At 45.6% G+C, this 141,996-nt stretch overlaps 5 protein-coding genes, 1 long non-coding RNA gene and 8 other non-coding genes across 28 annotated transcripts in view; 8 read left to right on the forward strand and 6 right to left on the reverse strand.

Annotated features, from left to right (window-relative positions):
* TRIM52 (tripartite motif containing 52) lies at window positions 7,920-34,003 on the forward strand. Of its 6 annotated transcripts, XM_021083413.1 has the most exons (9): window positions 7,920-8,288; window positions 12,182-12,289; window positions 18,630-18,890; window positions 20,341-20,616; window positions 22,479-22,754; window positions 22,858-22,953; window positions 23,257-23,292; window positions 23,541-23,630; window positions 24,485-25,532. In XM_021083413.1, exons 2-8 carry the CDS (start codon window positions 12,226-12,228, stop codon window positions 23,600-23,602), a joined length of 1,071 nt encoding a protein of 356 aa, XP_020939072.1. In that variant the 5' UTR covers window positions 7,920-8,288; window positions 12,182-12,225; the 3' UTR covers window positions 23,603-23,630; window positions 24,485-25,532. The 6 variants fall into 6 exon arrangements, 5 of the variants coding, with proteins under 5 accessions (XP_020939072.1, XP_020939073.1, XP_020939074.1 ...); XM_021083414.1 differs by lacking the exon at window positions 23,257-23,292 and having other exon boundaries at window positions 7,963-8,288; window positions 24,485-25,527; XR_002341586.1 differs by having other exon boundaries at window positions 7,937-8,288; window positions 22,479-23,292; window positions 23,541-25,527.
* LOC106508370 lies at window positions 28,890-42,451 on the reverse strand. The gene is made up of 2 exons (XR_002341587.1): window positions 42,381-42,451; window positions 28,890-29,102 (listed from the first exon to the last, which is right to left on the reverse strand). It is a non-coding gene; the product is annotated as an uncharacterized LOC106508370 (long non-coding RNA).
* RACK1 (receptor for activated C kinase 1) lies at window positions 42,789-47,443 on the forward strand. The gene is given in 8 exon segments (NM_214332.1): window positions 42,789-42,984; window positions 43,902-44,073; window positions 44,592-44,739; window positions 44,973-45,068; window positions 45,616-45,726; window positions 46,074-46,214; window positions 46,853-46,963; window positions 47,337-47,443. Coding segments are annotated over 8 exon segments (954 nt in total). The 5' UTR covers window positions 42,789-42,875; the 3' UTR covers window positions 47,403-47,443.
* TRIM41 (tripartite motif containing 41) lies at window positions 47,998-58,368 on the reverse strand. 6 transcript variants are annotated; one of them, XM_021083401.1, is made up of 7 exons: window positions 56,777-58,368; window positions 52,666-52,761; window positions 50,951-51,181; window positions 50,350-50,372; window positions 50,024-50,151; window positions 49,419-49,600; window positions 47,998-48,775 (listed from the first exon to the last, which is right to left on the reverse strand). In XM_021083401.1, exons 1-7 carry the CDS (start codon window positions 57,584-57,586, stop codon window positions 48,758-48,760), a joined length of 1,488 nt encoding a protein of 495 aa, XP_020939060.1. In that variant the 5' UTR covers window positions 57,587-58,368; the 3' UTR covers window positions 47,998-48,757. The 6 variants fall into 6 exon arrangements, 5 of the variants coding, with proteins under 5 accessions (XP_020939060.1, XP_020939059.1, XP_020939058.1 ...); XM_021083400.1 differs by having other exon boundaries at window positions 50,951-51,214; window positions 56,777-58,311; XM_021083399.1 differs by having other exon boundaries at window positions 47,998-49,600.
* TRNAV-CAC lies at window positions 59,640-59,711 on the forward strand. The gene has a single exon. It is a non-coding gene; the product is annotated as a tRNA-Val (tRNA).
* Window positions 60,127-60,199, forward strand: TRNAK-CUU. The gene has a single exon. It is a non-coding gene; the product is annotated as a tRNA-Lys (tRNA).
* TRNAK-CUU lies at window positions 70,396-70,468 on the reverse strand. Its single transcript has one exon. It is a non-coding gene; the product is annotated as a tRNA-Lys (tRNA).
* Window positions 70,932-71,003, reverse strand: TRNAA-UGC. Its single transcript has one exon. It is a non-coding gene; the product is annotated as a tRNA-Ala (tRNA).
* Window positions 73,127-85,024, forward strand: TRIM7 (tripartite motif containing 7). Of its 5 annotated transcripts, none has more exons than XM_021083408.1 (8): window positions 73,128-73,246; window positions 73,349-74,015; window positions 74,533-74,628; window positions 78,909-79,139; window positions 80,002-80,024; window positions 80,546-80,661; window positions 81,161-81,196; window positions 83,597-85,024. In XM_021083408.1, exons 2-8 carry the CDS (start codon window positions 73,497-73,499, stop codon window positions 84,106-84,108), a joined length of 1,533 nt encoding a protein of 510 aa, XP_020939067.1. In that variant the 5' UTR covers window positions 73,128-73,246; window positions 73,349-73,496; the 3' UTR covers window positions 84,109-85,024. The 5 variants fall into 5 exon arrangements, with proteins under 5 accessions (XP_020939071.1, XP_020939067.1, XP_020939068.1 ...); XM_021083409.1 differs by having other exon boundaries at window positions 73,208-73,479; window positions 73,746-74,015; XM_021083410.1 differs by lacking the exons at window positions 73,128-73,246; window positions 73,349-74,015 and adding an exon at window positions 74,095-74,119.
* TRNAT-UGU lies at window positions 87,166-87,238 on the forward strand. Its single transcript has one exon. It is a non-coding gene; the product is annotated as a tRNA-Thr (tRNA).
* On the forward strand, window positions 89,610-89,681 carry TRNAP-UGG. Its single transcript has one exon. It is a non-coding gene; the product is annotated as a tRNA-Pro (tRNA).
* TRNAV-AAC lies at window positions 89,998-90,070 on the forward strand. Its single transcript has one exon. It is a non-coding gene; the product is annotated as a tRNA-Val (tRNA).
* Window positions 90,446-90,527, reverse strand: TRNAL-AAG. The gene has a single exon. It is a non-coding gene; the product is annotated as a tRNA-Leu (tRNA).
* LOC110259610 (olfactory receptor 2V2) overlaps window positions 141,875-141,996 on the reverse strand; it is a 948-nt gene continuing 826 nt past the window's right edge. Inside the window, exon 1 of the mRNA XM_021085086.1 lies at window positions 141,875-141,996. This exon is cut by the window's right edge and continues 826 nt beyond it. Within this exon, the coding sequence (XP_020940745.1) occupies window positions 141,875-141,996 (122 nt within the window).

The following is a 141,996-nucleotide window of genomic DNA, read 5'->3' on the forward strand; positions in this document are numbered from 1 at the left end:
TCAGAGGGTTATTGTGTGGATTAAATGGCAGCTATAAGGGTTTGGCCCATCCTCAGTTATCTAAATGTTGGTGTTGGCTGTTTACTAGGAATAAATAATATAAATCTACCTCCTTCTAGACTGTAGACTTTCTACTCACTGTGACCTTACATGGTTTCTGTCTATGCCAAGTGCTTGGTGGGGTACCTAGTGCAGAGCTGACAGCCCCACCCAGTTGAATGAGTGGGTGGATCTGACTGCTTACACTTTTCTGCGACAGGACAGGTCCTTGAGGCCTCATCCAGGTTCCTTAGCTCTGCACTCACTTACAGGTATATGAAAAACTTTTATAAATGTGACAGCTACAAATGCAGACTGATTAAGTTTGTGGTGTGAGCAATCTGGGATGTCCCTGGGGGTGACATAAACTATGGAAAGTGTATGTCTTTCTGTAAAGTACCCCCCATCACAAAGTACTACCTTCCATCCATCTAAAGCATAGTCGCCTTCCTGAAAGATTCAGTGTATACTATGGAAACAAAAATGATATTTGCCTGCTTCCTTGTGACTAGGCCCATCATGTCCCAGTCATCTGTCCTGGTTTGCACACGACTGAGGGGGCTTCTAGGATGCAGAATGTTCAGTACTAAAACCAGGACCAGTTGGTTGCCCTGCTTTACACTGTCACCAAGCAGGGCCCAAATGTATCTGAGGTACATTTCCTAAGAAGTTTTAGAAATATGATCCCCCCACCACCACACACACACAACACACACACACACACCAAGTAGAAGATGTTAACTACTTGATGACTAGAGACACATAGCTGCCTGGCCCCCTGGAGCCTAAGGATTTTTTCCTCACCATCAGCAAATCAAAGAATTGTGCACAAGCTGATTGCTTACTCTGCAATTCCCTTCCATCACCTAGCTTTTAAAAATGCTTTGCAATTTTGGTTTGAGGAGTTTGGGACATTTGGGGTGCATGAGCCACCTGTCTCCATTCATGGCCTTACAATAGAATTTTCTCTGCCCCCAAATTGGATGTTTTTGTTTGTTTGGCCTCACTGTGCATAGGGCACATGAACTTGTGCAAACCATTTTGCTAAGCTAGCCTAGGAGTCTGTGCCTGTGGCAGGAAAACCCCAGCCAGGGGCAGCCCCTTCTCTCACCCTTCAGCAGCTGCCAGAGTCCACTTCTCTTTGAGAATCTTGAAGGAATTTCCCTGATAGGCGCTGGACACCCACAGCACAAGGCTGTTTGGGGATGCGAAACATCCAGAGCTGTGGTCCACAGTGGGTGTCAGTTGGGAGCAAGTTGCTCCAGCTAGTGCAGGCTGGGAATTTTCTCCACTCAATGTGGTCTTCTTCCCTTGCGGGAAGTGAGAAGATTTGGGTCCATTCTCTTTTGAGAGCTGGGCAAATCTGGAGGTTTCCTCCATTTGGGAGTGGAAGTGGAATTTTAGACTATACCTTCTCTGATTTTATGTCTGGGTAACCGTAGCTTATTTGTTGTTTGTATGTGTGTGTGTCAGTTTGCATTGGTCAACCGAGACATATTTGTTCATGGGGCTGGAGTGTGATGACACCAGTTGTCCTTCCCCATTGCATTGTTTTTTGCCAGTGGTGGAGCATTGGTTGGGATTTTCCCTGTGCAGTGGAGGGGAATCTCCCTTTTTGGAGCTAGGGAACTGTGATCCTGAGGGACTGTTTTGCATTGCATTTGTTTGCTTAATATTTGATAATATTTGCCATGATAATCAGAGCTCTCTTCCATCTTATAGTCCCCCTAGGGTACATTAGGCAAAACTGGCAGATCCTGGTATGCAAAACTGGTATGATCCTAGAAAGAGAAAGATGATTTTCTTTTAATAGTACACAGCCACTGTATTCTCTAGACTCAAGAAAATTGGTTAAGATGAAACTCCGGAAACTCCAAAACTGGTTCTTTTTGCATATGCAATTAGAGAGAACTGGCTTGATGAAATACTTCTTTTCAGGATTCTGACCCTGAGAAAACAAAAATATCTCTAGGAGAAAGCTTGAAGTTAACTGAATAAATTTAACTCATTCCAACTGTTCTTTGTAAACTAGTTTATATTGTAATCTCTGATTCAAACCTGAGTTTTCTTTAAATGAAGCTATGAGATCTCTAGTATTGTTTATTTATATGCCTGTATACACATTACACATATGAGATATCCCCACCTCTGGAAGGTATTATCAAAATTGAATTTATAAAGAGCTCTATTTAATTGACTTAAAAGTAAGCACTTACAAATTAAATATAGGGAGTTCCCGTCGTGGCTCAGTGGTTAATGAATCTGACTAAGAACCATGAGGTTGAGGGTTTGATCCCTGCCCTTGCTCAGTGGGTTAAGGATCCGGCGTTGCCGTGAGCTGTGGTGTAGGTTGCAGACGCGGCTCGGATCCCATGTTGCTGTGGCCCTGGTTGTAGGCTGGTGGCTACAGCTCCGATTCGACCCCTAGCCTTGGAACCTCCATATGCCCTAGAAATGGCAAAAAGAAAAAAAAAAATTAAATATAAAATAAGCTAGCCAAAATGAGTATCCAGTCCACGTGAATGGATAAATAGTAATATCTGGTATTAAGGTTAATAAATTTGTTGATCTAATTAATGTAAACATGTCTTTAGAGTCATCGACATTATGAATAATAATTTTACTTCACATAGATGTAATGAAATTTAAAATCTTATTATATCTGTTACAAATTTGCCAACAAGAAAAATGACTTAGTATGATGAAATTTTTATGAATGCATTAAAAGCAAATGAGATAAAAACTTTTAGGTAAACTTTTGGAATAATTATGTTTGAAAATGTCTATCTAAAATAGTTTCTCCAAACTTTGTATTTACCTCTTCTTTTTCACTAGAAATTAAGGCTTTTTTAAGAGTTGAGGTTCTCACTTAAACATGTAATTAAAGCTACTAAAAATAATAAAGGAAACATTTGACTATACAATAAAAAAGAAGGATATATGTTTTGAATAAAGGAGTTTTATGCATTTAGGCTGAGACTATATTAAACTTGATTAAATGGATTTTATTATTAAAAGGCTGGTGCAGGACTAGATTTGATTCTCTTACCAGGGAACAAGTTTACTTAGAATACTGCTTTTGATAACAGATTGTGTGAACTTCCTTGCCTTTATGTGATCTGTATATATTTTTAAATATTCACAATCACTACGATTCTATCTGAGCTAATGTTTTTAAAACAGATTTGAAGTTCTGGGACCAGGGATTGAACTTGCACCATAGTAGGGACCCAGGCCACAAAGGAACTGTATAAAACTTTGATATTTTTCGATCCATCAATCCCACTCTTGGGCAATATCCAGACAAAAGTATAACTCAAAAAGACACATGCACCCCTATGTTCATTGCAGCACTGTTCACAATAGCCAAGACATGGAAACAACCTAAATGCCTATCAACAGATGAATGAATTAAGAAGATGTGGATACATATATACAATGGAATACTATGTAGCCAGAAAAAGAAAGAATTAATGCCATTTGCAGCAACATGGATGGGACTAGAGATTCGCATACTAAATGAAGTCAGAAAGAGAAAGACAAATGCTATATGATATCATATATTTGGAATCTAAAATATGGCACAGATGAACCTATCTACAAATCAGAAACAGACTCGTAGACATAGGGAGTAGACTTATGGTTGCCAAGGTGGAGGGGGAGGAAGTGGGATGGACCAGGTGTTGGGGTTAGTAGGTGGAAACTATTACATTCAGAGTGGATAAGCAATGAGGTTCTACTGCATAGCACAGGGAATTATGTCCAGTCTCTTGGGATAGACCATGATGGAAGATGGAATGTAGGATTTTCTGCCATGGCATAGTGGGTTAAGAATCTGCCTGCAGTAGCTCAGGTCACTGCAGGGATGTTGGTTTGATCCCCAGCCTGGCACACTGGGTTAAAGGATCCGGTATAGGTAGCAGCTGTGGCTCAGACTCAATCCCTGGCCCGGGAACTTCCACATGCCAGGAGTATGTCCATAAAGCAAATTTTTTTAAGTTAAAAAAAAAAAAGGAATGTATGTGTGTATATATGTGTGTGTGTGTGTGTGTGTGTGTGTGCGTGTGAGACTGGGTCACTTTACCGTACAGCAGAAATTGGCACAATATTGTAAACCAAATATGCTTTAATTAAAAAATGTAAAATAGGAGTTCCTGTGGTGGTTCAGCAGGCTACCAACCCAACTAGTATCCATAGAATGCAGGTTTGATTCCTGTTTCAGCAGGTTAGGGATCCAGTGTGTATGAGCTGTGGTATATAGGCCAGAAGCTGCAGCTCCAATTCAACCCCTAGCCTAGGAATTTCCATATGTCACAAATAAGGTGCTTAAAAAAATAAAAAAAATAAAAAAGAAAGAAAGAAAAAAGAAAAAGGGTGAATTGTAAGTGAGCTGGACCCTATGGTATCTCCCTGGGGCAGGCCTGTCACCCATATCCTCCACTTTATTTAGTTGCTCTCTGAAGTACCTAGATAACAGTATCTGATGCACATTTTATGATGCCTCCTGGAGTTTAAGGATTGTTATCCCACCATCAGCCAATCAGAGAATTGTGCACAAGCTAATCACTTACCCTGTGACCCCCAGTGCCTAACAAGCTTTTTAAAATGCTTTGCAATTTTGGGGGTTTTTTGTTCACTTTTTAAAGTTTTGTTGTAATATAGTTGATTTACAATGCACAACAATTTCTGCTGTACAACAAAGTGATTCAGTTATACATACACTCATATTCATTCTTTTTCAGATTTTTTTTCCTATATAGATTATCGCAGAATATTAGGTAGAGTTCCCTGTGCTATACAGCAGGTCCCCATTGGCCCATCATTCTGATTTCAGAGACACTGCAGTGAGTGATGGTTTAAAGCAAGATCTTAATTCTCTGCTCAGGAATTGAAACTGGGCAGCCCGGATGAAAACCAGGAATCCTAGCCACTAGACCAACCAGAGGCTAAAAACAGAATTGCCTGATTCTTGCTTCCCCCACCCCCACCCTCATCCCCACCCTCATCCCCACCCCCTTGAAAGTAAGAATGTTTCAAGGGGAGTTCCCGTCGTGGCGCAGTGGTTAACGAATCCGACTAGGAACCATGAGGTTGCGGGTTCGGTCCCTGCCCCTGCTCAGTGGGTTAATGATCCGGTGTTGCCGTGAGCTGTGGTGTAGGTTGCAGACGCGGCTCGGATCCCATGTTGCTGTGGCTCTGGCGTAGGCCGGTGGCTACAGCTCCGATTCAACCCCTAGCCTGGGAACCTCCATATGCCGCGGAAGCGGCCCAAGAGACAGCAACAACAACAACAACGACAAAAAGACAAAAAGACAAAAAAAAAAAAAAAAAGAATGTTTCAAGGAGGCAAGGACAGTAAAAACAGGTACAAACTTCATTGTTAGAAACATAGTACAACATACGGGAGAGCACACAGATAGCTAGTCTATTTACCTAAGGCAGAAGGAGAAGTGCAGATATGGTGTCCTCCTGAATAAGGAGCTTGCCAGAGAGGTGATTTAAATCACTTATATAGAATACTTCTTCCTGGTCTTTGTTTTCCTTTGGCCAATTATCTTGGTTTTCGGGGGGTGTATTTTGGAGGGTGTTTTGGTCACACCTAACCAGACCCAGGGCCCTTCTGGATATGTGTGCACCTTTTTAGATAGGATGAATTCCAAAGCAAAGTCTTGGAGGAAGGTTAGCTTGACTTATTATGGTCTGACTGCCCCTTCCTTTCTGACTCAGGTCTCTCTGCTCATGTGGGAGTTGGGGGTCTATCTGACGCTGAGGATGGGAAGTATGTGACCTCTTGATTTTTGCCCAAACAGAGCTTAGCCCCTCTCTTCCCCTGCAATTACCATTATTTAACATGTCTGCAGAAGACAAATTCCAATTATTTGCCTTGTACCTGTTTTTATTTCTATCTTGAAGTATAGACAGGTGGCTGGTTTTAAGTGTCTATCCTGGAGTCCACCTATCTCCTGCCTCAAGAACTATAAATGAGATGCTAGTTGTAAATGTCTATCCTGGAGGCCGTCTATCTCCTGACTCAGTTCCAAATACCATAGTGTGCACATGCCAACCCCAAACCCCCAATCCATCCTTCCCCCTGACCTGTCCCCTCCAGTAACCATGTTTGATTTCAAGTTAAGTGAGTTTGGGCTATTTGGGGGGCATGAGCAACCCATCTCCACACACGGCCCTGCAATAAACACTTCTCTGCTCCAAACTCTGACTTTTCGGTTTATTTGGCCTCACTGCTTCTGGTACAGGAACTTGCGCTAACACCTTAAAGCAAACCAAAACTAACTGGGTCATTTTATTTGGTTTGGCCCCCTGAAGAAACCTGGATGACCTACAAAAATAAATTTCTCTGTAATTTTTGCAACTAATGCCTGCCAATATGTCACAACCTTTGGAATGTAATAATCATATCAAAATGCGGATTTGTTATTTTTGTATGTTTTTTCCTTTATTTATTTTTAACTTGATTAACTATACTTTTTTTTTTTTTTTTTGTCTTTTTGCTGTTGCTATTTCTTGGGCCGCTCCCGCGGCATATGGAGGTTCCCAGGCTAGGGGTTGAATCGGAGCTGTAGCCACCGGCCTACGCCAGAGCCACAGCAACATGGGATCCGAGCCGCGTCTGCAACCTACACCACAGCTCACGGCAACGCTGGATCCTTAACCCACTGAGCAAGGGCAGGGACCGAACCCGCAACCTCATGGTTCCTAGTCGGATTCGTTAACCACTGCGCCACGACGGGAACTCCTGATTAACTATACTTTCTGATGCTCACCTTCCTCTATTCTTTCTACTCTATGTGTCCTTTTGACAATATTAAAACTCAACAAATTGTTGTGTTCTAGATTCAGATCATTACAGTCTGGCTTCTCCCCTCATACCGGCCTGGCAGGACACCATGCGTGTGATGGCCCCAAGACAGGGTAAGAATACTTCTGGCACTCCTGGACCCTCCCTCTGATGTGTAAATTCCTCCCCCCTATTCACCCCAGTCAGGATCACCAAAGTCCTTCCAACGAATTGTGCGTGTGCGCGCGTGCATGCGCGTGCCCCTCACAGGGCATGCCGAAGTTCCCAGACTTGGGATCCAAACCCAGCCACTGCAGCAACCCGAGCCACTACAGTGACAATACTGTATCCTTAAACATGCTGAGCCACGAGGGAAATGCCTTATGAATTTTCAAATATCAGAAAACTGGCCAGGAGTTCCCGTTATGACTCAGTGGGTCAAGTACTCCATATTGCCTCTGTGAAGATACAGGTTCCATCCCGGGCCTCTCAGTGGTTGAGGCAAACTACTGCATAGGTCAGAGATATATGGCTGGGATCAAGCGTTTGGGAGGCTGCTGCCCCATAGGTCTAGCGGAACTTCCATATGCAGCAAGATAAGGAAGGAAGAGGGGAGGGAGGGAGAGAAAGAGGAAGGAAGGAAGGAAGGAAAAGAAAGAGAGGAAGGAATGAAGGAAAAAGAATGAGAAAGAAGAGAGAGAAGGTACGAAGAAAGGAAGAAAAACGTCCAGCTGAAAACTATTATCTTGACCATGGGAGTCCCTGGTCTGCAGTCAGGGGTTCTGGGAAACTAGATGGGGAAAATAACCTTTATTTTTCTCTATCGGCTAGCTGAACTGTAGCCATTTTTCCAGTGATGAACGGAGGTAGCGAAGCTCCGTGGAGTTAGCAGAATCTGTGCCTCGGTCCCCAACAGAAACAGGTATTTTCGAATCACATGACCGTTGTCGCAGACATTGCCCGACTTTTCAAATGGCTGTAACGTTAACTTCACCTCAGTGATCTCATTTCGTGTGGTAGTAATTGCTTTACTTCACAATTATCAGATGGGAAGGGGGTGTTTTTCTTCCGAAGCCCAGCAGAGGGGGCCATCGAGGAGCGGTGGGCGGGCCCCCAGGCCGCCTGGGAACCTCAGCGGGAACCCGGCGAGAGCCAGAGCTTCAGCTTGAGGCTAGAACGGAGTCGCAGAAGGGGCGGCTCTGGAGGCGCTGAGCGCTCCCCGCTCCGGACCGGGCGAGGGACGCGTGCTGTGGTCGGCCGGTGACCGGCGTTGGCAACAGGCCACCGGCCCCACAGCTGAAGACGGACTCCGCGGGCACTTGCGCCCTGGGGCTGCGCGTGAGGCTGGCGACCAGGGGGCAGCCGAGCCCCGGGAGCTTCCGGGGCCGGCCGTTGCCGCCGCCACCGCTGCTGGTGTTGCTGCTCTTGGGGCTGGTGCCGGAGGGCGCGGCAGGTAACCTGGAGGAGAGGCTGAGGGGCCGGGGGCGGATACCCAGTCGCGCCCCAGCCGAGAGCTGGGGAGGGGTGCAAGGGAGAGATCGGCCAAGAATTTGGAGGCCACTTCAAGGTTTTTGGGGGGGAGGCTGGTGAATTGGAGAGCTGAACCAAGACTGAAGGGGTCGTTGAGCCTCGGGTTAGACAGAGGCTCTGCCGCCTCCCATTGCAGCCCATTGATAGAGTGAGCGGCCTTGCAAGGTGAGGACCCCAGGGGCCAGTGGGCCTGTGCCACCATCACCACCACCACCCCACCCCCCGCCACCTGCGACCTAGCCGACGCCACAGCTTCCTGCTGGAAGGCCTTAGGGAAGCTACGTTGGGGTGGGAATCTGAACGCATCCTCCATGCCTCCTGCCTTCTAGCTCGGCCTGGCAACTGCCCATCGGTCGCTATAAGTCTTTCTGGTCCCTTGGCAAGGTTCTGTCGGGTTGCCTGGGCGACCCTTTGGATAGAGGGTGAGGAGGTGCTTCGAGGGTTTCTCTGACATGACTCAGAATTTCCATTCTTTGTCAATTTCCGTTCTGCATTCAAAACAGCTGGGCCTTACTTCCGGGATTCTCAACAGCTCCCACGAGTCACCGCCCACCCTGACAGCACAGATCACTGAAAGTTTATTAGCACAGGCGGGGAGGTGTCCACCATTACTGCAATAATAATAGCTGATGTCCTTTATTCCAGGCTCTGTTCTAAGGGCTGCACGTACCAGAAGACATTTCGGTTCTCAACTTCCAAGGTTTACCATTTACAGATGTGAAATAGGGCCTAGAGAGGACGCTAGGTGGCAGCACTGGGACTTTTTTGTGCTTGGGCCGGGTCTCCGAGTGTTTTTAATAACAAAATGAAAAATATAGGATTCCAAAGGAACCCAAGTATGTTTTTATAAAGCTATTAAAATTTAAATAGAAATACAAAACTTTTAAAAAGAAATGTGAGTTTTCGATGTGTAACATATATGCGCTTCTAAGTTAACACATTAAATAATGGGCTTAAATAGTAAGAATTCCCTAGAATTTGGAAGTAGTGGGGGGAAAGCATATTTCCAGGTGTCTGCAACAACTTTTCATGCGATTTGAAAACATCTGTGGCTTCTATCTGGGACCAAAAGCACAAGTTCTGCTAATCCTGCTGAGCTTTTTGCTCCATTCACCATGGGAGAAAGGCCAAACTTCAGCTGGAGGTTAGACATCAGCTCCAACTTGAGGCTCCTGAACCCAATAGGATGCACCTACAGGAGGATTCAATCCTCAGCTCCTCATGGGAAACACTTAAAGGAGAAGCACCCTGGATGTCTGGGCAGGAGATTGGTAGAAGAGAGTGGGGCCAGGGATGGGGAAGTGTTTGGCTAATGTCCCTAGAATAAGAACACCAGGGGGGTGGGCCACTGTGTCTCTGGGCCAAGACTGTGTAACCAGTCCTGGTTTTCAGGTTGACATGGCCCTTAGGGATCCTTCTTACAGCTTCCTGCTGGGATGATACAGGGGCACACAGGTGATTCCAGCTGTTCATGGCAGGGATGGTCATGGGTATATGTGCGTAAGTCCTATGACCTTGTGAGGGGAATGGTCAAGGGCAGGTCTCCAAGCCAAGGAGGTGGGAAGGAATGGAGAGATAACCTTGGGTGTGTGCCAAACTATAGGAGAGAGGTGGCACATGGAGGGGAGGTAGCGAGGCATTTCCAGCAGGCCCCCTCATAAATGTTATGGATGCCAGGCTTTCCATGCTGGAGGTGGGAATGAGAAAGTGGCTTTCAAGGGGCAGATACCATGAGTGCTGCAGAAGTAAGTTCTAAACCTCATAGCACCTTATGACAAGGATTCAATTATTATCCCCATGATAAAGATAGGGAAACTGATGGAGTTCCCGCTGTAGTGCAGTGGGTTTAGGATCCAGTGTTGTCTCTGTGGCAACATGGGTTTGATCCCCGGCCAGGCATAGTGGTTTAAGGATCAGCATTGCTGCAGCTGAGGTTATAGATCACTTCCATATGCCATGGGTGTGGCCAAAAAAAAAAAAAAAAGATAGGGAAACTGAAGCTCAGAGAGGTTAGCTGGCTACCCACGGTTGCACAAAGTCTCATGGCTGGTTAGGATTTGGATCCCAGCAGGCTGGCTCTGGAGTCACGATGCCTTGGGCAAAAACTAAGGCAGGGAGTCCTGACCAGGGGAGAGGAGAAGGCAGAACTAATCGGTGGCCCTTGGTTGTTAGAGACAGATTAAGCACAGATAGATGATTTGCTGGTTACTATAGCAAAGCTGGAGTTGGGGGCTGGGGGTTGGTGGTGAGAGCAGGGTGAGGGGTGTATTCTTGGGTATCTGGCCTTGGCACCTGGCTAGATGTACTACTGGCATCCAGACAGGAGCAGCATCAAGGGCAGGCTAGGGGAGGGACTGCAGAGGTAAATCCTATGGAACATCAAGGGCCCTGACTCCTGAGACTACGTCTGGTCTCCCTCTACCCCTTTCCTCCTTCTAAGGTGACTCTGCAGGCCCTTCTTACTCTGCCTCCCCCTTCCTGCCATTCCAGGCTCATCTAAGCCAGGGATTCAGGGTCCCCTCCAGGCAACTATAGCCATACCCTTTCCCTGGCCCAGACCTTACCCTTGAACTCCAGTCCTTAGGACCTGCCCCAGTTTGGCCTCTTCCCACTTTCCTAAGGGGAAACAGGTATGGAGAGGCAATCTAGCCCTTTTTCCTCCCAGACTTATCTCTTACATTTGCAGTCATTCCTTGACCTTGGTTTTCCTGAACTCATCCTTCTCTTTTTCACTCCAGGCATTTTCCTGTGCTGTTGCTTTTGCCTGAGCAGTTCTCAAACTTTAGAATCAACTCAGAATCACCCAAAGGGGTTCTGCCCTCCTTTTCACCCCTAGAGCTTCAGATTCAATAGGGCTGGGGTGGGGCCTGAGAATTTGCATTTCCAACAAGTTTCCAGGTAAAACTCCTGCCACAGGTTCTGGAACTACACTAGACTCACTAGCCCAGAATGGTCTTCCCACCTCACCCACCCCATTGCCTGGCAACTCACAGCTGGTGCAGTCTCCTCCAGGTTTCAGCCTACGAGACACCTGGACTCAGCACCCTCTTGCCCCAGGGTTCTCCCAGCACGTAGTACCTTCTGCACCCAACACTTACAACCCCTCTCAGTTTACTGGACCTGCTTTGTTTAACTGCTCAATTGTCTCCCTCCCTCCAGATCTGAGCTCCCTGGGAGCTATGTCTTTCTCTCTGTCCCCACACACACCCATACTGGCTAAGTACCTGGCTTGTAGGTGCTCAATAGGTGCTTGTTTGTCCAATGAGTAATGTCGCAAGGTGAGAGATCAGGGCCAGTACAGATCAGCAGGTGAGCAGGACAGGGACAGGTAGAGCCAGAAGTGCTTGGGCTCTCCTCCTGGCAGCACATGAGCATCACCTGAGAGGTTTCCAATGCCTGCCAGTGTCCAGTCCTCTCTTAACCCCAAATCAACTAAATACATGTCAATGGCAGGATTGTCAAAGCTGCTGTGTGATGTTGAGCAGAGATGAAGGCAACCCAGCCCTGGCTTCCCTCCTCTCTAAGTGGGAACAATCAAGATATACCTCACAGGAATATGGTGAAAACACCATGAATCAAATCTTATAAAGCTCAGGAACCATACCTTGCACTGAGGCCCAGAACAGCCCTGTTGGCTTTGTTCCTGCATGCTGGGGAGGCTTCTGGTCACTCCTGAGGCAAGGCCCTCATGTCTCTCTTCCCTTCCAACATGTCTCTCATTGTCATTCCATACCATCTTTTCCAGCAGACAGGAGGATGTATAAGATGTTTTTGCCTTGAGATTCATACCTCCCTCTTCTATTCCCTCTCTTGCAGAGAGTCCCTGAGGGTTGCCCTTGGTGGCCGATAGCCCAGCTTCCATGGCAAAGGTGGTGATGGCAGAACTGGCAGACCTGAAGTTGGAAAAGAAACCATGGCCTAGAGGTAAGACCCTGCCACCCTATTGAAGACGGGGTAGGATGGTGGAGGCCAGGAGCCCCCAGCCTGCAAGAGACGATGTTGCAGTCTGGAATCTGGTGGACTGTCTTAGGGTGGTGAAACTCTGCCAGGGTGCCTTAGGGGCTAGAACCTGGCTCCTCACTCCAGCATCTTTCCCCACCTTGCCCCCTACTCCAGCCCTCTCCTTCCCATGTCCACCTCCCTTCAGAATAGGAAAGGACTAAGAAGAGGATGTCTCCATGCCTATACTTCTTTCTTATATTCATGATCTCATTGAATGCTTCAGCCCTGTGGAGTAGGTCAGTTACTTGCACCCACTTACAGATGAGGAAACCAAGGCCTGGAGCTGTGAAATAATTTCTTCAAGGCCACAAAGCTAGGAACTGGAGGTGCTACATGGATTGTAGGGGAGCTGGGACAGATGCAAAAAAAATGTCTCCTGGTAGAGTAGTAGGAAAGGGGCTGGGCTCCTCCCTCGCCTACCACAGTCCGGGGAAGAAGGAAACTGGGCTTAAGAGGGTTGGGGGGATGCTCAGGACTGTTCCTTGTTAAGGGCTGGCCATGTGACCCAGTGACCAGGAAGTGGCCAGGGGAGGGGGATGGAGGGGTGCTGATTACATAGACAGGCCCTGAAGCAACAATGGGAATGTACTACCTTCCTTAGTCCATTTCACAGCAGGAACAGATCCCCCTGAATACCTGCCATGTGGCCCCCACATTCTCCTGCCATGGTCCCACAGTGCCTGGCACCCATCCCAGCCTGGCAGGGGGTATAATCTCCAAAGCCAAGGAGGTGGCCTCCCTCTGCTTCTTTTTGCTTCACTCTGAGCTGGAGCCCAAGGCATGACGATGCCTCCTGGGTCCAGTTAGCAGGAGGGAGTCCAGGCCCAGCTGAGACTTCTCCTGGGGAAAAGAGGGGAATGGGTATTGTGTGAGCCCCTGCAGAGAGAAGTGGGATTTTCAGGGAGGGAAGGATGGCAGCCCTTTCCCTGGGTACATGGAAGGCAATAACTGGAAGTCAGCTGAGGGGGCCACAATCATGAACTTGTCCTAAAAATGGATCCCTGACTCCCAGGGTGGATACCAGATACCAGAATGTAGGCCATGGGCAGAGCAGATGCCAGGAACCGAGCCCTCATGGCAGGGTGAGCTAGACCAGAGGTCTATATCCAGACCATTCCAGACACCATCTGGACAAGCCTAGGAAGGATTTGGAATTCAACCCCTTTTTTTCCCCTCTACATCTACTACACTGAATCGTACCACAATTTCATTTTTCTCCTGTGTTTTTGCTTCAGCCTATGAACACCTCCAAGCACACTCCTGTCTCAGGACCTTTGCACTAGCTTTCCCCTCTGCAGACCTGGAATGCTCTCTTCCAGATCTTTCCGTGGCTGGCTCCTTTAGGTCTTTACTCAAGAGTTTCCTTTCTGGGGAGGCCTCCCCTGCCCATTCTATCTAAAATTTTAAACTCCTCGCCTAACATTTTGTATTTCTCTGCTTTGTCTTTTTCCCTCAGCACGTCTCACTCTCCACCCTATCATGTATTTTATGCATATATCTTCCTGATCCTACATTCATGTAAGCTTCCCAAGAGCAGGCACCTGGGGTTCTTTGAGTTATCCCAGCATCCCCAAGTCCTCAGAGAGGGCCAGACAGTAGGTGCTCAGAAAGTACTTACTGTGTGGGCAGCAGGGTGGGCCCTGCTGGGCCATATGATCTAGGCTGCCAGGATGAGCAGAACTGAGCCCTCTTAAAATGTACCCAGGGTGATGTCTTGGGAGGGCGGAGAATGGAGAGAGGCCATGGGGAGAGGCTTCTCATGTGTCCCCAGCCACACAATGTCAGCTAGAAGTGTGTTCAGTAAAGGACCAGTACACGCCAGGGGGGCACCTGGAGAATCTAGGTGAGTGACTAGTGTGAGCTTCACAGGTGACTTTGCTTTCCTGTGGCTCAGTTTCCCCATCTGTCATAGATATATAGAATAGTACTTGCCTGATAAAGTTGTCATGAGGGTAAACTGGCCCACATCTTATAAAATGCTCAGGACAGAGCCAGCACCTAAGTGCTTTAAGAATGTTTTGTAAATTAAAAAAAAAATTTGATAGACTTTCCTTCATTTTAATCAAAAATAACTGGCAATTGGAGTTCCCGTCGTGGCACAGTGGTTAACAAATCCGACTAGGAACCATGAGGTTGTGGGTTCGATCCCTGGCCTTGCTCAGTGGGTTAACGATCCGGCGTTGCCGTGAGCTGTGGTGTAGGTCGCAGACTCGGCTCAGATCCCTGCGTTGCTGTGGCTCTGGCATAGGCTGGCAGCTACAGCTCTGATTAGACCCCTAGCCTGGGAACCTCCATATGCTGCAGGAGCGGCCCAAGAAATGGCAAAAAGACAAAAAACAATAAAATAACTGGCAATTCAAGGCAGAGATGGGAGGGAGTAGGATGGACTGGGAATTTGGGGTTAATAGATACAAACTATTACATTTAGAATGGGTAAGCAATGAGGTCCTGCTGTTTTGCACAAAGAAACATACCCAGTCTCTTGGGATAGACCATGATGGCAGATAATATAAGAAAAAGAGTGTGTGTGTGTGTGTGTGTGTGTGTGTACATATATATATATGACTGGGTCACTTTGCTGTACAGAAGAAATTGTCACAACATTGTAAATCAACTATACTTTAACAACAACAACAAAAAACTGGCCATTCAAGCAACTAACATTAATAAATAGTAATAAGCAAGGTTGTGTACCTGCCCTAACAGAACAACCAGGTATGTGTTGTTCCCTTTCCTGCTAGGCCCAACCTTAGCATGACTTGCTCTTTCTGGCATTTTCCATACCTGGGGAAGAGCACATAAGCCCCTTTCAGACTCTTTGCTTTGGTGTTGGGAGCCCCAGGGTCCCTGGGCCCTACTTCTGTATACCTCCAGCCTCAGCATAGCTTTCAGAGATCAGAGATGTCCTTGATCCCAGATTGTGCATCCCTTTCCTGTCCTTCCCTGTCCTCTCTCCCTCCGTCTCTCCCTCTCTCTTTCCCTCCTTCTCTCTCTCACGGCAGCAACACCATGACCTTCAGGGCTCACAGGTTTGAACTGGCCACCAAACTCACAGGACCTAAAGGGCTGGAGTCTAATACTATGTATATTTTTTTTCCTATAGCTGCTGTAACAGCTAACCACAACTTGGTGGTTTAAAACAACACACATTTATTCTCTTATGGTTCTGGAGGTCAGAATTCCAAAACTGGTCTCACTGAGCTGAAATCAAGATGTCAGCAAGGGAGTTCCTGTTGTGGCTCAGTGGCTTCTTAACATAGTGTCTGTGAGGATGCAGTTTCGATCCTGGCCTCACTCAGTGGATTAATGATCTGGTATTGCTGCAAGCTGCAGTGTAGGTCTCAGAGTCAGCTCAGATTTGGCATGGCTGTGGCTGGCAACTGCCACTTCAATTCAACTCCTAGCCTGGGAACTCCCATATGCCTCTGGTGCAGCCCTCAAAAGGAAAAAAGAAAAAAAGGATGTTAGCAAGCCTAGCTCCCCCAAGAAGCTATATAAGAGAGAATCTGTTTCTTTGCCTTTTCTACCTTCTAGAGCTACATTTCTTGCCTTGTGGTACCTTCTTGCATCTTGCTGTGCTCCATCTTCACATCATCTTCTCCTCTGACAATCATATAATCTGCCTCCCTTTTCTTTCTTTTTTTTTTTCTTCTTCTTTTTTTTTTTTTTTTTAAAGGCCATACCCCTGGTATATGAAATTCCCAGACTAGGGGCTGAATCAGAGCTGCCAGCCTGCACCACAGCTGCTGCAACACTGGATCTGAGCCCCATCTGTGACCTATGCTGCACCTTGCAGCAATTCCAGATCCTTAACCCACTGGGCGAGGCCAGGGATTAAACCCGCATCCTCATGGATACTAGTCAGGTTTCCAAACCACAATGGGAGCTCTGTGCCTCCCTTTTCTAAGGACACAATTCATGATAATCTTTCTATTCAAGATCCTTAATCTGCAAAACTCCTGTTTTATAGTATAGGCGGTATATAAGGTAACACTCAGAGGTTGCAGGGATATCTTAGGGGGCCATTATTCAGCCCACCACACTCTGCTTCCTTAGCTGTGGAGAGGGAGACAGGACAGGAAGCTCCATTTTCATGGCTTTCCCACCACTCAGGAGGCCCAGCAGCTACCTAAAGGTTCTTTTGCCTTCCCTCACTTCCAGGGCAGGTGGAGCTGCTACAGATTGGAGACACAGAGAAACCAAAGCCTCTGTTTTCCTGAATGTCTCAGTGCCTCTTCACAGCTGCCAGCACAGGAGTACCCAACACTGATCTGAACTCAGTGGTTTGCAAGGAAACAGCACAGTGAGACAGACTCCAGTCATTCCCTAGGAGGCTCATACCAGTCCAGGAGAGATGTTAACCTTTCACTCAAACACTCTTGACATTGACCCCTCTTGCCTTTCATGAGGGGTTTCTCCAGCCATGAGATGAGAGCACCTCTCTCCTCAGCTTAGAAAAAGGCAGCAAGCTCTGGGGAGAGAATCTGGGCTTCCCTCTTTCTAGTGCACACCTTTGAGTGTTACACTCAGCCTCACCTGATCAGGGGCTCAGTTTCCTGATCTATAAAATGGGACCAATCACACTGACCTCTGCAGTTTATTGTAAGGATCAACTGAGATAGCGTATGAGGAACAGTTAAACCAGTGCAGTCACACAGCAGTCACCCCCCAAAATGGCAGCTGTGATTATTGGCTCTGCCATTCATGTTCTTGTTTTTTGTCCAGTTCAACAAATGCCAGAAGTAAGTTCTCACTGTATGCCAGCCATGCATCTAGGCCCTGGGGAAACAGCAGTGACACAATCAATGTATTGCCCACCCTCATGTAGTTCACAGTTTCATAGGGGGCACAGGACACTAATAAGACCCCTCTGGGGGACAGCTGGCTGAAATCAGGACTCTTGGAAGAAGGGACACCTGATGGCAACCTGAGGTATGGGGAGACTGGCTGAGAGAAGACAAAGCAGAGTACCTGGGGGAGAAGAAACAGCAGGTGCAGAGGGCCTGGGTAGAGTTTGGTGTGACCAGAAGTAACAAAGAGGTAGTAAAAAGAGAGCTTTGGGAGTTCCCGTCGTGGCGCAGTGGTTAACGAATCCGACTAGGAACCGTGAGGTTGCGGGTTCGGTCCCTGCCCTTGCTCAGTGGGTTAACGATCTGGCGTTGCCGTGAGCTGTGGTGTAGGTTGCAGACGCGGCTCGGATCCCGCATTGCTGTGGCTCTGGCGTAGGCCGGTGGCTACAGCTCCGATTCAACCCCTAGCCTGGGAACCTCCATATGCCGCGGGAGCGGCCCAAGAAATAGCAACAACAACAACAACAAAAAAAATAAAATAAAAAAAAAAAAAAAAAAAAAACTTAAAAAAAAAAGAGAGCTTTGAATGTGGAGATGTGTTTGATACCTTCTTTCACATTTGAATATTCAATCATTGAGCACCTACTGTGTGCCAGAAGCTGTTCTAGGTGCTGGGAAAACAGAATAGTTCATACAGGAATCCCTGCCCTAGAGAAGGTGATATTAAGGAAAATAGACCGCTAACAAGAGACACAGGTAAAGTACATATTCTCTAGGAAGTGTAGTGCTCTGCAGAAAAATAAGAGACAGAAGTGTTAGAGGATAAGATCTTTTGAGCAAAAACTTTTTAAAAATTAGGTAAGGGAGAAGGTCTCTTATGGCATGGAGGGTTAAGGATCCAGCATCGTCACTGCAGTGGCTTGGGTCGCTGCTATGGCACGGGTTTGATCCCTGGCCCAGAACTTCCACATGCCATGAGTACAGACAAAAAAAAATTAATTAGGCAAGGAAGTAACCCAGTGATATCTTTGAGACATGTCGGCTGAGTTTTTTCAGATATAGCATTTTTGGTTATAGCTTGAGGCAGGACTGGCTGCTAAATAGATTTCATCTCCAGCACCAAGTTGAATCCATAAATTGGTGCTTTTGGAGCCATGGTAGAGAGGCAGCATTTGGACTCAAAGAGAAAAGAGATTGACTAGCAATGTCTGCTGTGGGAGCAGGAGGGAATGGGGAATGGAGCCAAGATGCCATCAGCTTGAAATCAATAGTTCAAGCTAAGAAGGATGACCAACGTTTCAGGGCATGTCGGGGAAATGATAAATTCCACATAAATTAAACTTCCAAACAACCAACTTTTTAAAAATCACACTATTTTTTGAGTTCCTGCTGTGGTTGTAGGGGGTTAAGGATCCCCTCAGTGCAGATCCTGGTAGTGCATGTGCACTTAAAACCAGTTTGTGTTTCCACAGGGACGCACTCCCTCCGCTACCACTACCTGGCCCTATCAGAGCCAGGGCCAGGCCTCCCTCAGTTTCTGGCTGTAGGCTACGTGGACGACCAGGTCTTCATCCGGTATGATAGTCGTCGAGGCAAAGCGGAACCACAGGCCCCATGGATGGCTCACATGGATGCCCAGTACTGGGAGAAGGAGACTAAGAAGCAGAGGATCTGGGCGAAGGTGCAGCAGGTGGAGATGTGGACAGTGATGGGCTACTACAACCAGAGCAGTGGTACGTTGGGCAGACTCTTGCTGCCCCCATTCTCCTTCCTCTGACCCTCCAGGCACCCATGCCTGTCTGCCTGGGGATGGAGACCCCTCTACCAAGGGTGTAGGGCATGCTTCTGATGCTTGGCTCTTCTTAGTCTCCTTCTTCCATAGCCAAGCAGGGGCCTCGAGGCCTTCAGAATCAGTTGTGGCTTCAGCAACCAGTCCATAGGCCAGTGAAGCAAGCAGCCCCAGGAGCTGGGCAATGATGATCCCCCTTCCCTGTGCCTCATCCCTCGGGCCCTCAGATGCCTTCTCAGCCTCCCCATCTAAACAACAGCAGGCTTGGAGTTCCCATCATGGCGCAGCAGAAATGAATCTGATTAGGAACCATGAGGTCTCAGGTTCAATCCCTGGCCTTGCTCAGTGGGTTAAGGTTCTCGTGTTGCCATGAGCTGTGGTGTAGGTCACAGATGCGGCTCGGATCTGACGTTGCTGTGGCTGTGGTATAGGCTGGCAGCTGTAGCTCTGATTAGACCCCTGGCCTGGGAACCTCCATATGCCATGGGTGAGGCCCTAAAAAGCAAACAAAACAAAACAAAACAAAAAAATAATAGCAAGCTCATGCCCACTGCTGGGTCTGCTGCTAAGCTAGTAGAGCATGACTGGTTCAAACAGCACCCTCCTGCTCTGGGCCCAAACACCCAAATGACCAGACTAAAAGTTTCAGGTCCCCAGATGCCTCAGAAAGAGTAGATATAAAGGAGTGAGACAGGGAATGATGTGCCTCAGCCCTGGGCTCCCAGCATAAGCATAGCATCACTTAGTCCCACCATTTAAGGACATTTTATACCCACACGTAGTGTAGGATATAAAATAAGGATGTCAGGAGTTCCCATTATGGCTCAGCAGGGTAAGAACTGGACATAGTCTCCGTGAGGATGCGGGTTCATATCCCTGGCCTCACTTGGTGGGTTAAGTATCTCGCCGTAGGTTGCAGATGCGGCTCAGCCCAGTGTTGCCATAGCTAGGATGTAGACCACAGCCGCAACTCTATTTGGACCCCTAGCCCAGAAACTTCCACATACTGCAGGTGCGACCTTAAAAACAAAATAAATAAATAAAATAAGGATGTGATTAATTTTGAACTTGAGTGTTCCTTCCACATAAGAGGCCCAGCAGGTTTCTCAGCCCAGGCTGCTTATGAAAATTACTTGGGAGAATTTTTTTTCTTTTTGGTGGCATCCACAGCATGTGGAAATTCCCAGGCCAGGGATCAAATGTGAGCTGCATCTGCAACACCATATCTTTAACCCACTGTGCCACAGTGGGCACTGTGGGAGAATTTCTTAAAAGGCTAACACCCTGTTCCTCTACCCCTTGGAGGCCATTATGGATGGTGGGCCTCTCCTTGGCTCTTAGGGATTCAGCCCTCCAGCCCACACTAACCATGGCCTTCTGACCTGTACACACAGGCATGCACAGCACTCAGCGCATGTTTGGCTGTGAGATCCAGGAGGACGGCCACTCCACTGGCTTCTGGCAGTTTGGCTTCGATGGCCAGGACCACCTGTCACTGGACCTGGAAACTCTGAGCTGGGTGTCAGCTGAGCCTGTGGCCGTACGGACCAAGCGCTGGTGGGAGACAGAGCGCTGCTATGCAGAGTATGACAAGGCCTACGTGGAAGGTGTCTGCCTTACCTCCCTACGCAAATACCTGGAGCTGGGAGGCCAGAGATTCAGCCGGAGAGGTAAGGCCCAGCCTTCCGTAATGCAAACTGGCACCATGCTCCCATTCTCTAGAGCCATCCAATTTGACAGAGAAGCCTTTGAGGGATAAGAAGGTAGGCTGTCTCCTCCTAGTTCAGATAAGCCCACTGGGACCCAGAAAGATGACTGACTAGCCAACAGCTCCCTCCTGCAGAGCAAGAAGAAAGCCTAGACCTCAAGCCCTCACTTCAGGTAAGGTGGAGCGGGGAGCTCTAGAGTCTCCCTTGTCCTATTGCGGTCTTAGAGAATAAACCCCCCTCATTCTGGCTTCAATTTTTTTTTTCATCTACAGAGTGAATGGGTTAAACCAGGTGGCTCATCAAATCCTTTGGGGGTTTAACAATCTGTGGTTCTGCTCCTTGGGAAACAGACCCCTGGCCTCAGAGGACAGCATCCCCCACCACTCCCTGGACCACAGGGATTGCCAGAGAAGCTGAGGCCCTTTGTCCCTCTCCTCCCTCACACCTGTTATGCTCAACATGCTCCCCAGAGTCCAGGTGCATTGTGAACTTCTCCTGAGCCCAGCCAGTAGGGCTGGAGACACAAGGGCTGGGATGGACACTAGGGAACATGGAGGTGCTGAGGGTGAAAGCCTCACAGGCTGTGATAGTTAGGGAGATTGCCAGGGGTGGGGCCAATCTGAATACCCAGCATGCCAGGGATGTCTGGTGATTGAGTGGTGGGATATGAATCAGCTGAGGTAATGGGGAAGATATTCCCTCAAATGGAGGATAGGACAGATAACATCAGGAGTGGAAGATGTGATCATGAGAGCAGAGCAGGGGAGTTCAGAGCTCAGGCGCTGAAGCCTAGCCTCCAGATACATATCCCAACTCTAGGATTTGCTGGCTGTGTGACTCTGGGCAAATTACTTACCCTCTCTGTGCCTAAGTTTCCTCCTCAGTATAATGAAGATGGTAATAATTGCTGCAGCCTCCCCAAAGCACCATATTAGTGTGTATTAAACAAATAGTGTAGATCACTCTTTCAAGCATGAGGTATTGTCCTATGTCCTTCACCTGGTAGATTAGTTGTGATTCTCCATAGAAACAGAACAGGATACATAGAGAAAGTCTTTTTAAGGAATTGGCTTATGTGACTATGGAGGCTGAGAAGTTCCAAGGTCTGCATTCAGCAAGGTGGAGACCCAGGAGAGACCCAGTCTAAGTCCAAAGGCCTGAGAACCAATGGTGTAGTTTCAGTCCAAATGCTGGAAAGCTCAGGACCCAAGAAGAATCAGTGTTTCAGTTTGGGTCTGAAGGTAGGAAAAGAGCAATGTTTCAGCTCAGCAGTCAGGCAAGAAACGCTCCCTATTATCCAGCCTTTTTTTTCCTATTCAGATCTTCAGCTGAGGGGATGGGCCCGCCCACACCGGGAACAAACAGCAGTCTGCTTTACCAAGTCCACTGATTCAAATGTTAATCCCACCCAGAAACACCCTCACACACATAACCAGAAATATGTCTGACCAAATGTTTTGGCACCCCCTGGCCTGGTGAAGTTGACACATATAATGAACCATTACACCTGGATTACATCATTTGGGACTTGAACTTTGAGAGGAAGAGATGGTGGATCCCCATTAGGCTCCAACTGATGGCAGAGGGTTGTTGACAGGAGTCATATCTCCCTTGTGGAAATTCCAGGATAGGGCCCCTTTGGAACTGTTGACAATGGTTTGTCCCTGCCTACAAAGGTAACTGGGTGCCTTCCCCAGAGAGAGTCCCTGTCCCCATTTCCTTGTCCTTCACCCTGGAAGACGCTGAAGGTGCCCAGGATGAAGCATGAGCAATGGGCAGAGAGCAGCCACTCACCAGCCTCCTCCCTCCACCTCTCCCTGCAGAGCCACCCACAGTGCGGGTGACAAAGCACACGGCCCAGGATGGGGGCACCACACTGAGGTGCTGGGCCCTGGGCTTCTATCCACAAGACATCTCGCTGAGCTGGTGGCTGGGCGAAAAGGAGCTGACTTCCAAGACTGAGTATGTGGAGACACGCCCCAGTGGCGATGGCACCTATCAGACATGGTTGGCCACGCAGGTGCCAGCTGGGGAAGAGATCCAGTACACCTGCCATGTGCAACACTCCAGCCTGAATCACACACTCACTGTGACCTGGGGTAAGGAGCTGGGCTTGGTCAGGAAGGGGGTGGCAGAAGGTCCCAGGACACCCAGAGAAGATCCTATGATCTGTGGGGTGCCCCTTTTCTCTGTCTTTCTTAGAATCACCCTCATCATCTGGACTTATTGCCATGATTATCTCCCCCATCCTGGTCTTGTTGGTGGTTTGTGTTGTGATCTTGATCAAGTGCCTTCAAGGTAGGTAGATAATAAACAAGAGTAGGATGCCCTCTGGCTGATCCAGCCTTGTAGGGAAGAATGCTGTACTCCCATCCCTGCAGCTAGAACTGTTCCCTCCTGGGGAGCAGCAACTACTGCTGAGGTCCTGCCCCCCACCCCACAATTGCATGCCACCCTGAGGACCCCGTGGATCCTACAGTCAGGGGAGATCAGTGGGCCTAACTTTGGAAAGGGCCAGAGGGTAAGAAGGAGAAGGAAGGCGGGGACCCAGGGCTCCACCTCTGCTCACCACTCATCTTGTCTCTTGTTTTCCCCCGCCAGAAACCAGGAGTAAGGAAGCTTACGAGCAAGCCCCAGGTGATTGTGGGATGGGCTGGTTGGGGAGAGGAAGCCCCAGGTGTTCCCAAGCATGACCAAGATGCCTTAGAACTCAGGATGTAGGCAAGAAATGGGGTGGGTTCTTTCTCTGGCCTCAGCCCCCTGCCCCATCCCACCATCCTGGAGCAGGCAGAGAATGTAGAGAGCACGCCAGAGAGCCACTACCTGGGTTCGGGGGACAGGGACTAGGGAGCCAACTGAGAGCACCCCTTCCTTTCTTCCTGCAGGTGGAGAGGACCCTTATAATTGCCAAAGCCCAGCGAGAACAGAGCCTACTCAACTTATCTGATGACAGAAGTTCACTGTCACAAATTAAGGTGCTTGGGGGCATGAAGTCCCACTGCACTGGCTCACTGGTGTGATCTGACTGCAAAGGGCCCACTCTGCCCCCAAAATGATTCCTCCTCACTCCCTTCAGCCTTGTTACAAGCAGTCTGTGCCACTAAGATGGCTTTGAAGTCCTTTTAGAAGTCTAATCCTGTTTGGGGTGGGGGGGGTGGTTGGGGAGGAGAGCAGTAGTAATTCCTCATATCGTTTTACACTTGACAATTTTGCAAAATGATTTCATGTTAAGTGTAAATCCCACTAGAGCCTCTCAGGCACCCCTGTGAGTTTGGCAAAGTTATTCTCAGTTCTCATGTCCACTTCCCCAACATGAAAACTAAGGGTCTGGGCAGTCAGGGAAGAACCAGAACAGTAGTAATAAAGCTACAAGGGCAGCCTCCTGCATGCATCAGCTAGCATCAGGAAGAAATGGCTGGATGCCTGCCTCTTTTATAAGTGTGTTTATATGTACATATGATATCCATTTTTGTAAAAAGTAGAGTGTTAGGGTGTGAGGGGGGCTATGAGGGTGAGAGAGGGTGGGTATATGTATACACAAGGGTGAATGGGTGTGTATGTGTGAGGGCAAGGGGGTGTATGGGGTGTGTGTGAGGGTGAGGGTATGTGTAGTATGTGGGTGTCCTTATGTATTTGAGGAGAAGCTCAGAGGGACAGGGGCTTAGGGGCCTCTTAGTCCCAGGCAGCTGAAGGATGGGAAACAACACAGGCCGTATTTCCCATATTACCTGTCCTTTTGAATGGTTTGAACATTTACAGTAAGCACATGTTACTTTTAAAATGAGGGGAAGACCTCTTTTTACTGTGTCCTATGGAAATGTCTCCTCAGTGAACAAGACACTCCCTGGGACTACACACTGATTGATTCTGCCAGCAGCTCCAGTCTCATGGCCATTTGAGGTGCTAGGGGCCGGGACTCCAGAGCCCTAGCAAGCAGAGGAAGCACTCCACTGTCATAAAGGACACAAGGCCAGACCTTTCCCAGGGGATCCTCTGCCTCCCCTAAAGTGGACATGAAAAGTGTGACAGAACCTCCTGTGGGGACTTCTGAAACCTCCATGTCTGCAGCCCTGGGAGACCTTGGCCCCAAGATGTGAACGACTGGTGGTATTAGAAAAAGATTCAGCCTGCCCTGGTGGCCTGCAGGACCTCAGCAATGAGATCATAATTATCAGATTGTACTTAAAATGTATCTTAAATGTCAATCTTTCTCAGTGATATTGTCATGTTCCGTATTCACTGTACTAACCACATAAGCAGTATTCTAAGCACTTTACTGTAATCTAAGCTATTTAATATTCAAAGTACATTTGTGCAGGAGAATTAATAATCCTGTGCTACAGATGAGGAAACTAGGCCCAGGGTCCCACAGCTGGTTCATGCCAGAGCTGGAATGTGAGGCCAGGCAGTCTAGCTGCATGCTGGGCACCTCACCACTGTACCAAAAGCCTCAATGAAAACCATGCTGTGCTGTAAATGGGCAAGTAAGTACAGGTCTGCAATCCCTTATCTGCAATTCTGAAATCCAGAAGAAAAACCTCTCAAAGTCAGAAGTTTCTTCCAAGCTTTGTCATCAAATCCTGACCGGGGGGAAGGGCAAGAGAAAAAAAATTCCTGAAGTGAAGTGAGGCTATTTATACTCTGTTTACTTCTTGTGTGCCTTCTTGCAGTTTTCCACAGAAATATTAGTTTGGGAAATCATGGAGTGTCATCCCAGACCTCTCTAAGTAGTGTTATGTGATATCCAGCATCTACAGTACCTTCCTAAAGCCAAAAGAATTCTAAATTCTGAAATACATCTGGCCCTAAGGGTTTGGGTAAGGGATTGTGGACCTGTATTAATAAGGTTTTCTAATAAATGTTTTATTTTTACAGTTGTCTGGCTGTATAGTGAGACAAATTATACACAGCGTGGGTCTGGTCTCCACCCATAGAAGTTGCAAGTGTCCAGATGGACCTCAGGGCTCCCTCAGCCCTGGATACACTTAGATACTCCTGGGCAGAATTGGAACATTCTTCCCTTGAGAAGGGGTTGAGGCAGAGTGGATTTGGGGGAAGAAGATTGGAGGAGGCTCCTGGCCAGCCATTCTCATTTGTAATTGGTACAGCTGTGTCACCTTTCTGTACACTATACATACCCCCAAGACTTGCGGCTTCTCCACAGACCAGCCCCCCACGCCCCTATGGGGGATATGTTTGGTGGAACTTAGATAGAGGGTCTGGCTTCCATAATTGCGAGCCCTGGGCAGAATGGGCTAGAAGTTCCTGTCCAGTTCTGTGCTTCTCCATGTCCAGGACCCCAAATACCTCCGGGACTGTGCAATTATAGGACCATCCCTCCAGATAAGGAAAACGGGCAGAGAGGCCATGAACTGATACAGTCCCATTACGCCCCCTACAGGACAGAGGCAGAGCCCAGTCACTTACGATCCAAAAGTTAGGGTCCTCTTGCTCTTCCATTGGCCTCATTGGCTACTTAGTTTAGAAACTGCCCTAGGGCAGGGGCCATGCTGTCTACATCTGTCCTGGGTATGCATCAGGAAACCTTGTTTTTGCACCTCATTGCTTTTTTGCTGCTGGCTTTCCTCACCCTCTGTCCACCGGCCTCTCACTAGAACAAGAAAACCTGGGGTTCTGGGACCTGGAGGCTGGTAAACAAAAGCGCCAGATGAGATAAGAGAGCACAACACTGCCTGCGGGGTGCCTTCCTTCCCTTTCCTGAGTTCTACTAACCCTTTCCACTAGAGCAGTCCCCACTCTGACTTCTCACACCAGAGAGAATGTACCAGCCTTTATGCTGCCAATGGCACCATCCTGACCTTCAGGAAGTGCTTGCTCTATAAATGGATTATGAGATCCTTGGGAACTGGGCAACTGCATTTTGCTTTAATCATATTTTCCTGGAGTTTCTGTTGTGGCTCAGCGGGTTAAGAACCCAACTAGTATCCATGAGGATGTGGGTTTGATCCCTGGCCTTTCTCAGTGGGTTAAGGATCTGGTGTTGCCACAAGTTGTGGCACAGGTTGTGGATGAGGCTTGGATCCTGCGTTGCTGCAGCTGTGGCATAGGCCAGCAGCTGCAGCTCCAATTCAACACCTTGCCCAAGAACTTCCATATGCTGCAGGTGTGGCCCTAAAAAAAAAAGTCACATTTTCCTTAGACACTAGCTCAGTGTTTTGCTCATGAAACCATAAAATACATTTTAGACCTAAAGGGATCCTAAAGCATCTCTACAAACCCTTGATAATTGGACATACTCACATAATTCTGCTTCCCCCTGCTGAGGTCTCATGGCCTCTCACTTTAGAGTCCTTCCTGTCCAGGCTGCGAGCTCCCTTGAGAGCATCCCTCTCTTATCTCCCACCCATACCCAACATATACTGGTCTAAGCCTGCTACACCTGCAAAAATGGAAGCAAAGAGACGTGATTCAACTAGGACTCCACAGCCAGGTAGGAGGTGAACTCAGGGGTCCTGAGTCTAATTCACAGAGGGGTGAACCGGTTCAGAAAGCATGGCAGTACCATCAACCTAGGCCTTGCTCCCACTGCTCATTTTTGTTTCCCTATTTAGCAGTAGCTAGTCAGTGGTCTCAACCAAAGTCTGGGGCTCTGGGCCAGCCTGGACATCTGCCTCTCTTCTGGGTTCCTCCCTCATCTCCCTGCCAGGAGAGAAACTTGTGAGGGAACTGAAGGCAAATATGCAAAGGGAGTTCTTTTTAGCCCTGGGTTTTCCCCCTTGGGCACCCAGAACAGTCAGTCTCAGGAGTGAACGGAGGCAGAGAGGCAAGTATGGAGGTCTCTGAGTGCCCTTGGATGCAGAAAAGTGACACCTTTCAAGGACTCTTTGGTCAAATCACAGATGTGAGGGAACAGCCTTCCTACCCAGCAGGTTCTGCCAGGGGCCTCTCCTGGGAACTGTTTCCCTCCATCTACCAGACCAGGTGGGCTATGGTTCAGAACTGGGATCTCCAGCCATGGACTCACCCCTTGCTCAGCCTGTGGGTGAAGTGCTGTCAGACTTCTAATCCTCAGGCCACCCTGATATCCCCCACACACATTTGTACTAATATCACATGCTAACCATTCACTCGAGAGTCCTGCCCCGAACCACAACTTTTGGGGGGCCACTACATTCAAACCAGAATTCTATGGCTGCCCAGTGTGGCATGGTGCTCTGTGATTATGTGTCACATGAATGAAGGAATTCATTAATGAATAATAATGAATCATGTATATTCAATGAATAACATTGGAATCCACTCACCAAATGACAAGGCTTTTTTTCTTTCTTTGTTTTAAAGTCCACACCTGGGAGTTCCCCTTGTGGCAGAGAAGAAGCGAATCCCACTAGTATCCATGAGGATGCGGTTCAATCCCTGGCCTCGCTTAGAGGGTCGGGGATCCAGTGTTGCTGTGAGCTGTGGTATATGTTGAAGACGTGGCTAAGATCCTGCATTGCTGTGGCTGTGGAGTAGGCTGGCAGCTGCAGCTCTGATTCAACGTGTAGTCTGGGAATTTCCATATGCCTAGGCTAGTCTGTTTCTCTCCTCTAACTTCCTGGAAAAGTTCACAGACCAAGGCAGAAACAGAAGGATAATTGAGAGCATAGGCTATCTCACCTGTGTCTCTTTAGCCTTCCCTTGCCCCATAATGCCACATAACTGAATAGTAAGAGCAGAATGGAACCACACAGCCTCCCCTCAAGGCAAACAGCCAGGGAGGTGGGAGTCAGCCTGCCAGCTGTCTATGCCAAAGGTCCGACCTTCAGCCAGGCTCTTCCAGGCCCCTTTGCTCCACCAGAGCAAACCCAGGAAGCCAGAACTATCTACATTGCATCGAGGGTAGAAGAGAAGCTGCCATTGGTCATACTCTGTGCAGCCAGGACCTCTGGAATCTGACTGGGGAGAATACCAGGGTGTGGAGGACAAGGCTGAGTCTCTAACCCAGAGGGCGGAAACGAGCCAGAACTGTAACATCAGAAGGCATTCTGGAGGCCCTCCATTCCAGCCTCCTTGCCCAGGGGTCAGTAAACTTTTCCTGTAAAGTGTCAGATAGTAAATAATTTTTTTCTTTTTTTGGCTGCCATGTGGAAGTTTCCTGGCCAGGGATTGAATCCGCGCCACAGCAGTGACAACGCTGGATCCTTAACGGCTAGGTCACCAGGGAACTCTGAAATATTTTAGACTTTTCTGGTCACATACAGTTATGTGTCAGAATACCCACCTTTGTCTTCTTTTTTTTTTGGAGTGGGGGGAGGGGGCTTGCAAGCAGCATGAGTAAGTTTCTGGGCCCAAAATGGAACCAGACCCACAGCAGTGACCTGAGCCGCTTCAATGACATATTTTATCCCTTAAACCGCTGCGCCAGAAGGGAACTCTTGATTGGAAGGATTATAGATGGGTGAGGCGAGGCAAAGTAGGTGCAGGGCATGCCCAGTCTGAATTGTCTGAGGGCAGATAATAAGAAAGGGGTGAGTTAGTCTGATGAATAAAGTTGAAAACACCCAAGTCCCCAAGCAACTCTTCGACCCCGCAGACGCGCTGTGGCAGAGCGAGCTCAATCCCGCCAGTTTCCCACAGACCACGCCCCCCAGAACCGCAACGTTGGAGTCCTCGGGCGCAGAGAGGTCTCTGGGCTGAAGGGCCGGAAGTGCGCAACAGCAGCGGGGGTTGGCTGCTGCACAACCGACTCTTCTAGAGCCTTTGGGAGTCCTGGCTCTCCTGAGCGGCTGCTGGGCACCTTTGGTCTGACTGATTAGAGTGCTGGCTTAAATTGATTCTCTCCCCTCCTCTGTCCAGTTTCATCAGGCAATCTTTTCTCTGGTGCAGCTGGATGGGAGGCGGGGCTTCCCGGGCTGGCGCGTCTCCTGGGGGCACCACAGAGACGTGGTCCTCCATCACTTCAGCCCGTCCCCTCAAGTCTATGAGTTAGCGCGCCTACGTCATTTTCGATCGCCTCGGACGGGGTGAGGAGTGCCGGCTTCTGAGGAGGAAGCAGCAGGGTCTGACAGACTGGGAGGGAGGCGAGAAATGCGTTGGGATCTGAGTTTGCAAGTTGCGTCTCGAAGGAAAGTGGAGGCTGCAGTCTGGTTGTGCCCCCCACTGCCTTCGGAAGGCAACTGTGAGGGCGGGTCTAGGGCCTTCGCGCCTAGAGTTGGGGAGAGCCTGAAAAAAGGGAGCAAGTCTTGAGCAAGGCCTGAGGAGGGAAGGCTGGGTTGGGGACAGCTTTGGATCACCAGCGTAGCTTAAAGGCAAGCCTTCTGGTGCGTCCCCCGCTACCCAGCTCTGCGCTGAAGCATCCACGCCAGCCGGCAGCGCCTTAAGATGGCTGGCTGTGCTGCTACTCCCAGTCCTATGCAGACACTTCAGGAGGAAGCGGTGTGTGCCATCTGCCTAGATTACTTCAAGGATCCTGTATCCATCGGCTGTGGACACAACTTTTGCCGAGGGTGTGTGACTCAGCTGTGGGGCAAGGAAGATGAGCAAGACAGGGATGAAGAGGAAGATGAATGGGAGGAGGACGACGAGGCGGTGGGGGCCATCGGTGGATGGGACAACTCCATTCGACAGGTTTTATACCAGGGAAATGCTGACGAGGAGTTGTTCCAGGACCAAGAGGATGATGAGCTCTGGGTCGGTGACGCTGGTGTGAGGAATTGGGACAACATGGATTATGTGTGGGACCAGGAGGAAGAAGAGAGGGACTACTACTTGGGAGGCTTGAGACAAGACCTGAGAATTGATGTCTACCTGGAAGAAGAGGAGGAGATAGTGGAAGAATACGATGAAGACGACGAAGAGCTGTATCTTGACAGGCATCTGCCTCCTCCCCTAGCCCCTCCACGGCAGTTCACCTGTCCCCAATGCCGAAAAAGCTTTACACGTCGAAGCTTTCGTCCTAACTTGCAGCTGGCCAACATGGTCCAGATAATTAGCCAGATGTGTCCTACTCCTAATCGAGGGAGCAGAGAGAATGATCAGGGCATCTGTTCCAAACACCAAGAAGCCCTGAAACTCTTCTGTGAGGTGGACAAAGAGGCCATCTGTGTGGTGTGTCGGGAATCCAGGAGCCACAAACAGCACAGTGTGGTACCATTGGAGGAAGTGGCACATGAGTACAAGGTGAGAGGCACGAGGGAATGTGGGGATTTGAAGGGAGTGGAGAAAAAACAAGGGGAGCTGGGTACTTGGTAGGTGAACCTCTTTTTTTTGAGGGATGAGGTGGAGGGTGGAGAGAGATGGGCATATATGGACAAAGGAGGCACTGGCTGAGGCAGACTGGCTTCCCTGCAGGAAGCTGTCAACTTACCCCCTTTGTTGTTACTCCCTTTCAATCTACCCCAGTATTCGCGTGAAATAAGTGACAGACCCCAACTACTTAATTTCCCTCTGATGTGAGTCGAGTCTATACCTGATCAAGATACCAGGACCCTCAATACATAGGAATAGAAAGCCACAGTACCTATAGATAATAGACATTTAAAATACAGTGTCAAAACAGAGGACTAGTATTGGTAAACCAAAAGGCCGAGTGTGAGTGCTGGCCTAGTAAGAGCAACTGAACATGCCCCCCTCCAAAAGTCTGGGACTGCTTCCCCACCTTCATTAGGGTGTATTTTTCCCTGTAGTGAAAGGCAGACAACATAAAACATCTTTAATGGATCAGAATAAACCTCAGGTCCTGATCACTTTCCTCATATTTTATCAGTGGAAGGAGTGAAAGATTTAGGATCAGTGGACCTAACTCTGCTACTTACTGGACCTAATCTTGGGCAAGTTTCAACCTCTTAGCTTTACTTTCTCCCTAGACTTGTTAACACTAAAACAGATCATATATGTGAAAGTATTTTGTAAACCACAAAGCACTAAACAGATACTTGTTTTTTTAATGTGACTTTAATTTCTTTGGGTTCTGATTTGGTTAATACCTTGCTTTCTAGTCCTGATCTGAGTATTAGAGAATTATCTCAGTGACAGCATTAATATGTCAAAAGCCTAGGTGGATGTGACTCCTCACAGAACCCAAGGAGGGGGAGGTTATCTTCAGGCCCATAAGTCTTAACCTGTAGTATTCAATAGCAGCTGCTCATAGTTCAGTAATACTTTACAGTTCTCCTACAGCAATGGTTTTCAAACAGTTTTTTCTGACCAATTAGTATTAAATTAAATGGGTCATGCCCTGCATTGTTTTGAATGAAACAGAAGCAGAGTTCCCTGGTGGCACAGCAGGTTAAGGATCCAGTGTTGTCACTGCCCATCCAGTGGCATGGGTTCAGTCCTTGGCCTGGGAACTTCCACAGCATGCTGCAGTAAATTAATAAACAAATACACAAATAAAATGTCAGAGTGCATGGGAACACAGTAAGGGTAAGTGCTGTTTTATGAAACTTTAAGTTATATGTACACAGACAGGCATATACTTGGTCAGGTAAAACGAATTGCTTACTCTGGGTTGCAGTCAAAACACATAGAACACTGCCCTACAGGTATTGTCTATTAGATATTATCATCCACACTTCATAGTAACTGTTGGTTAAGTGCACAGATAAGACACAAATCTTAACTACAAACCCCTGCTAATTCCATCATACTGACTTTAAGGATAAACCCTAGTATCATGCTTTCCCCCAGGGTCATTAAGTTTGCCTATAAAAGAAACTATGCCCTGTACTTAGTACACTAAGGCTGAGAGGAGGTAACTTTTCATTCCTCTGCTAGAATTTCCTAGAAGGGATTTGAAACCAAAATTTTAATTAAAAGCCAATTTAGACCCCTCGCTCTGCAAAAGGGACCAGATGCTTCCATCATCAGTACTCCTTGTTTTTCTATTTTCTCCTTAGAGGTAGCTAAAGAAGCAAAAAAAAAAAAAAAAAAAAAAAAAAAAGTTTTTTTGAGGTCTTTATCAAGTATATATTTATGTATGATGCAGAAGATAAGGTCAGCTTCTTATCTGAAAATGTTGGGCAGTGACACATGCCAAATATTGTTAAATTTATGCCATTTAAAAACAGTGGAGTATTCTGCAAAGCACAATTCTCTGCAGTTTTAAGATTGGACAGCATTGGAATATTGAGAGGAATTTTCAAAGACCATGAAACCATAATATTAAATAGCCCTTTTAATTGCAAAGGAGAAAAAAATAGAAACTTATGAAAGCTTGTATTCCAAGTGCTGTCACAGCTTTTGAGAGGAAATTGAGGAATTCTAGAATTTCATCAACTTCTGCGTCTGAATTCTGAATTGACTGAGCATATCAAAATTAAAAAACATTACCTCATCTTGCCTTGCTATTAGTTGAGATGCATCTATTAATGAAAATTGTGCTTTGCTTAATGTTCAGAATAAGGCTTTAAAAACTGTAAATGTGCTATTTTCACTAAGCCTAATATTTGATTACTAAAGACAATATTTTTGAATTTCTGTCAGAAGAACTTGAAGGACAAAACTGTAGGAGTATATGTTGGCGCAACTGTGATGGCAAGTTTTAGATCTGAGTCTTTGTCAAAAGTTGAAGAAAATTGGCATTCAAGATGTTCTACAGCAGTTACCGTCCAGCATCGACTTCCATCAATCTGCCCATAATCTACTAGAAATCTTAAGCCTTGATGTCAGCATGACTGTTGTGAAAAACAGTACATTTAATCCCAGTTTGCCTTGAATATCTGAATGCTGTTCAGTGTTTTCTGTCACACACTGAGGTTTCTTGGTTATCAAAATAGTTAAGCTGAATTTATTGACAGAACAACTGGCTTTGGAACAACAATAAAAACAACCGATACTTAACACACTGAAGCTTAAAATACATTGACCCTAAATTGTCAAGGGGGCAAAGAGTAACATCATTTGCTCATTATGAAATACTTTAAGCACTTGCCAAAATTCCAGCTACATATCAAACTCATGCTAAATGTGTGTTGATTTTCTTGACCAGTCTTTCAAGGACCAGATTCATCAATGTTATTTCAAGAAAAAAAAAAATCTAAAACTATTCTGGGTGATGCGTTCTTGATCTTGTTCTTAAAACATACCTGTGGTAGCTTTTGAGAAGAGTGTGTTTCACACTGATGTTCAATCCTCATTAGAAGAACTTCAAGAGAAATTTGTGGAATTCAAAGTCTGATTGTTTTAACTAGAAATTTCCAGACTTTAATCCATTCATTATTCTATCTTGTCCTTACATCTTAAAAGCTTTTTTTTTTTTTTTTTTGGAATAACTAACTGTGGGAGAGTGTTGTCAAAGTAGCTTGTGTTTTGTTGCATCTTTTACATCACCCAGGAAAGAAAAGTTCAGGCTTAACAGTGACTTGGTTATTACATCATCTGAATAAATTTTTGCCTTCCAAAATTACCATGCTTTGATTACTTTCAGTCATGAAACTTAATTTTGAAATTTTAAATAACACTGAAGGAGGAAGAATGTGAGATGTTAAGGTATGTGTGGGTTACAAAAACATTGAGAAAAACCAACATACATCTACATCCACCAGATGCTCATCTGTTTCTTAAATGTCTTCCCTACTAGGTTCAGCTATTGACCTCCCATCACAAGTTAGACTGTTTAACTTGCTCCTTTCTATTCCTATGGCTGTACCCTGGACCTTATCTTCATACAGACTTGCTACATACCTGAAATCCTCAACTCTAACTGCACTGTGACCTTAGCCCCTAGCATTCTAGTGCAGTTAAACACACTCGTTATATCTACCCTTCTCCTTTATGGAGCCCACTATTCCAGTGACCCCTAGTTTTCTTCTTTACCAATTTATCAGACACTTGCTAGCCTTACACTATCCTACTGACCCTGAACTAATCCTCATGATTAGTCATGGCACAAAGAACTGATCCATGCTGTGGTTTAGACCAGGATTTCTCAACATCAGCACTATGGATATTTTGAGTGAGATAATTATTTTAATTATTTTCTTTGCTGTGTGTGTGTTATGGAGGCAGGATGTCCTGTACATTCAAGGATGCTTGACAGCATTCCTGGACTCTCCCCACTAGATACATGTAGCATTCCTCCACCAGTTGTGACAGCCCCAACTATCTCCAGACACTGTCTCGGAATACAAGAGCACCCCTGGTTGAGGAGCACACATCTAGATTCAAGGAAAGTGTCATATCCACAGAAGTGCCTTTACTAGCTTCACTAAGGTGCTGTCGGCAGTGCCTGGCACAGGTGTTCAAAAGTGTTCAGTAGGAGTTCCCATCGTGGCGCAGTGGTTAACGAATCCGACTAGGAACCATGAGGTTGCGGGTTCGGTCCCTGCCCTTGCTCAGTGGGTTAACGATCCGGCGTTGCCGTGAGCTGTGGTGTAGGTTGCAGACGCGGCTCGGATCCCATGTTGCTGTGGCTCTGGCGTAGGCTGGTGGCTACAGCTCCGATTCAACCCCTAGCCTGGGAACCTCCATATGCCGCGGGAGCGGCCCAAGAAATAGCAACAACAACAACAACAAAAGACAAAAAGACCCCCCCCCAAAAAAAAAAGTGTTCAGTGGAAAAATAGCCTTAATTAGTTGGAATTTTATTAAATGGAGTCTCAGCATCAGTGAGATTAACTGATAAGACTCCACTTCTCCCAGCTCTTAGCATACAGGTGGTAGAGTCAGTGAACTTTTTTTAAACTTTAGAGCTGCCTATATCACTGCCTTTAAGAACTATGACAGATAAAAGCGGTATATGAAATTAAGATCTAGAAACAATGAGTAGTAAAAGGCAATCATTTCAGCTATTCCTCAGTTTCATCAAGGCCATAGGGCAGTTGTTTTTTTTAAAGTATTATTTAGAACTTACACATAAGACCAAAAACTTTTTGTTCCTGTCAGAAGCAGAGTGGCCCTAATGATACAACATCAGGCCTTAAAGCACTTCCTTAAAACCAACCCTATGCCATGACTCCTGAAACCTTAATAGGACCTGTTTCCCTGACCCCCTTTGAAAGTTATCCTATAACAGGGAAGTTATCACAAATATTTACTGAGTGATAAAATGGGATTACAAAAAGGGGGAGACAGGGACACTAGCCCCTCTATACCAGCTCTAAAAGGACTCTAGGGAGTTCCCATTGTGGCGCAGCGGAGATGACTGACCACCCATGAGGATGAGGGTTTGATCCCTGGCCTCACTCTGTGAGCTTCGGTCTAGGTCACAGACACTGCTTGGATCCCATGTTGCTATGGCTGTGGTGCAGGCTGGCAGCTGTAGCTCCAATTCGACCCCTAGCCTGGGAACTGCCATATACCGAGGGTGCAGCCCTAAAAAGCGAAATAAATAAATAAATAATAAAAGGACTGCAGTGATTGACATGTTCTCAATCTGTATTATCCAATACAGTAGGTACATACGACTTTTGAGCTCTTGAAATGTGGCTAGTGCAACTCAGGGACTGAACTGTTAATTGTATTTAATTTAAATTAATTTTAAACAGTCATGTATGGCTATCATGTTTATATTGTTCTATACAAAAAAAGGCAGGTTGAATTCTGGTCCTTCCTAGGACCCTTAGGAGTAGTCAAGTGCAAAAGAAAGATGAAAAAGGAAAAGTGAAACAACTTTATTTTCTCAATTAGAGAAGACTGGAAGGTTGATATTTTTAGATATAAAAGGAGAAAAGGTGGCCTTCTTTTTTTAAAAATCTGACCAAAAGGACCTTAAGCCAGTTTCACTTATGATCCATGTGGATCACATGTGGGAGATGTGACAGGGAAAACTCCAATGGAGAGTAGCTAAAACAAAATCATTACACCCTTCCCAAAAAGAGCTGAGGCTGGGACCTCCAAACATAAGGGACATAAGTATAAATAAGTTTTCAGGAGTTCCCGTCGTGGCTCAGTGGTTAACGAATCTGACTAGGAACCATGAGGTTGCGGGTTTGACCCCTGGCCTTGCTCAGTGGGTTAAGGATCCAGTGTTGCTGTGAGCTGTGGTGTAGGTCACAGATGTGGCTCGGATCCCGCGTTGCTGTGGCTCTGGTGTAGGCCGGTGGCTACAGCTCCGATTCAACCCCTAGCCTGGGAACCTCCACATGCCACGGGAGCGGCCCCCAAAAAATGGCAAAAAGACAAAAATAAATAAATAAATAAGTTTTCATTTGGTGCCTGATTTTCTGAAAATAGGATGATGGGCAGAACCTAGTATTAAAACAGGTAAATAGGTTCTTCCCTTTCTTCTTTCACACTAAATCCTGGCAGAAGGTATAAAGGTCGTCTTAAAGTCCTGGAAAAGATCGCAGTTTATGCTGGCAATGTTAGAGGTTCTAGGAATAACAGGGCTGAAAAGGAGACTGAGAGCTAAAGATAGTGATAAATTTTTTTTTGTTGTTGTTGCTATTTCTTGGGCCGCTCCCGCGGCATATGGAGGTTCCCAGGCTAGGGGTTGAATCGGAGCTGTAGCCACTGGCCTACGCCAGAGCCACAGCAACGCGGGATCCGAGCCGCGTCTGCAACCTACACCACAGCTCACGGCAACGCCGGATCGTTAACCCACTGAGCAAGGGCAGGGACCGAACCCGCAAACCTCATGGTTCCTAGTCGGATTCGTTAACCACTGCGCCACGACGGGAACTCCGATAGTGATAAATTTAATGATAGTGTTTGCCCACAAACCAGAGTCCTCAGAGGTATAGTAAAAGAATCCTAGGCTTGGGCAAAAACAGCTCATCTCATTCCCTCTACTGGCAAGTATAGGAGGAAATGCAATAAGGCTTCTGTTACCAGGAGACCTGCTACTCTTCTCCTCACCAAAGAAGGGTGGAAATGGAGACCTCAGGGATTTGAATTAACAACAGCCTTAAAGAATAGGGAAGCTCATTACTCCCTATTTATCTCACTTGCTGAGGTTCCCTCTTGGGTCTGCCTTGCCTTTTCCTCCATCCTAAGGGATTCATATCCAGTGTTGGTCAGAGCTTTTTGGTAGACAGTTCCACTTGGCATCAAGCAAGACCCCACAAAGATAAAGGGAGATCCAGAGGGCCCACAAAAGGATCTCTGGAGGTCAATCCCCCCTTTTGTCTGCCATTTTCTAAGCATTTAAAATCCCTTCTCTCCCCCTATAGCAAATGAAAATTTTCAGCAGGTTCTGGCTATTTAACACTTGGGTGTGAGCAGGGTTTACTCCTCCTCAGCCCTCCTACCTTGTGAGCTAGCTAGCCTCAACATTCCATTTCAGTATGATCTCCTGACCCTGTTCACATTGAATCTAACTGGCAAAAAGCTGAGAACTGGCACCTTGGGTCACCTTTTCTTTCTCCCTACCACCTAATTCTTCTTTAAGTCCTTTAACAAGAGGCCAGAAGCTTACCTTCCACTGGCATTTCTTATAGTCCTGCTTGGAGTATAGCCACCTGCCTGAATCATGCTCACCTTCTCAGCCTCTCACTCTGCACTTCTGCAAAAGCACCCAGACCCTGGGAAATCCCACCGTCCATCTCTTAGAGAAGACCCAATAGAATTCTTAGCAGCTTTCTGGGTTACTGTTAAACCTCATATTTCTGCCTAAGACAGACAAATAATCTTTTTCAAATGACATTATGGCATGTGATTTCTTTCTAAGTTCTATTCCCAGCATTGATTTAACACCACATCTCCCCATCTCCCTAGGAATAACAGAATAGAACCTATAATTGTAATAGTCTCACATTTCCTTGACTCCAGCCTTTCTGAACTTAATTCTTTAGACCTCAATCATTAATTAGCTTCTATATACAGCACCTAATTCTAGACCCTGGAGTGAAGGAGGCAGAGTAGATTAGAAGAGATGTTCAACCTCTTACTCATAATGCCTTTGGTTAAGGCCTCTGTCTCTTCCTTCATAAAACTCTGATGATCCTCTAGGAGACCCTCCTGTCCAGCCTCTGAACTCTACTTATTTCTAGTCTTACTGCTCCAACAGCCTTCACTGACAACAAATGCCTTTCAGTAAAATCAAGTCTAGGCAGGAGAGGAATGGGACAATCCTAAAGAGACCATACTGGGCTTCAGGACAAAATTGCTAGGGCTCCCTGCCCACCTTAGGTTCCACTCTACCTTCCCTCTTGAAACCATCCCTCCCAAACTTGTGTATACAAACCACCTGCACACCTCCTCCCCAAGCTGATCCCCCTGTCTGGACTGCCCCCCCTTTAACTACTCAGTCTGTGAGGTTGGCCACCAAGATTAGAATTTTCCACATGTCAAACCCTCTACCAGATGCTGGGAATGCAACGTGTGAGCAGAAAGAGCCTAGTCTCTATCTTAGGGGACTCAGAGGAGAGCCCTGTGGGATTCAAATAAGACTCAGCACACACTGCACCACCACTATGACAGCATGAAATAAAGGGACCTGACCTAACCTAAGGGTCCAAGAGGACCTCCCAGATGTAGCAACCCAAGCTGAGACCTGAAGCTTAGATTTAACTAAGGAGGATGAGATATGGTGGACCTCCCAGGCAGGAGAACAACATGTGTTCTTTGTGGGAGAGTTATTGGAGGAGCAGGGGAGGGCCAATGTAGCCACAAAACATTAAGTGTGGGGCATGCCAGAGCCAACCACACTGAGTCTGCAGAGGGACAATAAAACAAAGGGAGGCCACCTGCCCAGGTCTGGCAGTCAGCAGGCCCCCTGGTCCTGGTCATACAGGGTTCCCTCACTCTCGTCCATGACATACAAAAGCCCTGACCTCAGCATTCAGAGGAAGACCTGTCTCACCTCTTGAATGCTGGCAAGAGGGGATGGAGGTGTGTGCTCCTGGAGGTCATGGGTCTCAGGCAAGAAACCCAAGGGGCTCTTTTCAGCTATGTGAGTCCTAGGGGCTCCCTTCAGAAAAGGTATGGTAAGACAGACTTCCTTAGAAGAGCCTCTCCAATTTCATTCTTGGGCTTCTTCCCTTGTGTGGAATGGAGGTGGTACCTGTGGGGACAAGAGAAAGATGGGGAAGTCCAGGAGCTCAGATGTTAAATGGGTGAGACCCCATCAAACTCCAGGCCAGGTGGACCAGCTCTGCCCATAGAGCATGGGCAAAAGGGAGAAGTAGGAAGCCAGCCTGGAGGAGAGCCAAGTCTTCCATGAAGGCCAGGTGAGAGCCTCCAGCAGGCTTCCATCTCTATGAGGTTGGAGAAAAGCCCCCTTGGGAAAGAAGGAAGAAGCCTGGAGGCCCAGTCTAACTTGGCTGGAGTAGACAGTAGATTTTGTGAAAGGTGTACAACTGATTCTCAAACTATCCAGCAGCCCAGGGTGGGCTGTAAGAGGGGTGAGGAGTCCAGGTTGACCAATAACCGGGGCCAAGTGAGGACATATAGGCCTAGCAAGGAGCCGCAGGAGCCCCTGAGGGAAGCAGGCGTTGGATGGCGCTCAACTCCAGTTGAGGCTGGGCAGGAAAGGCTGCTCTACTCAGCCCCTCCCCCAGCTACAAAAGAAAAGGTTCCCCAGAGTTGGGGCAAGGCCTACATCCTGCAGTAGGGTCCTTCAGTGGTACTGTGGCCTGAGGAAAAGTCTGAAGTGTAAAGCCTAAACCCTAAAGGGTCTCTGATTGACTAGGAAATCCACTACACTCCATTTCACCAGTTCCTCCACCGGCACCACTGGCTTAGTCCTGGTGGGCTCCAGGCAAAACTCAAATTACCCTCCTGGTCCCATAGGAAGGGGCACTGCCAGAATTGTTTCAAGAGTAGAGACAGGAGTTCCCGTCGTGGTGCAGTGGTTAACGAATCCGACTAGGAACCATGAGGTTGCGGGTTCGGTCCCTGCCCTTGCTCAGTGGGTTAACGATCCGGCGTTGCCGTGAGCTGTGGTGTAGGTTGCAGACGCGGCTCGGATCCCGAGTTGCTGTGGCTCTGGCGTAGGCCAGTGGCTACAGCTCCGATTCGACCCCTAGCCTGGGAACCTCCATATGCCGCGGGAGCGGCCCAAGAAATAGCAACAACAACAACAACAAAAGACAAAAAAAAAAAAAAAAAGAGTAGAGACAAGGAAGGGGAGAGGCCCTCCGGATGTGAAAGTCACTTTCTGCAGTCCGGGTACAGAGGGAAGACAAGGAAGCAAGGTGAACTTGGGGGACCCCAGAGGATGGAGCTAGGCTGGGAGCTTCTGGAAAGGAGTCTGGCCTTACAGAAAGGTCTCTGAGGCAAGGTTGGGCTTACCCTCAGGGGTCCACATTCCATAGGGATCTTCCCTGGGCGAAGTTCAAGAAACAGAGCCAGAAAGAGGTTTCTTGGGGGAAAAAGTGTAATAATGTGTGATTAGTGATGGTGTCTTTGGGGACTGGAGGTAGGAGGTGGAGAATCGAGGGTTCTTGAGGACTGAGAGGAGATTTTGCTCAGCAGGCCTCATATTCCACACTGAGATGCAATAGAATTGTTCACCTCTCCATTGTGCCCAGTGCCCAGAAGGACTCAGGCATGGCCCAAGTCGTGGGCAGCAAGCTGGATAGTGGGGTAGGTAAAGGCAATGGTCTCCCATGACCACAGCAGAAACAAAACACGTGGGTGGGGTAGCCTTCAAAGCCGGAGAAAGTGACAGGACAGCCGTTGGGGGTGTCATGGAGGCAGGTGATGCACAAAGCTGGGAGTCTGGGAGGATAGTTGTCAGGCTGTGGAGGAGCTTAACAAAGACTGCACCCTTCCGAGCCCGAACGTGGCTGCAGAGGAAAGCAGGGGTCTGCAGGGGCAGCAGGAGAGTAGCTGCTCTCAAGCGAGGAAATTCCGGCCCTCTTTGCACACCTGAGCGGCCACAGCCAACAGCAGCTTCGCCATTACCCCTGCCTTCCTTCTCAAAGGCAGGCTTTCTGGTTGGGGTTTCCGCGGTCCTTCCCCCAGCCTGCAAGGCCCTCTGTCAGCTCCCCCGCCCCACCTCCATCTCATTATTCCGACCCTCCGTCCTAAGCGCTTCCAACGCTCCAGCTCAGGACTTTTATCACTGACCCTTCCCTCCGACTTTCTCTATATGTAACCATTGACTGGGACATTACATCATCATAAATCCACGGGGTTCTCTCCCAGATCTTCCTGTCTTTGTTAAAGTCTCCCCTTCAAGCTCTCTTCTCTCCAGCGCATTGACTGTAAACTTAAAAACAAACTAAACCTGGTCCCTTTCTTCCTCTTCAGAGATATATCCCCAAGATCTAAAATAAAGAGTCTGGTACTCAAATGTTAAGTTGGGCGCATTCACTCTGCCAGCCACTTTTTTGGGCATTTTACCTGTCTTAACTCATTTACTCTCCACAATACCTTAGGAGGTAGGTACTATTACTCCCAAACTCGTTTGACTGATAAGAAATTAAGTTAATACAAGTTACAAACAGGAAATACTTGGGCACGCCTAGGACCACCGCCCCCCCCCCCCGCCCCAGACCCACGGCCCTTCCATGAGGTGGCTTGGCCAGGAGCTGGTTTTGACCCGAGCCCACATTAAGTCAGAACCCACAGGTCCTTCCTCTTAGGACCGCTCAGTTTCCGCGAGAGCTCTCCGCGCTCTTGCCGAGGCAGGAGTGGGGTGACTGCCCAGCAGCCCACATAAGGATTTTTCCTTCATCCTCGGTTTTCCGCTCCATAACCCATTTCTGCCTTAGTCCTGGCTGAACTCAGTCTTTCTGGGCATGGAGTTCCTCAGCCAAAAACATCAGAGCATAAACCTCTCCAGAGAAGAGTCGTCCCCCGCGCATGTATATCTGTTAGAGTTTAATAGTTCACCTTAGCACAGTTTATTTTTAAAACTTAACACCGGATTTTTTACATTGCCCACCGTTACTCACAGTTGCGGCCTCGATATTAAACGCCCTCTGTGTTGCTCTCAGAGCCACGAAGCGGAAGGGGCGGGGTTCGCGCGGTGCGACCTACGGGAAGCGAAGGCGCTAGGCTATCCTTACGGGAATGGGGCGAGCACTTCCCGTCTTCCGCTTTTTAGACATCATTCCCTAATCAACCTTTGAGGAGCCTTTTAAAATACTCTGGCGTGTCGGTTTTGGAATTCATTTTTACAGTGCTGCCAAATTAGGTCGCGCGGAGCAGGGAACCATCAGGTCTTATTTTGCTTCCTCCCGGGCACTATGTAGTGCCGCCATCTTGAGCAGGAGTGCATTGTGGGAGGGCACCATTTTTCCGGAGAGGGAGGGTATTTCCGGTTCCGGCATGCCACTGCTCGGTCTTTTCCTCAGCCGGGCCTCGGCGTGAGAGGCCGTGCAGGTCGTCTCTCTGAGCTATCCGGTACCATCCTCGTCGCTCCGGCGACATCTGCATCTGCTGCCGCCATGACTGAACAGATGACTCTCCGTGGCACCCTCAAGGGCCATAACGGCTGGGTGACCCAGATTGCTACCACTCCCCAGTTCCCGGACATGATACTGTCCGCTTCTCGAGGTACGGACTGAGGTGCGGTGTAGAGGATACGGGAGTAGGGGATTGCGCACGTTGTATGGCTGGGCCAGTAGACCGCCAAGTAGCGGCCCTGAAAATTCGGTTAGGGTGTGAGCTGACCCGTGCGTAAGGCCTCAGCGTGGTTAAACCCTTGAGGCGTCCCCACTTTGCAGACTGCGAAACATAGACCACCCAGTAGCTGCCAGGAGGGGGTTGGGGACTTCTTTTAAATCTCTGGCCGACTTATCTAAGTGGATGTGTGCCCAGGAGCCTCGGGGCCGGACGGGGCGGTGATGATTCCAACATGCCATCTGAGTGCCCATGCTGAAACCCAGAGGCTGTTTCTGAGCTGCCGCCCGGCCCTCTACTCGGTTGGAAGTGGAGTGATTGCAATGTCAACGTGTGCCGATTTTGCCCTCGGTTTTTCCTCATTCTCTTTGTATATGACTGCGTTTGGGGTTTTAATCAGAAAGTTTGTTGAGTAGAACGCATTGAAGTGAAAGAACCCAGTCCTGTAGAGCCTAAAGTGACTTCTAATTTCAGAACTTCTGGAGGCCCCAGCAGTAGTCTCTGGAGGCTCACAGCTAGTTTTCTCTCACCTAGAGTGCTGTACCCATCCATTAGAACTCAGAAAAAAACTTGAAATAGACGTTGAGTTGGTGCGAATATCTGTAAAAGGCATCCATAATCTGGAAAAGTTCCAAACACCTGAGTTAAATTCTCATAGCTTTTTCACTCTTGACCATTTGGCCCTGACTGGGAACTGCTTTCATAACCTGTAGTTCCCCTACCCCTTTAATGTACTTAACTTGTGAGCCCGTCAATCACCTTGAGGTATCCTGGATTATCTAGTAGGTCAGAAGATGGGCTGCGGGATTTCTCAGTGGCTTTCCTCTGTTTTTTTTTTTACCTCCTCTTAGACAAGACCATCATCATGTGGAAGCTGACCAGAGATGAGACCAATTATGGAATCCCACAGCGTGCTCTTCGGGGTCACTCCCACTTTGTTAGTGACGTGGTCATCTCCTCAGATGGCCAGTTTGCCCTCTCGGGCTCCTGGGATGGAACCCTTCGCCTCTGGGATCTCACAACGCAAGTACCTGTTTGGGGGCATTGGGGGAAAGCTGGGTAGAAATGAGGTAGATACTTTCTGGAAGTAGTTTCCCAGGAGAGATCAGGTTCACTGTGTAAGAGAATATCTGGAAAAGAGTTCTGGTTGTTTGGCCTGCCTCCTTATTTGTTATTATGCAAAATTTCTGTGAAGTGGTTTGGTTGAGCAGTTTTTTCAGGTACTGCACTAGGGAGTGGGCAACAGTTTGAACCTGTTGTATATTGGGAGCTCAGTCTTTGGTTGGTCAGGCATAATGGAGGATCCTGGTGATGACCAATGACATTGTCAGCCAATCCCCACATGGGAATGAGGACATGTCCTGCAATTCTGAAGGGATTCTCTTGCATATTCCAGCCAAGGGCCTGCTGTTACCAAACCATGTCCAGGGTTGTGTGAGTAGTGCAGCTCCATTGGGACAGGAACCAGCCTAGGGAAACAGTTATGACTGGGAGAATATTTGCAAAGTCCATCCATAGTGTAACCAAGTCCTCCCTCTCAGGGGCACCACCACGCGCCGATTTGTAGGCCATACTAAGGATGTGCTGAGTGTGGCCTTCTCCTCTGACAACCGACAAATTGTCTCTGGCTCCCGAGATAAAACCATCAAGCTATGGAATACTCTGGGTGTGTGCAAATACACTGTCCAGGTAAAGTGAGGGCACACGCAGGGAACACATGTTGAACATTTTCTCCCATCCTTTTGGCTTTATGTGGTGATTTCAAGCCTCTTTGGGGATCTAAAGCAATTCTGTCAATCTTGATTGAGGGTTTGGGTTCTGGGGGTGTGAACACAAGGCTATCAAAATATATCCCTGTAACTGAGGGAAGGGTTGGTGATCTAGAGTTGCTTAGTATCTTATTTTCCTTCCATCCTTTGCAGGATGAGAGCCACTCAGAGTGGGTGTCTTGTGTCCGCTTCTCACCCAACAGCAGCAATCCCATTATTGTTTCCTGTGGCTGGGACAAGCTGGTCAAGGTGAGCTTGGAGCCAGGGTGTAGGGCCTTTATACCAACCCCCACTGCCTCCCAATTAGTTGGTCATAGCTCCAGCTTTGAAAGCTGTGTCCCTCAATTGACCTTTATCCTCTTGATATTTTCTCAGTATAGGTCATTACTTTTTTATATATATTCTGAAGTAGCTAATTGGTAAATTAGTGTCCCTTGGTGGCAACACAAATCATTTATTTCTGGGGCGGGGGGAAATGTTTATTTTTTGGCCATGGAAGTTCTGGGGCCAGGAATCCATGCCACAGTAGCAACTTGAGCCACGTCAGTGCCAGTGCCATTGCCAGATCCTTAACCCACTGCGCCACCAGGAAAACTCCCAATTCCAATTTCCAGTTTTAATCTTACTATTCTTAAGTGCTCAGGACAAATTCTTTGACCTTTTTTGTTACTTATAGAATTGAAATTGGCTTCCCTGTTCAGGAATGCTTTTAAACATTGTGCTATGCCTTTTATTTGGCCTGAGCCCTCTTGGCAGATCCAGGGCCAGGTTTTTCACCTGTGACCCACGATCTTAGGTATGGAACTTGGCTAACTGCAAGCTGAAAACCAATCACATCGGCCACACAGGCTACCTGAACACTGTGACTGTCTCTCCAGATGGATCCCTCTGTGCTTCTGGAGGCAAGGTATTCAAAGGCCAGGAGTCTCCTCAAGGGGCGGGGGCAGAAGTGGGACAGACAGTGTCTTAGAATACTTAAGATAATGAAATAGTAATACAAGAATAAATGTTTCTGAAGACCATGCAGAAAATGACAGAAAAGGTGTGCTCTTTGCCGAGATTGTCTGCTGTGAGGCTGGTTTCTTAAAGCTATTGATGAGATTAGGATCCTGTGTCTTGATAGGATTGGTGAGGTGTCATGTATTAAAGGAAAGCATATTGATATTGATTGATTAGTTCTTAAGACTTGAGATGAGTGGGATTAACATCTGGAAGAAGTCACATTGCCCTGACTTGCATCCCCTCTCTGCTCAGGATGGCCAGGCCATGTTGTGGGACCTTAATGAAGGCAAGCACCTTTACACGCTAGATGGTGGGGATATCATCAATGCCCTGTGCTTCAGTCCCAATCGCTACTGGCTCTGTGCTGCTACAGGCCCTAGCATCAAGATCTGGGTGAGTATGTGCCGCAGTTGAGGCCAAATACCTGGCTATGCCTTGAAAGCTTTTTCAGTCTTGGGATTTCCTGGTATGTCATTTGACTCACTTGTTGGGATCTGGACTTTGTGAACAACTGAATCATCACAGTGTCAGTGGATACCCCCAAAACAATGAGTTAAAAAGTTCTTAGGATTGGGGTTTGCAGTGGTGGGAGACATTGGCCTATAGAAAAGGATTCTCGGTTATAGCAACTTAACTTCAGCACAGTTGATACTTAAGTGGTTGTTTTGCATTTCAGTGTGTCTAACAGTACGCCAGGCATTGCCAAGTGTCCTCAGAAGGGCAAAAAATCATCCACTGTTGAAAATCACTGATTAAAGGGGCTCTTTGAGAGACCTCTCTGTCTTGGCTTTTTTTTTTTTTTTCCCTTTTTTGGGCCACACCATGGCATATGGTGTTGTCAGGCCTGGGATGTGACCTACACCACAGCCATGGCAACCCTGGACCCTTACCTTAGCCCACTGTGCTGGGATCAAGAGTAAACGTGTGTCACTGCACTCCATTGATGCCACCAAACTCTTGGCATCACAGCACTAACTTTTAAAAAATGTTGGTGGCATTAAAGTGCAAAAATTGCCCTTGTCTGTTTCCAGGACTTGGAGGGCAAGATCATTGTAGATGAACTGAAGCAGGAAGTTATCAGTACCAGCAGCAAAGCAGAACCGCCCCAGTGTACCTCTCTGGCCTGGTCTGCTGATGGCCAGGTAAGTGGATCTGTTCTCAGGTGATTTAGCTTTAAACCCTTACTCATTTTCTGCTTTTTGTCAGCCAGTTATAGAACCAATGTTCTTGACATAAAGTAAAATGATTTCCATTTCGCAGAACCCAGTTAGCTGTGCCAGTGAACAGATAACATGTTCATGCATCTATAGGGGGACTGAAGGGTCTTTAATTAAGACCTTGATTAATCTGACCAGTTTACAAACATGCATATTTACTGTTATCTACTCTAGGAATACATAATCATCTATGAGTGGTAGTTGAAAGATGAGCTCTTTAAAAGGAGAGCCATCTTGTTACACTGGTGGGACTAGAAAATGTCATAGCTTGGACTTGACACTTGTTTCTCCCTTACAGACTCTGTTTGCTGGCTACACAGACAACCTGGTGCGAGTGTGGCAGGTGACCATTGGCACCCGCTAGAAACATGGCAGAGCTTTAAAAATAAAAAAACTGGTTTTCTGACTAAAAGTGTCTTTGAAAACTTTCTGAAACTCATCAGGTTAGTGTAGTCTATATCACATTAGGGCTTTGGCTGAAATGGAGTTTGGCAGTTAACAAGGCAGCTTTAAGTTGGAAGATTTTAAGTTGTCTGTGGTGGTCTAAAAGTGTTCGTAAGTGTAAGAAATGGGTTTTCAAGTGGCAGTTAAATGACAAATGTGTGGCACATTGAGGTTTCCTGTATACTCTCCAATTCATGGCAATGAGACCCCTCACTTCAGCTTTGTAGGACTTCAGCTAGATACAGTGACACAAAAATATTTTGGTCATGTAGTGTGCTCAAGTCCTGGGCTTGAGAGCCATGGTATGGAGATTACTGGGAAAACCAGTCATAAAGTCTCAAAGCAGTGGTAGGAAGTAGCAAGTGATCTTTAAAGTAGATCTCCAGAGAAGCCTATACCAATCACCAAGGGTACTCAGATGGAGGGGTGTGGCTTATATTCCAATCTGTTGAAGGTGTGCTTCTCCATTCTGTGGGATCTCCTCTTTACACCCTTAGAAGGAGTGGACTCCACAAAAGCAGCAAATAAACTTTTTATTTTCACAACACAACCCATCTTCCCTTTCCCCCAGGAGCATAAATTGGCCTCAGCCATCAAAGCAGAGGACAAAAGCTGATTAAGTGACAGAAGGCAAAGGGTTAACTAGAAAAATAGATTCTGCCCAAGATTCTCCTCCCAGAGATTCAAGTCCTGGTCCCCAGGCTCCCCTCCAGGGCTCCCCAGATGGAGGGAACTAAGCACTTGAAGAGAGGCTGGAAACTGACTAGAACTCCATTAAACAAGGGGACAGGAGCCTGGCAGTGAAAAGGCCTGAGGGAGGTGGGGTGAGCTTTGTTCCTAGATTAAGTGCTGAAAAGGTAGGAGAAAATTATTGGTTGATGTAAAATCATGTCAACCATTCCAGATCTCTCACTGAAGCTAAATTCTGGCCAGTCTATGGAGGTAGAAATTGAGGGTGGAAGGAAAACTGACTCCTTCCAACTTTCCCAGAGAGTAGACTGTTTTTATTATCCAGCTCTACCCTTTTCCCAGCCTGCCTCCCCCGCAAAAAGCCTCCAAATCCTTTAGCTAAAATTTGTAGCAGAAGGTGGAATTTGAGTAAGTGCTGTCAAGAGTCTTGGCCCAAATCCTCCAGCCTCAAAATTGACATGAAAGTTGAACAGGGATGGGGGAAAGGGAAGTGTGTGGTAATGAGATTACAATCTTCCCTCATCCCCTACTCAAAAACTCAGATCCCTGGGCAGACAGGGAGGGAAGGCCAGGCAGCTGTTCTCATCAGGGACCCATGCAGACCTGTTGGACAGACATAGTAGGTGAGAGAAGGCTGAGCTGTAGGCCAGGAGAGTCTTTAGGCTCCTAGAGGGAGAAGCAGGGGCCTGGGGTCAACTAGGAGCATGAAGCAACGCAGTAACAAATAGTGGGAGGAGCCTTTGAGCCCCTAAACTTATGGGCCACCCTCGGCCACCACCCGCCCCCCCAGTGCTAACCAGAGGGGCCCCTGCGGGTGGCAGGCGAATCAAGGGCAGAGCTTGATGCGGGTGCCCTTAGAGAGCACCCGGAAGAAAGGGAAGACACGCTCGCCCAGGAAGGCAGCCGAAAAGGTATGCACATGAGCCAGAGTCTCCGCATTGTAGAAGCCCAGGCGCCCAGCCTCATAGTCCAGGTACACGCCAAAGCGCCGAGGTTTCTCACTTGGGCTCAGCAGTGTCTGCTCCGTCGAGCTCTGTGCCTGGTAGCGTTTGCCATTGGTGCCCACACACCACACTTCCCGCTGGAGCAGGGGTTGCTGGGGCAGGTGGAGCCGCCGGCGGCGATGATGATGGCGTGAGGAGCTGGCATCCCCACTGCCCACAGAGGACCCCCCGGAGCCCACCTTCTCTTTATGATGGGTTGATTCACGGGCAGCGCCCACCGCCCAGCCCCTCCGCCCACCCACCTCTACCTCCCAGTAGTGCCGGCCAGAGCGGAAGCCCTGGGCCCCCAGTACGCAGCAGTCGGCCGAGAAGCGCTTGGAATGGTCAGCAACCTCCTGCCGCCGCTCTGCCAGACGGACCCCCCGGCGGTCAGGGGACAGCATCAGGGCCGGGTGAGCCGTGTCAGGGTCCAACGTCAGGTCCACTTGGAAGGGAGGACAAATACGCCAGGGCTGGAACGACTGGTCCCCATTAGCAGCTAACTCCAAGATTCAGCCTTACCTGCTGCCCTCCCCTTCATCTCTTCCTCCCCACCATTCAGCTATCCTTAGTTCCCTACCATAATTCTAACTTACAGTCCAGGCTCAAGTTCCTATGGGCCACACCTCTTTCCCCACTGTTTTCAGAACACATACCAGACAGATCTTCCTGTCCCTGGTTCTTCTTGCAGCCACCCTAACCCCAACACCTACCTGGGCCAGGACAAAAGCTACTTTTGGCTTGGCTTGCCTGCATCCTGCTCCCATCACAGCACCCACTACTCCCCCAGGGCCCAACTTCCCTCAGAACCCAAACTTAGGTCTGTGAAGGGAAAGACAAAGGAAGGTCGGACAGGTGACCTCCCTACCTCGGGCAGCCTGACAGAACATCCGGCTCATTTTCCTCACGATGGCGTCTGTCAGGAAGTCATGGCTATGGGGTTGACACGGGTCAGGGGACCAGACCTCTGGGGGCTGCAGCTGTACCTCTTCACACCTGGAGGAAGGGGACCGGGCAGGGGGTGGGACCATGATATTCCCAGAGGGAAGAGCAGAAGCTGAGGGGAAGGAGAGGGTCCAAGAGGCAGAAACTCAGGTCCTGGGGAAGGAAGGAGAGGAGCGGGATATCCAAGAGAGGCAGGGATGGGGAACCAGATGCCACTGGGTCACAAAGGATAAAAGGATGGGAACACACCTATTGAAAGTCTCCTTGATGTCCTGGGAATAATAGAAACAAAAAAAGGGAGAGGGAGAAAGAGACAAAGAGAGAGTCAGCTGCACGGGGATGGTTCCCTTCTCCCCATCTGATTCCAATCAGAGAAAGGACTGAACTTGAACAAGGAGTGAAAGAAAGCACACTCAAGGCCCTCATTAAACATGCATCAATCTCAATCACCCCTATGACTCAGTACAGCTAATTTAACTCATCCCGCTGTGAGCCAAATAGAATTTTTAACCCCAGTAAAAGAATGTTCGCAATATGACTTGGTCATCTTTTTTAGGATGTCGCTGTAAAAAAATTCTTTGCTCAACTCTTATTAAAACCCTCCAACTGAATCTTCAACAACTGAATCTGAAACCCAACAACTTAATCTTCGATCTTTTCACTAGATATAATCATCTCATACACCCAACACATTTGGCATTAACTACTCTGTCTCTCTAGCCTCAAAAAACTTGGTGCTCTTTGTGTTCCTCCCAGTAAGAGGCAGCTCTGGAAAGGTGTTTGGTAAGCATTGCCTGACAGACCAGAAACAGGGTTCTAGGAAGTAGACAGGGAAGGGGCCATTGCTCACCTGGAGCAGCCGTAGGCCCCCCTGCTGGCTCCGCTCCTGGGCTTCAGCCAGCAGGCGGCTCAGCTGGGCGGCCTGCTCCGCTAGGCGGCTGGCCGCTGCTCCCGCACGCCCCAGCTGAGCTTCATGCATCTCTCGGAGGCGCCGCTCTAGCCCTGCCTGCTCTTCCGCCAGAAACCGTGTCAGCCGCCCGAATTCTGAGGCCACAGCTGCCAGCTCTGACTTCATCTGGCTCTGGGATGATGCAAAGGGGATGGTGGATACCACCTCAACACACAGAAACATAAACCTCCAATTTTGCAACTGCTGTCCCTCAATCCAAGGCAAAGGAGCCCTATGAATGGAAAGGCCCCATTCCCTTTCCCACCTCCTGGCTTTAGCAGGCACCGCCCCCATGCTCCCAGCATCTGGTCCCAATAAACTCAAAACTTATTTGCACCTTGGCCTCCTAACTTCACTCCTTCTTCAGGCCTAAATTTAAATATTCCCTGAGAGAAACCTTATCTCCCTTCCAAATCTAAATCAGAACCATCCCCATAAATATCCTCGCATCTCCTCATGGCATATATCTCAATTTAAAATGCTATATTTACATTAGAGTACCTTTTAACATTCTTTTCCCCCACTCCTCTGTAAGCTGTATTGCTTCAGGGTCATTAGACCCTGACATAGCGCAGGCCACAGAATACATGCTTGGTAAAAGTGAATTTTGAAAAAATGAAAAATTCAGGAATCATGACATAGGAGGATATAAGCTGAAGACATCCTTAGGAGAAAAGAGTGACAGGCCAGAGTGGGGAGGGAAATCCTGGCTGGCCAAGTGGGTGAAGGAAACAGTTTTACTATCTGTCTGAGTAATATTCAGATCCTGACACTTCTGCACCCCAAGAGCCCAAAAGTCTCAACTTGCGCAGCTGGGCTAAAAGCAAGATAACTCCCCAACTCCCAGACTCAGATTCCACCACTCAGTGCCTAGCAGTTGCCAGCAACAGAGCTCTTAATATGTAGGTAGCAATGAACAAGTATGAGACCTGGGAAGTTGGCAAGGCTCAGCCACCCTGCCATGAGGGATGGGGTAAGAGGTCAGACAAGAGGGATGCCCTGGCTTGGTGCCCAGGCCACTCTAGTGCTTACAGGCCTTACAAATAGAGGCAGGGGTAAGGAGTAGAAATTAGGGGGGAAGTATCTAAAAATACTCCTTGGGGAGGGGTGAGGAATAATGAAAAAATGCTGAGAAACACTAGAAGATATTAGGTCTCTGCAATGCTAATATTCACTAATTCCTCCCCTCCACAGACACACTAGCCTACTCTTGTGCTCTGCCATCTATCCTGGGGCCTGAGGCTTCTCTGATAGCTGATACGTGAATTTTGCCTTACCCCCTCTTGCCCTGTGTGGAACCTGGCATGGTGGGCGCAGTCGTATGGAGCAGCAGCTCTAGGGTTAGGTGTCCGGGGTGATAAGCCTGTTCTGCAGCCTTGGGCCAGGCACCCACCCTCTCCAAGCTAGGCCTGTTTCACTCCACTTTGGAACCTAGGAATAACCTTGATCCCCTAAGGCCCCTCTTTCCTTACAACCCTGGGAAGGTATCTACCTCTCTCTCCCAAGCCTTGGCTGTCCCTCTTCAGAGGACCTAGTCACCACTAGTGAGAGTGGGCAACCCATCTTCCCTGCTCTGACCACAGAGTCAATCAGCCCTGTCAAGGACATTCACTCACCTTCAGCTCTGTCACCCGTCTCTCCTCCTTCGCCTTCATCTTCTGCACAGCCTCCAGGTGCTTCCTCAGTGGTTCCACATGCCCCTGCAGCTTGGCCTGAGGAAATGAGGAAAAGAAGAGTAGAGGCCTGAGATGGGCAAGGCATCTGCCCTCAGAGCCCACATCCCCCATTCACCCTACAGTGGGTTGGGGCTCAAAGCCTGGATCCCCATCACAGGTATCAAATTGAGCATCACACTCCCTGCCTCTCCTTTCTTCTCTTCAGATGACAGAGGCCTCCAACCCTCTGACTCGTGTTTCAAAACCCTGTCTGTGCTCTAAGGCAGGATTCTGATAACTACGTAGCCCACACTTAGAATTGGAGTGAACCTGGCTTGAGTCCCTCACCACACACAAAGTGTCTCTATGTGAATGTTCCTGCCTATAGTACCTTTCCCCTCATATGCAATCTTCCTCATGATTTTCATCTCTAAAACTTGTTCTAATGATTTTGTCTATTAAAAATCTTTCAATTGTTCTCCACTACTTGCAAAATATGAGGCTCTCATTGCTCCTTCATTTCTAGCCTCCCCTCCTACACCTACTCCTTCAACACAGACTCTTAGTTTTAGTCACATAAAACTGTCTTTTCCTGAGCACAACCTCATACATTTATCCATGCTGTTTCCTCTGCCTGGGACTGCCCTTCTCCACTTGGCTCAAGGCATTCCCCCTTTAAAGCCCAGCTACATAACGATGGCCCTGAAACTCCCTAATTTCCTCTGTGATCCCAAGAAACATACACCTTTGCAATACCTCCCAGGCACTGTAATCATTTACAAGTGTGCTGCCCCCAGAACACATGGGCTCATGTGAGCAGACTCCACTTTACTCATTTTAATTCCTAGGCTTCTCTTTGTCCATCGGCTTTTTCTCCCACCCAATTACTTGTTAAATGGAAAAACAAAAACAAAAACAAAAAACCAAAAAAAAAAAAAAAAACCTTTTTGACCTAAGGTTTTAACTCTCACAACATATACGCACTTGAGCTCTGTGTTCTAATCATTGGCAGCACAGTCTTTCTTTAAAGGGCTGTTAGACCAAAATGGATGAGATAAGCCTGACTTTTGTGCATTTTCCTTTTGTGTCTTCTACTTCTGCCTTTCTCCCTCCTTTTCCTTGAGAGACAATACAGGGTAGAAGAGCTTGAGCCTAGACTCTGATCTTAATCTGAATGCAGCCAGGTGGACAGAGGCAAGCCATGCTTCCAGTTTCCTCACTTTAAAAAGAGGATTAGTAATAACAGAATCTACCTCATGGACACTATGCTTAGCAGTGTCTGCCATGGAGCAAATGATCAATACTTAATCTTATCTAGAATTCCCTACCTAGGCTTAAGCTGCCAATGACAGTCTGATGATGGCCCTTGATCTGAAGAGGTTACTAACCCAGAGTACAAAAGGTAGCTATTGCACAGATTACATGGTTGAGAAAAAAAAAAAAAAAAAACTGTAATAATAAAATTATCATCAATAATAACATGAAAATAATATATACACAGAATTTTGCCTCTTGCTATTACGTTTTACTTTTTTCTCCAATATTTAATAATTCTATTAATTCAGAATTTATAATGCTTAAATTCCCCATTTTCTTAAATTGCTGACAAAAAATTCATACACACAAATCCAAAAAGAGCACTTTTTTTTTTTCTTTTTTGGTCACACTAGAGCATATAGTAGTTCCCAGGCCAGGGACTGAATTGGAGCTGCAGCTGCAACCTACACCACAGCTGCAGCAATGCCAGATTCTTAACCCACTGCACCACAGGAGGAACTCTGATATAGATTATTACTTAAGAGAAATTTTCAAGGACCTTTAACTTTTTTGGAGCTTTATTTATAATTATCATTTGTGCACTATTACTATTCAATAAAGAAACATTTCTACAAAATAACACTGTACCAAACTAGGGCTATTTAGTATACATATCTGAAAAGAAACTACCTGCCTATAAAACACCCTGCAAGTTAGAAAGGGAATCACTGAATTTAGTTCTATATAATAAAACAGGTATTTATATTTGCTGATCAGCTAATGTCAAACAATTTGTCTATGTGGTCTCTCCAAATCTGCAGAGTTCAGTAGGGCTGGCATTCAACAACTATGGCTAACACAAATTAAAATCCAGTTTCAGAAGCTCTTCAGAAGAGAAGACTCTAATGCCCATGGATATTCCACCCTGGGACCCAATTAACAAAGTGACTGCACGTTGTGTGTTGACTGTAGTAGAGAAGGACAAAAGTAGCTCACAATCTCCCCTAATAATCTAGGACTTAAAAGGCTGGTGGCATTACCAATGCAGTGATTCTCATATTAAGTTGGGCTTTCTAAAGACATTCTCCCTGTCACTGATTCACAATCTCTAATGGTAGGGCTCACTATACTTCTCAAAATCTCCGCTAATAATTGGGACAATCAGCCAGGTTTGATAATCACTGTGTAGAAGGAATAGTTACTTCTCATGAGGGGTGTAGGTCTATCATAGATGTATGTACCACTCAAAACTGAGAAGCTCTAGACACCTTACTCTAAAACTGGGGTAATGATAATAATACCTAAAAGAGCTTTCTGTAGCAATCAGGAAAAGGAATAAAAACACAAGTCATGAAAAAAAAAAGCTCTGTGGGGAGTTCCCATTGTGGCTCAGTGGTTAACGAATCCAACTAGGAACCATGAGGTTGCGGGTTCGATCCCTGGCCTCCCTCAGTGGGTTAAGGATCCAGCGTTGCCATGAGCTGCGGTGTAGGTCACAGTGTTGCCTGTGTGGCTGTGACATAGGCCGGTGGCTACAGCTCTGATTAGACCCCTAGCCTGGGAACCTCCCCATATGCCATGGGAACAGCCCTAGATAAGGCAAAAAGACCAAAAAAAAAAGCTTTGTGAAGACCACACAGAAGAAGCTACCCTCTTCTCTTGGTCCCACTACTTCAAATTCATCTGGGCCTTTGCTAAATAATGTTATTTCTGCTGGCTGTGTCATGGACAAATCTCCTTTACCTGAGTCAGGATCAGAAGTCGGAGGCAAGGTATTAACTAAACTAGAATCAGACTCCAAGAAGAAAAGTCACATGTCAGTTAAGTCAAACAAACAGATATCCAAATGGTGGTGATACTGTTAACAGTACAGGCCAAAGGCAACGTGGGCAGGGCAGGGGGCTCATAACCAAGTCCATCACTTACTAGTAGCCGTGTGGCCCTCTGTGTATTACTTAAATCTCTCTGATTCTGTTTCCCAATCTGTAAAACGGGAATAGAAACCATATCAAACCACATAGAGTTGTTTGGAGTTTTCAGTGAGACAGTCCATGAAAAGTGCTTAGTACAGTGCCAGGATACATATAAAGTGTCCAGTAAATATTAACTTTTAATCCTGGAAAAATTAAAGTTCAAAGACATTGAGAGACCAAGAGCTGGTCTTCTGACTTAAAAGCCTCTCCTTTTTTTCCTGAATTCTTAGGAAAGATAAGAAGTCCTGGCCAGTACATCAGAATGATGTAGATCCAACAAAATTCCTCAAGGGGAGAACCAAGACATATTGTAGGATGGGTGGAGAATCCATTGCAACAGAAAGCAAATGCAAAAAAAAGAAAGGAAGTGTAGACCATTTGGGTTTGATACTAGCAGTCAATACTACACTCCTGCTCCTCAGGAGCTCAAGTTCCTTCCATTTCTAGGGGTCTTAGTCAAGGACAGATTTAAGACTCAGAGATAAATGAGACTGGTGGTAAAGCCCTTGGGGGTTGTCACTTGCACTCCTATACTTAGGAACAGTGGACATGTAAAACTGCAGTGGCTTTTCCTCCAGGACACAATGCCCAGTGATATGGCATCACCAGTTTTGTCCATTTTCCTTTGAGGAAACCAGTCTTCCCTGGTCTTCTCCACTGTGTCTACTTTGTGTAGGATCCTTCTCATTTAACCCATCTTGGTGCCAGTAAGTGCTTAGGTAAGGAGAATCAGCTAAGCAGTACATGAGGTTCTTTGAAGAGGGAAGACATATATTTTTTTTTCCCAGCCCCTCTTTCTTACTCTCCACCCCCATTAAACTCCCATCTTTTAGTTCTCTCACCTTGTACTCCTGTACCACCTCCTCCAATGGCACCACGCTGTGCTGTTTGTGGTTCCTGGATTCTCGGCACACCACACAGATGGCCTCTTCATCCACCTCGCAGAAGAGCTTCAGGGCTTCTTGGTGTTTGGGACAAATGCCCTGCTCGTTCCCACGGCTCCCTCGACCAGGGTTTGGGTGCATCTGCCGAATCACCTGGACCATGTTGGCCAGCTGCAGGTTGGGGCGGAAGCTCCGCCTAGGAAAGCTCTTGCGGCACTGGGGGCAGGTGAAGCACCTCCGAGGGGCTGGAGGCGGGGGCAGTGGGGTGACGGGATCTAGTTCCTCTTCTTCGTCCTCCTCCAGCACTTCCTCCTCGTCCTCCTCATCCTCCCCCCTCAGGTCCTCCTCCATGTCCCCCAAGTAATAGTCCAGGTCTTCCTCCTCGTCCTCCTCCTCCCACACGTAGTCCATGTTGTCCCAGTTCGACCCGCCCATGCCACTGGTCCAGAACACACCCTCCTCTTCCTCCTCAACCTCCTCTTCCATGTCGCCCTCATAGTCTTCATCCCGCATGGGGGTGTCCCACCCACCACCGGCCCCCACAGCCTCCACTTCCTCCTCCTCGCCGTCCTCCTCCTCTTCTTCCCGGTCTAACTCGTCCCTGTCCTCTTCATCCTCCCCTCCCCACAACTGGGTTACACACACTCGGCAGAAGTTGTGCCCGCAGCCGATGGACACGGGGTCCGTGAAGTAATCCAGGCAGATGGCGCACACCGCCTCCTCCTGAAGGGTCTGCACAGGGTTGGGTGCCATGGCAACGGCAGCCATCTTAGTGTCCAGTCAGCCAGTGTAGATGGGCGGTGGGGGGCGGAGGGGCGGGGGTCTTCCCTCTCAGATGCCCTGACGACCCGGCCCCACCCCCAGCCCTGCCTCTCCACACCTTGCTTCAAGCGCGGCCAGAGAAATGTCTTCCCGACAACCCACCCGTCCACACAGAGTTTCCTACTCCTAGACGACAACCGTGTCCCTGAGAGGGGAGGGGACAAAGCTGAGCGCTACCGCCAAGTCCCTCAGGTGGCACTGAGTGCAAATCTGCCTCAACGCTCCCTTGGCCTCCTCATAAACCCCCGCCCATCCTCACTTCCTGGCTCCGCCCCCACATTTCCGGCCTCCCTCTCAACACTTCCGGCGCTAAAAGCTACCCAAGCTCGCGAGTTCCCTCCGTAGTTGCGCTACGCCCCTTTCTTACCAACCCCTCCCACCCTATGCCCCCCCGGGGGGGGATGACAGGAAACGGTAAGGGGACGCTCTAGCAGGCACTCGGGAATAGGGCTGGAGGGCTACAAGGACCGAGGTCCACGCCTCTGTGATAAGAGGGAGAGAGGAACACAGACGAAACAGGCCTGGCCCCACCACCGGCTGCCACTGGGGATAAACTAGGGAGGAGGGTGGAAGGGCTTGGCACCCGTCCGCTATCGCAGCTATAACCGCATCGGCCCGGCGCCATCCTACCAACCAGACACGGAGAACTGCAGCAGGGAGTCCCCGCCTCCAATGCCGGAAGCGGAGGGGCGGGTATCGGTGAGCGCCATGAAGTACTTCCGGCCCTTCTAGGCGGCTGTCTCCGAGGACTCTGAGCGTCCCTCCGTGACGGACCAGGGGGCGGGGCCTGTAGAAGTGCGGTGGGGGTGGGGCCAGAGACCTTGCCCCTCCTCCCTACGGTAGTTGGCATTCCCACACTCATTTTAGAAATTTCCCTGGGTCACTTGTGCACTGCTCAGATGAATTTTCTTAATGGAATGGTAGCAAATCATGACATGCACATTCATACAGTGGAACACTTTAGATGTAAAAAGGGAATCCTCTTCAAAATGCATTCTGAAGTGAAAAAAAAACAGTGCTGAACAGTGTGTAGAGTACATCTGTTGGAAAAAAAAGGGAAGGGCTAGGATGTTAAATGTATGAGTTAGCTTTATAGTCTTGTGTTTACTCATAAAGAGCAGTGATTCCTACTTCAGAAGGTTTAGTGAAGTTAGAGTTAATGCCATGCAAAGCGTTTAGAATGTTGCCTGGCACAGTGTGAGATAAAAGGTTATTGTCGTCGTCTATCTCTAGATTACTAGAGAATTCTAATTTTTCTGGGAAGGCCGAGGGTCCAGGATAGAAGAGACACTTTCCCATATATGCCTTTTTGTATCTTTTGAATTTTGAAATGTCAATGTATTACCTTAAAGAAAAAAAAGGTTTTTTTCCAAGTGCAGTCGGTTCATTTACCGCTTTCTGAGCTGTGCACCATGTGTGCTCCAGGACCCAAATACCTCGAGGTCTGCCTTCCTGGAAACACAGGGACTCAAGTAGGGTTTGTGGTTTTGATTACTTGAGAGAATCCTATCCGGGATGTAGTACGGTTATCAATAAAGATACTGCTGTGGTACCCAGAGCATCTCTGCCAAATAGATTTTTTGTGAGATAGAAATAATATTTGATGCTTTAAAAAAAAGTCTCCCTTAATTTAAAAGCTGCGAGGAAAGTTACAGGACCGTTGTTTATGCACAGACTCTTCAGTGAGTGTCGTAAGGTGCGCGATGCCAGGACTGGGCACGCAGAATTTTTGCTACTTTCGAGGGGTTTCCCGCCTCCTGGGGAAACTCCAAATGGACGCGTGCTTACCAAGAGATTGGTCCCAACGTGCCAAAACCAAGATTGCGCGTAAACTACACCAGTCCGTGCCAGGAGCTCAAGCGTTGCTATGGCAGAGAAGTTCAGCCAGAAGAGCTGAACGCAACTCAGCTGGCGGCGGCGGAGAGACCCTCTCTTTTTGGTGCGCTGACTTTGCCATATGTAGATTTGGGGTGCTATCAGTAAGCATCTTGCTGTGGGTGTTTCGTAGTGTAGTGGTTATCACGTTCGCCTCACACGCGAAAGGTCCCCGGTTCGAAACCGGGCGGAAACAGTGTTACTTTTGGATTATTTTTCAGTTCTAGTTATTGTTTCCCTAGCGTCCCCTGAGTTTGGAGGCTATCACACGAAGAAAAGGAAATGAGTGTGTTTGTGTGTTTACCTGTATTTCTGTTTGGAGGAGCCTGTGAGGCAGTACCGTAGTAGACCACGCTCTCCGTAAGTGCTTCAAAGCAAAGTAGTTCTCGCACCTCTCAACTAATCTCTTTGTTCTTACCCTCAGAAGCCTGCCCAACCACCTCTCCCTTGTAGAGGTGGGCCTTGGCTTCAGACCCTCAGCCCTAATCCCTAGGACAGAGGCAGGCACACAGTAGGTACTCCATAATGCTTGTGAGGCTGCTTTTCAGCGTCGCTGGATTCTTACTGATTTATCTTGCTCTCCTGGGACAGAAGGTAATTTTCTCACAGCTGCCCGGCTAGCTCAGTCGGTAGAGCATGAGACTCTTAATCTCAGGGTCGTGGGTTCGAGCCCCACGTTGGGCGGTTACTTAGAGACTTTTTCCCCCTTGGAAACTAAGCTAGATTTTTTTTTTTTTTTTTTTTTTTTTGCAGGCAGAAAATAGATTTATTAAGATATGATGCTTGTGCTAGATGCAAGAAAGCAGTCAAGGAGACTCTGAAAAGCAAGAATTCTTGATGCAAGGGTAGCAAAGTACACTCCAAACTCATCCCGCATCCAGGATCCAGACCATCGCCCGCAGTAGCTAAGCCAAAGAACCCCCAGGTGGTAGTGCAACCAGCTTTACAACCTATCGTTTCTCACAGAGAAGAGTGACGGGTGGGTGTTTGAGGACAAATTCTTTGGTGACTGCTTCTCGGTCTATCATTCCTCTTGCTGAAATCTGTCTATTATCTTTCAACATGCGTTCTGCACCCTCTATTTACCAAACGACTCACCCAGGTATCCAGGGCAAGTGCCCTGGGAAGGAGAGCAGGAGTAACTTCCAGAAGCTGTTGTGGGAACCAAGGGCCGCCACATTAGCGACCACCTTACCAGGTAATTTAGAGGTTGGTATTCCGCTTTCTCAATGCCACAGCCCAGTTCTGATGTCTGGTAAAGAAAAAGATGCTTTTTGGTATCTGAGACTCTCAAGTTCAATATATTCTCTTTATGCTTTTATTTATGGACACTCTTTTGTGAAATGTTGCCCCACATATCCCAGCCTCCACATTCCCTCCAAACATAAAAGAATGTAAAAATGTCCTTTGAAGGAACCACCCCAACATGAACACCTTCAGTTTACCAGTCTTGTCACAAAATTCTTCCTTAACTACACTTGCATTTATTCCTTTACATTTATTCCTGCAAATTAAGCCCATTTTCTTTTTTTTCCGTCTATAGAAGTCTTCCTACATACATACCAGACCATAAGAGAAGTCTGTTGATTATGAAACTTGTTTATTAAACTTGCTAAGTGAAAGATAGTACCACCTATAGTCTCAGAAATGTATCAAAAAGGGGGAGTTAGAGAAGATTTAGCATGACAGCCTCCAAGCGCACACAGGACAGGAACTGGGCAAAGTTTGTAAAATAGGCCAAGTTACTAGCATGGTCCTAGCTCATGCGTGCCTGGGGAGTTGCTGTTACTAGGATCGTTTCTTGAAAAGTACAGGTTTAAACAAGCAGGTGTTCAAAGTCATTTCACCTTGCACAAATGCGTGTGGATTCATTTGCACAGTAGTTTCAGGTTGGGTTTATTTGTTTGTTTTGTTTCATTTTGTTTTAACCACATGCACTCCGACCTGAAAACATTCCTAAAAGAATCCTTGCTTCTTCATTAGGAAGAAGCCAAAGTGTACAGGTTTCTCTTCCCTGACTCCCAACAAGCCAAGGACATGCCTATCCAAGTTTTTGCTACAATTCCTGCTTTTCTCTCCTCTCCACACCTTCCACTGCCACCTGTCTGGCCAGGTCTGGTTTGGAATCTCCTTCTTAATTAGTGACCCACATTGTTCTTGGCATTCACCAGTTGGTATGTTAAGCAAACCCATGGTAGGATCTTTGGTCTTTTTCTCCAGCACTGATTAAGGCCGTAGAGGCAGAAGGACTGATTACATCTTAGAGGAATGATGAGCAAGAGGTGTGGGGGGAGTGAGACTGTGTCAGGGAGAAAGGCTGGGAGAACACAACCATGGGAAGGACAGGAGGCAGCTGGAGCCAGGGGTAAGGCAGCAGCAAGTCAGAGAAGCAGGTTAAGTAGTTGGATGCATGGTTTATATATAGGGCAGGAGAGGAGTCTCTCAGATTTCTGCTTTCCATGGTTTAATAACCGAGATCGGAAACTGTGATGGGGGAGAGAGGAGAAATGAGTTCAGTCTTCAACAGGTTTGGAAACATATAAAAGGACATGTCCAAGACACAAGAGAGTGGTCATAGCTGGAGTCACAGATGCTGGGATAGAGGGTGGGTCAAGCTGTGATCTGACGCTCAGGGAGATGGCCTCAGGTACTTGGAGGAAGAGTTGGAATAGGAGGAAATGTAGCAGTGAAGCTTCCATCCAAGCAAAGGGGGTCAAGATGTGCTTTAGGGGACAAATGGGAAGAGTTAAATTATGGCCTAGCAAGGGGAAATGGTAAAGTGTCCATGGATTGGGCCTCCTGCAGGACCCTGGTGACCTTGAACTAGACTCAGACAAGGAGGCCTCCCACCCTGTACTGAGGGAGAAGGGCTTCCATGTCACAGACACCTAAGTAAAGATCCCTACTCTGAGGGACTCAGCTTCCATTCCAATTCCTGGCTACATAGGTCTTTTGGGAAGTGTCAGAGACAGAAAAACACTTTGCAATATTAAACCATTGGTACTACTCTTAAAATCTGCATGCATGTAGATCTACATATAACATATGTTAAATCTCATCCCAGTTCTGGACATTGGATTGTTGTTTCATTTTCATAAAATACTTGAAAAGATTTCATTTTCATTTCCAAAATTTAATAAAAATTTTCAGCTTTATTTAAATAACATCAGCTTAAAGTTTGATATTCAATAATTTCAAACTCCTTTTTGTTCTTAATAATCCCGTATAATTTATAAGAAATATATATTTTGGAGTTTCCATCGTGGCTCAGCGGAAATGAATCTGACTAGCACCCATGAAGATGCGGGTTTGATCCCTGACCTTGCTCAGTGGATTAAGGATCCGGTGTTGCAGTGGGCTGTGGTGTAGATCACGTATGCGCCTCAGATCTGGCACTGCTGTGACTGTGGTATAGGCCAGCAGCTGCATGTCTGATTGGATCCCTGGCCTGGGAATCTCCACATGCCTAGGTTATGGCCCTAAAAAGACAAAAACAAAACAAAAAGAAATATGTATTTTGAAATCATATGTAAACTTAACTTTGTTGTTGCTTGTTCATATTTAATTTACATTTTGATGAAAATATATTCAAATCTCATATACTTTGAATGTATTTTGTGTTTTTGAATCCTTTAGATCATAAGTGTCAATAGAGTACAAATTATGCGAAAATTTATACCCTGCAGCTGTCTCTGTGGAAGAAAGAGATAATGGAGAGGGCTTTTACCCAGTCTCAAGCCACTTTTCACCTTTCCTCTTGTGAGACCCACTGCTTTTACTCACTCCCTTTTTTAAAATTTATTTTATTTTAATTGCTGGACTTACCTGATTTCACAACCCACTAATGGGTTGGTAAACACTGTTAAATGGGGCTACCAGGGGACCAGTATTCCAGGGCAGAGTAATTCCAAGGTCTCTGACCTAACGGTAGGGGTTGGAGGATCTGGGCAAAAACTATGACCATAAGTCCCATAGGATATATAAAAGGCCAGACTACTGTGGGTTTCTGTAGTGTAGTGGTTATCATGATTGCCTAATATACCCAAGGTCCCTGAACAAGTTAGTCTTTTGTTCACTTCTGTCATTTGTTGCTGCAATGTATATGCATGAATGTATACATAATGTATTACAATTTTATCCATACTCATGTCTTTTACAATCTAATACCAGTTCCCTTCAGATAGTATACGACAGATATCCAGGTCTGTATTGCAAAAGAAGGTGAGCTGTGTCATTAAAGCCTGCTTTCACAGAACTTACAATCCTAGGGGATTGAAAGGCAGCAAAATGTGGAACGCCACTCAATGGCAAATGAAATATTAAAAAGTACAATAAGGAGTGAATTGGAAATGGAGAGCGGAAGTTAGGCGGGGGAGGAGTGTTCCCAGGAAAGATAGCAGTGGTTAAAACCACACCATTTATCGCATCATGTTGAGTGTGTCTCCTGCTGTAGGTGCTACCTCAGAGGAACCTAAAAAAAAATTCTTGTTAGGTAAAATTCTTGTTTCCCAGTTTGCAGTGGTGAGGCCACTGAGGCACAGACACATCACATAAGGTGAGGAAACGTAAGGTAGAGAAAGTAGTAGACGATGGAGCTAAAGGACGGAGAATGGGAAACGAAATCGGGCACCAAGAAAATTTCAAGTAAGCACCGCCGGGAAAGCACCTGGTTCTCCAATGTACTGCTGGTGAAGGGCTCCCGCTGGGTGCTCGCGACAGCCTCCACGTTACCGACATCACTGCGAACGAGTCTGACTTTTTCTACCCTGACTGGTTTCACTTCCAGCCTTCATCTCCCAACCTGTCCTATGTGGCGTCAACTCTGCTCCTCCAGGTGGCGTCTTAGCTCAGGTTCCCATCGCGTCTCCCAGTGCAGATCCACCTGGCATTTACCGCACTGTCCGATGTGTCTTCAGCGGCACTGCGGAACAGTGAAAAGAACCCTCATTGTCTTCAGAGGTGTCTCGGTCAGCCACCTTTTTCACCGATCCTCACTCGCTTCCAGCCTGTGAGACGCGACAGATGTGTTGGGAAACCCGCACCAGAGGTCAAGGCGAAAAGGCAGCGAAGGCTCCAGAGAATTAGACCAGCGGTGCCTGAGGTCCCCACTCCAGAGTTCCTGGTGGGAGAGATGTCAACAGAGATGGACAAGGTTCTACGCCTGGAACCGTCTAGCAGATTCTAGACACCTGCTTCTACGCCTAGAAAATGGGCTTCACGCTCTCATACATCTCAGGGGCCAACTTATATGTGTGAGGCAACTTCTTTCCCAGGACTTATGTTAAACTTGAAAGTCAGGTAAATAAAGCGTCAAAGCGGTAAATCAAATTCTCTGTAAAGTTTCACACATCTTAAATGCACACAAAGCATAGCCCAGTGATGACAAAACTTGTTAGGCCGCCTGTAATTTAAATAAATTACACACACAATATCATGCTGTCTCTTTATCATTGCTCTTTTATACCTATGTTTACAGATGTAAACCTAACTAAGAAGGCCAGAGCCCAGTCATGGAACTTGAAGCCCTAGAGAAGTGAGGAGTGAAGAATTTTGGACCCCTCTTGGAAGAATTCTCCCAGAGTTTCCCCTGCTGACCCAATTTTTTCCCCTTATGTTTTACTGACTGATTTGAGGTGTGTCAGTACCCTTCCCACATCCCTGGCTCCAGACTGCCAGAGTGTTTCTTGCATCTCCTCCAAGCTGGCCTCTTTGGGGGCCCCAGGACTCTAGGAGGCCAGGACTGGTACTCAATCTTGCTGCTCTTCTTCAGGTGGATTGTGGTCTGCGCCTCAGCTAACATAAGAGCTCTCATCTGTCTTCCTTGGGGAACAGTAAACAAATCCAGTGCAACACAATTAACACTGAAGAACCTGCAGGCTGGGCAATAAACTCCCCAGGAAACTGTCTCATGTGCGTCATATTTCTTTGGGGATACATTTATTGCTAACTTATCAGTAGGGCTCAACAGCTTTCCTAGATTCATCTTGTTTCAATTAATACTAAAATTATTCTCTTTTTGATGTTTAAATTGTAGCTGCCTATCAGATAAGTTTTATCCCTTAAAATTTGCCCCATGTCCTTTCTAGCATTGTCCATTGACAGTTTGAAAGCACCCTTGTTTCCTGGCAACTCACGCTTCAGGCCTATCTATAATTTTTCCTGCTCTAGGATGCAGGAGGATGTTCAAGGAACTTGATTTTTTTTTCCCTTTAAGTGAAGAGTAAAAGAAAAGAGCCAAATCTGGGTGCCAGGACCATGCATGGGGCCAAAGGTCCCTGGCTCCCCCACTTCTGAATTACCCTAGCGTAATTCATAAAGGAGGTAAGCTTATATTGAGAGTTCTATTTGATTATAGGTTTGCTAGATCTTTACTTTTTTTTTCAAATAAACCTCAACATCATTATGAAATTATTTACCCAAATCTCTCACTCAAAAGTAATTGTATTACTTTTTGCTTTATTTTTTAAATCTTTTATTAGAAAATTTAATACATTTAATACAATTTTTTAAAAATAGGAATTCCCAGTGTTGCAATGGGTTAAGAATGTGGTGGCACTGTCTCCAGTGGCTACAGAGGCACAGAGGGTTAAAGCATCTCGAATTTCCACAGCTGCTGTGAAGGTCGCAGCTGAAGCTTGGATTCAGTCCCTGGCCCAGGAACTTCCATATGCCACATGATGGCCATAAAAATAAATAAATAAATAAATAAATAAATACTTCCAATCTGAAAAAAAAAAAAACACCTAAAAAAATCCTGTTAAATGGCACAGAGACTATATTCAGTATCTTGTGATAGACCATAATGGAAAAGAATATGAAAAAGAATATATATGGGTGTTCCCTTGTAGTGCAGTGGGTTAAGGACCCCAATGCTGTGGTGCAGGTCACAACTGCACTGTGGTTTGGATCCCTGGCCTGGGAACTTCCACATGCCTCAGATGTGGCAAAAAAAAAAAAAAAAAAAGATAATATATACATATACACATACACATTTATATGTGTATATGTATAAATGTATGTATTACTGAGTCTGCTGTGCAGCAGAAATTAACACAAATTGTAAATCAACTACAATATTTTAAAAAATTAGAGAAAAGGTATTATAAAAACACCACCATTCCTGTTTTAGCTCTACCTCTACCACTTCCCACCTCCCTTGCTCTTTTCTTTTTATCCTCGAAGATCTCACAGACTATCTTCTATAGTCACTCTATTTTGTTTATTTCTTAGGGCCACACCCACAGCATATGGAGGTTCCCAGGCGAAGGGTCAAATCCGAGCTGTAGCTTTCAGCCAGAGCACAGCCACAGCAACGCTGGATCCGAGCTGCATCTGAGACCTACACCAAGCTCCCGCGAAGCCAGATCCTTAACCTGCAGAATGAGGCCAGGGATCGAACCTGCATCCTCATGGACCCCAGTCAGATTCGTCTCTGCTGAACCGCAACGGGAACTCCTATAGTCCCTTTGCTGATCATCTCCCCTTCCCTGTTTGTTCTGTTACTCTAAAACTTCAGGGTTAGGCAGTAATATTAGTAACTACAAATCCCACTAATTGGGATTTGGGAATTGGATCCTTACTCTAGACTAGAAACTGTTCTGGGTGCTGGGCATACATTGACTCCTTTGCATCCTTGCAGCAAACCTATAATTTGCCCTATTAAAAGGAAACTTCATTAATTCATTTATGTTGCAGTGAAAAAGACCAGGTCCCTGTCCTCCTGATGTTTACCTTCTGATAGGCAATTAAAATAACAAATAGGAGTTCCTCGGTGGCTCAGCGGTGTAAGCATCAGGTGATGTTACTGCAGATGCTCCAGTCGCTGCTGCTGCATGGTTTGTATCCCTGGCCTAGGAACTTCCACAAGCCGCACGCTGCCCCAAAAAAACCCCCCAAGAACCAAAAACAAATTCTCAGAGAGTGATAAGAAAATGAATGAGAATGATCTGATAAAGTGGCAGGCAGAGGACAGTATTAGAAAGATGGGCCAGGAAAGATGTATTAGAAAAGGAAAAGTGACAGTGAGCTGAGTCAGGAAGATAAAAAAGAGCCAGGCTTCCAATCTTTGGGAGGGAGCAGAGAATCAAAGGCCCCTGAAGTAGGAGTAAACTCAGTGGATTCAAGGAAGGAGGGAAGCCTTGGAGGCTAAGAAGCCGCATCTATACTCCTTGGATCTGCATTTTGATGACTCAATCTGATTGCTGGTTTTGTTTGCATGACTGGAGAACACTGGATCTTATATTTTCAATACAATATGGAGTTTTTAAGGTCTAATGAATGAACACATATGTTCATTCAGAAAATTACAAATAAGCAATATACCTGGACTTTTCAAGTGCTGTGGTTTGATGGTTAAGGCAGGGAGCTGCAGCACCAATTGAGTTTCAGACATTAGCTCTAGATTCCAGCTTTGTGACTTGATCAGTGCCTCCCTCACCTCACCACAAATGGATAAAATTCAGACAAAGTCTATTATTTTAATTTGAAATGTCTAAGGGAATATCACCAGTGGCTTAGATGTTCAGGATGATGCCTTTGGTGACCTTAATTTATGAAAGAACCAGTGAAAGGGGTTGTTCCTGTTGTTTGAAAAATTTGTAGCTTTACAAGAAAAACAACATTATTTGTAAGTTATATTTAATACTTTGAGAAAAACTAGACTTTAACATTTGCAACTGTAATACATTAAATATTAACCACAAAAGAAATATGTATTTTTTTCCATATTTAAAAGACTCTCCCTTGCCCTTAGAAACTAAACATCTCAAATGACAGCGAGAGGGTTTCCCAAAATATCTAGCGATTTTAATCCAGTTGGTCCTGACACAAAATAGAGGAGCAGGTCATTCTGGGTCATCTTTTTTGGCCACTCTTCCTTTTGCAGGCAGTTCTCCAGAATTAGCTTGCTCTGGTTGATATTTTGTGTTCCTCCTTACCCAAAATTTACATTCCCCAGGTGACTGAGACCTGCCTTTTTTCTGGGAAGACTTACATTCTTAAACCAATGTCATATGATATAAGCAGCAATAAAATAATGGGGTGAGCGTTTGACGGTGATTGAACCATCTCTCCTGATGCCACACAGACCATAAGAGAATGATTTTGTCAATCCTAGTAAAAGGAAACCAGTGACTGTAAAAGGAAGTGATGACACTAGAGTATTTTTAGACTAATTAGAATATAGCCATGAATATATTAAACCTGGAGATAATTTTGTTTCAAATGAGGTTTTTAAATAAAAATATTCAAGTGGATGGTGATTAATAATTTACCTATAAATTATATATAATCATTAATATAGACCACTTTACAAGTTACATGTATGAACTAATAATTTATATATGCCCATATGACACCAAGACCAAATAGAAAATCACATATGAATTAAATTTCTTATGTATTTTGGAGTCTTTCTGTCGAAGGGCGAAAATCTGCTGAGTAAAAAAATAACTGAGCAGGCATTTCCAAAGGTGTCATGGGTTTGCAAGTAAAGAAATCATGATGGCCTCCACAGATACAGGCCTAAAAAGAGAAAAAAACTATGTTGTCCTTGAGAATTGAATTAGAAACCATAAATTAGATCCTATAATCTTCAGGATCTTTTGTCCAAGTATGCTCCTCCGAGGGGCAAAAGGAAAGCCTCTTTCCCTTCTAGGTAATACCCAGTAGGCCCTGCAAAGATAATGTCTTATAGGACCCTGTCAATGTTAAGGGAATGGGAACAGTCACGTGTTAGGTTTGTTATTAAAGCAGCCCCTTGATACCAAGGGAGGGGTGAAACAGTCAATTTCACTCATGACTGGTGGGAGGTAATACTACCCTGTAGGATCCAGGATATTAGCCTGGATATTGCCTATTTCTATAAAATTACAAATGCATATAAACCTTGACCCAGCAATCTTCTGGGAATTTGCCCCACAGATACAAGCGCAAAAGTGTAAAGTGACAACACTACATGCTTATTAAGTGCAGCATTGATAGTAATAGCAAGAGATAGGAAATTACAAGTATTCATCAGTAAGTGATCTGTGAAACAAATTAGGGTTCATCTATGTGGAATATTATGTAGCCGCAAAAAAGAGTGAGGAAACATTTTATGTCTTCAAAGGTAGGTTTTCAAAATATAACAGAGCTGCAATTATCTTTTGTGTAAAATGGGGGAATAGAAATATATTTGCTTTTAAAAACTCTGGAACATTATGTGCCTAGACACAAAAGCTGTCACCTAAGAAGGGAGCATGGAAGTTAAATTCTTTTCACTGAGTATTTTTATAGATGGTTCTTTTTTTCTCACTCCTTATCTATTAGACTCTGTGTGATTTTTTATTTTTTAATTTTTAAAAAAGGTCTAAATCTTAAATGATTTTTTTTCCATTATAGCAGGTTTACAGTGTTCTGTCAATTTTCTACTGTACAGCAAGGTGACCCAGTCACACATACACATATACATTCCTTTTTCTCACATTATCACGCTCCAGCATAAGTGACTATATACAGTTCCCAGTGCTATACAGCAGAATCTTATTACTTATCTATTCCAAAGATGGTTCAATTTTTGAACAGTACGGTATTACTTACTCAAAAGATGTTTCAAAAACTCATTTTGGGCGGGCTAGTGGTTAAGCCTTCAGCGTTGTCAGTGCTGTGGCTGTTTCGGTCCCTGGACGGGGAGCATCAGAATACTCAGGACGCGTCCAAAAATGAATAAATAAGTAAAACTACCTTAGTAGTACATAAATGATGACATGCATTAATCAGTAGTACACACTGGAGATTTGTAACATAGGACGCTGCTTTACTTTTACGTAAGGGAGTTCCTCTTTTCTCTGGAAAGAAAAGGGAGTTCCTCTTTTCTCTGAGGACAAAAATAAGTGCGTTTACGCCCAACGTGGGGCTCGAACCCACGACCCTGAGATTAAGAGTCTCATGCTCTACCGACTGAGCTAGCCGGGCCCGCAAAGAAGTATATTAACAATATTTACTTCAAGGTAGGATTCCGGCCGGCTGCATCTACCTCTAAGTTTAAAAGTTGGATTCTGTTTGAAGAGAATCGGGCCACTAAACGGAGAATTCTTGGCAGCCTGGAAAACTCAAACTCCGCTCTCTCTGCTTTAGTTGCCATCCTTCCCTCTTCCTTTCGTTTCCTGCTTGCCCTTTTCTGACAGCGACCTAGCCCTTTTTCCATTCCTGAGAGACGCACGGCTCGGAGGAGGGAAAACGTGAGAATCTTCCCATCCATAAACTCGCCCCTATGATTTTTTTGGCCCGGAGTTTAAATGTAGATCCTAAATACTGTATTTGAGGGCCGCCACCGCCCCATGCAACCTGCGCTTCGGAGTCCTTCCTCGGCTCTAGAGAACACTGTGCGTGTTCACGATTCCAGTAGTGTAGGGAGAAAATAAGTGCACACCAACACTGGAGATGCCGGGGATCGAACCCGGGGCCTCATACATGCAAAGCATGCGCTCTACCACTGAGCTACATCCCCATGCGCTTTAAACTGTTTCTCTATTCCCCCTTACCCGTTTATAAGCGCAGGGCGCGAGTGACTGGCATTCGCCAGACGCGACAATCCAGTGGTTGCGAAGCTTGGTGGGCAACGCCTCGAGCTATTTCAGCATCCTCTATTGACTCCAGGCCACCAGGCCTCGATGAAAGAACGCCGGAGGGGAGCATACAGCCAGGTTAAGCACTTGAGGGCAGCCGTGGATAAAGGGAAAATCATCTGGCACGATGCCCCAAAATGAACTGTGAGCTGAAAAAATGAAAGCCAGACTGAATGTAGGATGCTACATTTGTTAAAGAAAAAGGGGGGGGTGTAGTAAAATATATTATATTTGTATAAAATAATTCAGAATTGCAAAGTTGATTTCTTGGAATTGGAAGGGGCTGGGGCTCCTGTGAACCACTCTGTATATTTGAATTTTGAGCCCCGTTTAAATTAACTCAATTCAAGAAAAGTTTACCGATCGGTACTATGTATAAGAACTGCTCTAAAAACCTGGAGGTCCAGCTGTGAACAAATCTGACATAGTCCATTCCCTCTGACAGCTCACATTGCAAAGGCGGTAGAGTGCTGGAGAGAAAATAGAGCCAGCGATGGGAAGAGAATGTAGTAACGTGTGATTTTGAGAAGGTGACACTTGAAACAAGGCTTGAAGAAGGTAGGATGTGAGCCATGCAAGTGTCTGGGAAAAGAGAGGTCCAGGGTTCAAAGGCCCTGAGATAGGGTCTTTCTGCCATGTTGCTGCAGGAACACTAAGGAGGTCCACGTGGCAGGGGAGAGTGATAGGAGATGAGGTGGAGAGACTGTGTGCAGGAGATGCAGAGGATGAACGAGTAGGGTCTTTAAACTTTGACTTTTACTCTGAGAGAGGTAAGAGCCACCGGAGGATTTCAGAGGAGGAGGGTCCGTATCTGACTTAACAATTTAAAAGGATTGTTCTCACAGCTGGTTAGAGAAATAGGGCAGGGGAGTTGGGCAGAAGGGGAGAGAACTGTTGTGATCATCAAATTATGGCGGATGATGCATTGGAGGAGGTGAGAGTGTGAGATGTTGAGCACTGGATGTGAGGCCTGTACATTTCTCCTCTCTTGGGATGTCTCAGAGAACTCACCAGTTTTGGTCTGAGCACCAAGAAGTACAGAGTTGCTATTAAATGGGATGGGGTGAGGAGGGCTGTGGGAAGAGTGTGTGGGTGCACAGACTAGAAATACAGTATGCACAACTTGAGTGTGTGACAACCCCCACCCCCTTAGAACGCTACATCTGGAGATGCCATCCAGAGAGTTGGATGTGGGAGCTAGGCATCCTAGGGGGACCTGGGCTGGGGATTTGTACTGTGGAAGTGGAGAAGGTCTTTCAAGCAAGAAAATGGAAGAGATCACAAAGGAGTAAGTATAGACAGGGGTCCAAGGACTGAGCAAGGGCAGGGAGAGGAGGAGGAAACCACAGCGGTGGCCAAGAAGGTGGTAGGAGGCCATGGAGGTGGGAGGAGAGCCAAGAAGTACAGAATCCTGGAAGGCCCTGAGAAAGGGTGTCAGGAAGGAGGAAGTATCAGAGGAGAGGGGAAATAAGGCCAGAGAAGGAGTCTTCATCTTTGGGTTAGAATCGCTGTGGTCACAAGAGTGGTTTCTGAAGAGGTTGGGGAATAAAATCTGCCCCAAATGTCCTTCAGAGGGAGTAAGCGGAGGGCGGCAAATAATATTGGCAACTCTAGGGAGGGGCTGTAGAATTAAGAGACAATAGGGGATAGGGGTTTTTTTGGGGGGGGAGGGCTGTAACATCAAATAAAGAGCGAAAATTGATTGAAAATATATTACTTGCTTAAAAAAAAACAACAAAAATAAAGAATATACAAGGGGTAGGGGAATACAATCGCGGGAAATGTAGCCACAGAAGTAGATAAAAGGCCACGATTGGGGGTGGGGGTCAAGAGCCAAGTTCCAGACCCTAAATTTAGCTGAGCACAGGGCGGGGACAAACCTGCGCTCCGGGAATCTGACACTGTGGTCCGGGGGCCAGGGCCTCTGGCCAGCTGTGTTTGTCGGCCTCAGGCAGCAACTGGGAGTGGCGCCCAGGTGGGTGTGTGTTTCCACCTGTCCCAGCCTGTTTTCCACCGCTGACTGGGTCAGGCTGGGGAGGCCTAGACAGGCTTGCGTCAGGGCTGAGCGAAAGGAGAGACTGAGAGAGGGAGCCCCGGGACGCAGCAGGACGCGGGCCAAGGCAGGGTACTGAAGGGGGACAAAGTGGGAGCGCAGGCCACTGGCCTGCCGTTAGATCCCCTCGCCCTGTGCTGCCTAGCCCGCCATCCACGCGCACCCTCCTCTCAGGTTTTCCAGCCTGGCGCATCCTCAGCTCAAGTCTCGGCCAGCCGGCGTCAACCCCGCCCTTCCTCTCCCAGTGGGCGTTCGCGGGCGGTGTACTGCAAAGTCCAGTAGCTTCCCGGGCGCCGCGAAGTTGGGTGCGTTGAGGGTGCGCATGGCGGCGGTGGGGCCGCGGACCGGCCCGAGCGCCGGGGCTGAGGCGCTGGCATTGGCGGCAGAGCTGCAGGGCGAGGCGACCTGCTCCATCTGCCTGGAGCTTTTCCGTGAGCCGGTGTCCGTTGAGTGCGGCCACAGCTTTTGCCGCGCCTGCATTGCACGCTGCTGGGAGCGCCCGAGCGCGGGGCCCACTACCGTGTCCCGCACGCTGCCCTACTCTCTGCCCTGCTCGCTGCCCTGCCCGCAGTGTCGCGAGCCTGCGCGCCCCGGCCAGCTACGGCCCAACCGGCAGCTGGCCGCAGTGGCCACACTGCTGCGGCGCTTCAGCCTCCCAGCTGCCGCGCCGGGGGAACGCGGGCCCCTGGAGGCTGTGTCCGCCGGGTGTGCGCAGCACGGCGAACCTCTCAAGCTCTACTGCCAGGACGACGGACGTGCCATTTGCGTTGTGTGCGACCGCGCTCGCGAGCACCGCGCTCACGCAGTGTTGCCGCTTGACGAGGCGGTGCAGGAGGCCAAGGTGAGCGGAAACCTCACCCCTACCGGTCCCTGAAACCCCCAATCCCCGTTCTGCATTCCCGAACGCTCAGTGCAGACGACAGGCAGGCCAGGAGGAAGGCCTAGGTGAGCCCCTGCTTCTTTCCTCCTATCCCACGCTGCCTGGCATTGGCTACAGGACCGAGGACGTTTCTCCCTCTTTCACCCTCACACCACCAATACCGCCCTGAGGAAAGGAAGAGAGGACTAGCCAGGTTGGGCTTCTGGGGGACTTGTATTTCAGCCTGGATTGTGCACAGATGGTCTTGAGGACGTGAGACGCTGGGGCCTTTGGGGTCACCCTGCAGTTGCCCCGTACTCCTTTGTACAGCCTATGCACACTGTATCATCCTGACGTCCAGAGATGGCTTCACCCCTGCAGTTTCCTCTTCCTCCTCAATGAATAGGGCCTTCCCTTTCTCTTGGACGGCTCAGAAAGGCACATGTGGGGGCTTCTAGAATCCTCTCCCCATAATGTCTCCCTTCTCACTCTCCCACAGGAGCTCCTGGAGTCCAGGCTGAAGGTCTTGAAGAAGGATCTGGAGGACTATGAGGCCTTTCGTTCCACCGAAGAGAAGGAGAGTAAGGAGCTCTTGGTGAGCAGGGCAACCCCCAGGTTGGCTCCCCAGTGACAACAAAAGGCCACCCACCAGCCTGACTCTGTGTGTGTGGTTTGGAGTGAGTGCCTGTGGAACAGCAGAGATGGATTTTAAAAATATAATGGAACGCATACTACATAGGGTGACTGTGTAATTTATTGTATAAACAGAGCTTTTGAGAGCTAAAGGGAGTACTAAAATAGTTCTTTTTAGAACAGCTGGCTTAAACTGAAACTATCCCAGTGAATCAGGATGTGTAGTCCCCCTAATATTGCATAACATCCCAGTTAGGGTCTGTGGAGCATCTTGTAATTAAATACATTAGCATTTCTGTAGAGAAACATATGCATAGTCATACTAAGTGGGGACAGAAAATATATAGCCTGTCAGTCTAGGTAATGCTTTACCACCAAACAAGTTATGAAAAAACTTTTCATTTTTTAGAGTTCTTTAGATTTTGAAATTGAGACTAGGGGAGAGGGCATTGGAGGTTGAGGAGGGGATGGCAAAGCTGCTCCCCACCCAGAAGAGGGCAGGAGTTTGGGGGACTTGGGTTTTCCACAGGCGATTGTGCCCAGCGCCCCTGGTGGCTTGTGGTAATATGTTATCTTCCTTGAAGTAGAACAGGAGTGTGAAGTGGGGTTCATTTTGGTTATGGTAGCCAAACATGGTTAACTGTCTTTTTCTATCTCGAAAATTCAGTTCCTAGCTCAACATATAAGTTAAGAGAATGAAAGGAGCTACTAGGACCAGTTACAGCGGGGCTATTCAGTTCTGGAGTTGGAAAATGGAGGGAGAGGAACCACCTATTCTTAAGGGAAGGAGTGCGGTGAAGAGGAAGACCCTGAGTTCAGATGCCCCTGGGTCCTTTCCTGACACTGAACTGCATCTGGTACACTTGCCAGCCCATGTACATCTCAGGCTTTCTCTTCTGATCATTTACTTTCCTCCATAAGGAAGTGCTCACCCCTTGTCCCTCCAGACTTCCATCCTCCTCTGCTGGAAAAAGGAGTAACTGTGTGGCTCTTTGGCTCTTGTCCTACATCCATGACCCAGAGGGTCCTCCACATCTTTGGCAGCTTCATGGTTTCTGACCCCATGCCCCATGACATTGCTTAGCACTTTCTATTGGGTCCTCTGCCAACACCCACCCAGCCACATCCCCCACCCCCTGGCCCACACATCCTTTATTATTACAAAATACCCGCTCAGTGAAACAACTATTGCTGCTATGATAACAAGGAGGATGAATATTTTTATTTGAAAATGTTCTTACCATTTAGAGGAGTGGTTCTGAACTGTTGGCAGTTGTGGCCCCTAGTGGACATTGGCAATGTCAACACTGGGGCAGAGATGCTACTGGTATTTACTTGTAGAGGCCAGGGTACTGCTTAAATATCCTGTAATGCATGGGACAGTCCACCACCACAAAGAATTATCTGGCCCCAAATGTCAGTATGGCCAGGAATGGAAACCTTGATTTAGAATATTTTGGCAAATATTATTCCACTTATGTTATTTCCTCAGGAGACCATATGCTGTAGTTGCAAGAAGTTCAGACTCTAGGGTCAGACTCCTTAATTAGACTTCTGGCTTCTTACTTCAACCGCCTCTGTGGTCTCTGTCTCCTCATTTGTAAAATGGGATGAGAATGTACCCACTGAGGGAGTTAAACACCTGTAAAATGCCCTGTGCTGCCTCTGCCTGCTTGCCCAATGTCCTGAAGACTGGGGAGCTATGTCCTGAACCCAGATGTCCTGACTTCAGAACCCTTTTACAGTTTTCTCTTCCAGCCATCCATTCCTCCTCTAGAGTTTTCAGGGAAGAGGAACTTTGATATTTGAGCTTGTCCTAGAGGGATGGAATCCTTCTTATTGGCCATGAGAGGCCTTGCTTGTTATATCATGCAGAGTCCCTCCCATGTGTTCACTTATAGAATCAAGAGGATCAGAAGGAAGAGTCTGTGTCTGAGAACACAGAAGTGAAAATCCTGTGGATAGTGATAATGGAAAAAATAGAATATGAAGCTTGGGAGTTTCCATGTGGCTCAGCAGGTTAAGTATCTGGCATTGTCACTGCACTGGCTCAGAAAAAAAGAAAAGAATATGAAGCTTGCACACAGCATATTGTCACTTATGTCATTGTGGGTGTGATCTTACTTCTGGTCACGGGCACTGATTTTTCTTCCTTCATTCTACTTTTCTGAATTTCCAGGTTTTGTATTATAAGCATGTATTATTTTTATAATTGCTAACCAGGAAAGGTACTCTTTAAAAAGAAGTCAAGTGAGGAGTGAAAGTTGGAGGGGGTGATACTTTAAAGAACAAAATTCAATTGGGTAAATTAAAAAAATATATTGGCTTTATTCAATGATTCATAAATCGAGCAGCATACCCCCCCCCCCCTTGCAGAAAGAAAGAAGTTCTGAAGAGCTATACAAGGCAAGAGATTTTATAGGCAGAGGGAGCAGGAACAAAGAAGTTGTACTAGGCAAAATCGTGTTGGGGGATTTACCTTGGGCCCAAGTTCAATCCCTGGCAGGGGAATTCTGCAAGCAGTGGGCATGGCCAACACCAAACAAACAAACAAACTAGGGGTGAGGGGAAGTGAATTGGTTGCTTTCCCTGCAGGGGATGGCAGGGGTTTATCAGGCAGATTACTGAACAAACGCTGATGGTTTTTGGCATGAGGAAGTTCCTGGACCAAGGATTGAACTGGTGTCACAGCAGTGACCCAAGCTGCTGCAGTGACAACACTGGATCCATAACCCATTGTGCCATAAGAGAACTCCAGGTGATTCCTTATTGGCTGGATTAATATAACATTTTTGGGAGAACCAAAACAGTAAATAAGGCTTCTTCGGTGACATGGGGCTTAGCATAAGTGACTCCACTTGGGCCTCTGCAGGCCTGTCTTGACTGAGGGAGGCACTAAATTATTCATTCCACTTTTCAAATGAGGAAACAGCAGCCTTGGGTAGTTCTGGGGTGAATGTGAAGTGCCTCAGTTTGATGGGAGAACCCAGATCTAAAGTGACACATGGGCGCATCTCTAACGGGAAAGGAAAGCGTGTGTTGAGGCTGCTGTGTGCTCAGAAGTGGGATTTTTATTTATTAAAAATCTTTTTTGTAAAAATTTTATTGGAGTATAGTTGAGTCACAGCATTGTGTTGGTTGCAGGTGTACAGCAAAATGAATCAATCATACATACATACATGAATATTGAGAACTGAATATTACAGAATATTGAGTAGAGTTTCCTCTACTATACTGTGGGTCCTTATTAGTTATCTATTCTACATATAGTAGTTGTATGTGTCAGTGCCAAACTCCCAATTTATCGTCTCTCCCAGTTTTCCCCCTTGGCTACCATAAGTTTGACTTTGAGATCTGTGGATCTATTTCTATTCTGTAAATAAGTTCACTTTTATCATTTTTAAAAATTTGATTCCACCTATAACCGACATATTTGTCTTTCTCTGTTTGACCTATTTTCACTTAATATGACAATCTCTAGATCCATCCATGTTTGCTGCAAACGGCATTATTTGTTCTTTTTATGACTAATATTGCATTGTATCTATGTACCACATCTTTTTTTTTTTTTTTTTTTTTTTTTTTTTTTTTTTTTTTTTTTTTGCTTTCTAGGGCCACACTTGTGGCATATGGAAGTTCCCAGTTCCCAGGCTAGGTCGAATCTGGTTGAATCAGAGCTGCAGCTGTGGCCCTGTGCTGTAGCCGTGGCAATGCCAGATCCAAGCTGCGTCTGTGATCTACACCACAGCTCCAGGCATCCGCAACGCTAGACCCTTTAACCTACTGAGCAGGCCTAGGGATCAAACCTGCATCCTCATGGATACTAGTCAGGTCTGTTACCTGTGAGCCACAACGGGAACTCCTATACTACATCTTCTTTATCCATTTCTCTGTGGATGAACATCTAGGTTGCTTCCATGTCTTGGCTATTGTAAATAGAGTTGCAGTAAACAGTGAAGCATATGTATCATTTCAAATTATGGTTTTCTCTGGATATATGCCCAGGAGTGGGATTGCTTAATCATATAGTATTTTGATCCAGTTCTATATTTAGTTTTTCAAGTGACCTCCATACTGTTCTCCAGAGCATGCTCACGGTGGGCATGTGTGGGTGAGTCTCTGACCCCTGAGCAATGAGGGGAATGGAACTCTGTCCTGTGGGATGGCTCAGAGGCTCCTGTCCAAATGCTGGGTCTTGAATACCCACATCCCCTTCCCTCTTGGACTTCTCTCCTGGGACAGAAACAGATGGCAGCCGAGCGAGAAAAGGTAGGAGCAGAGTTCCAGGCTCTGCGGGCCTTCCTGGTGGAGCAGGAGGGCCGGCTCCTGGGCCGCCTGGAGGAACTATCCCGAGAGGTGACACAGAAGCAGAATGAGAACCTGGCCCAGCTTGGGGAGGAGATTGCCCAGCTCTCCAAACTCAGCAGCCAGATCCAGGAGACAACTTGCAAGCCTGACCTTGACTTTCTCCAGGTGAGTCTGAATCATGTATCCTAAGGCATCAAGAATGGCAGTGAGAGCAGAATCAGATCCCATGAGTTTAGCAGAGTCATGTAATCTGAAGCTGAAAGGGTCCGAAGCCCTGATTTTCCTGAGGTTAGGGGTCTAAAGGGATGTGATAAAACTTTCTTGGCCATGATCCACAATAATATACCATACAATTTATTCTTTTATATTCTTTTATATATATATATTCTATATATAATATAGATATAATATAATATCTTATATTAAATTTTATATATATATTTTCTATTCTACTTCGATGTTTTCTATTCTATCTTATTTCCTTCTAAAACTGTCACAACCCACCACATAAACTTCATAAGTCACAAATGGGTCAAGAATAGCCATTTAAAAGGCAATATTCTGGGGGTTCCCTCTGTGGCTTAGTGGTAGGGAACCCCAACTCCATGAGGACTTGGTTTTATCCCTGGCCTCGCTCAGTAGGTTCGGCGCCCCCTGCAAAAGGCACTAGTCTGAGTGACCAGTTGTTACATAAGGGCTGTTGCTTGCCTTGGGTGATGTTGAAAGTACAGGCAGGGACCTAGCGCTTGAATCCAGTGATGATTCTGTAACGATGCTGTAATGTTAGCACATTTGTAGTGGGAGCACATTTGCAGAGGTGTGGGCTGGGTTGAGGGGTCGACCTTGTTGATGAGATACCCAGCGGCCAGCTATATCTGGAAGCCGTTGCCACCTGGGGGCCCATGCAGGCAGTGATGGGTGACATACCTGTTTGTTGCTTATTCCTCTGGAAGCAGGGCAAGGGGCCAGCTTTATTTTCTCAAAGGTGAATGCTGATTTTTTTTTTTTCTCTCATCTTTCTTTCCAGGAATTCAAAAACACCCTAAGCAAGTGAGTGGATCTAACAGTTCCTTGGGTCTTCTAGGCTGATTCTTCTTTTTCCACTGAACTTCCTCTCTTCATTTCCATTCCTAACCTCTCACCTCCTGATCCCATCCCCCTCCACTGCTTTTCTTGTTTTCTTTGTTTGTTTGTTTTTTGTTTTGCTTTTTAGGGCTGCACCCACAGCATACGGAAGTTCTTGGGCTAGGGGGTGGAATGGAAGCTACAGTTGCTGGCCTGTACCACAGGCACAGCAACTCTGGATCCAAGCCGCATCTTCGACCTACACCACAGCTCACGGCAACGATCTCACATCCTCATGGATACTAGTCAGATTCGTTTCCGCTGTGCCACAACAGGAACTCCTACCCGGGTACTTTTTGTTTGCTTCAGAAAGGTGGGTATTCTGGCACAGGGTCAGGCTTTCCTTTTCACCTCTCCCCACCCAGAAGACCTCACTGTCCTAATTGTGAAACCCAGTGGGAGTGGAACAGAGTTTGTGGGCCTTCTTCAGGGTCTTTGTCCTGCAGGTGCAGCAATGTGCCTGCCCCCAAGCCAACCACAGTGTCTTCTGAGATGAAGAATAAAGTCTGGAATGTTTCCCTCAAGACCTTTGTCTTAAAAGGGCTGCTCAAGAAGTTCAAAGGTAGAGACCTGTGTGTGGGGCTGGACCATGCAGTCCTGATGGTGATGGCGGTGTGTTTCTGGTGGTTTGGCATCCTGAGGATATGCCTTTCCAGAAGCTGTGTGATAAAACAGGGACTAGAGTATGTTAAAGATAGACTAGTGTGGGGAGGCTCTGGTGGCTAATTTATTTAGATTCCCCACCCCACCCCAGGATACAAAGATCCCCCTGAGGATAGAAAGAGTGGAGGGGCGTTGGGGGCAGAAAGAGGAATGAGGAGGGAGAGCTCACCTCAGGATAGCTGTAGGCAAAAGAGGGGGAAGTGGGAGAGGTAGAGCTAGAATACTGCTCCCCTCCCAACCCCCATGCCTGGCCCAGCACCTGCCCATCAACTCTAGGGTATCTGGGGAGTGAGGGGGCCAGTGGGGCTGCAAATGTCAAGGAGGTAGAGTTACTGACAGTGGCAGATAGAAATCTCCCATGTCATTCATGCACACCCTGCTTTGTTTCTCCCCCTCAGAGGATCTTCGAGGAGAGCTGGAGAAAGAGGAAAAAGGTATGATGGTTATTGTGACAGTGAGTACCTGTCATATGGCCACATAGAGATCCACTGCCTGCCAGCGACTGTCTCCCTGGGCTCTGTGCATACCTGTTTCCTTCTGCCCATCTGCCTCAGCAGCTCTGCCATCCGTTGCCCTTTCTCCCTCATCCTTATAATTCTGATTCCCTCCAGCAACAGTGAGGCCTGCAGACTTATAAACCATGCATCATTCCAGAGCAAGAGTGCCCTGCACTTTGGGATTGGGGAGGGTTTGTCAGTCACCTGGACAAGTCTCTCTTCCCTATTCCCACTCCCAGACAGATGGAGGCCTTTCCTGGGGACAGGGGTTGTGCGTATTGGGGGGTGTATGTGTGAGGGTAAGCAGGAAGAGACTGAACACAGGAAGGGAGGTGGTTCTGACTCCTGCAGAGCTCTGGGGTGAGTGAGATCTAATACCAAGGGGAAGGGAGAGCACATATTCCTGATGACTGAGCTAAGTCAGATCTTACCTGGGAAGAATCTAAACCAATTGAGTCAGACTATGTCCTATGTCCCTTCTCTGCTCAGAACCCTGCAACAGCCTTGCTTACCTCATTCAGTAAAGGCTGGAGTCTGGCAGTGGTCTTCAAGGCCCCATGGGGTCTGGCCTCACTGCACCTTCTTCCCCTGATTCATTCTGTGCAGCCACACACCTGCCCTGTTGCTCCTGGAATGTACCAAGCACACACTCGCCTCTGGCTTTTGCACTGCCCTGGCTATGCCACGGCCTGGAACACCCTTCCCCAGACAACCCTATATATGACTTTTACATCTCCTTTATGTCTCTGCTCAAATGCATCTTTTCAGTGAGGCCTTCCCTGGCTCCCCTAGTTGAAATTACAGCCTGCTCTCCTGATCCTTCCATCATGTATTGTCTTTCCTCCCTCTCCTCCCAAAAAGGAGTCAGGGATACTCCACTGTGGGATTTCAGGGCCTAGAACAGATCTGGAACATAGTAGTACTTACAGCAAGTGTGCATATTTTAACTTTTTTTTTTTTTTTTGTCTTTTTGCTATTTCTTGGGCCACTCCTGCGGCATATGGAGGTTCCCAGGCTAGGGGTCCAATTGGAGCTGTAGCCACCAGCCTACACCAGAGCCACAGCAACACAGGATCCGAGCCGCGTCTGCAACCTACACCACAGCTCACGGCAACGCCGGATCGTTAACCCACTGAGCAAGGGCAGGGACCGAACCCGCAACCTCATGGTTCCTAGTCGGATTCGTTAACCACTGCGCCACGACGGGAACTCCTATTTTAACTTTTTATTATGGAAAATGTCAAACATACACCAAAGTAGAGAGAAGAGCATAACAAATATTATATACTTCTCATATACCTTCAGCAATTACTGACTTGTGGCCAGTGTTTTTCATAAACAGCCCTACCCACTTCTTCCCACTGGATTATTTTGAAGCAAATCACAGATAACTATCATCCCCATAAATATCTTAGTATGTTGTCTCTAAAGAGATAGACTTTAAAAAAAGCATAAACACAAAACCATCATCATAACTAAAAACTTAATAATTCTTTCCAGTATCTAGTGTCCAAAATTCCCCAATTGTCTTTTAAATTGGATTTATCAATATGTTTGATTGGACATCCAAATCAGGTTCATAAATTGTATTTGTATGTGATTTCAACACATACTTTTTTTTAAGATTATGAAATTTATGATTTTTAAAAAATCTTTTATTTGTATATATATATTTTCCTTTTTCTTTTTTTTTTTGATAGGCAAGAAATAGATTTATTAGGATAGGACACTTGTGAGAGATGCAAGGGGGCAGGCATAGAAGCTCTGCTGATTTTTAAAAAAATTTTATTTATTATTTTGCTTTTTAGGTCTGCACCTGTGGCTAATGGAGATTCCCAGGCTAAGGGGCCAATGGGAGCTGCAGCTGCCGGCCTGCGCCATGGCCACAGACACAGCAACACAGAATGCGAGGAGCAGCGTCTGCAACCTACACCACATCTCACCCCAACGCGGGATCCTTAACTCACTGAGTGAGGCCAGGGATCGAACCTGCAGCCTCATGATTCCTAGTCAGATTAGTTTCCGCTGTGCCATGATGGGAACTCCCATATATATATATATTTCCTACTGTGCAGCATGGTGTCCCAGTTACACTTACATGTATACATTCTTTTTTCTCACCACATGTTCCACCACAAGTGACTAGACAGAGTTCCCAGTGCTACACAGCAGGATCCCATTACTAATCCATCCCCAAGGCAACATTCTGTATCTATTTACGTAACCCAAGCTCCCAACACGTACTTATTGAGGGGGCGGCGGAGCAGGGGTAGCCAGGCAAGGGGCCTGCATGGGACCGACGTCTCTCCTGTCTCTCCTTCACGCCAATCCGCATAGTGGAGCTGACCTTGGACCCCGACACAGCCAACCCCCGCCTCATCCTCTCTCTGGATCTTAAGAGCGTGCGCCTTGGACAGCGGGCCCAGGATCTGCCCAGCCACCCGCGTCGCTTCGACACCAACACTCGAGTCCTGGCATCCTGCGGCTTCTCCTCCGGGCGGCACCACTGGGAGGTGGAAGTGGGCTCCAAGGACGGCTGGGCCTTTGGGGTGGCCCGTGAAAGCGTGCGCCGCAAGGGCCTCACGCCTTTCACACCTGAGGAGGGCGTCTGGGCGCTGCAGCTCAACTGCGGGCAGTACTGGGCGGTGACCAGCCCTGAACGAACACCCCTCAGCTGTGGGCACCTGTCCCGTGTGCGTGTAGCCCTGGACCTAGAGGTGGGGGCCGTGTCCTTCTATGCTGCAGAGGACATGCGCCATATCTACACCTTCCGCGTCAACTTCCAAGAACGTGTGTTCCCCCTTTTCTCTGTCTGTTCCACTGGCACCTATTTGCGAATCTGGCCTTGAGGGGCACTGTCTCACAATATCAAAGACATGAGATTGGGTCGTTGGGAAAAAGGGCTCTGAGGTCAACTGAGCAGAAGAGATGCCTTGGACCCTGCTGTCTGTCCTCTACCTGGTGTGGGCATGTGGATTTGGCCTGAGCTGTGAGAAGGTGGAGGTGGATGAGAACAGGAGCCCAACTCCATCAGAGGTGCTTCCTATCACTGTCCCAACTCAGAAGGTCTTCTGGTTCCATGTAATAAAACCAAACCCTGTGTTGTCCTGTTACAAGGGAGCAGCTTCATGACTACTTCAGCTTTGCCTTCTTGTCATCATCTAGCTCTGCCCTCAGAGACCTGGATCTATCCGGCCTGATAAAGTCGTCTATTTAGTGAGGAGCACTGTACTCCCATCTCAGAGGGGAATCTAAGCCAGAACTGAAAGGAGGCCCTTGATCTGTACATGAGGAAAAAGCCCAGGACAACAGCACATGAGCATTGCTGCCGTCCACCACCCCTTAGCCTGATGACAGAGTGTATGTACATCTTTGGCCACTGTGACAGCCCCATGTTCTTACATTTGCCACACTCTTTTCAAGTGCCACAGTACAGTCTCCTTTAGGTAAGGAGACCAAATTCTGGAATTTTGAAACACAAGATAGTACTTATAATTTTATAGAAGCAACCGACACTTTTATGGAAATGCGCAGGGCACAAGCATAACCCTGACAGACCCTTTTGGGAGCTTCCCAAATGTATTCCAACAGCAGAGGACCCTGTGCCAAGTCCTGCTCAGCATGGGTCCTGGTGGGTGTTATTCCCTTGGCTAATTGTTCCCCAGCTTCTATGTGGCTGGGTTTCTGAGTGGGTGGAGGTGGGCTCTTCCCTGCTTTTTGCTCACCAGGAAGGAGGTATGGGGAGATGGAATTACATATGTGAGCTCATTTCTAGAGTGCCTTGACTTTTCTTGACTCCCCCAGTCTGAGTGCAAGAGCACAATTATGAGCAAGGGTTTCTGCCAGACTGGGTGAGCATGTGTGTTTATGTGTGTGAGGAACTCGTGCATGTGTGTTTATACCTCAGACCTCAGGAATGGGGAGGGGCAGGGACATGTGGATTTTGGAGAGGGCATTTATGAGCATGCACATAGGGATTAGGTGCAAACAGACTTAAGTCGGTATGGTCACACCCAATTATTGATTTATTGTTGTAAAATATTAGCCACCATATTTATATGAAGGTCAAAGGTTTCCTTTCCCCACTACCTGGCTACCCAACTAGATAAAAGCAAGTCTCAGACCTAATTCTGTCCCACACAATTGCTTAGACAGTGACAATGGAATAGTCTGGTTTGCAAGCATCATGGAGTTACCATGCTTAGTGTCTAAGATGCTTAAGGCATATTTTGCATACAAGGGTCTTGTCGGGCAGGCATGACATGTTTTCTAGAGGCAGACCCAGTGGACATAGCACCAAGCCATCAGAATCCAGTGTCCTTTGGGCTGGGGACAGGACCATTTAAGAGTCCAGTCTACAGCAGCATCCCAGAGGGTAAATCTTGTATTGACATATCGAGAACACTGTAGCCAATCCATGTGTTTGAATACCACCGATTTCCACAAGGAAAATCCATTGCTAACATTCATTTACTAATTAAACTGCCTAATGTTATCATCAAGCCCTAATGTTATCTGGGCTTATATGGCTTTTGGATTGAGTATCACAATTAACCTTTATATCCATCTAACAACAGTGCTGAATACATTATAGGTCACAGAAGGTAGAGTGACTGCAGAGATGCCTGTAGGATCAGGTCGGGGCACTGCAGGGGTAGCTGTCTGTGTGTTTATTTTCAGCTTTTGTGTTTGTAAATGTGACTTGTATATGTAAGATTTTGCAGAATAACTGCATAAATCTCAGTATATCTGAAGAGAGGTAACAATAGTTACTTAACAACTACAGGTGGACAGTAAGAGAGATGTTTTCTCTTGGTCACTGGGGCAGCGTAGTGACTTAGGATGTCACAGTGTTGGTGTGACACTGTGTGCATTTTCCTCTCCCATCCTTTGACCATCATAAGATCTCTGAGATCTCTAGAACTTTGAGAGCAGTGGTTTGCCTAATTTGGGTTTCTTCTGACTCTACTCATTCATTGGTCCTAGATCCTTGTGAGGTGCTGAGACATGAAAACTCACATCTTTGACACCAGATCCTTACACCACTCCTCATCTTCTAGAGTGGAGGGCACCTGGGAAAATTCCTCTGGCTTAGCCACCAGTGACTTAAGTCATCTGGCCTTCCAGGGACCAAAAGGCAAGTTGGGCCACCAGACCAAGTTCCACTAACCAAAAGCACACTTTCTGATCATTTCTGAGTTAGGGCTTCTGTTCATCACCTGGACTTTAAGCGTTTCTCCTTGCTCTTTGCCTGTGGGCCCTTTTGGGGACATTGATGGAACCAAATCTCCCAAAGTCCAAGGCAGGCCTAAAGGTTGCCTTTTCTTAATTTTGCCTAAAGTTGCGGTAGGGGCTAGGGGCCCCAGTCGTGATCCCTTCCTTGACATACCGACCTTCTGATTTTCCCACCATTTTCAACCAACCTCTCCCTTCTGATCCCCCTCTTACCAGCCCAGAACTGGATTCCTCTCAGGACAGCCTGTGGACACCCTTCCTCTAGTCCTTCCCTCAGAACCCCGACCTTGGAGCCCTATTCTCTTACGCAATAAGCAGCGTACCTATCTCAACAGGTCTTCCTCCCTGAGCCCCAGCCAGGCGGAGGACTGGGAACCTTTGGTATATTGTGCCCACCAGAGGCCCCGCCCCTATCCGAAGCGCGCCCCGCCCTCACCCCATCTCTCCCAGTCATCATGCGGCCAGGCTCCCTCCAAGGATTTGCTTCTCAGGCCGTGACATTGACACTCAGTAAAGTCGCTGGTGAGGTGGCGGTAGCCTGACCGGACGCTCACTGGCGGAGGGGCACGGGCCCCGCCTCTTGTCACTGAGCTCTTCTAGGAAATTGTCTGCGGCTGCGCGTCGACCAGAGCAGTGTCAACTGCTTGTGCGCAGAGACTCTGCGTGCAGTTGGCTCCATAGCTCAGGGGTTAGAGCACTGGTCTTGTAAACCAGGGGTCGCGAGTTCAAATCTCGCTGGGGCCTTCTTCCTTTTTTGTTTTTCCACCCCTCGGAAAAAAAAGGGGTGGAAGAGAGGATAGTGCACTCCCCAAGTCGAATTTCCGCCACGCTGAAAGGCTCGACACTGGCAGAGCTGTTTGCTTTTGCTCCACAAGTGCTCGCTCCTTATGGGTCTCTCCCTCCCGTCGCCTAGTCTTTCGAAGACCCTGACCCACGGCGTCTTTGGCCTTGAGATCACAGTCTCAGCTGGCCCATAGCACCTTCTTCCCCACGGCCACTTTCTCGTTTCCTTTATACGCGTCCTTTCCGCGAGTTCGTGGCGGGTCTTTCTGTTTCCCTCCTGTCGCTCCGCTTGCGCAAGGGGCTTGCCCTGGTCTCTGATTGTTCTTTTTTTGCGTTGGGACCACCTCTGAATGCCCCCCCCCCGACCTCCGCACACTTGAGAATCTACTGTTTTAGTAGGGAGTGGGGTTATATTTAACCCTCTGCTATCCTGCCATTAGTCCCTGCAGTCCCGCTTTATATTGAGGGCAGGCACATAGAGGTTGGAGAATCCCGTGAGTCCAGGACGCGCGAGTGCCGGAATGTGCCAGTGTGGAGTCAAGTCCGTTCGGGTCTTGATGCAAAGCCTGGCTTTTTGAATGGTAGAGGGCTCGTGTAAGGGAAGAAAGCGGTTCCCTCCGCTGCCACGAACCTCACCCACCTCACTCTCCCTTTCTGGGCGACTACCCAGGGTCTGGCGAGTGGTTTTTCTCTTCTCTTGTGTACCCCGCCCAGGTTCTATTTTCGAACCCTGATCCAACCTAGACCGCTACTCGGAGTCATCCCCGTGCTCACGTGGAGACAGCGACTCATTCAGGGCTTTTCTGAGGGTCCCCATCCGCTGGAGAGAGGACTCGTGCGGTCTGGGATGGTGCGGCGGGGCATGGTCAGGCCCCTGTCTCTGCCAAGGCTGCTGGGATGGGTAATGCCCACGAAGGCCACGGCGGGAGGGCGCCCAAGACCTCCAGCGAGTCTGGTTCTGTCCATTAGGCAGGACTCCCATCGTTCACTGAGGATTTAGCTCCTTTTGTACGTTCGATTTCTGTTAGCAGCATAAATCCATCAGAGAGAAGGTCAGCATTATTAGTGGGGGTTTTTGTTTAAAAGGAAAAGTAAAGAGTTGTTTTTTAAAAAGACTCTAATCAAATGGGACAACGTTCTAAACTTTACGCCCAGATGTCACGAATGCAGACTTTGTACTTTTCTCTATATATCCATAGAGAAGAGAAGCGAACGAAGACGCACCGCCGCGGCAAGCAGAGGAGAGTCCACCTAACGCGGAGTGCGCACTAGAGGGAGGGGTTGGGGGGCGTTGGCCTTGTGGTATCCAAGGAAGAGGCCAAGAGGAGTAGTTAGTGGAGAGGTCAGTGCAGAGGGAAGAGCAAGATCGCGGAGAGTGGCAATGGAAAAAATAACACTTTTTACCCTCGGAGTAGGTTAACAACCTCTCGTCTCCTATGCAGTTTTGTAACAGCCACCTGTGCAGGGAATTTCTCTGCCAGTGGCACAAAAATAAACCTTTGGGTGAACTCTGATTGGATTTTCGTGAACGTTTAAAGCAGGGATTCAGAATCACTGTTTTTTTACTACTACGTAATCCAGTAGAATTGGAGGAGGAAAGAGCCCTTACAGCCCTGGCCTCAGGTTCCCTGGGCGGGTAGTTTGTTCCGGAGCGATCCCAGGAGTACGCAGCCAGGGCAGATGGCCAGAATGCGCGAACTGGATTCCGGGTGTGCGCGCGCCGGCACTACTACGTTCGGTCACCATTGAGGAAGCGGGGTTCCTGGCCATCTTATTTCTGTTTCTCATTTTTCACTTCCCTACATTTTCTGATCATTTTGCAAATAAGTATGTGTTGGTTTTCATATTTTCATAAAATGATTAAGAAAAGCTCCCACCCCTTAACCAAGCGCTCCACAGGAAAGGACTACTGAGGTTTCATTTCGTCTGTCGCGGGTCGGGACCTAGTCCATTCCGAGTCCCCTCCAAGCCCGGAGCCCAGATCCCGCAAGGAACCCTCCGGCTCTACCGGCTTTTGCGCCCTGCCCCTGGTCCTCCAGACTTGAGCCTTATTTGGGGTCCCCCGGGAGAGGGAGGGGTCCCCTGGGAGGGGGAGCGTTCCCCAAAGCAGAAGGAGGCCCCATCAGCGTCTCTTTCTTATTCCAGAAAAATCTCAGAGGCGCGAAGAAATACGGAGCATTTACGCTAAACTAGCTACTCTGCGAATGGGAGTGAGAGACTCGGAGATTCAGAGAGGGTCAACAATAAACTAGAACTAAAGACTGGTTCTCTCCATGATGAAACTCCATATAGAATCATATCTAGGACTGAACGAGAAGCTTGCTTGTGCCGTGGCTCGTTGGTCTAGGGGTATGATTCTCGCTTTGGGTGCGAGAGGTCCCGGGTTCAAATCCCGGACGAGCCCGGTCTTTTTACCCGCCGTTTTAATTTGTGAGTTTCTTACGTGGACAGTTTTAGTCCTGCATAAGTGGTGGGCACTACTGGAAAGTGCGGGAGGACTAGGGATCAGAAAGAAGAGCATGTAGAAATGTGGCTGGATGGCATAAGAACCGAAGGTTACCGTTGAGAGATTGCTGAGCCTTTCTCGCATGTTTCCAAAGTCTCGTATCTAGTACCATCCTTTCACTGCCACTGAACTGTGTACCCACTGTACCCTACCTCCTTTTCACCGCCAAATTTTTTTACAATGAATACGGTTGCGGAAGAAGCCGCTCTCGCGGGTTTCCGTAGTGTAGTGGTTATCACGTTCGCCTAACACGCGAAAGGTCCCCGGTTCGAAACCGGGCGGAAACAACTTTTTTTCGGCTTCCTCTTCTTACCTTTTGAATTTATTGTTAAGACTGGGGTAAATTTGGTTGCAGAGGAGCACATCCCATCTTCACCTCTACCTGGTTACAGGAGTGTCATCTAGGTGTGTCATCTAGCTAGTGACATAGCTGGGTCCCCCGACTCTTCCTCGGGCGTCTGCAGAGACTTTAACCTACCCCTTTTGCCTTGGAGAACTTCGGGCGCACACATATGGCGTCGGGTATTTTGCTGTTGCAGGCCTGTAAATGCAGTTCCGGACTCAGAGTAAAGGCTACGTTTGCTTTTGAGTATCCAATTTACATTATCTTTTAAAGCCTTTGGGGTGAAGGAGCGGTTAAAAATAAAAAAACAGAAGAAGTCTGGCAGCGGTGGGATTCGAACCCACGCCCCCGAGGAGACTGGAGCCTTAATCCAGCGCCTTAGACCGCTCGGCCACGCTACCTGCGAAATATAAACGTTTTAGGTGGTATTATTTAATTTAGGTTAACACCCCCAAGGGCCTGAGGAAAGTCGATTGCTGGGTTGAATCTACCAGTAACCACAGAACTACACCCTAAGTAGCAGAATTAGATTGGTCAGAGTCAAGAGCGTGGAATCTGAGCTCTGAAAAAGAAGGATTCGTGGAGTACAGACGCAAAGGTTTGGGGAAGAACATTCAAGAGGTCACTTCGGCAGTTCACTTTTGGGGAATGGGCGGGAATGCAGGGGAAACCTACTCTATCACTTGTTTTGTTCTATTTATTTTTCTAAACTGTGATTGTATTGATTTTACAAGTTGAAAAAAGGAGGGGGAAACCCTGCACTACCTCTCCCAATTCTTTTCCTTCCTCCCTCCCTCTTTTTTTCCTTTCTCTCTCTTTCTTTTCTTTTTCTTTCTTTTTCTCTTTCTTTCTTTCTTTCTTTCTTTCTTTCTTTCTTTCTTTCTTTCTTTCTTTCTTTCTTTCTTTCTTTCTTTCCTTTCTCTCTCTCTCTTTCTTTTTCTCCCTTTCTTTTTCCTTCTTTCATTTCTTTTGTTTAACCTATAATATTTTGGGGCAATAACACACATTCAGAGGTGGCTGTTTAGTGACCGCGTTGGCCGCGATCTCAGAGGCCTCCAACTATGACAAACTGTTGCTTAGGTTTCACACACTTGAAAGGGTTTCCACATTTGAAACAAATGTTCCAGCTCGAAGTATCTAATATTGACAAAACATGACGAATTGCACACTGTGCGGAGACAAAGGGCCCCCCTTCATTAAAAAAATCAATTTCTTAAAAATAAAAAAATCCCCCCAAAAGAAAAAAATTAACCCGCAAGCCCTAAACTCAGATAACTATCAATATTTTATGAACTAATCTCTTTAGTTTTCTGTTGATATTTACCTACACCAGTGAGTCTATGCTATAGACTTGTGATCTCGCTATAGATATAGATTTTTAATTAAGCTTAAAAAATTATCATGAATGCTGGTGCATAACCAATAACAAGCTTAATTAGAGGAGGAGATAGGATAACTTCAGATATTGAGGTGGATTTCTGAGCACGCTATTTTTATTTATTGTTATTATTATTATTTTTTCAGCCACCCTCACATGGCATATGAAGTTTCAGGGCCAGGGATCAGATCCTAGCCACAGTCGCGACTTAAGCCGCAGCAACGCTGGATCATTAGCCTGTATCCCAGCACTAGCATGACCCTGCCCAATCCTGTTGCACCACCGTGGAACTCCCTGAGCAGGTAGGTATGAGGATGTTCGCAATAATTTTTTTTTTTACCTTGCACTTTCACATTTTTTTTTTTTTTTTTTTTTTGCCTGGCCCATGGCCAGAGATCGAATTTATGCAATAGCAGTGACAAGGCCGGATCTTTAATCCGCTGAGCCACAAGGAAACTCCTCTCATGTTTCCTTCTTTCTTTTTTGTTTTTCTTTTTTTATGTTTTTATGTCTGCGACCTCAGCATTTGAAATTCCTGGTCCAGGGATGAAATCCAGGCTGCAGATGCAACATTTATCCAGCTACTGCAAGGGGGGATTTTTTACTGCCGAATTACCAGTTTTCTTAAATCATAGATCATAGCAGCTTTCTATGATCAAGGTACTACAAATACAAACAAAATCTCAGATGCTTTTTTTTTTTTTTTTTTTTTTTTTGCTTTTTAAGGCTGCACCAGAGGCATGTGAAAGTTCCCAGGCTACTGGTCAAATCGAAGCTACAGCTGCTGACCTATTGGCAGACACAGCAACGCTGGATCCCAGACACATCTGTGACCTACACCACGGCTCACAGCAACCGTGGATCCTTAAACAACTGAGTAAAGCCCAGGATCAAACCCGAGTCCTCATGGATACTAGTAGGGCTTGTTACCTCTAAGCGGCAAAGGGAAGTTCCTTAGGTACTTGGAAACACATTTTAAGATAACAGCACACACCATATGTATTTCTTTGGGGACTTGATTATTCTTTTGGGAGACTGAAGACTACTCAATTTATCTCACACTACAAATTTAGCCTTTGATAACCACTGCTTCAATAAACCACTTGAAAGTTTTCTCAATATACTTTCAGTCCAAATAACTGGACATCTTGTGTCCTTAATTGATTATTTTTTGTCCAAATTAGTTACTTTTTGTCATACAAGTAATACAGTGGGCCCTCCTGCTGGTAGTTTGTCTTGGCCATGATTTACTCTTGCAAAACCATCCCTTACAGTGAAATCTGAAAAATATTTTCCCTAATGCAAGGGAAATAATCTGGATCAATGAAAAAGTCAAGCCATAGGTGTTTCAGGACATTCTTTCACTGATTTATTTACTTTTTGGTGTATTTCCTGGGACAGAGATTAAACTTGAGTCACAACAGTGACTATGCCAGATCATTAACCCACTAGGCCAGCAAGTTACGACCTCAGGACATTCATTGAAAACAGGTTTCAACAGTACTAAACTCCTTTTCTTTCAAAATTTTTCTTCCTTTTTCATAACTGTGCAGTCCCTGGCACATTCTATTCTGAAAAAACAATTATTTATTTATTTTTTAATGATCCCAAGAGAGTGGAATGCTGGGTCTTTCCTCAATTTCCTCCTCTTTTGGTGGCATCATTTAACTACGTGGCTATCCATAATGTAATCACAGCAGAGTTCTTTGATCAGACTCTTGACAATAATTAAGTGGAGAAAGGGCTCTTCGATAAAAGCCAACTGATCAAACAAGGTTTCTCATCATGGATCTGAAATTTGCCATCTAGAGCTGCTTTTCTTTCTCTGGAGGTTCTCAGAAACATTTTGTTAGCTTTCCCAAGAGCTGCTGGTACTCTAAGATGCACAACTCAGCTGTTCCTCCTCTTCCAGGGAGTCGTAGTCATCCTCCCAGTCATCAAATTCCTCGCCCTGCCCGGACCCTCCCGCCCCAACCCCCTGTCCCAGCATTCTTCTCAAAGTCAGGATTGGAAATCTGGCCTGGCTGCTTTCCCAGAGCTGGGCAGGTTAACATCCCTGCTCTTGACTGGATCGCCACCTCCTTGATTGTCTTCTTAAATCTGGCTGTGGTGAGGCTCAGATGCGTGGGTTCCGAGATGGCTCCTAGCTCCCGCTGCCCACCCCCACCTCTTGGGTAAAGTCCCTTTTGCCAGGCATCATGTCCATCTGTGCGTCATTGCTTTCTTCGAAGAGCTGGGACGGCTCCTACATTTCCATCATTGTGCAAACTGCTCAACTTCTGGAGCTCAACTTCAGCAAAGTCAGAGTTATGCCTTGAACCGTGGTTTTTTTTTTTTTTTTTTTTTTTTTTTTTCCCTCTTTGTTTTTCCAGGGTCGCACCGGCGGCATATGGAGGTTCCCAGGCTAGGGGTCCGATCGGAGCTGTAGCTGCTGGCCTACACCACAGCCACAGCAACGCAGGATCCGAGCTGCATCAGCAACCTACACCACAGCTCTCGGCAGCGCCAGATCCTTAACCCACTGAGCGAGGCCAGGGATGGAACCCTCAACCTCATGGTTCCTAATCGGATTCGTTAACCACTGCACCACGACGGGAACTCCTGAATCGTGTTTTTTTTAAACTTAGATTTTTATGTCAATAAATCTTCCCAAACCATATTAGAGTGGTTGGCTCAAATTCTAGAAGAGCAAAGTAGCTTGGTTTCTGTCTCTGGGGCCCTAATTTTGAATGGGACATCCGAAGAGTGGAAGGTAACCAGTTCTAGAGTTGAATATACTGGGACTACTGCTGCATCCAGTAGCTTTATTCTTGGTGTTCGCGTGAATTATGTATGTGTGTGTGTGTCTTTCTAGGGCTGCACCTAAGCCATATGGAAGTCCCCAGGCTAGGGGTCAAATCCAAGCTGTAGCTACCTACCTGTGCCACAGCCACAGCAACTTGGGATCTGAGCCGCAGCTGCCACCTACACCACAGCTCACTGAAATGCCAGATCTTTAGCCCATTGAGGGAGGCCGGGGCTCTGACCTGCATCCTGGTGGATCCTAGTCTGGCTGGTTACCGCTGAGCCAGGACAGGAACTCCTGTGTGAAATTTTAGTGTAGCGATTGCTGCATGATTTTTATAACTGTACAGCTGTCTGCTCTTCAACCAATGTGTATGTGTCACAGCCTGGTGTGCCTGCAGAGTTGGCCTTAGCTAAGTATTTCGAGTTTTAATAACACGACTGTTACCAAACACAAGTCTGAGTGCCCCATGCACAGCAAGGCCAAATAAGACAGAAAATGTAGGACTTTGGAGCAGATGGTTTATTGCAGGGCCATGCAAGGAGAGCTAAGCCAGTGCCCAAAAAAGCCTGGAACTCCCTGAGAGGATTTCAACAAAACACTTTTAAAGGTGGGGTGGTGGTGGTGGCAGGCATGACTAGCTGTTGCAAATTTCAGATCCTTTGTCCTTGTAGCTGTCCACATAGGTCAGGTCATGGTCATGATCTTGTAACTCTCTGTTGAGGTCAGGTCATGGGCAGGCTATCCTGCACATTTCAAGCTATAGGCAACATTCTGTTACAAAAGGTACAGAGCATGACTAAGCACAGGAAACAAAGCACAAAGATTTAAAGTAAGGTTAAAATAAAATGAACAGATCTAATATGGAGTCAGATTTGTTCTTCCCTATTCAGATCTACTCTCTTAATACCTTTCAAGTTTATAATATTATAGCTGTTAACCATAGAAACCACTGTACCTTAGGTCTCAGGAACTTAAATTCATCTTATAACTGAAAGTTTATACCCTTTAACCAAAAGCTCCCATCTCCCCTCCTCCCTGCCCTAGGTAACCACCATTCTACTCTCTGTTATTATGAGGTTGACTACAAATTCTACATGTGATTGAGATTGTGCAGTACTTATCTTTCTGTTTCTAGCTTATTTCATTGGCATAATGTACTCCAGGTTCACCCATGTTGTTGCAAATGGCAGAATTTCCTTCTTTTTTAAGATTGAGTAGTTTTCCATTGCATATCTATACCTACAGATATATCACACTTTCTTCATCCATTTTCTTTATCTGTTCATCTGTGGACAGATAACTTGGGTTGTTTATGTTATCCTAACCATTGTGAACAATGCTGCACTGAACTTGGGGGTATAGTTACTTCTTCTAGATACTGATTATAGTTCTTTGGGTATATACTCAGAAGTGGGTTTGCTCCATCCTATCCTAATCCAGTTTCAGGCAGCAGTATCCTGTTGGATAAGGAATGAATCTCCCAACATAGATTTCACTATTGTTGCCAGTGACCTCCATGTGGCTAAAACCATGAGTACTTTTCTGTTGCCATTTTTTTCAGTTCCCTGAAGAATCAAAACACTGAACTTAAAATATGATGTTGCATCTCCTGATCCTCAGTGCCTGACTCTCCTCCTCTTCCTCCAATTTGCTGTAAATGTTGAAATTTGGCAGGTTGTGGGCACCCTGCTCTTCTCAGTCCACTCTTTCCCTAAGTGACTTCATCCACTGTCATGGGTGCAAATATGATCAATACCTCTTGATTTTATCTCCAGCCCAGATCTCTCACCTGGCTTCTGCTGTCATTTCCACTTAGGCATTCTCAGGTGCACAAGTTACAGCTCCACCCCTCCATTTCCCCAATCAACTACATCGGCAAGTTTTCCTTCTCAAGAAACGGTACCAGCAAGCTCCTGGCTGTTCAATCCACATGCCCAAATGGCCTCGCTACACAACACTACTGCAACCATCATCTGTCTCCTGGGTCACTGAAACACTCCCAGCACTGCTCACAAACTGGCCTCCCAGAATGTCAGAAAGATATCCAGTTGTTCTGTGCTTACTCATTATCAAGCTCAAAGGGAGGTGTGGACGGAACCCAGAATTTGCAGTGAGAAATAAAAAACAGTCGACACTGGTGATAGGGGTAAGCAATAAGAGGAAAGAAGAAACAGGTGAGCAGTGACCCGGCATGATGAACCCTCTTGCCTGACAGAGTTGGGGTGGGTGTGTGAACAGAATCCTTCCAAACTCCTAACTCAACGCATAACCAATTGTTTTGATAAAAGCATCCTTAGCTTTACTGATAATGGCATTCACAGTCACCGAAAGTCTTTACTCAAAGCTTGGATACTCAGCAAATTCAGCAGGTTCTACCTGATTCTTTTCCCAACGCAGAGGGAGCGCCTTGCTGTTGGCGCCCTCTACTGCCGACAGGCTGTGGTTGCAACTTTGGAGGTGAAGAAGTTCCCCAGATAACAGGCAGGGAGTTCTCTTATCCTAGGGGTGGTGGATAAGAGTTGGGAGGTCTGTGAACCTGGATTGGTAAAAATAACAGGTAAAAATAACAGAATTATATATTTATATATAATATATATGTGTCTATGTGTGTGTGTGTATATATATATGTATATATGTATATATTTTCTTTTTAGGGCTGCACCCGTGGCATATGGAAGTTCCCAGGCTAGGGGTCTAATCCGAGTTACAGCTGCCGGTTAGATCCAAGGCATGTCTGCGACTTACACCATAGTTCAGGGGAATGCCAGATCCTTAACCCACTGAGGGAGGCCAGGGATCAAACCCGCAACCTCATGGTTCCTAGTTGGATTCCTTTCCGCTGCACCTTGACGGGAACTCCAGAATTTATATATTTTTTAAAAAGTAACTGAAACAAAGTCTTCCCTTCCATTCTTTAAAAGCCATTCTTTTCTATTACGGATTATTACAGGATATTGAATATAGTTCCCTATGCTGTACAGTAGGACCTTGTTGTTTATCTATCCTGTATATAATGGTTTGCATCTGCTAGTCCCAACCTCACAATCCAACCCTCCCCCAACCACCCCCCTTACTCTTGGCAATCACGAGTCTGTTCTCTATGCTTATGAATCTGTTCTATGAGTCTGTTACCTTCCATTCTTTTTTTTTTAATATATAATTTTTTTTTCATTATACCTCGTTTAGTGTTCTGTCAATTTTCTACTGTACAGCATGGTGACCCAGTTACAAATACATGTATAGATTCTTTTTTCTCACATTATCATGCTCCATCATAAGTGACTAGATATAGTTCCCAGTGCTACACGGCAGGATCTCATTGCCTATCCATTCCAAATAGCCTGCATCTATTAAAAATATGGAACGGGAGTTCCGGTCGTGGTGCAGTGATTAACGAATCCAACTAGGAACCATGAGGTTGCGCGTTTGATCCGGCGTTGCCCTGAGCTGTGGTATAGGTTGCAGACGCAGCTCGGATCCCGCATTGCTGTGGCTCTGGCGTAGGCCGGCGGCTACAGCTCCAATTCGACCCCCTAGCCTGGGAACCTCCATATGTCGTGGGAGCGGCCCTAGAAAAGGCAAAAAGACAAAAATAAATAAATAAATAAATGAAAATATGGAACGCTTCACGAATTTGTGTGTCATCCTTGCACAGGGGCCATGCTAATCTCTGTATCATTGTTCCAATTTTAGTATATGTGCTGCCAAAGGGAGCATTGCTACCTTCCATTCTCAATGCAGGCTACAGACCCCAGTAGGATTGACAGGACCTGTGCCCTCACTGCCAATAGAAACCACAGATGTTTTCATATTACATTATAGTTGTTGTAAATACTTTCAATTTTCATTTATGCATCTTGTTAATAAGTATGTTTATTTATTTATTTTGTCTTTTTAGGGCCACCCCGAGGCATATGGAAGTTCCCAGGCTAGGGTTTGGATCCACGCTATAGCCGCTAGCCTACACCACAGCCACAGCCATGACAAATCAGAGTGGTGTCTGTGACCAACTCCACAGGTCATGGCAACTCTGGATCCCCAAAACCAGGAATCGAACCTGTGTCCTCATGAATTCTAGTCAGATCCGGTTCCCCTGAGCCATGATAAGTGTGTTTATAAAGTAGTACATTGGCGTTCCCTGGTGGCCTACTTGTTAGGAATCCTGTGCTTTCACTGTTGGAGCCTGGGTTCAATCTCTGGTCTGGGAATGGAAGTCCAACATCAAGATGCTGCATGCTGTGGTGGTTTTATTAACTATGTCAATAAAATTGGGTTCTTTTTATATTTTAGGTATTTTGTGCATATAAAAACATTATTCTGAGGAAAGTTCCACAGTTTTCATCAGACTTCTTAAAGGGGTTCATGGTCCCAAAAAGGTTGAGACTCTTTGAGATAGTGCAAGAGAGATGGAACCAAGGCCCCCTTTGATAAAGGAGCAATAACTTTCAGAGAACAGTAAGGGCTGGGATCCCAGGGTGGTCAGGGAGGGCTGGCCTGAGAAGACCCTCACAGTTTTGAAATAAAAAGGAGGTGCTGGTTTCCTCCACTAGGGCACTGTTGAGAAGATGTTGGTGGAAATTAGCATGCCATCTGGGACAGATCAGTGCCAGAGTTGAGCCTACTTTTGTAAGAAGTGTTCCCAGTCAAGAGTGAGGGCTGGAGTTCTCCTCGTGGCTCAGCAGTAATGAACCCAACTAGTAACCATGAGGCTGCGGTTGGGTTGGCCTTGCTCAGTGGGTTAAGGATCCATCTTGCGGTGATCCGTGGTATAGGCTCTGATCCAGTGTTGCTGTTGGTGCAGTGTAGGCCAGTAGCTGCAGCTCTGATTAGATCCCTAGCCTGGGAACTTTCCATATTCTTTGGGTGTAGCCTTAAAATAAGTTGGTGGGGGGGAGGGCTGGTCAGGGCTTGCTTGTTGAATGAAGGATTACCACCACCCACATTTTTACTTTTCATTCATTCATTTATTCAATTCCTTCATACATTTTTGTGATCTGCTCCTTTTCCTGGACCCTGCTCTAGATCTTAAGCTAAGATTCCTGCCTGAGAGATAAGTGAATGTGTCCTAAATGGAGAGGGGAGAGGCAGGAAGCTGAAAAAGGAGAAAGACTAGTTTCCAAGAACATGGGAAAGTGAGGGTGCATCTGGGGTAGCATGTGTGATTCTGGGTCCAGGAGCATTTCTTTACTTGAGCTCACCTGTGTCAGGAAAGAGGGAGTGACTGTTCTGAGAAGAATGGGGGTGAATGCTGGGGATGAATGTTCTGAGAAGAATGGGGAAGTGAAGATCACAGGTTCAAGGATAGGGCCTGTTACATAATTTGTAGGGCCCAGAGTAAAATAAAAACATAGGGACGGACCCTTGTTTCTCCCCCCCCCAAAAAAAACCCCCAGAAAAGTTAAATATAGTAAAGTTAAATGTATAAATACAAAGCTTTTCCTCTCTCCTGTGCTCTCATGATTTGTCATGGTGTTTTTTTTATTTGCTATTCAATGTCAGTCTGAGTGAAGAAAAGTAAAAAAATCAGAGTTCCCATCATGGCTCAGTGGAAACGAATCTGACTAGTATCCACGAGGACACAGGTTTGGTCCCTGGCCTTGCTCAGTGGGTTAAGGATCTAGCATTGCTGTGAGCTGTGGTGTAGGTCATAGATGAGGCTCAGATCCTGAGTTGCTGTGGCTGTGGTATAGGCCAGCAGGTGCAGCTCTGATTCAACCCCTAGCCTGGGAACCTCCATATGTCATGGGTGTGGCCCTAAAAAGACCAAAAAAAAAAAAAAAAAAAAGAGAAAAAAATCTAAGTTATTGACTTGAGTTTTCTATTCACCTTTATCCTGTGCAATGCCAGTTTTAAATGCAGATATAAGAACATTTCACTCAAATATAGAATCACCAAAATCCCATGATTTTCATTTTGTAGCCCGTAAGTGCATGGGTACTTCATTCTTACTATAAGAATGGAAATGCTACACAAACTTAACTCAAGTGTTCTGCATAAAAATATATGTGTGATATACATTCCAGTTACATTCTCTACCTTCTGCTTACTGACAAGTAAGAAAGAATTAAAGGGAAAGTGGACAATGGGTCTTTCTCTTTCCTTGTCCCTCCTTACTCAGTCCTAAGGTAACATCTTACCTTCTTACTATGAATCTTGCTCGACTCCCACATATCGTGGGCCCAAGGGGCATTGCTGATGTTGTACAAATGGGTGGCAAGGAACAAGGGACACATAATGTACAATACTGCATAGATCTCTACTGTTCACAGGCATGCTTCATTGTCCCACCAAACTTCAAAGATCAAATTATAAAGAATCTCAAGACAACAGATCCTTAAACCAAGCCACCCTCTTATCTACTGGGGCCCTTGAGGAGCTTTGTGGATAATTCAGAGTCATCTTTGGCCATGGGGAAGAGGGGCAGTGCTAGGCTGCAGAGCTGCTATGGACTGAATGTTTGTGTCTCCCAAAAGCATAAATTCATGAGTTGAAATTCTCAATTCATGTGTTGAAATCCTAATCCCCAATGTGCTGGTAATATTTTTTTGACACCAATTCTAATGTGTGTGTGTGTTTTTTTCTCTATTCCAAGTGAAACAGACAGCGCTTAAGACTTGAACCTAGGAGTTCCCATCGTGGCTCAGTTGTTAACAAATCCACTAGGAACCATGAGGTTGTGGGTTCGATCCCTGGCCTTGCTCAGTGGGTTAAGGGTCTGGCGTTGCCATGAGCTGTGGTGTAGGTTGCAGACGTGGCTCAGATCCCCCCGTTGCTGTGGCTCTGGTGTAGGCTGGTGGCTACAGCTCTGATTCGACCCCTAGCCTGGGAACCTCCATATATCATGGGAGCGGCCCTAGAAAAGGCAAAAAGACAAAAAAAAAAAAAAAAAAAAAAGGACTTAAACCAAGCCAGAACTTAGGTTGGGACTTGAACCCACATTCTGGGACTCAAACCTAGCCAAAATCCAGATTGATACTTCAACCCATGGTTTTTAAATTATAATTACTCACTTGGTGTCTTGAATTTTTGAAGTTCAGGTTCTTTGTGCTTCAGTGTGAAAGAATTCAGCGAGATAAAGTGATAGGCAAGAAATAGATTTGTTAAGACAAGACGCTTATGAGAGATGCAAATGGGCAGGCAAGGGGACTCAGCCCCAAGGATTAGGTGGGCTACAGTTTTATAATCCAAGAAGAGTGAGGGTGGGAAAATACCGACTCTTCCTCTTCCTTCAAGTAGTACCTCTGCCTTGGTATCAGCTAAGAGAACATTTAACCCTATAAGGTCAAACTAGGACTGTCATGGTGCTTATTCAAATCCTAGGAAGAGCTGTCCTTAAACTCCTGCCCTTGGTCTGAACCTGAATGCAGGCCTTGCCCCATTCCGCACCCAATGACCTGATGTTTATCTTGTGCCTCCTCTAGTCAAGAAAGCCTTCCTCATTCTGATGGCCCTCTTGAGCAATTATTAACTTACAGTGATCTCCCAAAGTCCTCTAGGTTTCCTGCTCTATGGTCACTTATTGGGACTTCCACAACTACCTGCATAACTATCCTACTCCATCCTTATCACAAGCAATTCTCCAATACGAGCTGGGCATCCAACAATTCAATTCAATCTTGACACCGTTTACCTGCAGATAATGTCAAATTCCATAGGCTAAAAGCTCAGTCCCATGAGACCGCCCCGATTCCAGATACTAATCAAAAGTGCAGGTTGTTATCTATACTTCTGAATGACTGGCTATAAATCAGAGATTCCCGCAAACACCTCCTTGGGTTCAATTAATTTGCTAGAGTGGCTCACAGAGCTCAGGAAACCAGTTTATGCACTATATAACTTTTTTATTACAAAGGATGTCAAAGGAAATGAATCAATAACCAGGTGGAAGAGATGCGTAGGGTATGGTATGGGGAAAGAGTGTGGAGTTTCTATGCCCTTTCTGGGCACATCGCCCTTTCTAAATCTCCATATGCTCATCAACCTAGAAGCTCTCTGAACTCTGAACCCAGTCCCTTTCTAATATTTCTCCTTCCTTCCTTCCCTCCTTCCTTTCTTTTTCTTTCTTTCTTTCTTTCTTTCTTTCTTTCTTTCTTTCTTTCTTTCTTTCTTTCTTTCTTTCTTTCTTTCTTTCTTTCTTTCTTTCTTTCTCTCTCTCTCTCTCTCTCTCTCTCTTTCTTTCTTTCTTTCTTTCTTTCTTTCTTTCTTTCTTTCTTTCTCTCTCTCTCTCTCTTTCTCTCTCTCTCTCTCTCTCTCTCTCTCTCTCTCTCCCTCCCTCTCTCTCTCTTTCTTTCTTCTGCCCAGACCAGGGAGAGAACCCATACCACAACAGTGACAATGCTGGATCTTCAACCTGCTGCATCACAAGGGAACTCCTGAACCTAGCCTTTGGTTTTTTATGGAGACTTCATTTCATAGCCACAATTGATTAAATCACTGACAATTGGTGATTGAACTCAATCTCCAACACTTCTCTCTCCAGAGGTTGGAAGGTAGGACTGAAAATTCCAACTCTCCCATCATGCAGTTTGTCCTCCTGACAAACAAGCTCCATCTTTAGGTCCTTTCCAAAAGTCACCTCATTAATGCAACAAAAGATGCTTTTACTGCTCTCATCACTTAGGAAATTCCAAAGGTTTTAAGAACTCTGTGCCAGGATTGAAAAAGATTAAATATATATTTCTTATTATAAATTATGATATCACACTAATATTTTGCTAAGTATATTCACATCTATGTGATATTGATCTGTAGTTTTCTTTGCCGTGAGCTGTGGTGTGGGTCGCAGACGCAGCTTGGATCCGGCTCTGGCGTAAGCTCGTGGCTGCAGCTCCGATTGGACCCCTAGCCTGGGAACCTCCATATGCCGTGGGAGCGACCCAAGAAATGGCAAAAAAAAAAAAAAGAAATTGGTCCATTTCATACATGCTATAAGATTTGTGTGCATAGTGTTGTTCATAATATTCCTTTGTTGTCTTTTTTTCCTATTTTTTTCTAGTCTACCTTTTTTTCCTTTTCCTTTTTTGAAATTATAGTTGATTTATAATGTTGTGCCAACCTTTACTATCTTTTTAATGTTCATAGGATCTGTAGTGATGTCTTTAATTTCATGTCCTTATATTAGTAATTTTTTCCTCTTACTTTTTATTTTACCTTAAATGTTTGGTAGAATATTTTTATTTTAGTTTGCTTGGTTAGAGGTTCATCAATTTAATGATCTTTTCAAAGAACCAGATCTTGGTTTTTTTGATTTTCTCTATTGATTTCTTGGTTTTACTTTTAACTTATTTATTTATTTATTTTCCCCTTACCTGTGGTATATGGAAATTCTCCAGCCAGGGATTTAATCTAAGCCATCAGCTGTGGCAACTCCACATCCTTAACCTACTGTGCCACAGCAGGAATTCTTCCAATTCCCTGTTTTTATTTTATTTATTTTGCCTTTTTTTTTTTTTTAGGGCTGCAAGTGAGGGATATGGAATTTCCCAGTCTAGGGGATGACTTGGAGCTGCCACAGCCAGTCTACACCACAGCCACAGCAATGCCAGATATGAACCATGTCTGTGACCTAAACCACAGCTCATGGCAATGTGGCATTGTTAACTCGCTGATCAAGGCCATGATTGAACCAGCACTCTTCATGGATACTAGTCAGCTTTGTAACAGACTGAACCACAGCAGAAACTCCAATTTCTTGTTTTTAAATTCATTGATTTCTCCCCTAGTTTGTATTTTCTTCTTGCTTACTTTGGATTTAATTTACTTTTCTATTTTCCTAAGTGTAAGATCAGTTATGCAGAACTTGGAGGTAAACAGTAGTAACCCATTCCCTATACTCCTGGCAGGAGAAGTGTGGGTCCTGTTGTCCTGTTGTTGCTGAATACTCAGCAGCAATCAAGGTGCACTGGTTGAGTGAGATAAAATAAATCTGGAAGTTCCCATCATGGCTCAGTGGTAATGGAACCCCAGTAGTATCCATGAGGATGTGGGTTGTATCCCTGACCTCGCTCAGTGAGTTAAGGATCGATGTTGCCATGAACTGTGGTGTAAGTCACAGGTGTGGCTTGAATCCCAACCTGCTGTGGCTGTGGCATAGGCCAGCAACTGTAGCTCCTATTCAGCCCCTAGCTTGGGAACTTCCATATGCCATGGGTGTGGTCCTGAAAAGACAAAAAGGGCTCAGCCTTTGGATGTGAATCTGCTGAGCTAGTGCCAGCATGAATAAATGTTTCTTCCTAGTGAAAAGCCTCAGTGTCCCATCTCTCTGTATGAGAATCCTGCAACATTTCTCGGGGGCTCATCTGGGATTCAGAGACAGTGATTTCACCTCCCTTGACATCGGAGTACGACTTTTGGGACACTGGGAGAGGAGACCTTGCCTGGCGCCAGTGGACTGATTGATCTGTAGGGGACTAGCCCTCCCCGGCATGCCAGGGTGAGGACCCCAGGAGCACAACAGAACCTGGTGAGGCCCAGGAACCAGCCAAGGGAGTGCCACCGATCAGACTGGTAAGGACCCAGGTTTGGTTTGGTAAGCCTGCCCCTAAGAGGCAGAAGGGGAGCCTGATCACCTCCCAGAGTTGCCTGAGTTTCAGGAGACAAAACCTCAACTCTAAAGTGCTGGGTGGAGGGTTGGAGACATTGTGTGAATGTGAGTGAATGAGATGGGCAATGGGAGAGTTTCGACTTGACCAGGTGCCAAAGTGAGTGTGGAGTCCTGATCTGCAGTTCCATGGTGATCCTTATACAGCTTATAGTGGCTCTCTTTGGAGAGATCCTGACATTGGGGCCATACAGTCCCACCAATGCTAAGAGCCTGAAATATCTCTGTAAGGAGAGTGACTGGAGACAGATGAAATGATTGTTTACTGCTTTCCTTTCCCTTCTTGTGTGTGACTGTCATCTTTTAGGGGGAGGAAATGGGTGGCAAATAGAGTAAACATACTCCCTTACAGTGTATGATAAAAAATTTCAAGAGGGGATATTCAAGAGATTATGGTATGAAGTTGACTCCTGGAAATCTCTGGATGTTCTGTGAGATAGATTGGCCTTCATTTGGGATGGGTTGGCCCTCTGAGGGGTCACTAGATAAAGAACTAGTTAGCAAAGTGTTTAGAGTTGTTGCAGGGGACCCAGGCCACCCTTACTTTGGCTACTGGCAAGACATTGTCCTCTCTTGGCCATCTTGGCTGAAAACCTGTCTGAAAGAAAACTGTAAAATCATGATGGCCTAAATGACAGTGTCCTCAAAATGTTGACCAGAACTCAAGAAGCCCGTTCTATCTGAGGAGCCAGAGGAAGTTCCCCTGCCTTATGCACCACTGTATCCCCCACTCCCACCAGCACCCTCTGCACCTACCACAGCCAAAACCCTGCCAGAGGCCACCCACACCCATGAAGCCACCCCTCCCACAAAGCCACCTGAAATGCCCTCTACCATAGCCACTCCAGAGCCTCCAGGCTTAACCCCATATACTCTGGCTGGAAGGCACCAGGAGGACCCTGCTGGCAGTCCCCCTCCTCACAGGAACAGAGGTGCCTTACAAATGCCACTGAGAGAAACTCGGGGGCCCCTCTACAATGATCAGGACAGTCAGATACAAGGGGCCAACGTACTTTCATATATCAGCATTTTACTACCATCGATCTCCTGACCTGGAAGAACCATACTCCCTCATTCACTGAAAAACCTCAGGCTATGATTGATCTAAAGCAATCCATTATCCAGACCCACAAGCCCACCTGGACTGATTGCCACCAGCTACTCTTGACTTTGTTCAACACTGAAGAGTGCTGCCAAATTAGGCTGCTTTAAAATGGTTGGAAGAACATGCCCCAGCAGGGCAATGAATGCGCAGGTTTATGCCCAGGACAAGTTTCCTGAGAAAAATCCTCAATGGGACCCTAATGATGCCCAGGGATTTCAAATGCTCGAGAGCTACCAAGAGGCATGAAGGAGGGAGGGGAAAAGGCTATGGACAGGAGAAAAACCTCAGAGGTGCTCCAGGGCCCTGAAGAGAGCCCAAGCCAATTTTATGAGATGCTATGCAAAGTTTTCCACCTTTACACTCTCTTTGACTCAGAAGCTGCAGAGAATCAATGGATGGTTAGTGCAGGCTTTGTCAGCCAGGCCCAGGAAGACATCTGACATAAACTACAAAAGTTAGAGGGCTTCGCTGGAGTGAATGCCCGCCAATTGCTGGTAGTTGCAACAAAGTTATTTGTTAACGGAGACCAAGAGGCATAATGATGAGAAGCAGACCAAAAAATGAAAATGAAGGCAGATCTTCTTGCCATCGCCCTGGTGAATCGATCAGGACACTCCCAGAGAGGGCCGTGGTCAGAGAAGGAACGGACAAGAGGGACTGCCTCGCCCAGAGATGAGATTGGGATGAAATCAATGCACTCACTGCCTCCAGGAAGGTCACTAGAAGAATGAAAATTATTACCCAGCTCCAGGATGGAGCTGGAGGGGCTGGGTGGTTCAAAGATGGTACCAAACAGTGCAGCAGCCATATGAGGTCCCTGAAGTCAATTTTGTTGGTCTGGCTGCCATGGGAAACTATGAGGAAGACTAGGACAGATGGGGTTCCATTCGGTTAGGCCACCAGGAGCCCATGGTCTGAATGATCATAGCGGCCCAGCCCATTGACTTTATGGTAGACCCTGGGGGCAGAACATTCTGTGGTAACCCAACCTGTGGGCTCCCCTCACAGAGACAAGCCACTGTTGTGGGAGCCATCGTCCTTTCTTACTGCCTTGAAGATGCAATTTAGGCAGCCACAAAGTCATTCATGAATTCCTATACCTCTCTGACTGTCCTGTGGCTTTGATGAGTTGGGACCTATTGGGAAAGCTGCAGGCCCAGATAATTTTCAACTCCCATGGCCAAGCAGCCCTGACCCTAGGGAAACAAGGAGCAAAAATCATGACTCTCATGGTCCCCTGAGGAGAAGAATGGCACCTCTACAGTCTCAAAAAGAGGCCACAACAGGGACCTGAGCATCCCTTCAAGCTACCCAGAGTATGGGCTGAAGACAACCACCACCCCAGAATGGCCTGAAACATAGCCCCAATGATAGTAGAACTAAAACCCGGGGTTGAACCCCACCCTTGCAGGAAACAATATTTCATCCCTCACAAGGCACAAATTGGAATCTAGAAACACTTGGAGAGACTTCTAAAGTATGGAATTCTCCTACCCTGCCAGTTGTCTTAGAACATGCATCTTATGCAAGTTCAGAAACTGAGAACAGATGACTACCAGCCAGTTCAGGGCCTGTGGGCAGTAAACCAAGCCACTGTTACCCTGCATCCAGTTGTTCCTAACTCCTACACTCTCCTGGGCCTTATCCGCCCTGAAGCTGCCTTCCTCATGTGAATGGACTTCAAAGATGCCTTCTTCTGCATTCACCTGGCTCCTCCGAGTTAACCAATCTTTGCCTTCCAATGGGAAAATCCAGAAAACAAGGTCCAGTTGACCTGGACTAGACTGCCTCAAGGATTCAAAAATTCTCCAACTGTCTTTGGCTCTGCATTAGCCTCTGATTTAAAAGCCTTCCCAGAAAGCCAACATGGCTGTACACTACACCAATATGTGGATGACCTACTACTGGCCAGGCAGACTCAGGAAGAATGTATAGAAGGGAATGCATCTGTTCCTCACCCTCCTATGAGAGGCTCACTACAAGGTTTCAAAGAAAAAGGCCCAGATTTGTCAAGAAAAAGTCAAATACCTTCACATTTACCTATCCCAAGGACAACACCAACTCAGCCCAGAGAGAAAGCAGGCTGTCTGCTTGACCTCGGTTCCATTCACCTGACACCAGGTTAGGGAATGTCTCAGGGCCATAGATTTTTGTAGACTCTGGATACCCAACTTCTCTGTCTTCACAAAACCCCTTTATGAGGCCACAAAAGAGGGAGAAAGGGAACTTCAGTGGTAGGAATGAGTAAAACAAAAGGCCTTTGAAGAGATCAAGTGAGCCCTCACCAGCATACCTGGCCTGGGACTCCCAGACATCTCCAAGTCCTTCTTGTATGTGCATGAGCATACTGGTGTTGCAGTGGGGGGTCCTAACCCAAATGTTGGGATCATGGCATCATCCAGTGGCATACCTTTCCAAGCAAATTGACTCCATTGCCCAAGGATGGACACCCTGCCTACGGTCACTTGCAGCCATGGCTCTCTTAGTGTCAGAAGCTGACAAATTGACTATGGGACAAGAACTAATAGTACAAGTGCCACACTCAGTATTGACATTAATGGAGTGTAAGGGACAATACTGGCTGACTAATGCCTGGAGGGTCAAATATCAGGGACTGTTGTGTGAAAATGCACACATTCACCTAGAGGTACTGAGGACCTTAAAACCCCAGCCTTACTACCTGTAGGGCCGGGTCAGCCAGACCATGATTGTGTTGAAGTCATGGATGAGATATTTTCCAGCTGACCAGACTTAATGGACCAGCCCCTCAAAGGCCCAGAAACTGAGTAGTTTACTGACAGTAGCAGTTTTGAAGACGAGGGAGAATGTCTTGCTGGGTATTCCCTGAATTCCACCATTGAGGCAAAGTTCCTGACAAAAGGAACTTCTGAGCAGAAGGCAGAACTCATCGCACTAACCTGAGCCCTCCAAATGGCAGCGGGAATATGTGTCAATATATAAACAGATTCTAAATATGCTTCACCACACTCCATGTACATGGAGCCTTATACAAAGAAAAGGGTCTAATAAACTCAGGAGGAAAAGACATAAAGTATGGCAAAGTAATCCTCAAACTTTTAGATGCTGTGTGGACCCTTAAAAGGGTGTCAGTCATACATAGTCAGGGACATCAAAGGGGAGATGCCATGGTTGCTCTGGGAAACCATAAAGCAGGCCAAGGAGCAAAGCTCACAGCCTCCAAGGGGACATTGGAACCAGTGCTCTGACTGCCGCACTGTTCCCTAGTCCATTGGCAGAATGGGACCCTAACTATTCACACGTTGAAAACACCTGGTTTAAAACTGAAAATGGAAACTATCTCCCAGGTGAATGGTAGAAATTTGAAGGTGGCCTAATAGCAATTCCTGAGGCCCTAGCCACATCCCAAACAGTTTCACCAGGAGACTCACATTGGCTGAACAGCTCTTGAGACCACATTGTGCCAACACTTCTACATCCCTTGGCTTTCCAGCATACCCTGGGTAGTATGAGAACAATGTGAAATGTGTGACCAAATAAACCAGGAGACGCTGTATGGGTTAAAGAGTGGAATGTCCAACTCCTAAAGCCCCTCTGGAGGGTTCCATTCACTGTCATTTTATCCACCTCCACTGCAATGAAGGTAGACGAGGTGGTCCCCTTGGATTCACCACAGCAGAGTGAAAATGGCTTCCCAAGCCTGGGAATGCACTTCTGATCCATGAACACCATGCAAGCTGACCATCCAGAGGAAGCAGATTGCAACCTCAGAGATCCTAGAGGACTGCAGCTCTGCTTTAGTCACTTGGGAAGCTGACTAATCTATGCACGACAGAAGCTTGAGGAATTGGCTGCCTGACAGGATAAATAGATTGTTTTTGTTTTTTATTTTGGTTCTCTTACTGCGATGCACTGTCACCCCTTGTCCCTGACTGTTGTGATCCTTGCCCTAATCTTCACCATAGGGTTGATGGAAATTGCTCTAGCCAACTGAAAATGTAGTGAAAGGCCTGGGACGAGGTCAATGCAGACATCAAAAGGCAGGCCTCAGGTGGACTTAAACCTCCTTGTTTAAAAGGGTGGGCATCTGTGGTCAAGCTCACAGGTAACCTACTGGATATATGGGAGGACAGCCTACACTGTACTTCCCCTAAACTGGTCAGAATCTTTTGTGTTGGGGTCTATTCATCCATCCTTCTTCCTGCTCCCACTTGCCAGAGGGGAACACTTGGGAGTCCAAGTATATGAGGACTGGGAAATGCAGAGAAAATGACATTCCTTACAAATTGACAACTAGAAGGAAGACAAATGGCCCCCTGAACAAATAATCCATTACTATGATCCAGCCACCTGAGCAGAGGATGGGTCTTATGAATACCCTACTCCCATCCATATTTTTTTTTTTTTTTGTCTTTTTGCCATTTCTTGGGCGGCATATGGAGGTTCCCAGGCTAGGGGTCGAATCAGAGCTGTAGCTTCCAGCCTACGCCAGAGCCACAGCAACTTGGGATCCGAGCCACAGCAACTTGGGATCTGAGCCGCGTCTGCTACCTACACCACAGCTCACGTTAACCCACTGAGCAAAGGGCAGGGATCGAACCCACAACCTCATGGTTCCTAGTCAGATTCGTTAACCACTGCGCCACGACGGGAACTCCTCTCCCATCCATATTTTAAGCCATATCATCAGGTTACAGGCTGTTGATGAAATTAAAACTAGTGAAACAGCAAAAGCCCTTAATACACTAGCCAAGCAGCAAACCAAAATGCATAATTCTGTCTCTCAAAACTGCCTAGCCTTAGATTACTTGCTGACCTCTGAAGGAGGGGTTTGTGGAAAATTTAACCTGAGTAACTGCTGTTTACAATAGATGATAAAGGGAAGGTCACAGAGGAAATCACAGACCAAATGAGAAAAATTGCTCATGTCCCAGTCCAAACCTGGAGAGGCTGGAACCCTGAAAATTTGTTTGGTGTATGTTTTTCAACTTTTGGGTGATTCAAAACCCTCATAGGTGTTGTGTTTTTAATTTTGGGGGCTTGCCTGATCCTACCCTGTCTAGCCCCTCTACTTATAAGATCTGTCTCCAGCCTCTTTGAGGCCATGGTCAAAAGAAAACGGCCACACATGTAATGATGTTATGGAAATATAAACTCCTAAACCAAGATGATGCTCTTTGACCCCAGAGGGGGTTCCAAGCATCAAAAAGGGGAATGTGGTAAGGGCCCTCCCAGAATGAAGGGAAGGCAACTTGGCATAACCAGCATCTGTGTGCACATGTGCAACTTTGTGGCAGCAAGACATAATCAGCATCCATGTGCAACTTTATAACATAGACCATCCAACCAGAATTTTCAGAAAGTATGTTATAAGGGGGACAAAGGGACCAAAGTGTAAAAGAAAAAAATAACAGAGGGTATATAAGACAGCGCCCTGCTGCATCTGGGGCTCAGTCTTTGAATGTGAATCTGCTGAGCCAGTGCTGGCACAAATAAATGCTGCTTCCTGGCAAAAAGCCTCAGTGTCCCATCTCTCTGTATAAGAATCCTGCAACACTTCCTCCACCAGGAACAGATCCTTTTGGAATGTGTTCACCACTTCTGCATGCCCACTGCTCCTTCACCTCATGGCTGGGGCCCTGGAACTGGTGCTCCCACAGGATGTACCCCACCCGGAGCTGGGTTCCAAACTTGCAAAAGAGGTTTGGGGCCCCTGGTGTGGTCCTGAGGAGGTGGGTGTCTTGTGGGATGTGCTGAAGTGGAGGCCCAGCTGCATTTCTTCTGGGTCCTGAGGAGCCAGTAGTGTGTTGGCTGAATTTCCTCCATGGTGGTCATCAGTGGGCAGAGGGTCCTGGACCTGAGCTTGGACCTGACAAAAGTCTTGAATTCTCCCAGCTGGGAGAGCTAGACAAGGACACTGGTATTCATCAAAGATAGGGGACCAAGTTTGCTTGAGATAAAGGGGCCAATGAAATGGAACCTTCTATGGCCTAGGCCTTGCCAGAGATGCTGTTGGAAGGAGGCCGGAGTGTTAGAATTGGAACCCCAAGGTCAAGACCTACAGGTGCATAGACTGCAGCCACTCCAGAAAGTGGCTTTTGAAATCTAGACTTTGCATAGGCTGTGAAATAACTCTTAACTTCTGGAATCATATTGCCTATAGTTACTCTACATAGAAATATAGGAATTTTTTTTAATGTGAATTTTTGCCTATCTTCAAACATTTTGATGTCAATTTTAGTTAACCTTAAATAAAATGCCTCATATTTATAGATAAAAAATTGCATGCAAAGCCTTTACTATTACTTTTTTTTTTCTTTTTAGGGCTGCACTTGGGGCACATGGAAGTTCCCAGGCTAGGGGTCAAATCAGAGCTGTAGCTGCCAGCCTACACCACAGCCATAGCAATGCAGGATCCGAGCTGTGTCTGTGACCTAAGCCACAGCTCACAGCAATGCGGGATCCTTAATACAATGAACGAGGCCAGGAATTGAACATGCATCCTCATGGATTCTAGTCTGGGTCATTAACTATTGAGCCACCACAGGAACTCCGATCACTCCTATTCTTAAAGATAATATTCTTTGTGGCCAAATATTTGGACTCATTCTGGACTTATGCATTTCACTGTTCTTGGTTTTTTAATTTAACTCTTTTCACAGCCATGTTGAGAGTAAAAAAAATTAATTTCTGTCTGTTTTCCTTTTCAATTACTTCTGGGTGCGGGATTCAAAAAACTAAAACTTTTTGTTTGTAATATAAAATATGGAATTGATCTTTCCAGGTTCAGAGATGATTAATGTTTTTGCTATATGCTTTTATACATTATCTTCTTATCAAACTAGTTAATAAGTATTTTTATGTGTTTGTAAGCAAATATGATTTCACAGCACATCTTGGGTATATGTAAAGATAGATATTTAATTCTCTCTGTTCACTTTTAACTGACAAAGCAAAGAAAGCAAAAACTACAGAAACTGTGGTAGAACTTACTTGCTGTTCTGGTCCTGGTGGTACCCACCTTTGGCCAGTCATGTAGCTACTCAGGTGACTTTCCCAATAGAGTACAACAGGATGAAAATCTGAAATCACTTCTGATAGCTTCTGCTAGATATTGACTTATGTCAGTCAGTAAGTGGTTAAATTTTTAATCACAATTAGCATAACTGTGGATGGCTTCTGATTTTGTTTTTAATTCTGTGGATTGTATTTAAACAATTCAAAAATATGTTCTTGACCTGAGATACTAAATGGTATCGCACAGTTGTCACTTTATTGAATGTGTACAATGGTCCCATGAACGTTATAAAACATACCCTTGTATAGCTTCAGGTGCTAGAATTAAAATGGAAAAAAAAAAAAAGAAATCCAGACTTTGGGCTGTTGATGTCATGACTCTAGGTGGGTTTGCTCTGATCCCCACATTCCCCCTCACCAAAATTTTATCTCTTTGGTTTATTCATGTAACACATATTAATTGACTATATGTGATATTCCAGGCTCTATAGCAGACATTGGGATAGAGGTGGAAACAAGTCAAACTTGCTCTTGCACTTCTAAACAAATATATACATAGTTATGAGAGTGGTAAGAAGGCCAAAGTATAAGATTTTCTGATTCTGTCTGAGGGGTCTGGCTTGGTTTAGGGTGACAACCAGGCTTCCCAGAGGAAGCTGGGTCCCACCATCCTGCCCTATCCTCCCTTTCCAGAATCCCTTTCCCATAACATACAATGATATTCATTACATTCTAGTTCACTTGAGCCTAACCTCTCCGGGTGGCCACATTTTTCTACCTCCAGATTTTGAGGGTCCCACATCTCTGTTTTCTCATTATTCTGGTCTAGTTTGTATCTCCAATGCTCTATCTAAACTGCTCTTGTTGAGGTCAATAGGAGCTCCAGGTTGCTAATTTTGCTAAGCTCTCTGGTCTGGCTTCCTCTTGATTTTTTGGTAGTCTTTATTCCCCTCTTCTTCTCAGTCTCCTTGGCATGTGACATACTTCAGGGCTTGGTACTCTCCACACCTTCTTCCTTGGGCTTGTAGAACAAAGAATGTTGCCCACCATCCAGTTCTCAAGTATCAAGTCATTGGCCACCGCTGTTGCTGACCTTCAGTACAACATGAAGTGAATTCTAGATGAAAAGCGAGATGAAAGATTCTGTGTTTTGGATACAAGGGCCCCTAAATAGTTAAGATGTAGGTCTAAGGAAGAATTTCAATGATCCCAGAATCTTGAATCATCCTGTTCATAGATAAGCACTAAAATCATTCACTTGAGATATGGTTTTTTTTGGTGATTAGCGGTAATATTTTATCAAGATATATGCTTGATTACATGTATTTGCCAGCATGGAAAAAAAATCGTATATATCCTGGCTGTTTCCCTACCTCTTCAGAGCAGTTCCTCAGAGCTATTTCTCAGAAAGCTCTCTTCTGGGTTGTAGTCCTCAGGAAGGTCCTTGAATAATACTGAAACTTATTACTATTATGTTGTGCATTTTGTATTTGTTTCAGTTGACAGCCTCTATCCATTGCAATGGCTGTAAGTATCATGCTAATTTCTCCAACCAGGTCCTCTTGGGTTCTATTTTTTTTTTTTTTGGCCACCCCAAGGATTATGGAGTTCCCAGACCAGGGATCAGAGCAGATCCAAGCCACAGCTGCAACAACATGGGATCCTTTAACTCACCGTGCTGGTTGGGGGATTGAACCTGTGTCCTGGCACTGCAGAGACACCAGTGATCCCTTTGTGCCATTGAGAACTCCTCTTTTGGGTTCTAGACTCCCATATCTATTGACTATCTACGGAATAAGTGCCTACTGAAATTTCCATATAGGAACTATGTCTGGTCACTTGTGATAGAACATGACAGAGAATAACGTCAGAAAAAAAATGCAGGATGCAACTTCAATCCCTGGCCTTGTTCAGTGGGTTAAGGATCCGGTGTTGCCATGAGCTGTGGTGTAGGTCACAGACACAGCTTGGATCAGGCATTTGTGTGGCTGTGGTAGCTGTAGCTCTGAGTCAACCCCTAGCCTGGGAATTTCCATATGTCATGGGTGTGGCCCTAAAATGCAAAAATGAATAAATAAATAAATAAATAAAGTTTGGTTAACTCAAGTTTATAGTCATTTTGTCCCAGTTGGTCAGTGTGGGCAAACAGTTCAACTAGTCATATTGAGACAAAGAATTAGGAGGGACTGAGGCTGGCCTTGTCACAGGTAAGCAAGAGGGTCATCTGTTAGTCTCGTCTCAGTCACATGGGGAAATCTGGTCCTTTGCAGTAATCAGCTTCCTAGAACACAGAATTTGAGAGGATTTCTTAATCTGGGAGCAGAAGCAACTGGTCTTCCAGTTTGTACAAGTATGAAGAATGCTGCCATGTATGTTCACTGGAAGAGGAATTTAGTAAAGATGTAGGTGGGACCCTATTGGTGGCAGTTGAGAAATGTATGTCAGCCTATAACCAAGACTTTGGAGCTATTGGTGAAAAATACATGGGTTTTGGAGTCACCGCTTTGGAGCTTGAATCCCAGTTTATGTCACTTCTTAGTTGTATTGATCCACTGCAGTGGCTTGAAATAGGATCTTAGTTCCTTTTCCTGGAATCAAACCTGGGCCCACTGGTGAGAGTGCCAAATCTTAACCATTAGACCAGTGGGCTTGGTGAGGGTCCCCAGTTTTTGTTTTTGAGAAACCTAGAGTAGTAAAACAGGTAAAGTGTTAATTAAGAGAAAGAGTACCTGTGAATAGACATATAGGCAGGCTCAGAATGAGCGAGAGTTGTGCTTTGGGGGTGGCTTAAATTGCTTATATGGGGCAGTTTTCTGGGTCTTTTGTTCTCCTCTGGCCAATCATCTTGTTCATTGCCCACATCTGATTTGACTCAGAGCCCTCCCCTTTGCGTGTGTGCATCTTTTAACTAAGATGGATTCCAGTGCAAGGGTCCCTGGAGGGTTTGCAGGATATATTATGGGCTAGTGACCCCTCCCTTTATGACCCCCGAGGAACCTTTCTGCACCTGTGTAGTCAGGGAGGTCTCCTTGATCTCAAGAGTGAGTTTTACTCAAGCAGAGCTTAGCTCCTCTTTGCTCCTGCCATTATCTTTTTCTTGTGTCAGGAGACAAGCTCCAGATGGTCAGCCTGACAAGCTCCAACTGCTAATCTTGTTCCTGTTACCTCTATCTCTGACTTTTTTTTTTTTTTTTTTTTTGGTTATAGCTGCGCCTACAGCATATGGATGTTTCTGGTATAGGGATTGAATCCAAGTCACAGCTGGGACCTACGCCACACCTGTGACAACACCGGATCCTTTAACCCACTGCACGGGGCTGGGGCCCGAACCTGCACCTCTACAAGCCGCTGCAGTAGGATTCTTAATTCACTCTCCTGTCACCTATCTTTATCTTGAAGACTGGTTATACATGTTCATCCTAGGGCCCATATATCTTCTGCCTCAATGTGACCTTAGGCAAATTACTTAATCCTTCCATCAAGTGACAATAGGGAAGAAACTGTACACCACATTGGGATTTTTTTTTTCTTTCTTTCTTTCTAGGGCCATACCTGAGGCATATGGAGGTTCCCAAGCTAGGGGTCAAATCAGAGCTACAGCTGCAGGCCTATGCCACAGCCACAGAAATGCCAGATCTGAGCCATATCTGCAACCTACCCCACAGCTTACATGCTGGATCTCTGGCCCACTGAGTGAGTCCAGGGATCAAAACTTCATTCTCAGGGATATGGATTCACTTATGCTTCACCACAGTGGGAAATCCCACATTGGGATTTTAGTTAAGATTAAAGTTTGAATGTTTATTGTGAATGCTTGGCTTTAATCACACAGGTGATTAAATAAATGGCAGCCAGTATTAAAAAGCATCAGGAATTCTCTATAGGATGAACATTTTCAGATTCAAATACCAGCACGTCCTGGTGAATGGTAGAAAGAGGAAAATATTTCACATTGAGGCTGTCCCAGGAAATCTAGGACATAATACACAAGGAGAGCTTCCAAGAGAGAAAAAGCAAACAGCAGCTCCTGACATTTGAAAGCTGGCCTGGCACTCATAGCTAGGCCTACTGGACATAAATAATCCCACAGAATACCAACCTCAGACAATGTTACTCTGAGACTGTGATAAAAGGAAAACAAAGCAAAGCCACATTTAATTGTGCCTAAGCACAGACAAAAACAAGATTCTTGTGCCCCCTATAGAAGACCAAATACCCCCTTTATTGACCTAAATGAGTGATATTGCCTCCTTTTCAATTACACTTTTATCTTCACTCCAGTCTCTCTGCTCTTGGCAGATTTCTTGGGATACCCAGTCACAGAATTACCCTCCCTTTCTGACAGGACCTAATCCAAAACTTCCTTAGACCCTCATACAAATTAGCCAAATAAACCCCAATCTTTTTTTTTTCCTTGTTTTTAGGGCCATATCTGCCTGCATCTGTGGCACATGGAAGTTCCCAGGCTAGGGGTTGAATTGGAGCTGCAGCTGCCAGCCTACACCACAGCCACAGCAACCCAGGATCTGAGCCTCATCTCCAACCTACACCACAGCTCATGGCAACACTGGATGCTTAACCCACTGAGCAAGGCCAGAGATTTAACCCACATCCTCATGGATACTAGTTGGGTTCTTAACCCATTGAGCCACAACAGGAACTCCCTAAACCCCAATCTTATAATACCCTCTTTCCAACACCCTGTTGATGAGAGAAGCTCACAGTTCCCAGTGGCATATGGGTCTGTGATATCATGATTTTGGTAAGAAATATATATTTGGTCTAGTTCCTGGAACAGAACTCCTAAAACTCTTGAATTTCACAAAAGATAAGTGATAATTCTGTCTTTTGGGGAGTTCCCTTGTGGCAATGCATGTTAAGGATCCAGTGTTGTCAGTGGGGTGCGTGGGCTCGGGTCACTGCTGTGGCACAGTTCAATCCCTGGGAACTTCTACATGCTTCCTGGAGGGGTGAGGGGGTATCTTTTGTTATGTTAATGGTGACTTTTGGAAAGCCCCTAGGTCACCTAAGATTGGGCACTGGTTGCCTGGGAACAACCAGGTATTAGAGAGTAGAACCTGTGGTTCTAACATGGTCTCCAGGTAAATAGGGTCAGAATTTCGTTAATTGTTTGGTTGTAGGAAAAAAGCACATATTGGAATTGGTATCAGAATCAAAGTTGCCCTCCCAGCAATGAGTGATAAACCCAACTTGTTCAGCTGCAGGAATATCCTTGGTGGCCTTTGGCTGGAAGACATTAACACTACTTAAACTGTGAGCATTCTGTGTGTGGTTTTTAATATCCCTTATTCGTGACAAGAGATATTAATGACAGATTGTTCAATACAAAACACAAGCATACTCATGAAATAAATGCCCATAGACTGGTCCTTGGGGACAGTGTGAAAGGAAAATCATAATGGAGTCAGTACCACTAAGACAACTCTCTAAAATGGAGACAAGAAGCCATTGAGGAAGTATAACTGATGGTGATGCTTGGCTCAGTCTGGATGGAATCTGACCTTTTGGCCACTTTTTTTGGCCACCCAGCAGCATATGGAGTTCCAGGCCAGGGATCAGATCCGAGCCACAGTTGTGACTATACCACAACTGTGGCAACACAGGATTCTTAATCCACTCTGCCAGACAAGGGATCAAACCTGCATCCCAGCACTCCAGAGACACTGCTGACACTGTTGTGCCACAGCAGGAAGTCCCTTTTGACCACTTATTGTCCTAATGAAGGCAACAGAACATCTGCCAGAAACTCCTGATATTTATCAGACACTTCCCCTAAAACAACTCATGATTTGTTAAGGACAACTATTTCCTGACTTGGATGAGACTCAATCACAGTTCTCACCAGGAAAATTTAACATCCTTAGTGCTTTTGTCTTTATAAGCCCTTGACTCCTTCTCTTCTCTGGAATACCTTTCAGTTTTACCCAAACCTGTTTCCCAAGTTGTAATTCTTAAGACCCCCAAATAAACTCTGTTTTCTTTTCTTCTATTTATTTTTCTATTGAAATGCAGTTGGTTTACAATGTTATATTAGTTTCTGGGTACAGTAAAGTGATTCAGATATAGATAGATAGATAGATATAGATATAGACATTCTTTTCCATTATTGGAATTGAATATAGTTCCCTATAGTGTTCCCAGTAGGATGATGTTATCTATTTCATATACAGTAGTTTACATCTGCTAATCTCAAACTCCTTTGTCCCTCTCCCACCTCTTTTCCCTTTTGGTAACCATTAATTTGTTTCCTATGTCTGTGAGTCTGCTTCCATTTTGGAAATAAGCTTGTTTTATCATATTTTGGATTCATAGGTGATATCACATGATATTTGTCTTTGTCTGGCTTACTTCACTTAGTATGATAAGCTCTAGGCTCATCCATCTTGCTGCAAATGGCATTATTTTGTCCTTTTTATGACTAGGTAGTATTCCATTGTATATATGTACCACATCTTAATCCTCATCTGTTGATGGACATTTTTTGTTTGTCTTTTTAGGGTCACACCCACAGCACATGGAGATTCCCAGGCTAGGGGTCAAATTGGAGCTGCAGCCACTGGCCTTTGCCACAGCCACAGCAAAGCAGGTCCAAGCCATGTCTGTGACCTACACCAGCGCTCTCAGAAATGCCTGATCCTTAGCCCACTAAGTGAGGTCAGGGATCAAACCTGCATCCTCATGGATACTAGTCAAATTAATTTCCTTTGAGCCATGACAGGAACTCCTGTTGGTGAACATTTAGGTTGCTTCCATATCTTGGCTATTGTGAATACTGCTGCTATGAACACTGGGGTGCATGTTTCTTCTGGAATTAGAGTTTTCCAGAGAAAACTAATTCCAAAAGATACAGTGTCAGTCTTCACCCCTGAGGAAAGCTACCATCTTCCTCATCAGTTCAAATATTGACGATAAACCTTGGCTAGAGTGAGAGTAAATAAACTGGTCTGTTAACCACTTGACATTCCCTCTGTAATTACAATAACTAGCCCATCTAAAACTCAGTCACAGCCTCCAATTTTTGTGGTGGCTAACCCTAGGGACAGAAACTCTGTTCACAATAGTGAACAGGGTAGGCTGAGTCCCTGTTGTCACAATCTTACATTCTGAAGGGAGAAGACAAATGACAAACCAAATGAACTAATAAAAATGTTTTAAAAGAATAACTGAGCCAGAAATGTATTTTGTTTTGTTTTTTGTCTTTTTAGGGCCACACTTGGGGCATATGGAAGTTCCCAGGCTAAGGGTCAAATCAGAGCTGTAGCTGCCAGCCTACACCACAGCTCACAGCAACGCAGGATCCTTAACCCACTGAGTGATGCCAGGGATCAAATTTGCATCCTCATGGATATTAGTCAGATTCGTTTCTGCTGAGCCATAATGGGAACACCCAGAGCCAGAAATGTAGATAGCTACAGCCTAAATATGCAGCATTTTCTGATAACTAATACAAGAAGAAGTGGGAGTGAAGAGGTCCTGTTTTGGGAACAATAATGGTTAATTTTATGTGTCAACCCGATTGAGCCATTGGGTGTCCAGGTATCTAGTCAAACATTAATCTGTTGGAGTTCCCGTCTTGGCTCAGTGGTTAACGAATCCGACTAGGAGCCATGAGGTTGCAGGTTTGGTCCCTGCCCTTGCTCAGTGGGTTAACGATCCGGCGTTGCCGTGAGCTGTGGTGTAGGTTGCAGACACGGCTCGGATCCCGCGTTGCTGTGGCTCTGGCCTAGGCTGGTGGCTACAGCTCCGATTCGACCCCTAGCCTGGGAACCTCCATATGCCGTGGGAGCGGCCCAAGAAATAGCAAAAAGACAAAAAATAAAAATAAAAATAAAGTAAAACAGATTGCCCTCCATCGTGTGAGTGGGCCTCATTTGATCAGTTGAGTCAGAATGAAACAAAAAGACTGACCCTCCCCCAAGTGAGAGAGAATGCTCTGGCAGACCACTTCAGATTTCATCTGCAACATCAAGTCTTTCTGCCTGAAGGCCTTTGGTCAGGAATATCAGATTTCCCTGCACCTCCATCTTGCTGGTCTATCCTGCAAATGGGTTCTGTTTTTCTGAAGAGCCCTAACTAACACTGACAGCATGCCCAGAGGGCATCTAAGCAGAGGAATTCAAGAGGCAGAAAGGAGGAATTTTCAATGTACAGAAAAGAGCAAACATAGAGGCTTAGATGAAGTAAAGACTTTGCCTTGTTCTAGGAGGTATAGGCCTCTACCTTGAAAGGTGGGGCAGAGAGGAAGAGGTGGTGTCAGAGTGAAGGCAGGGCCTCAAAGACCAAAGTTCAGCCTCCTTTTCAAGTAAAACACAGAATTATTAAAGGGTTTACAACAGGTGGCAGCAGGACTCACATATGCTCTAAAAAGATCCCTTTACAGAGTGTAAAATCCAGATTGTAGGAAACACTTATAGAACAAATGGCCATGTTTCTATGATGAAATGCAAGAAAAGAGAGATAAGAAGGGAAAGAGGGAAAAACTAGATTAAAAGTTCCTTTTGTGGCTCAGTGAGTTAAGAACCTGACATAGTGTCTACAAGGACGCAGGTTTGATCCCTGGTCTCACTCAGTGGGTTAAGGATACAGCCTTGCTGCATCCAGCTGAGATCCAGAGTTGCTGTGGCTGGGGCACAGGAGGGTTCAACGCCTAGCCCAGGTACTTCCATATGTTGCAGGTGTGGCCATAAAAAGGAAAAAAAAAAACTAGTTTAAGATACAGGAGACAAATTAACCAACTGCAATGTATCTTTTCATTCCTGGTTCTTTTTTTTTTTTAACAAACGCAAAAGTGTTTACATGCGATAGTTGATGATATTAAGAAATTATCATTGGTTATTTTTGGCATAGTAGTGGTATTATGATTTTTTTAATATTATATTTCATAGCTATTTGGACTGAAATTGATATAAATGAAATGATAATGGTGACTGGGATTTGCTTTAAGTAATCGGGGGGAGAGGGGTGGAGAGAACACCAAACTGACCAAAAATTCAAAACCACTGAAGCTGGATGTTGGGTACAACAGGTTCATTTTAATACTCACCATATTTTCACTTCTGAACTTTTCCAAAATACAATCAGTGAACAGATAGAATTGGAGGCAGGCCTAGGCTGTCCCAGAAAATATAAGAGGGCAGCAGTGAACATTCTTGGCATTCTTTGTAGGGAATTTCCACAGCCTTACTGATGGATGGACAGAGTGTGGAGGCAGGAGGAAAGAGACTAATGCTGCCCCATAGCTGTCTAGTGAAATAACCAGATGATGCCTAATCTCAACAGGATTAGACTGACAAGGTCAAGAATAAGGTTTTTTTATGATTTTTATTTTTTCCATTATAGTTGGTTTACAGTGTTCTGTCAATTTTTACTATATAGCAAAGTGAACCAAATGTTTGACTTTTTTTTTTTGTGTGTGTCTTTTTAGGGCTGCACCCATGGCATATGGATGTTCCCAGGCTAAGGATATAATTGGAGCTGTAGCTGCCATCCTACTCCAGAGCTACAGCAATGCTGGATCCAAGCCACATCTGTGACCTACACCAGAGCTCATGGCAATGCCAGATCCTTAACCCACTGAATGAAGCCAAGGATCGAACCTGCACCCTCATGGATGATAGTTGGGTTTGTTAAATGCTGAGTCATGATGGGAACTCCCAATGTTTGACTTTTCAATATAGCAAAACTTAACTCACCAGTTACAATTTTACTGCTACCACTTATTTATATGAAATTTCCAGAAAAGACACATTCATAGAGACAGAAAGTAGGTGAGTGGTTGTCTAAGTACTAAGGGAGAGGGCCAAGACTGAGTGCAAAAGGGCATACAGGACATTTTTATCATAACAGAATTTTTAAAAATTGGATTGTGTTGACTGTTGCAGAACTCTGTACACTGACTAAAAAAAAAAACATGGAACTCTTATTGGATGTTATACATCAGTAAATCTGTTATGAAATTATAGAACAAAAAAACCCAAAACAGCAAAATTAGTTGTTTTCTAGGGAATGGCATAGGTGACAACTGTAGTGTATAAAATTATTTCAGCAACCTAGAAATATACTGTTTGTTTAATATTTTAATGTAGCTTGGATGACATGTAAACTGTACCTGGAAAATTGACTTTATTGATGATATTGCTCGTGATGAAGCTAAAGCAGTATAAGTAATAAAGATGTGAGTAATTTTAAAGAAATGCCAATTAAATGAAGGAAGTGAGCAGTCATTCAATGATTGGAGAATTTGAATGGGAGTGATGGAAATCATCCAATCCAAAATTGCCCAGAGAAATTTCCATAGGATATGTTTGAAAAATGAAAAGTGCATGTCACAGAAATAAAATGATCCAATTTAGGGTGAAAATAAGCTCATCCATTCCATGGTATGTCTGCATGAGGTGCCAACATATGTTGGTATGTTTGTGTATGATGTACACATTACTGGTGCTGGAAGAGATGGGGTTTTCATCTTTTATTTGCTAAATCTTTCTTTTAAATTAAAATTTAAGGGAGTTCCCATCATGGTGCAGTGGAAATGAATTTGACTAGGAACGGTGAGGTTGGGCGGGTTCAATCTCTGGCTTCACTCAGTGGGTCAAGGATCTGGCATTGTCATGAGCTGTGCTGTAGGTCACAGACATGGCTTGGATCTGGCATGGCTGTGGCTGTGGCTGTGTCTGTGGTGTAGGCTGGCAGCTATAGCTCTGATTAGACCCCTAGACTGGGAACTTCAATATGCTGTGGGTGCGCCCCTAAAAAGACAATAAATAAATAAATAAATAAAATTTAACACTCCTGACCATATATCCAGACAAAAGTATAATTCAAAAAGTTACATCAAGTTCTTGAAGTGGCACAGTGGAAACAAATCTGACCAGTTACCATGAGGTTGCATGTTTGATCTCTGCCCTCAGTCAGTGGGTTAAGGATCCAGTGTTGCTGTGAGCTGTGGTATAGGTCACTAACGTGGCTCAGAACCTGCAATGCTGTGGTTGTGGTGTAGGCCAGCAGCCGTAGCTCTGATTCCACCCCTAGCTTGTGAACCTCCATAGGCTGTGAGTGCAGCCCTGAAAAGCAAAAAGCAAAAAGCAAAAAAAAAAAAAAAAAAAAAAAAGATACATGCATCCCGATGTTCATTGCAGCACTATTCACAATAGCGAAAATATGGAAACAACCTAAATGTCCATTGATAGATGAATGGCTTAAGAAGATGTGGTACATATATACAATGGACTGCTACTCAGTCCTAAAAAAAAGAATTAATGTCATTTACAGCAACATGGATGCAACTAGAGATTCTTATACTAAGTGAATTAAGTCAGAAAGAGGAAGACAAACACCTATATTATATTGATACCAGAGTCCAGGTTCTTGTTCACAGCAGTCAAAGCATGAACTCCAAGAACACAGAGGCAGCAAGCAAGCAAAGTCCTTATTAATGGAAAGCAAATAGCTCCCACGACAGCTGGGAGGGGGAATAAGAACCCCCTTCTCTATTGTCCTATACGGATTTTTATCTCTTAAAAGTGGGGAGGGGCACTAATGTGGGGTCCAGAAAAAAGTGGTTTTCTCCCACTGGCCTTGCTCAATTACCTATATTGATCCTTGTCCAATACGGGTTTTATGGTTTCTTTGTCCTTTTCTTTCCTTAGATTAGGTCACTATTCCGCTCATTCCTTTTCTATCAGTTGAGGAGTGGGCTAGAGATTCACATTTCCTATAGTAAACAAAGCCTGTGGGAAATGGGTGTTTCCTATAATAAAACAAGGCCTGTGGAGGTGTTACTCCCTGGAGCCCTTGTTAGTCAATAGCCAATATCCAGAATGTATCAGAGCCCATGTTCCTACACTGACTACCTGAGTTAATATTCTGTCTCAATATCACTTATATGTGGAATCTAAAATATGGCACAAATGAACCTATCTACAAAACAGAAACAGACTCACAGATATACAGAACAGACTTGTAGATGCCAAGGGGGAGGAAGGAGGGAGTGGGATGGACTGGGAGTTTGGGGTTAGTAGATGCAAGCTATTACATCTAGAATGGATAAGCAACGAGATCCTTCCATAAGCACAGGGAACTGTATCCAGTCTCTTGGGTAGACTATGATGGAAGATAATATATATATGTACATATGTATTTCTGGTCACATTGCTGTATAGAAGAAATTGGCACAACATTTTAAATCAATAAATAAAAAATAAATTAATCAATAAAATAAGTTTTAAAAATTAAAATTTAAAAGACTCTATGAGCACTCAGGACTGCAGAATAGTTGTGTTGTTGTGTGTGACCTCTAGAAGAGCTCACTTGGGACAGTGACAAACCCTGCCCCTTAATGTCAGGATGGTTCCCTGGCAAGTTAGACATCCTTTTGCAGGCCTGGGTTCCTCATCTGTAGAATGGATGATAGTAGTGTTTTCCTTATAGGGTGGTGAGGAGGGTTAAAGGAATTAATATGTGCAAAGCACAAGTTAGGGCTGTAAAAATGCTTACTGAATTAGCAGGTGTGCTAGGGCAGGCTGTTTTAGGCTGGGGGGATACAGCAGGAGGGAAAGGAGAGAGAAAGACCCTGCTCTAAAGCACTATAATCAGAGGAATGAGGGGAGGGATGTTGAACAGAGGGAAGACAAAATACACAGACATACAAGGGGGAAGGGTGGGGCTGGGAGGAGGACATTGGAGATCTAAACAGAGGAAGCTCAGAGGACAAAAGGGGGAAGTATTTGGGGACCAGAGGTGGGTGAATGGGGGCCTGCTGGTCTGAGGTTTTGGTTTATTATCAACAATGATACGAAGAAAAAAAAGGGTTGGGAATTGGCCCATTTTCTTTCAGCCTAAGCTTCTGTTCTATTAACTGTTACAGCTTATGTAAAGCAGGTGGCCCTGAGTCTGGCATTCTGGAAACTCTTTTAGAAGCTCCCCAGGTAGGACATTGGCCAAAGAGAATTGAGGTCACCCTGGGGTTTCACTGAAACCTGCTCCTCAGGCTTCAGGCACACCTGCTGGAGCACAGAGTCTTTTCTTCCTTTTCTGTGCTTCACCCCTCCCTCCAGGGCTCATTAACATGAAAATTTCTAACAGTCAAACTTCCCTGAATGGTGAGGCAGCATCCCTCTGGAGATAGCAGTCCCCCTTGCACCAAGCAAGTTCTCAAGGCTGCAAGTTCTCTAGAGGGTGTCCTTCCTTGCTGAGTCTTGGTTGCTCCCAGTGGGAGAGTACTCAAGCACCCTGCTGGAAGCTACCTGTCCTTAGTAACATCTTCAGGAAGATCTGCCAGGGCTCCAGGGCACAGTGCAATGCTGCAGTTCCCACTGCAGGAGCAGGAACTTCCCCTTTCTGTTGGACCTTCCCTCTGCCAATCGAATGTCCCCCTGGCATTCCCTCTGCAGCTGGAAATGTGGCCTCTGCATACAGGTGCCAATTAAATCTTGGAGACAAGAGTTTTGAGGAAGAGAAAGAACAGCTTTATTGTTTTGCAAGGCAAAAGAAGCCTAGTGCCTCAAAACTCTGCCCTAACTTGTGAAGGGATAACAAGGGGGGTTATAGGTTTAGCTCAGAAGACAGGGTTATTGAATTAAAGTGTCTGTATTATTCTTAATAGATCATTTCAGAGTTGTCAAATCTGGAATCAGTGGGTCTGGTGATGTTTTCTGGTTGTCTTCTGGGTTATCATTCTTTGACCTCTCTGGAATGAAGATTGCTTACAGGGAAGGGGTCTTAGGGAGTGTTTCAATAACAAAAGAAAACACTAGGTGCAACATAACTCTAACAATAATGTAAATATTAGTAATAATTTAGTGGGCCAAGGCAGGACATAACATAATGGAGACTGTTTTAACTAGTTTTTAGCTGTAACAATATTTCCTAATCATTTAGTCTTGAGTCAGACTTTTGAGACTGAGGGGAGGCCTGGGAGGATAAGAAAAGGCTTTTACTTTAAAACACAAAGTTTTGGGGTCTGAAACAAAGTTTCACCTCCTCAGCCCGGACCCCATGGCTGGCACTTCTCCGCTCGATGACCTATTTAATTCGGGGACCACCTGAGTCATCCTTTCTCAAGGGCTGGTTTGAGGATTGGAGGGAACTTGCTGTGTTCATTGGTTTTCAAAACTTAACTGAATGTAAATACTGTGTCCAGGATATAACCTATCCTGAAGCAGATGCCAAAAGAGGGACCAGGGAGGGGAGTGACATTTTCCTACCTGGGGACTTAAGGCAGCTTTCTGGAGAAGGTTTCAGACTAGCTCCCCATTTCCCATGCAATTGATGTGGAAATGAGCATTGGGTTCAAGCTCCCACATTTCTCCCTGCCTGTGGCCACCCTGGAAAAAGACAGAGAGTGTTGATGTCTCATGTTAAAGTGGCTCTCTGTCCCAGTGCTGTAGCTCAGCACAGAGGCACAGCCCAGACTTTAAAAAATTAAAAAATTTTTCCCTTTATTTTATATTTTTTAGGTCTGGAATTTTTTTTTGGGGGGGGGTTGCACCTGTGGCATATGGTGGTTCCCAGGCTAGGGGATGAATCAGAGCTGTAGCCAATGGCCTATGCCACAGCCATAGCAACTCTAGATCCAAGCCATGTCTGTGACCTACATTATGGTTCATAGCAACACTGGATCCTTAACCCACTGAGCAAGGCCAGGGATCAAACCTGAGTCCTCATTGATACTAGTCAGATTTGTTTCTGCTGAGTCACAACAGGAACTCCTGGAACTTTTTTTTTAATATTGAAGTATAGCTGATTTACAGCGTCCTGTTGTTTTTCAGGTTTATAACACAGTGATTCAAATACATATATCTGAATACATATAAGCATATATGTATTCTTTTTTCATATTATTTCCCCATATAGGTTATTACTAAATATTAAGTAGAGTTACCTATGCTATACAGTAAGTTCTTATTGGTTATCTATTTTATATATTGTAGTGGCACAGCCTAGTCCAGACTTGGAGGGGAGCACTGGAATTTTCACAAGCTGGCCCATCCTGAGTCAGGCATCCAGGGGAGAACCAGGTTGGCTGGTCTCTGGCCTTTGGAACTCCATGTGGTTTCAGTTCCAGGGCTGCACAGACTTAGGAGATCTGAGCAGAGAGTGTGGGGACCTGCTCTGTGACCTGAGCCAGCCATGCCTCTCTCTGAGCTTGTTTTCACATCTGTAAAATGAGAGAGTAGAATGAGGTGATCTTGAAAGTTCCCTTCTGGCTCTGAAATTCACTGTTTTCAGGGCTTTTTTTTTCTATTTTTTAAAATTTAATTTTCATTTTGTATTAGGGTAGAGTTGACTTACAACATTGTGTTTTCAGGTGTACAGAAAAATGATTCAGTTATAATAGATATTTATTCTTTTTCAGATTCTTTTCCATTATAGATTATTACAAGACACTGAATGTAGTTCTCTGTGCCATACAGTTGGTCCTATCTGGGTCTTATCTGAAGTTTCTTTCCTTCCTGATCACTGACTTTTAGGCCCCATTTAACACCCTCCACCAAAAAAAAAAAAAACCAAGTTTGGGACTTAAGGCCCAGAGCTGATCAGGGTCCTCAGTTCATTTTTGTTCAGAATTTGCCTGTGCAAGGCCCTTTAAAATTATTCATTAACTTCATGTATTAATTCTCTGTCATGCTCACAGCCTACCTAGTTCCTTCCCCTGACATGTTAGCAGATCTATATCCTGGCAGTGTCCTGGATTTGGAACATGTACAAACAGCATTATATGTTCAATCTCATCCCTTTTCTGGTCTGTGTCTTTTACCTCATCCATGTTGGCTGTCCACTTCCAATGGTGCTAAACATCCTGGTCCCTACCCTACCCTGGAGGATTTCTTGGGGACATGTACCCAGGAGGGAACTTAGGAGGTCTTGGCTGCCCTCTCCTTACTGCCTGCAATGAAGCCGCAACCTGTGCTCATTTTTCCAGACCACAGTTTCTTTTCTTTCTTATATTCTTTTAAAAATTATTTTCCATCATGGTATCTCCCAGGAGATTGGATATGGTTCCCTGTACTATACAGTAGGACTTTGTTGTTTATCCTTCTTTTCTTTCTTTTTGGCTGTGCCCATGGCATGCAGAAGTTACCAGGCCAGGGACTGGCAATAATCATAGCCACAGCAATTACAATGCTGATCCTTAACCAGTTAAACCACCAGGGAACTCCAAGTCCACATTTTCCATAATCTGGTTCCAGCCCACCATCCCAGCTGGCTGTATCCTTCACACATTAGGACCCTCAGGCAACTCGGCCACTTACCTCTTACCTCACCATTCTCCTGACCACTTTCCCTTCTTTCTGGAATAGCCTCCCTGCCCTCCTCATGTGGGTTTGGGCAAAGTTCCCATAGGCAGATAAGTAGGGGGTCCCTGGAGAAAGAAAACCAGGCATGGCTCTCTTGACATAAAAGGAGCCACATTTGGATTAAGCCATTGTGTGACCTAAGCTTGGCCACAATGCTTTGAACAAATCTCAGTAATTAATGATCTTAAAGTGACAAAAGAGTGCAGAAACAAACCATGGTTGTCAGGCAAGAGAAGTAACAATAGCAAGGATAATATAAAGGTTGTAAAACCCTAAATTCTATTTCAAGGTAAAGATTAGCTTGAAGTGAACAACCACCAGATCAACTGGAACCTAAGGGATGATGATGTTGACCTTTTCTGAAGGTGATGACCTCAATCAACTAAAGCTTAGACACTGTCAATCATTCAAGCCCCTTCATGAATATGCATGTACACTTAGCTTAAAACCTCCCTTATTTTGTTGTTCTGGAGACATTGCTTTCGGAAAGTGTCAGAGTCCTGCTCCAGCTGGACCAGGGCTTCCCAAAGGAGAGGTGGTGTCGGCGAAAGAATGGACACAGACCCAGCGCTTGTGTGGGACTGTTTGTTTATTGCTTGTACAGGCTTAGCTTACATACATTTTTTGTTTTCATATATTATGCATCATACATCCTTTGACATTTTTTAACTTTCCAATCCATTAAACATGTTCTCATGATTTTGTGTGTCAGGGGAACATACACAATGTTCCTTTTCTTTGTACTTTCTACTTGACTTCTCAGTATTTGATGTATGTATAACTATGACAATATATTATGACCTAAGTCTCATGGGGCAGAACAGTGCAAACTTATCAACTACTTTACTATAGAAATTTCTTTGTTTTAGCTCTATTTTCTATTAGCAAAGGTAAGCTATGTTTATCAAAGGTTTCTAGAGGGGATCTTTATAGTCTTTGCAGCCAGACCAAAAGGGCAGATCACAATAGGAATAGGGGCTGTGATATTTACACTCTTTGGGGTTGGGCCCATAAACCTGACATATCAGCTCACAATTGGTTGGCCATCTGCAGCAGCCCCCTATTTCCCTAACATGTTTCCAGTTGCTAGGTACAAACCAGACCAACTTTCCTTGTTGCCTATTACCTGTTATATTCATCAACCATTCCCTGGCAAGGAAAATGACTTTCCACATAGAGGTTAAATGGTCTATGTCCTGGCCTGTTGTCAAACCTAAACATATTGTTCTCAAAGTAGCACTGGTAATCAGAAAGCATTCTATTGGGGACTTTCTTAGAGAGGGGCAGTCCCCGAAGTGGAAGGGGGATAGAGAAAGGGGGAATTGTAGGGACTTTAGGGATTTCTGGCAGCTGATGAGTAGGCACTAATCCCCGATGTTTACCCTCTTTTGGGCCTTTTTTCGAGGAGTTTTGATTTGGCAGCAATTCCCCAGCTCCAGCAGTTATTATAAGTAACATAAGCAGACAGAGAAGAAGAAGCAGGACCGTTGTTTTTCCAGACATGCCATGCAGTCTGTGTCCTTTGGTTTCCTTGACTGTGTCATAAAGTAGACCCTTAGGAACAGCTCCTGGCAGGAAAGAACCCTGGTGCTCTTTTTACTTGCTGCAAATGATAAATCCTTCCCTTTCCCAATCTCTGGCTTATGGATTGTGTCTTTTGGCTCAATACCACCAAGACATGAACCTGGTTTTCAGGTAACACCTCTTATTTTGGAGAGGCAGGAGTGAGTGATGGCTAGGAGAAAGATCTTAATCTTCTGCGCAGGAACCTTACCTGGGTAGCCTGGATGAAAAACCAGGAATCTTAGCCACTAGACAAGCTAGAGGCTAAAAGTAGAATTGCCCTGATTCTTGCCCCCTGTTGAAAGCAAGAATGTTTCAAGGAGGCAAAAACTGTGGAAACAGGTATAAAGTTTATTGTTAGAGTCACAGTACAACATGGGGGAGAGCACACAGAGAGGCTGTTTATTTAAGTTAGAAGCAAAGAAGTAATGTTGCCAGAAAAATGTTACTGGAATCTGGGTTCTATGTTACCAGAATCCAGGTTCTTGTTCATGCAGCCAAAGAACAAACTTCTCAAACACACACAGGCAACAGGTAAACAAAGTATTTTTTACAGGAAAGCAAATAGCTCCCAGGGCTGCTGGGAGAGGGGAGAAGAGCCCCCTTCTCTTGCCCTATAGGGTTTTTTATCCCTTAAAGATGGGGGGTGGAGTACCAACATGGAGTCCAGAAAGATGTGGTTTTCTCCCATTGGCCTTGGCCAGTTACCTATATTAGTCTTGTCCAATAGGGGTTTTAGGGGAGGGGTGAAAATGTCCCTTAAGTTTTATGATTTCTTTGCCCTTCTCTTCCCTTAGACAGAGTCACTATCCCTCTCATTCCTTTTGTATCAGTTGAGGAGTGGATTAGGGATTAAGGTCCATGTGGGCATAGTTACACTTCCTATAGTAAAAAATTCCCATGGTAAATAAGGCCTATAGGGATATTACTTTCTGGAGCCTTAAACCACAAATATTAATCAATAGCCATATCAAAGAATACATCAAATTTCAAGCTCCTATACAGACTACCTGAGTTATTATTCTGCCTCACCTATTCATGGAGCCAAAGAATGAACTTCTTTAACACACAGGAAGCAAGCAAGCAAAGTCTTTAATACAGGAAAGCAAAGAGTTCCCAGCACAGTCACTGGGAGGGGGAAGATGAGTCCCCCTCTCTATTTTTCTACAGAGGTTTTTATTTCTACAGGAGTTCCAATGTGGGGTCAAGATGTCAGTTCTTTTTCCTATTGGCCTTGCCCAGTTTACCTATATTGGGCCTTGTCTGACAGGGACATTAGAGTTAGGGTATGCTCCATAAGTTTTATGGTGCTTTTGCTCTTCTTTACCCTAGAGTTCACGTTGACACTCTTTACATTTTTTGCTAACAGTCATGTATAGGTCAGGGGTTAATTCCCGCCTTGACATAAAACAAATGTACTTTCAATAGTTAATCTTCCCACAAGCATGGCCTGTTTGTCTTGATTAGTTTTTACAAATCTTAAGCCATGGACATTAATCAGGGAATATATTGAAGCCCATGGTCCTACACTAACTACCTGAATTATTATTCTGCCTCAGTAATACACACCCTAAAGAGGAGTGTGGGTGCAGGCATCCCCCTGAGTGAGGAGTGCACCAGAGAGGTGATTTAAATCACTTGTATAGGACAGTTCTTCTGGGTTTTTGTCTTCCTTTGGCAATTATATTGTTTTATTTGTCACACCTGACTGGACACAGGACCCTCCCAAATAAGCATGTGCATCTTTTGGCAAAGATGGATTCCAGAGCAAAGTGTGCGGGATGGTATCAGGACTTATTATGGCCTTGTGTCCCCTCCCTTTTTGACCCCTAGGAGTCTTACTGTGCATGTGTAATTGGGGAGATCTTCTTGACCCCAGGAGTGATCAAAGTGGTCATCTTATCTTTCTACTCCAGCAGAGCTCATCATTAACATTTTCCTTGATATGTCAAAGAGACACAAGGCCCAATTTCCTTGACCTAACAAGTCCCAGATGTTCTCAGCCCAGGGGCCAATCTATCTCCTGCCTCACTTCTACTCCCTTGTGAGCTCACAGACTCTGTCAGGCCAAAGCCTTTGAGGGCTCTCTCATGCTATCTCCTTCATGCAGTTCCATCTTCATGGGGTGGTGACTGTGGCTGCTGATGGGAAAGCTATATTGTATTGTATTTTAATTTTGAATATGTTGACTTAAAAAATGTACAATCTGAAAATTGAAAGTTAAGTTTTATTTGGGGTGAAATTAAGTCTTAACCCCAGGAGACAGCATCTCAGGTGGCCCTGAGAAACTGCTCTGAGGAGGTGAGTGGGGAGCCAAGATATATAGGAGTTTTTACAACAAAAGGAAGGCAGTAGGAACAAAATATTTTCAGAAAACCAGTTTCTATGGGAGGATGTAAAGGTCTGGGCTTACTGGAATACCTCCTTTGATGTGCACCTAAGCTATGGGCCAGTATTCTTTATTTCTTTCTTGAGTTCCCTCAGGGTTCACTGGCTCACCCTTGGGAGACATCTTTTGTTTTGTCCACTTAAGTACAGCCTAGGAGGCAGTATTTCAAATAGCTCTGAAATACTGCCCCAAAGAGAAAAGGGGAAATACCAAGATATAAGTGACAAAGGTGAAGGGGGAGGTTTATGCATCCATTCACACATTTTATGGAAGTTTGCTGCTGGTCTCATGAAGGTTACTACTAGGCATGAGGAGGAGACATCACCGGGAAGGGTTTTAGTATTTTTCTAGATATGTGGAGATGCAAGAATTGGGCTCATAAAATCTTCTCCTAAAAATATTTAACTATCTGAAAACCTGCTTGTTAGGTTTGCTGAGGCAGGAACACTCAAGGCCAAGTCAATAACACAAGAGAGATTTATTAAGGCATTTGAAGTGCATAGGCTGAGCTCAAGATGGAGCCAGCTATGACTGAGATGCTAGGCTTATAAAGGATCTATGCTGGGAATCTGTGGTGGGAGTTTGTGATGGGAACAATGAAGAAGGAGGAAGGGAAGGTCAGGGAAGGGGGTGTGGGTAGAGTCCCATGCCAGAGGGCAGTTAATCCTTGTAGGTGGTTAATCTATGCAGGCAGTTGTTTTCTGAAGGCCATTGTTTCTTTCTGCCCATTTGAGCATCCACATTCCAGGAAAGAGTGTAAATCTCGCACTGGGCTGTACCCATGTCTGTAGCACGTCTCCAAGGTAAACAGCCACGGGGGGGGGGAGAGGGGGGGAGGGGTCTGTCACCATCATCCTGGGAAACTATCACTGCTCTTCCAGTTTTCCCAGAGCACAGAGTGCCTCACTCCTGGTCTCCACCCTGAGATCCGTTCAGGGGGTGCTGCAGGTTGGCAGCTGCGGTGGCTCATGTTTTACTCCATGTGGAGGCTGATGGCAATGCCAAACTTCAGTTCACAAATATGTGAAGGGCTGTGTGTCACACTCAGGTGTTAATGTTGCTGAAACTCAGCCTCTGTCCACCATTGCTGAATAGAAATGCAGAGACAGAGTTTGGGGTGAAGGAGAAAAATATACCTTTATTGTTTTCCAGGCAAAGGAGGCCATAGCAGGATAATGCGTTAAAGACTGTGCCCCCTTGGAAGGGATTTGGTGGTGGTTTTATAGTTTGGGGAGTGGCAAATGGGGCCATAGATAAGGATCAGGGTAGGGGCAAGCTTGCATTGTCTTTCAAAGCTGGTGTTTAGTGGTCCCCAGGACTGGTTCTGGTGGTCCTCCTTCTTCCCAGAAGGAAGAATGCTTCATCAAGTAATTCCTCCATTTGTTGGGGGTTTTAGCTCTGCAGAAAGGCTCAAAGATATTGTTATATATATTCCTTAAGGAGGAACCAGGACCCTGCCCCAAGGCTGTATAATTGTCTCTTGACTACACCTTCTCTGCATCCCCTCCCTTCCCTGATTAGCAACTGCCCTTTGGAACTTGGAAGATCAAGGAGGCTGAAACTTATTCCCTAAAAACAAGAACTGGGGGACACAGAAAGGCTTGTGTGCCCAGGAGTCCCACAGGGCACTAGCTCAGTTACATTAGCTCGGGACCATGCTCAGAAAGGACAAAATATATGATTTTTCTGGATGGATCTGGAGGCAGATGCTACTGGAAGTGAATTTGCCTTGTCTACAGAGAGGTCCAGAATTGTCCTACTGTTGCCAAAACTTGGCTTCTGTCTGCCAATTCAGAGACAGAGTTTTCGGTGAAGGGGAAAAAGACAGCTTTATTGCTTTACCGGGCAAAGGAGGCCACAGCAGACTAATGCCTTAAAGATTGTGCCCCCCCACCCCCAGAGAGAATGGGAGGGGGTTTTATAGTTTGGGAATGAAAAATAGGGTTGCAAATCGGGATCAGGGTAGGGAAGGAGGTAGATAGGCTCCAGGATAGATATTTGCAAGTAGTCTCTTTTTGCACTTCTTGAGGCAGGAGATAGGTAAAACTAGACTCTTATTTACACTTCCTGAGGAAGGAGCAAGGTGGGTTCCAGAATAGATATTTACAACCAACCACCAATCTATGCTTCAAGATAGAAATAACAGGTGCAAGGCAAATAACTGGTACTTGTCTTCTGTGAATTTGTTAAATTATGTCACATGGATGACAGGATCAAACGAGGGGCTGAGCTCTGCTTGGAGAGAACAAAGAGGTCAAGTACTCACCATCTTCAGGATCAGGAAGACCTCAACTACATATGTGCAGAAAGACCCTCCTCGGTTAGAAAGGGAGGGGGTGCCAGGCCATAATGTCTGGATAAGCTTCCCTGCACACTCTGCTTTGGAATCCATCTTGGCCAAAAGATGTGCATGCAGATCAGGGGAGGGCCCTAGATCTGGTCAGGTGTGAAAGATAAAACAAGTTAATTTGCCCAAGGAAGACAAATATCTGGAAGAACTGTCCTGTGTAAATAACTTATATAAGTATATATAATGCACCTCATTAAGGGTGATGCCTGCACCATCACTTCTCCTTTGGGTATGTATTACTGCTTTACTTCTGCCTTAGATAAGTACACTCATACTCTGTATTTCTGTGCTCTCCCATATAACAATAAATGTTACACTGTTTTTACATTCCTTGAAACACTCTTGCTTTCAAGAGGGGGCAAGAATTGGGGCAATTCTGCTTTCAGCTCTAGCTGGTCTAGAGGCTAGGATTCCTGGTTTTCATCCAGGCTGCCCAGGTTCAATTCCTGAGCAGAGAATTAAGATCTTACTTTTAGCCACCACCCACGTCTCTCTCTCCAAAATCAAGGGTAGATGCAAGCTTCCATTGTTCTTTTTATTTCTTTCATAATTGAGATTTTATTGGTTGTTTTGAGGATCAGTTCACCGACAATTTGTACACAATTCTTAACATAGGTACCAAAAATCTAAAAAATCATGTAGTTGTGATGATTTTCTCAACAGTTATTTCAGTAACTTTACAGATTGGTAAAACTTGTGTTTGAGTAACAGTAGTGAAAATTCCTGCCTTCCTGGATTTGGCTGGATTAAGCTTCATCTGGATTTTTTCCCAGTCTACTCAGTGGCCACAGGTAAAACATTCTTGTTGAAACACTTGAGATATCTTGATAAATTGGAGTGTGAAAAATCCAAAGAGATCTGTGTGGGCAATTATTTAATCAGGGAATACTTCCTGGAAGAAAAGACTTTAGACCAGATTGAAATTTGGACAAGGCAAAAAAGATGGGATAAATGTGAAGAGGATAACCAGAAAAAGAGTTAATATTTAGAGCTTAAAATTAATTTGATGGGTTAGGTATTACATAAGTGGCTACCAGTAGAAGATCAGTAAAAAAAACAAATTGTGTTTCATCCACACAGTGGAAAACATTGCAGTTCTTTTTTTTTTTTTTGGCTTTTTGTCTTTTAAGTGCTGCACCCACAAAATATGGAGGTTCCCAGACTAGGGGTCTAATCAGAGCTGTAGCCACTGGCTTATACCACAGCTCATGGCAACGCTGGATCCTTAACCCACTGAGTGATCACGGCCAGGGATCAAACATTCCACCTCATTGTTCCTATTCAGATTTGTTCCCACTGCGCCATGACAGGAACTCCAGCATTGCAGTTCTTGAAAAGAATGAAGGAAACTCATAAGAGTGGTTGCTTTGGGAGGTGAACTATGTGACATGAAGAGGTGAAAAGGAGACATACTTTCACTATTTATCATTTTCTATATTTTGGATTTATTACCCTTTAAAAATGCACACAGAACTTTATATTAACAATGAATTTGGAGAAATGTGGGCAAAGAATGGAGAGTTTCATAGAAAAAGAGGACTCTTTTTTCTTTACAATGCCTAAGTGATTGTCAAAGACAACATGCACCAGACGCTTAAGTAGATTATTTTATTCAATTCAGGCTATTGTAACATGGAGAATACTTGGTAATGAGGATAGTCTCAAAGAAGAGGAGGAAAACTTGGGGTTTTATAAAATAAGAAAGCCATTGAGGTAGAGTGGAGGCAGCTCTTAGGCTGTGTGAGAGTAAGGTGGTCTTTTGTGGTTAGTAACTTATCCAGTTGTGGAAACACAAAAGGATGGAGGGATATTATGATGAGTATAACACTGTCTTCTTGAATTGATCCAAAAATGATATTTAAAACCATGAAACTGGATGAGTTGGCTCATGAGCCTTGAGTTGCCAGAAAACAGGAATGACTAAGAAATTCCTTCACCCTTTTGTGTTTCTACAAATGGCTAAGGGATAGCCAGTAGGCACATGAAAAGATGCTCATAACCACTAATTACTAGAGAAACATCAATCAAAACCACAATGAAGTATGTGCTAGTAAATCTATAAATAACAAATGCTGGAGAAGGTGTGGAGCAAACGGGAACACTCCTACACTGTTGGTGGGAAGGTAAGTTGGTGCAACCACGATGGAAAACAGTATGGGGTTTCCTCAGAAAACTAGAAATAGAACTATCATATGACCCAGCAATCCCACTCCTGGGCATTCCTCCAGAAGGTAATGTAATTCAAAAGTTACATGCATCCCTATGTTCATAGCACCAATATCCACAACGGAAGCCAAGACATGGAAATAACCTAAATGTTCATCAACAGAGGAATGGATAAGAAGATGTGGTATATATATAAAATGGGATACACTTAGCCATAAAAAAGAATGAAATAATGCTATTTGCAGCAACATGCATACAACTAGAGAGTATCATACTAAGTGATATAAGTCAGAAAAAGAAAGACAAATACCATATGATCTCACTTATATGTGGAACCGAAACTATGGAACAAATGAACCTATCTACAAAACATAAACAGACTCGTAGACAGAGAACAGACTTGTGGTTGCCAAGGAGGAGGAGTAAATGGACTGGGATTTGGGGGTTGGCAAGTGCAAACTATTACATTTAGAATGTATAATCATTGAGGTCCTACTGTATAGCATGGGAAACTATATTCAGTCTCCTGGGATAGACTATGATGGAAGAGAGTATTAAAAAAGAGTGTATATATTACTGAGTCACTTTGTTGTACAGCAGAAATTGGCACAACATTGTAAATCAATTATACTTTAATAAACAATAAATAAATATCATCTGTGCTCTGAGTTAAGAAAAGTCATTCAAAATTTGGAAAAATCATTGGAGGATGAATGCATTGACTTTCAATGTCATTGTTTCACAGGCTTACTTCAGGGTTATTTAATACTCTAGAAGAATATACATATGTTTGACTACTTTTTAATTAAAGCCCAGATATTGTGAGGTTCTACCATTAACTTGTAAATTTGTCTGATGATGGAAAATATAATCCCAAAGGTTTATTCTGTAGGACACTGCCTGGTTTTGTACTTAAGTTAGCATTTTATTCTATCAGTCCTTAATTAGATTGCCTATAATGCCCCAACTCCTCAAATGCTCTTGTAACCAGCTTTACCATCCTATTGTTTGCTTCATCAATTAACATAAGAGAAATAAAATATTTGATGCAAGTTTCTTGTATATTTATGTAAGAGTCAGGTTTTTACCCTTCAAAGAATTGTAACTGGACAGCTCTGGAGGTCCTACCTAGTTGCTTAGGTGAACTCACTGAGGGAGAAAGCAAATTTTGCTGAAGAAGTGTATCTCCTGAGTTCCTCAAACATAAGCATTACTCCCAGAATGATTCCTAGTGGCTAAGAACTTCATTTTTGCTGAGTCTCTATTTTTTTGCTCTTGATTTTGTGTGTTTGTGTCTTCACTTTTAGTTCCGTAACAAGATTTTTTCTGGTTTTGTGCTGTGCATGACTGACAAATTATTCCCCATTGGTGGTAGCAATAATTGAGAATCTGGCTTCATGGTTTGATCATTTGGTGATGTATATTGGGGGAAAAATCATCCTTATTGTATGAGTTTGCATTTGCTATTTAAGCCCATGCACTGTGAGGTTTCATGTTAACTTATAGGTTAATATCCAGTAGAAAACATGACTGCAAAGGTTAAGGTTTTATGGTTTTAATGTATAGAACATTACCCACTTTTGTACCTTAGAAATCTTATTCTAACATTCTTTGAAAGAATATTCTGATGGCTCATGTAAACTCAGTTGCCCTTAGAACTGGCTTTACTGTCTGATATTTTCATTCACTAATGAGTTGAATAAAATTTCTGATGCATGTTCATTTGATATTGAGTGAGAATTGGGTTTTTAAGTGTAAAAAGATGAAACTTTGACAAGCTCATGCAGAAAAGGGATATATGATTCAATCCTCCCCTTTAATTAACAGTTTTCAAAAATGAATTAAGAATAATCATTTAAAAATATCTGATGACAGTTGGTAAATAAATATATTGAAAGTATTAAATAACATTAACTTCCTAATCAATGACCCTAAGAAGGGCTGGAGAGTCAGGTAGGTAGTGTTCCAATCTGGAGCCCTGTGTCCTTTGTGAACTGTCACCACCACCCAGGGAGGGCTGCTCTAGTCAATCAGTTGGGTTTGCAATCTGGTTTCTCTCAGTGCAGGGAAACCTGCAAATGTCCATCTCCTTGAAGGAAATGGGCATGAAAGAGAAGCAGGAAGGGTCTAAGAAAGGTAGAAAAGAGAAATGTGGGAGAAAGAAACACTTGTGTGTTCAGAACTCCTCTAGAGTCTAAATCTAGAATAGGATTTCCCAGTCTAGCATCACCTCATATCCTCTGAAAACAGGAGTTGACTGAGTTGCTTGTGGGACTCCACATCCACAGGCAGGAAATACCCGACGCCTTCCACTGACCTCTGGAAAGGTTTTGAAGACATGAATTAAGATGGACTAAAACGGGAAGAAATAGGCCTGGAAGAAGGAACCCAGAAAAACATGGAAGAGAGGGCTTCGTGCTGAAACCATAGCAGAATCTTTAGGCATTAAGAAAAAGCCTTCCAGAAACAAAAGTTATAGCACAGAGAGAACATTCATCCTCATCCACAAGGGGAGCAGTGTGGGAGAGGGCTGGACTAGGATGGGAGGAGCTTCTCAGTGGGAGTTAGTGGAGAGGTCTCACCTTGGAAGAGGACTTTTGCTGGGCCAGGTATAGCTCTTGGCTGAGAGGTTTTATCTCTGCCACCACTCACTGCCACTCACTGTTTACCCCGTTGTTGTGGCTAGGAGATTTGCTCCTGCTTTTACAAGTCCCCAGAGACCCCATCTCTGCCACACCTTGGTCCCCTGTTTAGCAATTAAACTCCGAGGAAAGGGAGCCTCCTGCAAAGTTCTCTGCTCACCTCAGCTGCTCCAACAAACACATTCTCCCAGGAGCACATGGAGAGGAAATCTGGGGAGTGAGGTCAAGAGACTTAACTCCTCTGTGCCCCAGTTTCCTCATGTGCAAAAGGGACATAATGATGTTCACCACAGGTTTATGACAGCATTATGCTGAGTAGACAAATAAGTCGTTTCCCCCGGTAGACCCTAAGAACCATAGTTACTATTAGTGCCACGGCCCTCTATTATCAGCAGCCTGAAAACCAAAAGCAGGAAATGCTTTCCTGTGGCTTATTCCAACTCTCAGAGCCCAGTTCTGTCCTCTCTCTTCTCCCTGCATGCAACCAATGTATTTTCTCCCAAGAAAAAATGATTTATTTGCAAATGTGTCTAAGAGCTTGTGCTTATTTGTGGATACAAATAATACCAATAGTTCAAATAAAAATGTTTAAAAATAAGTTATCAAATAATACATCAAATTCTTCCATCTATGCTTCAGTCTTAATCCCCAAAAGGAGAAACAATATTGATAATTTTCCTGTTTTAGCAATGGAAATGACAAAATATGGCTATTTTTGCTAGAAGATTGTATAAATACAGCACTTTCATGTGTATTTTCTATGCGTTAGGCACTGTGAAGACACCAATAAACAAGTCTTTAACACTTTCTTAGGCCAGTCTCCCTTTATTCTTTGAAGAATATATACTTTAATAAACCTTTATTAAGTTTTCAGTTAATAGGGTTAAGGGTGAGCACTATATAAGAGAAATTTATTAGGTTATTTTTTTGTCATCTGGAAGCATTTCATCTAAGACACTAGTCTGAAATAGTATATTAAAAAGAAAGTTGTGATATATATGTATACTCATGAGGAACATAGCAGGGTGTATGGCATAAAGTAGTCTTTGAATCAATCATAGAAATTAGCATTTATTGTTAAGGAGTTCAGCTCAGAGCATTCTCTAACAGTAGAAGAAAATCCACTTTTAAATAATTAGTGTTATAATCCCAGAGCTTTCTTCTATGTAGTGCTTGAGTTTACAAAGTTCTACTTCCTATTTTAATGTATTACACAAAAGAATCAGTCTAAAAAAATTGGGGGGTGGGGAGAGCTGGTATTTCACCAGAGGTAGAAATTACTGATTTTAAAAAGTCCTCCCCAACTCTTTAGGTGTCCTAAGTCTCATAATTAATGAGAAAAACCTAAACTCAGATCAAATAGATTATATACCCAACACCACAAAGCCAGATCAAATAGATTATATACCTGATACCACATAGCCAGGAGGTGGTGAAGGATACCCTGGCCCTTCAGGGCTGGTTGGCAATCCTACAACGGTCCAGCCCCTTCCTCAGGGCTCCCATCACCTCCCTGTTCCTCAAGCTATAAATGAGAGGGTTGAGCATTGGAGTAAGGACCGTGTAGAAGATAG

The sequence above is a fragment of the Sus scrofa genome, chromosome 2, assembly GCF_000003025.6.
Source record: "Sus scrofa isolate TJ Tabasco breed Duroc chromosome 2, Sscrofa11.1, whole genome shotgun sequence".
In the NCBI taxonomy this organism is placed as follows: Eukaryota; Metazoa; Chordata; class Mammalia; order Artiodactyla; family Suidae; genus Sus; species Sus scrofa.

Bases quoted from the DNA above. Each gene is read 5' to 3' on its own strand.
- TRIM7 (XM_021083408.1), top strand. From the start codon at position 73,497: ATGGCGGCGGTGGGGCCGCGGACCGGCCCGAGCGCCGGGGCTGAGGCG. The intron at 74,629-78,908 runs GTGAGCAGGGCA...CTCCTGGGACAG, and splicing joins AGGAGAGTAAGGAGCTCTTG to AAACAGATGGCAGCCGAGCG. The intron at 81,197-83,596 runs GTATGATGGTTA...CAATCCGCATAG, and splicing joins GCTGGAGAAAGAGGAAAAAG to TGGAGCTGACCTTGGACCCC.
- TRIM52 (XM_021083413.1), top strand. From the start codon at position 12,226: ATGGCAAAGGTGGTGATGGCAGAACTGGCAGACCTGAAGTTGGAAAAG. The intron at 18,891-20,340 runs GTACGTTGGGCA...CTGTACACACAG, and splicing joins CTACTACAACCAGAGCAGTG to GCATGCACAGCACTCAGCGC. The intron at 20,617-22,478 runs GTAAGGCCCAGC...CTCTCCCTGCAG, and splicing joins CCAGAGATTCAGCCGGAGAG to AGCCACCCACAGTGCGGGTG.
- TRIM41 (XM_021083399.1), bottom strand. From the start codon at position 57,586: ATGGCTGCCGTTGCCATGGCACCCAACCCTGTGCAGACCCTTCAGGAG. The intron at 51,182-52,665 runs GTGAGTGAATGT...GCATCATCCCAG, and splicing joins GACGGGTGACAGAGCTGAAG to AGCCAGATGAAGTCAGAGCT. The intron at 49,601-50,023 runs GTAGGGAGGTCA...CTCCCTTCCAAG, and splicing joins GTTCTGTCAGGCTGCCCGAG to TGGACCTGACGTTGGACCCT.